The sequence below is a fragment of the Microcaecilia unicolor genome, chromosome 13 (assembly GCF_901765095.1).
Source record: "Microcaecilia unicolor chromosome 13, aMicUni1.1, whole genome shotgun sequence".
Classification (NCBI taxonomy): Eukaryota; Metazoa; Chordata; class Amphibia; order Gymnophiona; family Siphonopidae; genus Microcaecilia; species Microcaecilia unicolor.
In genome coordinates this window covers 83,907,077-84,039,526 of record NC_044043.1, presented here as the reverse complement: position 1 = coordinate 84,039,526, position 132,450 = coordinate 83,907,077, and the positions used below count along the sequence as shown (strand labels likewise).

Sequence of the window (132,450 nt, the reverse complement as noted above, 5' to 3'; positions counted from 1 at the left end):
ATGTACCTTTGCTGGCGGGTGTCCTCAACCCCGGTCAGCCTTAGTCTTTAGCGCCGGTCTCCGGCACTTTCGCTGATCTGTGCTGTGAGTCCTGACGTCCTGCACGTTCCACGTGCTGGACGTCAGGACTCACAGCACAGATCAGCAAACACGCCGGAGACCGGGGGTGGAGAAGACTAAGGCTGGTGGGGATTGGGAACCCTCCCCCCCCGCCAGCAAAGGTACCTTGCGGCGGTGGGTCGAAAGTGGCAGGGGAGGGTCATCGTCGTCGGGTCAAAAGTAGAGGGGGCCAGGACTAAATCTGTGGGGGCCCATGCCCCGATGGCCCCACCTAGCTACGCCCCTGCTAAGAACAGGTAAATTCTGCGGTGGATCAAGAATAGTCTTTGATGATGTCGGGATAAGATCCACGTAACTCTTATAGTGAGATGCAGTAACTATTTATTTTTATTTATAAAATCTTTCAAACTGTCGTTAGTGATCAAAATGCCATTCAAATTGGTTTATAGCACATAAAATGGAATAAAATGAAATATAATTATCATTAAGATAAAGGAAACTAAGGGCCCTGTTTACTAGCGTGCGTTAGCGTTTTTAATGCGCCTACAATTAACGTGTGCGCTAACCATGTAGGCATCTATAGGGATATTGTAGGCATGTGCATGGTTGGCATGCGTTAAAAACACTAACGCCCCTATAACGCGGCTTAGTAAACAGGGCCTTATTTTACTAAAATATTGGAGGAAAATGCTTAACACAGATCCTGAACCCTCCTGGGTTAGAAAATGTTCTGTAGCTGAATGCACGCACTGCTTTGTTAGTTTCCAGGTTTGCAGGTGTTAAATAAATGCAAATAAATAAGGGGACCTTTTACAAAGGTGCTGAAAAATGGCTTGCGATAGTGTATGCGCGGGTTTTGGGCACGCGCCGATCCATTTTTTAGCTCGCCTGTAAAAAAGGCCTCTTTTTTTGCCAAAAATGGACATGCGGCAAAATCAAAATTGCCGCACGTCCATTTTGGGTCTGAGACCTTACCGTCACCCATTGACCTAGCGGTAAGGAATCCGTGCGGTAATGACCTACGCGCGTCAAATGCCACTTGGGGGGCGTCCGTTATGTGCGCTCAAAAATGCAAAATATTTTTCAGACGCGCGTATCGGACGTGTGCCAAAAATGAAATTACCGCAAGAGCCACGCACATTGGGTGCACGTAGACGCTTATGAGGCTTAGTAAAAGGGCCCCTCAGGGCCTCTTAATGAATGAATAAGTTGAAACCTTCTTCATGAATCTCGCTTGCAACTACTAGAAATGTTTTATATCAGCACTAGTAAAAGTAGCCCGTTTCAGAGCAAATGAAACGGGCGCTAGCAAGGTTTTCGTCGCCAACACCCCCCCTCCCTCCCTCCCTGGCCAACCCCTTCATTGTTCTGCCATTGCTCCGCCCCCAACGTCATGACGTTTGACGCGAGGGCGGGGCCCGGAGCGATTTCCCACTCCCCCGCCTCCCTGCCTCCCTCCCTGCCAACCCCTTCGTTGTTCTGCCATTGCTCCGCCCTTGAGGGCGGGGCCCAGAGCAATTTCCCACTCCCCCGCCTCCCTGCCTCCCTCCCTGCCAACCCCTTCGTTGTTCTGCCATTGCTCCGCCCTCGAGGGCGGGGCCCGGAGCGATTTTGGTGGCTTCACCACCATGAACCTTCGAACCTTTTTGAAGAAAGTCAGAGCTTGGCTTCACTGACGTCAGTGTCCTCAGAACGTTGAGGGTGAGTTTTATTATAGTAGATATTTGAGATAGTCAATGGAGCATGGCTGCAATCATGGACCCTGAATTCAGTCACTAGGTGTCACTGTTGCACAATGACTGGAATGTTCTCCCTGTCCCAACACTGTGTGGCATCTCTGGCCTTAGCCATCATGGGGAATGGGAGAGCAGACCTGGGACCACTGGGTCCCACTGCATGAAGGTGTCCAGAACAGCTACTGAGCCAGAGAGCAGTTATTAAGGAAATACAGTTCAAAAGGAGGAAGCTTTTCAGCATGTTTTGGAGATTTTTTTTTCTATGATTTTAATTTTGTCGGAGACCTACTGACTTTACTGAGAGCTGAGATGAATTAGGTGGGTTCTTGGGTGCTTAAAATGTTAGAAGATCCAACCTAATGCAGAATGGAGAAAAAAAAAATGCTCTTGGGACTGTAGCAAAAACAAGACAAAGGCAAGAGAAAATACGACCAGATTCTGCGGCAAAAGAAGAAGGTTTTGGGCATGAATTCCAGGCAGGTTAGCAAACTGCAGAAAGAAAAATAGATCTAGGAAAACAGTATGAGCCAAAAATGAGAGACTTTTTATATACTGGAGGAGTGGCCTAGTGGTTAGGGTGGTGGACTTTGGTCCTGAGGAACTGAGTTCGATTCCCACTTCAGGCACAGGCAGCTCCTTGTCACTTAACCCTCCATTGCCCCATGTAAGCCGCATTGAGCCTGCCATGAGTGGGAAAGCGCAGGGTACAAATGTAACAAAAATAAAATAGATATTATTGGAGAGTCTACATGGAATGTTGCTATTCCACTAGCAACATTCCATGTAGAATCTCAAATAGTAGCAACAGTGGAGGAGTGGCCTAGTGGTTAGGGTGGTGGACTTTGGTCCTGGGGAACTGAGTTCAATTCCCACTTCAAGCACAGACAGCTCCTTGTGACTCTGGACAAGTCACTTAACCCTCCATTGCCACATTGAGCCTGCCATGAGTGGGAAAGTGCAGCGTACAAATAAAATAAAATAATTTTGTAAATGAATTAAAAAAAAAAATTTTCAATGGTAATTGCTGTCATTGCAGAAAGTACAGATTAGATCTTGAAGTTCACAGAAGCCTTAATGTAAGGAGGAGTCACTTGTGTTTACATTTTTCTTGTTCTGTTATTTATTTATTTATTTGGACTTATTTACCACCCTTTTGAAGAAATTCACCCAAGGCAGTGCACAGGAAGAACAATCAATACACATGATAGCATAGTACGCTACTTACAGTGTCAACACAACACACAATGAAACATCTTAACAGATAGTGTAGGGTGTAACTGGAGGTGTACATAGTAACAGAAGTAACAGGGAACTAATTTAAAGAAAGCTGCACATGAAGTCAGAACTGCACAAATTTATCTCAGCAGCAGTACAGTTGAAAGCTTACAGCGGCACCTAGTGGTGCATAACTGAATCACAGGTGTGCACGCAGACAAATAAAAAACAAGCATAGATGACTCCCAATGGCAGTAATGGGCATTTTCGGTCTAGAAAGTTGCATGAGAACAGAAATTTCACCCATCCCTGCCCGTCCCCACTGGAATCTCCTCCATCCCCACAAGTAATCCCCACCATCCCTGGCCAGCCTCAGTTCTAAAATAACCAGACTTGTGGTAAAATAATCAAACTAAATAGTAGCCCAGGAGTAGCCTAGTGGTTAGTACAGTGGACTTTGGTCCTGGGGAACTGGGTTCGATTCCCACTGCAGCTCCTTGAGACTCTGGGCAAGTCACTTAACCCTCCATTGCCCCTGGTACAAAGTAAGTACCTGCATATATGTAAACCACTTTGAATGTAGTTGCAAAAACCTCAGAAAGGCAGTATATCAAGTCGGATTTCCCTTTCCCTATTTGAGATTCTACATGGAATGTTACTGTTGCTACTATTTCAGATTCTGGAATGTTGCTACTATTAGAAGATTCTACATGGAATGTTGCTAGTGGAGAAGTAGCCTAGTGGTTAGTGCAGTGGACTTTGATCCTGGGGAACTGCGTTCGATTCCCACTGCAGCTCCTTGTGACTCTGGGCAAGTCACTTAACCCTCCATTGCCCCTGGTACAAAATAAGTACCTGAATATATGTAAACCGCTTTGAATGTAGTTGCAAAAACCTCAGAAAGGCAGTATATCAAGTCTCAGTACTTATGGGGATTTCAATGCTATCAACTATATCCATGAACTTTTTTAGTGCTAAGGAAAGAATAAGTAGGCTGGCCTGGCACTACACTTCCGTGGGAACCCCACAGAACCTGCATCCATCTCCATGGGAGTCCCGTGGACCTGGAGGGGATCTCCGTGGGAGTCCCTCAGGAACCGCTATTTCAATCCTTCTTCCCGCAAAAGGCTTCCTTCTGTTTCTGACGTCCTGCACGTGCAGAACGTCAGAAACAGAAGGAAGCCTTTTGCGGGAAGAAGAGGACCTCAGCTGGCAGGGGTTGGGGTCCCCCGCCGCAAAGGCAGGCAACGGCGACGGCGGGTTGGCGGCGGGAGGGGGGTCGAGAGGGTCGTCGGCAGGGGGTCCAGGGCCAAATCTATGGGGGCCCAGGCCCCCCAGAGCTACGCCACTGGTTTCCGCTCTGCCCTAACTCCACTCCCGAACCACCCACAAAGTAGCTGGTTTTGGCATAGGCAGTTAGTGGGGATATTCGGCAGTACTATCTGGTTATCTGAATACCCCTAGATAGTCACAAGCAATTTAAACAGCCAAAGCCTCTCCTGGCCATTTAAACCACTTTGAATATCTACCCCTATGTCTCTAAACTGGCTGGCGTAAACATTTATGCTCCATAAGATGCTCATACATGTTATTTCAGAACATACATGTGTATGTGCTGGCACATAAATGTTTATGTTGCTGTTCTAAGTTCATTAAATCAAAACATCAGGCACATAAGTTACTGTGTTTCGGCCGTACAGGCCTGCGTCAGGAGTCTTCTCACTGTATGCTGATTCCCTATATTATCCAAATTTATGGAGGAAATATGTGTGTCTCTCTCTTATATGATGGCGTTAAACAATACTTGAAATGAAGTCAAGCGGAAAAATCAGAGCAGCGTCTCATCTCTCTGAGGGATGAGACGCTGCTCTGATTTTTCCGCTTGACTTCATTTCAAGTATTGTTTAACGCCATCATATAATTTGGATAATATAGGGAATCAGCATACAGTGAGAAGACTCCTGACGCAGGCCTGTATGGCCGAAACACAGCTGTGTCGAGTCCCTTTCTCCCTGCTATCTATTGATAAATAAAGCCTACTTTTTAACTTCAATAACCAAAGTGTCGCCGCTCTTTTATTTTATTTTTCATTTTTTATTATTTTTTTTTTTTTAGTCACCTTCGCTGTTTTGTCCAGCAAAGCAATAGGCTGACACGAGATTAATCCTGCTTCTGCCATTCTGACCTTTTCACTTTATTTCTTTGTGTCTTCGAAACCCTCTTACCAAACAAGCTATTCTGGATTGACACACCACATTCGATTTACTGTTGGGTGCCAAGCACATACACAAAATACAGAACTGAAATCAGCACATTTTGGAAAACTATACAGGAACATCTTTCTCCAAAGAATGAGAACACCAAAAAAAGAAAGACAACAGAATGAAAAGGTAGAAAGAGTTAAAGAAGGGAATGACACACAAAGGTGACACACGGCACACTGGGGGCAAACAAGGGAAACATTAAAGGTTCATGCATTAAGTAAACATTATGCTGTTCAGTGTTTACACTGGAAAATTTTTTGCATGTTTTTTTAATAGTTATTTTTGGTGACACAAGGGAGCTCATTTTCAAAGACTTACAAACTTCCATGGGTTATTATGCAGATAGTGCTGCAGCTGAATATTGGTGAATAGGACAAATAACCCTACAATCCTCCAGGCAATAAAGATTGCTACAGTTTTGTTACTTTTTGAGGTCCGGTTGTGGATTCTTAGCAGTGCCCTTCCTGAGGCAGCCAATAACTGGGCGAAACGAGGCGCACTTGTTGAAGGGTGACACTGGATGGTGTCATGAATTTATGGTGAATTAGTGGATCATTTCCCGGATTACACCAGGAACAGCCCGATTTGTAAAAGACAGCTGAAGCAGAAGGGGTCATCTACGTCCGCTGACCAGTTGGATGAGAGTGAACAGCCTGACTGTTAAGACACATTATTGCCTGGAGCCTAGCATCAAGGATAAGTGAATGATTTTTATATAACGTAATAATCTTTCCTGTATGAAGAGCAGCACGGCTGCGGAGTGCAGGCCCTAGGCGGCAGGGGAAGGTTGAGGCCTTTTGGACTAGGGTGATTGCGGGGAGGTTCCTTAGTTTACATAGGTTGAATCGTGAGTAGTTTTTCTGGGAGTTTTCCCGGTAGTTTTTGATTATGTAGTTTTTTGTCTCACTTTATTAGTATAAAAAGTGAAGGAGAGAGTGAGTTTTTTAGATCACTCGTTTTTCTCACGTACTCATGAGTTTTTTGCGTTTGGTCTTTTTTTCTCCTTTTCTCCTTTCACTGGGACCCATGATAGTACTCTACTCCTGACTTTAATAGTGGTTTGAGAAATACTTCTTGTATTTTTCCTATTAGGAGCTCTGAGGTTCCTCATTATTAATCTAGAATTAAGGAATTTGTTGATTGAATTCTCTAATAACAAAGAGAGACATCTACATAACGTACTTTAAAAACTTTTTTTGATGTTGAATTATATTGTATGAGTTTGAAAATCCCTGGTTTAATATAGAGTAACTTAATTGATAAATTAGGCACTAATTGACTCAAATTGGCTATAATTGGAGTTAATTGGCAATAATTGGCACTTGCACTTAGTCGCAATTCTATAACCTTAGCATGGAAATTGTTTACGTATAACTGCTAGGGGGTTGTGGACAGGGGAAGGGCATAGGAAGCAGTAGCGTAGCCATACCGGTTATTTTGGGTGGGCCCATAGTTACTTTGGGTGGACCTTCGACCCCCCCCCCCCTTATCTCTCTCCCTCTCCTCTGACCTGGACCCGGTATTTGGCCCCTCCTGTGACGTAATCCCCCCACTCCCTAGTGTACCTTACCAAGTTAGCATATCTGCTGGCAACATTGGTCTCTGCATGCTTCCCTCTGCCGAGTCCTGTTACAGGAAACAGGAACCAATGTCAGCGAGGGCCTGATGAAGCAGAGGGAAGCCTGAAGAGTGAAGAGATCAGCAGATGTGCGTTGCTGCTGCCCTCACAAACGCGGTGAGGTGGGGAGGGAGAGAGTTGCCGGGCCGTGGACGAATCCAAGGAGGAAGAGAGGCAACAAGGGGGGGCCACCCCAGAAGTGTGTTGGGGGGGGGGGCAGACAGGGTGGGCCTCAGCTAAGAACGAGTGGGCCTGGGCCCACCCAGGCCCACCCATAGCTACGCCCCTGATAGGCAGGCTAGGGATGTGACCAGCACTTAGTAATTAAAGTTATAAAATATTGACAGTTTCACATACAACTGCAACATTTAGTCATAGACATTTACACCAACTGTTGACATGGTATAAGTGGCTGAACCTAAATACCAACTTACACTAGTATTCTATAATGGCAATTGCATGTGTAATTATTGATACAGAATTTACGCTGAGCAATGCAGCATCCCAATGCCTAATTTAGGCCATAGGAGCCAACTTTTCAAAATTATTGTGGGTGCTGAATTTTTTTTTAAGGTGGTGCATTCCTTCCTCCCCCTCCAGTGCCAGGCCCCCCTCCCTCCCTCCCCCCCTCTCCAGTTCCAGGCCCCCTCTCCCTCCTTCCGAGTTCCAGGCCCCCCTCCCTCTGAGTTCCAGGGCTCTCCCTCCTCCCTCCGAATTGTATGTTCAACGTTTTTATATTGATGACTAACCATTTAATTAACACAAATGCACAAATTCTCTCCTACATAACTGTGTCCATATCTTATTACATTTTCAAGACAGAATCGTAACAAATATAGATCCTCATGTACAGTCATCAAATTTTTAATGTTTTCCCCCCTCCCCCTTCCATATTAGTATTGTTCTTTTTTGGATTCACCCATTTAAATTTGTGAATGTTATAACCATATTATGAAAGATCCTTTGTGCATTTAACCTGGGATATGGTCTTAACAGGGTGGAATTCTTAGCCCTGAATTTTGGAGAAAACAATGCTACCTGAAAGGTGCATGTGGTTATTGAAGATGTTGTATTTGGTACTTTTGGCTTGCATAAGTAGTGGCATCCTTTCTGAATATCTGCTTGAGTTTAAGGGTCTCTCTCAAGATTGGCCAAATAAGACTTTGTATGTTCTAATTCCTATGAAGCTGTTACCACAAATTTTTTTCCTGCTTTTATTGACCTGGTTTTGAGCCTTTCAAAATTTTATTTTTTAAATTTTAGGGCTTAACTGCTATTTTCCAACTTCTGAAGTTTAACAGTTGGCAGTGGATATATACAAATTGAAGTAATAGAGGCAAAGCTAAGGGGTCCTTTTACTACAGTGCGCTGAAATCTGGGCTTAATGCATTCTAACATGGGACTTCACTGTACTGTTAATCCAAATTTAATGTGGTACCTTTTAAGAGCATATTTGGAAAAACAAAATATGAAAGTGCAAAACCCCTAAGAAAGAACCTACACTGGCTCCCTCTTAAAGAACGTATCACGTTCAAGATCTGCACGACTGTTCATTAAATCATTTACGGAGATGCCCCGACCTACATGCTAGACCTCGTGGACCTACCACCCAGAAATGCTAAAAGATCTTCCCGAACCTTTCTTAACCTACACTTCCCCAGCTGTAAAGGATTAAAATACAAACTAATGCACGCGACCAGCTTTTCCTATATGAGTACGCAGCTATGGAATGCACTTCCAACCCACTTGAAAACGATCAACGAACTAAGGGCTAGATGCATAAACCTTAACGACCCTCTAACAACCCTTTAACGAAGGAAATTCCTAACCGTTGCATGCATTAAAGGCCTTTTTCCTACGAAGCAAGCAGCTAACGAAAACGGAATGCAAAGGAGAAACTACCATTGAAATGTGGACAATTCGGAATGCACTAACCATACCGATGATTGCAACGAATCATTTACCGTCAGAAATTTTACGTGTGCTCAGACCTGTCGTTAAGGCCTGAGCTATCATCTCCCCGCTGCCCCCTGCACCATAAAAATCCAAGCCAGCATGTTTAAAAAGAAAAGTGAGATACAAACACGTGGCTCTCCGCTTTCACCTGCATCATTACAAAACAAAACATACTGCTTCTCCCTGCAGTTTAAAAATCTTGTCTCTCCCCTTCTCCAGCAGCTTTGAAAATTAACACTCTCTGCTATCCCCTAAAGCCAATTTTCCCAGTACTGTAAACAAACTGCAAAGAGGTCTTTTGTTACAAAAGGGGATTCTTTTTAGAGTTATCTTCAACTGCACTCTTCTGCTAGATCAGACAGCTAAAAGGCTTGCAGGTTGGGATCCCCCCCTCGCTTGATACATTGTACTTTTCAATACCGCACCAAACATTTCTGAGCTGTTTTTTTTGTGCATTCTTCGTTGTTTCAAATTCGTTAAGCACTTTTATGATTTAGATTTTTTAACGTTCGGTTGATGCATCTAGCCCTAAGTAACTTCCGCAAATCTCTGAAAACTTATCTCTTTAACAAGGCTTACCATGAAAACCCATAACTAACTAAACCACAACACCTAACCACCTTTATCAGACTGTATCTTTCTATGCTTGACCAATTCCTCTTGTTTTCCTTAACTTCTTTGTAACACCAACTGTATTCTTTACCATGGTATGGCGACGCCATATAAGGTCTTTGTAAGCCACATTGAGCCTGCAAATAGGTGGGAAAATGTGGGATACAAGTGCAATAAATAAATAAATAAATAAATACCAACTCTCCCTCCGTCTACAGATAGTGCCTCCCTCCGAATTTTAAAGTCATCCTACCTCATCGTCGGGGAGGGGGAGAGGGGAGGGTTACGGAGGCAGTCAGCAACAGTGATGAAAAGCGTGCACAGCACTGTCTGCTTGCAGGCTTCGGCTTCAGTGAGTCTTCTGTCTCTCTCACAGCTCTGGACTCCCACCCTTGCAGAAACAGGAAATGAGGGTGGGACCAGAGCTGTGAGAGAGAGAGAGAAGACTCAGTGAAGCCGAAGCTGGCACGCAGACAGTGCTGTGCACGCTTTTCATCACACGGTTGCTGATTGCCTCCTTAACCCTCCCTCCCCCCCCCCCCCCCCCCCCCCCCCCCCGATGACGAGGTACGATGACTTTAAAATTCGGAGGGAAGGAAGGAAGGAAGGAAGGAGGGAGGGAGGACCGGACGCCCATCTTGGAGGGAGGGATGGTCGGTCACCTTTGCCTTCCTCTGCCGAACTTCCGGTGGGTGAATTGTTGGGGGTACTCGAGCACCCACAGCACCCACGGAGTCGGCGTCAATGATTTAGGCGACCTGTACTGAATTACCACCATGGTGCTCTTAGTGGGGCAGCTTATATTCCTAAACCCTTAGCAGTTGCCCCTTAAAATAAAAAAACAGGACCCTCATGGTCACATAAAAGGGTTCCAAACAGTGGCGTAGCTATGTGGGGCCACGGGGGCCTTGGCACCCATAGATTTGGCCCTGGACCTCCCTGCCGACGACCCTCTCAACCCCCCTCCCACCACCAACCCTCCTCCGTCGTCGCCTACCTTTGCTGGCAGGGGACCCCAACCCCTTCCAGCCGAGGTCCTCTTCTTCCGGCACAAGGACGTTGTACGTGCAGGACGTCAGACTCACAGAAACAGAACGAAGCCTTGCGCTGGAAGAAGAGGACCTTGGCTGGCAGGGGTTGGGGTCCCCCGCCAACAAAGGTAGGCGACGGTGGCGGGGTGGCGATGGGAGGGGGGTTGAGAGGGTTGTCGGCAGGGGGAGGAAGGCTAAAATGTGCCCCCTCACCTTGGGCTCTGGACCCCCTCCCGCCGAAGTCTGGCTACACCCCTGGTTCCAAGGACTGTGGAAACCTGACCACTAACGTTGCTGTGGTCCTGCTCTTAGTCAGAATTCTTATTTCTGGTATAGTTTTGGATTGAGGTCTGGAAATACTCTGTGGTGTTCAGATCTCTTCTGAGAAGAATGACGTAGCACTTTGGTACAAAGTAGCTTACGAGGATCCCAAATAAACTGGCCAAGATGGCCAGGACATTGACTGCTGTGATGTATTTACCCTTGTAGACTATGTAGGTGGTGAAGAACGCGATCCAGGCGAAGAAATAGATCAGCAGACTGAAGGTGATGCATTTTGCCTCGTTGTAATTTTCCGGCAAATCCTTCCCCAAGTAGCAAAACACAAAGCAACAAATGCTGAGCAAACCGATGTAGAGAATCTCCAGCACTGCCGCTGCGGAAATGCTCTCCGAGCACTGCAAAATAATCTGATTCTCAAAATGATCAGAGTCCTCCATGGGCACAGACGGCTGGCTGCTGATCCAAATGATGGAAATGATCATCTGAATGGCTGAACTCACGCATATAAAAATGGTCGGTCCGTTCTTTTTCACCCAGAAATCATAGAACGTGGGGAATTTGGCTGCCAGCTTGAAAATGGAGACCACCTGGAATGACCTCACAACCAGGCAGGAGAGGCACACTGTGTAGCTAATGGCGAAAACAGGCTGTCTTAGCATGCACGTCATCTTAGTGGGCACCCCAAAATAGCAGAATAGGTTACAGCATGCACAAACCAGGGACCCCAACATAGTGAAACACATCTTTCCACCCGCAGACTTAACCACTGGTGTATTCACGTTCAACACAAACACTAAAACGATGGCCATGGCCAACAAGAAAAGGACAATGGTGGCAGACAGAAGTGCCAGGGCTATTGGCTCGGTCCAGTAAAGGTATTCAATGGTTTTGTTAAAGCAGGTTTCACTCTTTGGTGGGGACCACTCATGTGTCAAACAGGGCTGGCACTCATACAAGTCTGCAAAGGAAATAAATGGAAAAAATGTTTGCTTAAAATGTAGAACAGTTTGATGCTAGCCTCCCCTCCAACCACAACCCTCCCCCTCCCTAAATACTAACACCAGGCAGAGAATCATGGAGGACAATAAAAAAGTATGAGGAAGGTGCACTAAGGTCGTTGGTAATTCCCCTTCCCTACCGATTCCATAGCGAATCGGTAGGGAACGGGAATTCACTAAGGAAAGGGAATGCAAATGAGCTACTCATTGTAGCTCCGTTGCATTCACCATTACCTTGGTAGCAAGTCGGAGAATCGGGACGTCCTATTCGGTTATGCTCCTCTTCTTGGGTCTCTTCAGCCAATCAAAGCGCATCTAGCTTGCTGATGTCAGCTACACGCACTCTGATTGGCTGAAGAGACCTGGAAGAGGAGCATAATGGAAAGGGACGTCCCGAACTCCGGATCGACTCGCAGGTCCCCGATTCCCTTCTCCTCGCTGCTACAGAAGGTGAGCAGCGCCGGGGAGACAAAACTAAAAAAAAAAAACAAACGGTGAAAAGACGTCCCTCGCAAGCGCAGGCAGAGTACGTCCATAAAGGACGCCAATCATGTGCGCTCGCTGCTTTTTTTTCTTTTTTACCTTGTTTTGGGGCCCTTTTCCTTTCCGATTCCCTCACAGGAGCCCTAACGAGAGGTGCAGACCTCACGTTAGGGTTTCCACGGTAAGGGAATCGGAAAAACGGTAGTGCATCTCATTATAATAGCCTTTGGATAATTTGCATTCCGTTTTCGTTGCCTGCTACCGTGACAGGAAAAATGCCCTTGGTGCATGCCCCCCCCCCCCCCCCCCCGGTAAACTACTTGCGTTTTAAACTGCCTGGAACCAGTTTAAAATGCAAGTTATGGGCTTGTTAGGTTTTGTGCATCTGGCTCTATGTGTTTCAGGTCAGCAAGGGCAACAGACATGTCTCAAGTAGTCTGTCATTGTTGCATTTATCATTCAACTAGGAAATGTGTTTTGGTAATGAAGTGTTTTGTAATTTATTCTTAAGAAATAAAATTACAATGCACTGTTGCATAATTCAAGCTGCTGTGTCAGTCCTGTAGAAAAAAAACAGGCACTTGGCAGGATCTGAGACTTTTTATTATATCAACATAGAGATTATCTAATGATACTGTTTGAGACCTTAGATGTTGCAGAAAGGCTGAAGGAAGGAAGCACAGACCATGCATCCACTTTTTGATGCTATTCAAATCACCACTTAACCCCTCCTGAGAACCCCTGCAGTGTTACATTATTGTGTGGCATAAGAATGGACCAATGTGGTCTCTGAAGCCCTTTCAGAAAACTGCCTTTGGCTAATTTTTAGGTTGGTCCCATGAAAGGCATCAAACTCTGCATAGAATCAGGCTGCCCTTCAATGGTTCCCTGCAGAGGGTAAATGCTGAACATCACAAATATTCTATAGCCCTGTATAATCATGTAAGCAGTAAACCGTCAAAGACTGAAATCAGTTTCATGTGGGGCTGTAACTATTGCATATACTGAAAAATGTAGTTAATAAGATGCAGATAGGAGACAAAGTTTTGTGTCATGATATGGCCAAATCTTTTCTGTGCATGACCATGGCGGTGGGTGGAGGGGGGGGGGGGGGGGGCTCGATCCATTCAAGGTTTTCTCCTATTCTATTCTTTAGAGTTAGAAAATCTTAAATATCAGGCCCCCAACTCTGTGCTGCACATTACTGGACACCAATATGCAGATTTGCGGATTAATACCTTTCAAATATTTGTTGAAAGGCATTAATCCGCAAACAAATCTTTTCTGGAGATGGGAAGGCGGTAGAACTAGAGGACATGAAATGAGGTTGAAGGGGGGCAGACTCAAGAAAAATGTCAGGAAGTATTTTTTCACAGAGAGAGTTAAGAGTAGTGGATACTTGGAATGCCCTCCCGCGGGAGGTGGTGGAGATGAAAACGGTAACGGAATTCAAAAATGCGTGGGATAAACATGAAGGAATGGATCCTCAGAAGCTGATCGGAGATTGGGTGGCAGCACCGGTGGTTGGGAGGCGGGGCAAGTACTGGGCAGACTTCTACGGTCTATGCCCCGAAAATGGCAAGGATAAATCAAGGTCAGGTATACATATAAAGTAGCACATATGAGTTTATCTTGTTGGGCAGACTGGATGGACCGTACAGGTCTTTATTTATTGATTTATTGCATTTGTATCCCACATTTTCCCACCTATTTGCAGGCTCAATGTGGCTTACATAATGTTGTTAACAATGTCATTACAAGATATCATATACAGCTAGTATTGTGCAGAGATTGAGTAGGGGAGAGAGAAGGGAGCGAGTGATCGGGGGTTATGTAGGTGGATCTTCATAACTGAGTGGGTTGGTGAGGTGAATTAATGAGGTTGTCGGTTATCGGTTCTCATTGTAGGCTTTGTTGAAGAAGTATGTCTTCAGAGCTTTGCGAAAGATAGTTATATCGTTGATTGTTTTCAGGTCTGTAAGTAGTGCGTTCCATAACTGCGTGCTCATGTAAGAGAAGGAAGTGGCATGCATCAGCTTGTATTTTAGTCCTTTATCTGCCGTCATCTACTATGCTACTACGTTACAGTGGGCTACAAGACAACAGGTCTTTTTTTGGGGGGTGGGTGGGGGCTGTCCCTATAATGAATGAATGAATGCATGCTCAACCTTCTAATCTTGGAGCCTTCCCACCTGTGGCCACCGGTCTTGGTCTTCCATAATTTTATTCAACAAAAAAAATGCAAGTAAAATGTGATGTCATAGGGAGGCAACACTGTGGGAATATTCTGTGCTGGAACTAATGCTCATACTTACTACTTTTGTTTAGGAAAGTCATTTTTGGACACAGTTTACACACAAAACAGCATTGGTGGACACCAGTTTGCATCCTCATTTCTCCTGCCTCACACTCCTTTGAGCAAATTGATACAGGAACCTAAAAAAGAGATGACAACACTTGTCCCCTCAGTGAAAGAAAACTTTGTCATGGTAACCTGGTGGGAACAAACACAGGCAGAAAGGACCTGCTTGTGAACAATGCATGCAAGGTGTATGTTATTCTGCACGTGCTCAGAACTAAACATAAACGGAAGTGCCGACGTCTATGGCAGAAGCAGCCTTCCGGCTTCCTTACTGCTGACGCAACGTGAATGGGGGCTCGGCCAGCGAACATCTTTTAGCTGGCAGGGCTTGTGCACCCCACCAGCTATTCATCTGGTGCTTCAATTTTGGAGGGGGTCTGAGCCCCCAAGCTCCCCCTGACTTTGCCACTAGTGCCCAGTCTTTTAGTATACATGATTCCAGGGGCGTATCTGCGTGGGGCCACAGGGGCCTGGGCCCCCGCAGATTTCACCCTGGACCCCCCTACCACCGACCCTCTCCACCTAACCCTCCCTCCCGCCTGCCCGCCACCAACCCGTCGCCGATCTTTACTGGCGGGGGACCCCAAGCCCCCGCCAGCTGAAGTCCTCTCTTCCATGCAGGATGCAAGTTGCAACGCTTCCTGTTCTTCTGAGTCTGACGTCCTGCACGTACAATGTGCAGGACGTCAGACTCAGAATTTGGAACTCAGTCTGACGTCCTGCGCGTTGTACGTGCAGGACGTCAGACTCAGAAGAACAGGAAGCATTGCAACTTGCAGCCTGCATGGAAGAGAGGACCTCGGCTGGCGGGGGGTTGGGGTCCCCCACCAGCAAAGGTAAGTGACAGCAGCGGGGGAGGGTTGGCGGCGGCGTGAGGGGGTGGAGAGTGTCATTGGTGGCGAGGGGGGGGTCTGGCAGTGGCGGGGGGGGGGGATCGGTGGCACCGGGAGGGGGGGCTAAAATGTGCCTCCTCCCTCTGGCTCTGGCCCCCCCTACCGCCAGAGTGCAGATACGCCCCTGCATGATTCACCCTTTTCTGGCCTGTAGCCCCTTATTATGTGGCACAGAAGGGCCCAGTACAAAGACAGAGATCAACTCCTCTCTGCTGGTGCCTGGAACTATCTATAGGATTAAGATATGTTTACTTTACCTGGTTGTCCTTTGTGTGCCATTTCAGATTGCCTGTAATGATGTCCAATCCTCTTGGATTTCGGTGAAACGATCCAATCGCAACACTAGACCAGCTCTCCCTTGTCCTCTCCCACATAGCTATGTCATAGCCAATAACAGGATCCCCTTCTTTATCAAAATATATGGTCTGATTGTGAAGAGTAAAACTGATGCTCCTTATTCTTTCCAGAAGCTGGGAAAATGCAAGCAGAGAACTTGTTTTACTCGAGACTAAACTCGGTGTGCTGAGACACAATAGGTAGGGAAACGAGGAGAAAGTGCAGGACAAGAAATCCTTAGTTGCCCACTATGCTTGCTTTGATATGTCAAATAAATGCATGCGATACAAAATCGTACTTCCCCATCTCTGTCCTTTATATGCACTCTTGCATGTTTCTGGTTCTCACGGAACTGGTAGTGGTATACGTCATAGGAGCCAACTTTTCAAAATGATTGGGGGTGCTGAAATTTTTTTTTTTACAGGCAGTGCATTCCCCCCTCCCTCCCCCTGTCCCCTCCCCCTCTCCCATCCCCCTCCCTCCAAGTTCCAATCCATCCCTCCCTCTTCCAGGCCCCCCTCCCTCCCTCCCAGTTCCAGTCCCTACCAGTTCCAGGCCCCCATCCCTCCCTCCCTTCCTTCGAGCTCCAGGCCCCCCTCCCTCCCTCCGAGTTCCAGGGTCCTCCCTCTGAGTTCCAGGGTCCCCCTCTCTCCGAGTTCCAGGGTCCCTCCAAGTTCCAGGGCCCCTCCTCCCTCCCTCCGAGTTCCGAGCCCCTTCCCTCCAAATTTTAAAAGTCATCTTACCTCGTTGGGGTTACGTTGGCAGCAGCAGTGAAAAGCGTGCAGGCCAGAGCTGAAAGAGAGAGAAGGGAAGGGCTGAAGCGCCGAGCCTGCACGCTTTTCACTGCTGCTGCCGGCGTAACCCCGATGAGGTATGATGACTTTTAAAATTCGGAGGGAGGGGGCCCGGAACTCGAAGGGAGGGAGGGACTTTTAAAATTCTGGGCTGGCGAAGGGAACTTCCGGTGGTTGAAATATTGGGGGTGCTCCAGCACCCACAGCACCCATGGAGTCGGCGCCTATGGTATAAGTAGGGTAGGAGAAAGTGAATATGTCATAAAAGCATAAAAGTTGCCCTACTGGGTCAGACCAATGGTCCATCTAGCCCAATATCCTTGTTATGATCCAACTAGGACAGGCAGGGTAGCGACTGGGTCTCGCTCCTGTTTGGTCATGTCAGGGATTGGGCTGAGGTCTGAGGCAGCTGACATCAGACGCCAGACCCTATTTAAGCCTACCTCTGTGTTGCGTTCTCGAGGGCCTTGGCATTCTGTCAGGTCCTCGAGGCAGGACTGGAGTTCGTGAGCCCTTGGGCCACTGCCGAGGAGCGGCAGGCAAGACCACCTCGGGACTGGAAACACAGAAGAGCAGTACTGGAACTCTGGACTGGAGTAGTACAAGGCAGGCAACTAGAACAGATGAGACAGGAACAGCTTCACCTGCACCTAGCCACCGTTCCTCCGGAGTTGAGCTCCGAAGTGCAGGCGGCCGGCAGGACTTGCAGGATAAGGCAGGAACTGAAGATCCAGAGGACCCACCCTGGGTCTGGGATACACGAGGGTGACAGGGCACGGAACTAGACTCAGAAAGTGTGCTGCTGCACAGCCACTAGCAAGACCCAGAAGACAGACCAAGGAACACAAGGCGTACAGAAGCTAGCAGGAGCAAGGACTAGGGCAGCAACATACTAGGCAGAACGGGAATCCGGGAATACCCACAGGGTAAACCCTCTAGCTAGGTGGAGACAGGAAACAGGAATAATCACCCAGGAAAACACACTAGCCAGACAGATACAGGATTCAGGATATACCCTCAGGATATACAAGCAGGGTAGGCACACAGGCTAGGCAAGGCAGGGTTCAGGGTAAAGAGAGCAAACCAGGAATAACAGGCCAAGGGTCTGGGCAGGCAGCACAGCAAACAGAGTAACCAGGAAGAACAGGCCAAGGGTCTGAAGCCACAGCCGTTCCACACACTGACTGGGGAACCCACAAAGGCTGAGGCTTCGCATACAGACAGAGAACAAACCTGGACAAAGGCTTCACCCCAACCCAGGGTAAGCCAGGAACAGAGGCTTCACCCCAAACACAGGGTAAGCCAGGAACAGAGGCTTCACCCCAAACACAGGGTAAGCCAGGAAGGACCCGCAGTCCACAGACAGACAGTAGCAGGGAAGACCCCCCCCACGGAAGGACAACAGAGACACAGACACAGAAAGAAACTGGGCTGGAACCCAGAGAGAGGCTAAGCAGTAGTGCAGCAGACACTTACTAACCTGACCTGGCCTAAGAGCATAACACTTATGCAAAGGCCCTGACTGCAAGCACAGCACTTCCTTATGAAGGCTCTCACTGATGAGTCACCAGCAGTAGGGCAGAAGCAGAAAGTACACAGACCCCAAAGAGAGGCTTGACACACATAGGAAGTGAGCCCACAGGAAAGACAAGCAGGAGCCATCTTGGAAGCTGGCACAGAGCCGGTGGCAGCCATCTTAGATGCTGGCTCCCTAGAGAGGCATAGCACACACAGGTGAGGTCTAGTGAAGCAAATCAGCCCAGAGACTAGAGACAAGACAAACACAAACACAGACAGAAGCCAGCAGAGCTGCTGACCCCCAGAAAGAAGGTAAGGCTGAGGGTGGTCACGGCCATAGACGTGACACTCTGCCTGCATAGGATGCTCTAGCGTTCTTTCCTTCAGCTGTGAGCTTGCTTTGGTTCTGCATTGCTCTGTGGGAGTCGGCTCCCTCTGATTGCTTTGCTGTTGTTCAGCTGTGTGCTGCTTCCCTGTGTGCTCTGATTTCACCCTTTCCTGCCCTGTTTGCTGGGTGAGTCCATGGGAGCTTTCTTCCTTTGTTTGGGTTTACCTTTAACCCTTTACCTGCTATATCTGTTGCTTGGTTCTTGTGAGGACTGCTCCTCCTCTAAGCTGTGTAGCTTGAGCAGTTTCTCTGTGTAGTCCGCCTTAACCCTTTACCGGCTGTATCTGTTGTTTGGCTGTATGTGCCCTGTACTGTTTCTCTGTGGGTGTGCTTCCTGTTTGAACCTGTGTGAACTACTTATCTGACGTTTGAATCTAAGAGGCTGTGTGGCACAGCCTTGCTTCTTTGTGTGGCTCCCCTTTACCCTTTGCTTGCTGTATTGGATGTGTGAATCTGAGTGGATGTGGCCAGTGGCGTAGGAAGGGGAGGGGGCGGTGAGGCGCTCCGCCCCGGGTGCACGCCGCTGGGGGGTGTCGGCGCCTCGCTGGTTCCTTGCTCTCTCTGCCCCGGAACAGGTTACTTCCTGTTCCGGGGCAGAGAGAGCAAGGAACCAGCGCGGCGCCGACACCCCCCAGCGGCGTGCACTTGGTGGACGGATTGGCCCTCCCGCCCACCCCTCACCGCCTTCCAGGTATGTTCTCGCGGGGGGGGGGGGGTGTTGCGCTACGGAGGGGGGAGGGTGCGTCGCGCTGCACCCGGGGGGGGGGGGGTGCGCAGCGGCGACCCGCCCCGGGTGTCAGCTGCCCTCACGACGCCAGTGGATGAGGCACAACCTTGCTTCTTTGTGTGGCTCCCCTTTACCCTTTGCTTGCTGTATTGGATGTGTGAATCTGAGTGGATGTGGCCAGTGGCATAGGAAGGGGGGGGGGGCGGTGGGGCGGTCCGCCCCGGGTGCACGCCGGGTGCATGCAGGTTACTTCCTGTTCCGGGGCAGAGAGAGCAAGGAACCAGCGAGGCGCCGACACCCCCCAGCGGCGTGCACTTGGCAGACGGATTGGCCCTCCCGCCCACCCCTCACCGCCTTCCAGGTATGTTCTCGCGGGGAGGGGGGGATTGCGCTACGGAGGGGGGAGGGTGCGTCGCGCTGCACCCGGGGGGGGGGGGGGGTGCGCAGTGGCGACCCGCCCCGGGTGTCAGCTGCCCTCACGACGCCACTGGATGAGGCACAACCTTGCTTCTTTATGTGGTTTCTCTTTTACCCTATACTTGCTATAGCTCTTGTTTGGATCTTGTGAAGGCCGCTCATTCGTTTAAGCTGTGTGGCACCCTTTATTCTGGTTGTTGTTAGTATCTGTGTGTTTGGTCTTGTGACCTTTCGTTTGTGACTGTGTGTGGTGCAGTGTGCGCGGCCTGTGTGCCAGTCCTTTCCGGGACTTCTCTCTGTTCTTTTTTTCCCTTCCTTTTGTGTGTTTGAGTTCCCGTTCAGCCTTGTTGGCTCATGTGATAATACGATGGTACCATCAAAACCAAAGACAACACGGAGGGAAGGTGTAGAGCACCAGGGTTGGCAGGGGAAAGGGTGGAGAAAAAAGCAGAAGTGGGGAGCAATAACAATAATGTTGGTCTCATCCTCTTGCTGGTCCTCCAGCCAACACTGTTGTTTATTTAATAGCCAAATTCTAATCCAGTTAGCAGTGTGGGGTTGGCCATCCTGCTGTGTCAATACAAGATACAGGAGGACAGAACCCTGCACGCTTGGAACTGACAAACAAGGATGGACCAAAAGTCTTTCTGATGGACAGGATGGCCAACAGATTAGCCAGGCTGAAAATGCATCTCTGATTACGAGCTGTTGTAAATTTCACCTACCTGCCATGGGAAAAAGGTGCCCCGGCTGCATGCTCCTGACCCACAGCCAAGCAATTCATGCAGCGCATGTGCCACGGCATAGACCGCAGTGTACACATTGAACGAGGCCTGGAGGTCAAAGGCACTCAGCGTGGGCAAGCTCTGAGGGCTGAATGACTGGCACTTATGGCAGATCTGATTGCAGTTCTCCATTTGGCTGCCGCTGTTCTTTCCTGAATTCACACAGGCGCTCTCAAACTCCCTCAGACCTGGCAGTCCAACTTGCTTCACTGAAATGCCCATCACCGTGCCAATGGTTTCAATATTTGGTATGTCGGAAACCCATGGTGACATCGACCAGTCCTCTGTGCCAAGCCATACCATCTGAGTGACGTTTTTTTGCGTAACAGCTTCAAAAAACACTTTGGCCACACGCTTGGTGGAAAAAACCACAACAACTCGAACTCCAGTTTGCCTGAGGCTGTTGACGATCTGTTTCACTTCTTCTGCTCTTTGCCCATTGGTCACATAGGGAATGATGGCTTGATAAGCTACACAGATTTCGTTTTCTACCGTCAGGTCATAGAGGCTCTGCAACCCCTGCCTGCCGTAGTCATTGTCACTCCCCACGATCGCTATCCAAGTCCAATTAAAGTATTGGAGCACAAGAATCAGCACCTCCACCTGCAGCTTGTCATTTGGAATAGTTCGGAGGAAGGACGGATAAAGCCTTTTCACACTCAACACTTCGTTTGTGGCCTCATAGCTGATCTGTTAGGGTTAATAACATTGGATGGATTAAGCATTAGTGACCTGTAACAGTTCACAGAATAGTTTAGTTTAGTTTGTTGAGTGCTTGATATACTGCCCTTGGCAGGGCATCCGGAGCAGCGTACAATAAATCATCAAAGGGGAAAGGAACTCCATCAAAATTTTAGGAAAGGACGGTGGAGAATTTATAACCACAATGAAGTTGGTCCGGCGGCCAGGCGTCACCATGCAGTGACAAAAGAGGAAAAGGCTAAGGGAAAAAAGGTGGGGGTCTTCAAAAGTGCCCAGAAATGGGGGGTACGACTGTTCAGCACGAAGGGAGGGAGAGAGGGAGGGCATTCCATAGGGAAAGGGCCACACATAAGAAAGCTGCATGCTGGGTGGTCTGAAGCCGAAAAGAGCGAGTAGGAGGGAGGGAAAGGTGGAAGGTTAGAGCAGAATGTAAGGCTCGGGCCGGGGTATAGGACGAAATTAGGGCAGACAGATAGGATGGGCAGCCGGTATAGAGTATCTTATGAACAAGGGTAAGAAACATGAACTGAACACGAAACGGCAATGAGAAGAAAGAAGGCAGGAAAAGAACTTAGGTAGCAATTCAATAAATTGGCACCATGAATTAGGTGCCCCAATGCCATGCATTTAGTGCCAATTCTATAACGGCATCTTAGAGCCAAGATTCCATTATACGATACTAGTGTAAGCTGGTACTGATGCGCCTACAGTTAGGTGTCAACAGTTATGCCAAGTCAACGGCAGTTGTATAACCGTTGGCACATAATTGTGCCTTGAAGTATTGCATAACTTAGAGTATTTTGTAAGTTAGGTGCTTATCTCAGAGACAGGCCCATGACCAGACCATACTCTGCCTCCTTCCCTCACACGTAGAACCACAGAAAAAGGTAGGCAGATAAAGACCAGATGGCTCATCCATGCCATCTACTTTCCCTACCACTCCCTTAGAGATTCTATGTACTTATCCCCAAGCTTTTTCGTCTCCACCACTCCCACTGGGAGGCTGTTCCAAGAATACAACCCTTTCCATTAAGAAGTATTTCCTCAGGTTACTTGTGAGTCTACCCTCTTTCACCCTCAAACCTATGCCCTCTTCTGAGGTGAACAATAAGCAGCTGCTGCCCCCCCCCCCCGACGCAAGGAATGAGCTGCCACCACTGCCCCGCCACATCGTCCCCCCCCCCCTCCCCGAGGCAAGGAAAGAGTTGCCACTGCTGCCACAGTCTGCCATCTCCCCCTTCCTTCCCCAGCCCCCTTCCACCATTTTCTTTCTCGTTTTTCCAAAGGAAGCAGCAGCGATTCCCAGAGGCTGACCTACCACTGGTCCCGGCCCCTTCTTTCTACTGTGGCCCACCTCTCTGACGTAACTTCCTGTTTCCTTGGAGGCGGGCTACGGTAGACAGAAGGAGCCGGGACCGACAGCAGGGCAGCCTCTGGGAATCACTGCCGCTGCCTTTGGAAAAACAAGAAAGTAAAGGTAAATTGGTGGAAAGGGGTTGGAGAATTAAAGGCGAGAGGCGATGCTGCCTCAGAAGGGTGCCACCTGAGGCCCCCACCTCAGGTGGCCTCACAATAGGGCCGCCCCTGATTATGATGTATAATATCCAATCCTTTGTATTTACAGGATGGCCCGGGCAGGGATAATGTTAGGATGATCACGTTTGTTGAGTTTAATTACCAAACTTTGTGGTGATTTTTCCACCCTTTTACTTTTGCACGAGTGTTTTGAGCCCTGTGGACTTTAGGTCTCTTCAAGCTGCAGGAAATTAAATTCCTGTGGGGAAACTGGGGCTAAAGTGACCTTACTTTCTGACCTTCTCTTTTACTCTCTTACCTATCTGTATGTTCCGTCTTTGCGTATACCCTACACTGTCAATTAAAATGTTCTACTACTACTACTACTACTATTTAGCATTTCTATAGCGCTACAAGGCGTACACAGCGCTGCACAAACATAGAAGAAAGACAGTCCCTTCTCAAACAGCTTACATCTAATAGACAAAAAATAAAGTAAGCAAATCAAATCAATTAATGTGAACGGGAAGGAAGAGAGGAGGGTAGGTGGAGGCGAGTGGTTACAAGTGGTTACGAGTCAAAAGCAATGTTAAAGAGGTGGGCTTTCAGTCTAGATTTAAAGGTGGCCAAGGATGGGGCAAGACGTAGGGGCTCAGGAAGTTTATTCCAGGCGTAGGGTGCAGCGAGACAGAAGGCGCGAAGTCTGGAGTTGGCAGTAGTGGAGAAGGGAACAGATAAGAAGGATTTATCCATGGAGCAGAGTGCACGGGAAGGGGTGTAGGGAAGGACGAGTGTGGAGAGATACTGGGGAGCAGCAGAGTGAGTACATTTATAGGTTTCAGAACGCTGCCGCACGTCTTATATTCCGCCAGAACCGATATACTCACATCACTCCTCTCCTCAAGTCACTTCACTGGCTTCCGATCAGTTACCGCATACAATTCAAGCTTCTCCTCCTTACCTACAAATGCACCCGGTCTGCGGCTCCTCACTACCTCTCTACCCTCATCTCCCCCTATGTCCCCGCCCGTAACCTCCGCTCTCAGGACAAATCCCTCCTGTCAGTTCCCTTCTCCACCACTGCCAACTCCAGGCTCCGCTCATTCTGCCTTGCCTCACCCTTTGCCTGGAACAATCTTCCTCAACCCCTACGCCAAGCTCCCTCCCTACCCATTTTCAAATCTCTGCTTAAAACTCACCTCTTCAATGCCGCGTTCGGCACCTAACCTCTCATGAGATATAGTATTACCTACCAGACGGACTCTACACTTGTCTTTAGATTGTACACCTGTCTTTTTAGATTGTAAGCTCCTTGAGCAGGGACTGTCCTTCCATGTTAAATTGTACAGCGCTGCGTAACCCTAGTAGCGCTTTAGAAATGTTAAGTAGTAGTAGTAGTAGTAGTAGTATTACATATAGCAGTGATTTAACCAGAGCTGAGATTGTGATGTCATAATGCCTCATTCCACCAATGCCTAAGAGCCAACCTCATCAGTGATGTCACAATGGCTTGATTGTCCTATATTTGTCTCACTCTTATCTATTAGATTGTAAGCTCTTTGAGCAGGGACTGTCCTTCCATGTTAAATTGTACAGCGCTGCGTAACCCTAGTAGCGCTTTAGAAATGTTAAGTAGTAGTAGCAGTAGTAGTTAGTAGAAGAAGTTTGAACAGGATGCGAAAACGGAGAGGGAGCCAGTGAAGGGTCTTGAGGAGAGGGGTAGTATGAGTAAAGCGACCATTGCATACTGTGTTGACATTGTAAGTAGTATCCTATGCCGTACTTTGCATTATTTGAATATTTTTACTGCTGTAATTGTCTATTGCTCATGTTTGATTTATTCTTACTGTACACCGCCTTGAGTGAATCCCTTCAAGAAGGCGGTAAATAAATTCAAATACATAAATAAATAATAAAAATCCTGCTATTTAAAAACAAAATGAGCCTATGGCCTCGCAGATATATACTATATAAGTCTAAATCATGATTTTGTCTGCTGTTCCTTCCTTATGCATGGTCCATGCTAACAGGCCTCTGCCTTTTATGAACTTTACACAAAACTGAACATCTTACCTGTGGCATGAGAAAAACACCAAGTATGCTTGCCGTGGTGAAAGCAAGCTCACTGCTGTCAGGTCCTATCACAGCTATAACCTTAGGCTGATAGCTGGTGAAATTGTTTTGCATCTTCACGTAGCGGAAATCATGAAGGGAGACAAAATCCAGTGCTGCATACAAATTAGCAGATTCTGAACAGGTGTCATAGATCTCGTATCCCAAGGTCACATTTGGGAGCAGGTGGCTGGAGTTGTTTATTTCTTCAATGCTAAATCTCATAGCCTGGAATAAGTGATAGCCATGATCATTGAAGTCTGATCTAACAGAACAAAAGGAGAAAAGCTGATAAATGCAATTCATGGTAGAGCAAAACTGTCAAGTAGAATTGATACTCACAGCTGGGGGTCGTAACCCTGTGGAACAGAAACAGAGGAGGACTGGACAAAAATGATATCACAGCACTGTCATGCCCCCTACCTCAACGCAAGTGGCGTCCTCGGGCTGAACGAGGTCCCATCGACATGCACACTTGACTGGCACAGCCCTGAGTCATGTGTGTGTAGTTCTTCTCTGGCTGCAGGCTCCTTGATTGCTTTGCTTGCATGAACCTGGTTCTGCTCTCTCTCTGCCTGGCTTCCAGGCTCCTTGATTGCTTTGCTTCCACGCACCTGAGTCTGCTCTCTCTCTGCCTGGCTTCCCTTCCTTCTCTCCTATAGGTCTTCTGGTTCCTCCTTCCCCTGCTCTTGTCCTAGGGCTGTGCTCCTTCTCCCTGCTGGTCCCTGCTGATGTCAGACTCCAGCACTTTATCAGCTGAGCTTTTCCTGGACTCCATGCTTTGGCTTCCACTTTGGTAGGTGTTACCTGCTCAGTAGTGTGCTTCTTTTCTACTTTGTCCCTCGTTGCTGACTTTGCCTGTGCCTGGATTACTCTCTTGACCTGCTGCCTGCCTACTGACTTGGCCTGTACCTGGATTACTCTCTTGACCTGCTGCCTTTGCCTGTACCTGAATTACTCTCTTGACCTGCTGCCTGCCTGTTAACATTGCCTGTTCCTGGATTACTCCCTTGCCTGCTGCCTGCCTTCTGACTTTGCATGTACCTGGATCACTCTCTTGCTTGCTGCCTGTCTGGTCATTACGTTCACCACCCCGCTTCCTGCTCCATCTCGTAAGCCCTGCAGGCCGCCCGCACCTAGGGGGGTCAACCTCTGGGGAACAGCGGTCAGCACAGGTGAAATCCGGTGTTGTCCGGCTGCCAAGCAGAACCTGGGCCGAGTACCGGGCTCAGCAGCGCTCTACTTGGTACAAGAACTCACACGTCTGACACAGATGGCTACAGGCAGGGGCGTAGCCAGACCTCGAGCTGGGAGGAAGCCAGAGCCCAAGGTGGTGGTGGGGGGGGGCACATTTTGGTCGCCACCCCGTCGCTGGCCCCCTCCACTGCCTCGCCACCCCCCCCCCTCTGCCGCCCACCACTGCTGCAAATACCTTGGCTGGCAGGGGTCCCCAACCTCCGCCAGCTGAAGACTTCGTCCAGTGCTGGACTCCGGCGCCGCTGCATTGCTTGCCCTGCTCTCTCTTCCCCTCATGTCCAGCACACTCCTTTTAGTGAAACTGCTCAATTTCACTAAAAGAAGCTTACCCAACATGAGGGGAAGAGAGAGCAGGGCAGGCGATGTGGTGGCACCACCGCAGACCAGCGCTGGACAAAGTCTTCAGCTGGTGGGGGTTGGAGACCCCTGCCAGCGAACCTAGATTTAGGGGCTGATTATAGAATAAGCTTAGTTGATATTTCAGTGCCTAAATCTGTGCGTATCCATTTACACCAACTGAAACATGGTGTAAATCCTGGCCAGTGGCGTAGCTACGTGGGGCCTGGGCCCCCGTAGATTTGGTCCTGGACCCCCCTGCCGACGACCCTCTCGACCCCCCCTCCTACCGCCAACCCGCCGTCGCCTGCCTTTGCTGGCGGGGGACCCCAACCCCCGCCAGCCGAGGTCCTCTTCTTCCCGCGCAAGGCTTCCTTCTGTTTCTGACGTCCTGCACGTCTGGATTTCTGGACAAACGGGCAGGCTGGTGGGTGGGCCGTCCTAGGATCCGGACAAACGGGCAGATTGGCAAAACCCGCCCGGTTGCCCGGACATGACCTCAAAAAGAGGACATGTCCGGGTAAATCCGGATATATGGTAACCCTAGCCTCTAGTGCCAAGCATCGGTCCATTGGTGAGAAGCCCTTGGAAACCCCTGCATATACTCAGTTAGACAAAATATGCCTTCATTTCAGCTGTGATCTCTTTAATATACTCAAACGCGTGAAACCATTCTTCCCGAGAGCTATATTTCGCAACCTGATACAATCAATGGCCCTAAGCCACGCAGATTACTGCAAAGGAATTTACAAGGGATGCAAAGAACAAATTATGAAGAAACTTCAGACCGCCCAGAACACAGTAGCCAGGCTTATATTTGGAAAAGCACACTATGATAGCGCCAAACCACTCCGAGAAAAACTGCACTGGCTCCCAAAGAATGCATTGCCTTCAAGGTCTGCACCATGATTCATAAAATTATCTACGGAGAAGTCCCAAGATACATGATAGACCTCATAGACCTGCCAATCAGAAACACTACAAGATCAGCACAAACTTACCTAAATCTCCACTACCCAAGTACTAAAGGACTCAAATACAAATCAACGTATGCATCCAGCTTTTCTTACTTAAGTGCACAACTATGGAATGCACTGCCAAAAGTAGTAAAAACAACGTACGACCACCTAAGTTTCCGGAAAGAACTAAAAACAAACCTGTTCAAAAAGGCATACCCCACCGACCCAACATAAAAACCCAAGTCCCTGCGACACTGCAAAACCGAAGACTGTAATAGACACTCCTTAACCCCATCCCCTCTCCCTAACTTATAAACATTAAATGCAATACCAATTTGTATTTCCTCACGCCGTAATGGTGATCGCCATTACGGAATAATGTAAGCCACATTGAGCCTGCATTTACAGTTCAAGCTTCTCCTACTTACCTACAAATGCACTCGATCTGCAGCCCCTCATTACCTCTCTACCCTCAGCTCCCTTTACGTTCCTACCTGAAACCTCCGCTCACAGGTCAAATCCCTCCTCTTAGTACCCTTCTCCACCATCGCCAACTCCAGCCTCCGCCCTTTCTGCCTCGCCTCACCCTATGCTTGGAATAAACTCCCTGAGCCCATACGTCAAGCCTCCTCCCTGCCCATCTTCAAATCCTTACTCAAAGCCCACCTCTTCGATGTCGCCTTCGACACATAACCATTATACCTCCATTGAGGAAATCTAGACTACCCCAACTTGACATTTCGTCCTTTAGATTGTAAGCTCCTTTGAGCAGGGACTGTCCTTCTTTGTTAAACTGTACAGCGCTGTGTAACCCTAGTAACGCTCTAGAAATGTTAAGTAGTAGTAGGTGGGAAAATGTGGGATACAAATGCAACAAATAAATAAATAAACTTCCCCCTATGTATCTACCAAACACGATCCTTCTTACCATCAATAACACCTGTATTTGTTCACACCGCAACTGGCGAACGCCGTTACGGTCCCCTGTAAGCCACATTGAGCCTGCAAATAGGTGGGAAAATGTGGGATACAAATGAAACAAATAATAATTAATTTGGAAGCAGATTGAAGTTTCAAATACCAGGATTTTCCCCTTGGAAAAGCAGGCTGCAGTGGTCCGTCAAGCACAGAAACTTCACCCTAACCAAACCAAGTGGTGTTTCTGTTGATGAAAGTTGTCGCACTTCTTTTTAAAATCAGATGTTTCATGCTAGGTTATTTTTTTTTTTTTTGGTCAATAAAAATCTACTTCTCCTCATCTAACTCACTTCACATACAGTGTTTCTCACTTACCGCTCGCATACATCTACTTCAGGAGAGGATTTGGTGTTCATGGTTTCACTGTGAACTGGGAAGGCTCCAGCGATGATATAGTCTCCAGGAACACTAAATTCAGAAGGTTGATCACAGGTCTGACCAAGAGAAGCCAAATCCAGGACAACAAAAGTGTACAAAAAGAAAATCAGGTCTTTAGGAAACAGCATGTCTTCCTGAAAAATGAAATCAAATCTTTACTATAAATCTGGTGACAAAGCAATCCTGGTATTTTGTTAGTATGTATGGTTCCAGATTAGATTTTTTTTTTTTTTTTAGTAAATTTGCATGGACTAGAAATGCTCTGCTGATGTACAGAGGCTCCCACAAACAAGCAGTGATATATCTGTACATATGAAATGCTTTAAACCTTTGGGAAGCTTCATTTGCTTTCAAACCTCAACCTGCTGGAGCCAGATATTTAAAACAGGGAAAGCAGATCTCCAAAGAGCTTCCTACAAGCAAATATGTAAGAGGAAACCTGAAACGATTTTGTTTAATTTTTTTTTTGTCACGAATCCCTATTTTTTTTTAAGGTAATAGATTATGGGTTGTGCTGTGTAATCTCACAGCTTCTTCTTACCTAATTATCAATTTATATTCCAACTTTATTTAGCAAAACCAAGTTTGAAGTGGATAACATACAAATTAAAAAAACAACCATCATACAATATACATAAAATACAAAACTACACAAAGAAAAAAGTATCAACAATGCAAATTCAAATAACTGTGGGGTCCTGTTACTAAGCTGCGGTAGAAATGGGTTTAATGCATGGGAAGGACTGAGTAAGAGCACGTTAAGCCCATTTCGTAGCACAGCTTAGTACCAGGACCTCACAGTAAACACATAACCAAAACCTTGAGTTCAAGGAAATCAGCCCTGTAAATGCTGCACAACTAACGAACCTCTGATATTGAGCCATGGTGGTCGATGTTGTTTTCTACACTTTGGCCACCACAGTTTAAGAAAAAAACAGATAGTCAGCATCAGTAACCAGGTACCGGCTGGCACAGAATATCCAGAATCAGAGCTGACCGTTGGTGATATCCTTTTCTCTGGCTCAGACTCCACCCAAATCTGCCCGCAGACCATCCTGGCACTATCCAGATAGCGTTGAGGCGGTCACAGGAATAATGTGGTTTGCAAAAATGTTTTCCAAAAATGTTTGCAAAATGCACATTTAGGTGCAAAGGAATAGGCACCGATGTGTGCTCATACCTTCCTTTTCCTTTGGACGTGCACACAAAGAAGCCATGCTCACTGTGAAACCATTGTGTGCATGCAAATGACACACTGCCCCCCACAAGTTTCTGCTCCTAAAATTTGAGTACATTCAGGGACCCTTCTACAAAGGTGTACCAAAAAGTAAGCTGTACTAGTGTGGGTGTGTGTATTGGATGAGCGCTGGACCACTTCTCTAGCGTGTCTGGACAAAAGCGTTTTTTTGGGGGGGGGGGGGAGAGCTGGGAAATGGACGTGTGGCAAAATGAAAACCAGCACGCGTCTATTTACGGCTTGAGCCCTTAATACCACCCATTGACTTACTGGTAAGGGCTCACGCGTTACCCACGCAGTAACCATCCAGCGTGCGCCAACTGCCGATTACTGCTGGGAACGCCCCTGCGGCAGAAAATAGAAAATTATTTTCTACTGTTTTCAGCGTGCACCAAACTTGGAATTACTGCCAGGTGTGTGTGCTAGCCAGGCAGTAATACCAATTTGACATGCGCTGCACACGCGCAGGCCCTTGCGCACCTTTGTAAAAGGGCCCCTTAGCTTTCTGCATGACATGGTATTATGCTCATGGTAGAAACCACATGCTTAGACATCTGCACTGGACTCTACTGTAAGCCTTTCTGCAGTGCAACTTTTATTAACTGTTATCAGAGGCCCATGCTGTTAACGTTCAGTAATTCCCGCATTAACTACATAATGCAGATTAATAGGGCCCAAAACACTATTCTATTGGCATGGAAAAAACGTTTAAGCGCTATTCTATAAGCTGCGCCAGGGGCTGCATGTAAATTTAGGCACATTCATTTTGCACCAACGAAAACATGGTGCAAATGCCCCACCTAAGTTTACGCATGGAACCTCCTGTATTCTATAATTGTACTACTACTACTACTTAACATTTCTAAAGCGCTACTAGGGTTACGCAGTGCTGTACAATTTAACATAGAGGGACAGTCCCACTCCCTGCTCAATGAGCTTACAATCTAAAAGACAAGTGAACAGTCAGTCCGAAAGGGGCAGTCAAATTGGGGCAGTCTAACACCCATGACCCTCCCATTTCCTTGCCCCTTTTTCCAGGCCACATGCAAAATTTAGGTGCGGATCGTGTGTGTCCAAATTTACGCACGCGTACAACATGGATGCAGCAGCGAATAGGCTTGCATGCTTTGTTTCGCGTGTACGCCGATGACGACTGCGCGGGGAAGGGGAAACAGAGCTTAACTTAATTGTCCTCAACGTTTTGACGTCACTTCGGCTCCTGTTTTTACCCAACCTCTTTGGTTCTCAATCTAACTTCCTGGAACTGAGCATTGATAATTCTCGCGAGATTCTGCAGCGTGTACGTAACACAGAATATGGCTCTCGCGAGATTTCTAAGCTCCTCGCGTCGGGCCGTGGGAACGCTGCTCTCCGGAACGCTGGGCGTCCGCGCGATGAAGTCGCGCTCGTTTCGCTTGCGGCCGCGCTCCCGGCTTGGGATTAGCCTGCACCGGCCTGCGCGGCTCCGGGAGCTGACGGCTGAGGGGCTTCTGGGCAAGGTCCGCCGGCGGCGCGCTGCGCTGTGCCGGGCGTCAGAGGACGTGGATTGGGAGTCGTGGCGCGGCTACGCCGAGGCCCTGACGCCGAATGTCGTCCCGACTGCGGCTGAGAAGGCCGAGCCGGAGACCGGAGGAGAAGGCAGCGGCGGGTCCCAGCCCCTGACCGCCCTGCAGGTCCCCAAGGGAGGCGCGGTGGTGCTCCTGACGCCTACACAGGTCAGTGTTTCAGGGTTGCCAGATTTAAATAATTTTTCAGGGTTGCCAGGTGGAAAATTTTTTTCCCACCCAAACGAGCCCAAATCCAGCCCAAAACCCGGCCAAACTCAAACCCTGCCCCTGACACCCCCACCCCCGCGTCATCACCCCCGGCCCCGCAGTCATCGGCCCCCCGCCCAAAACGTCACTAACCCCGTCCCCCGCGGCCGGAAAAAAACGCTCAAAAAAACCGCCCAAAAGACACAAAACAAGCCCAAAAAACCGCAACCCGCCGCGCGCAACAGTTTCCCGCGGTGGGTCGCGGAAAACCGCCCACCTGGCAACACTGTTTGCCACCCTAACCAGTTCTAAACCCGCCCAAACTGCACACCCCGTCTCCACCGTCATCAGCTCCACCCCTGCCATCATCAGCTCCACCCCCGCTGTCATTAACCACGCTCCCCGCGGGGCGAAAAACCACAGCCGGCGAAGAAAAAAAACCCGCCCAACTGAAATCAAAGCCACCCAAAAAAACCGCAACCCGCAGCGGTCAAAAATTTCCCGCTGCGACCCAATTGGGCGGGAAAACCGCCCACCTGGCAACTTTGATTATTGTGTTTATGAATGAGGGCTGGGGGCGTAGCCAGATGGCTAATTTTGGGTGGGCCTGAGCCCAAGGTGGGCGGGCATGGAATTTACCTCCCCCCCCCCCCCCCGGCCCCTCTCCGGATGCTCCTCTCTCCACCCCTCCCTGTCCACAAACCCCAAATATTAAATACTTGAGTTGGCGGGGATCCCCAAACTCTGCCACCTAAAGATTTCCTCCTCGAGCAGCCAGCACTCTTCCAAACGGCAGTTGGCATCACTTGCCTCAAACTGATGCTAAGATCTGCTATTTACAAGGTATGCAGGAGGAGGAGGGATATTGGGAGTTGTCAGCTGGTGGGGCTTGGGAATCCCTGCCAGCCACATCATAGGTATGCTGCTACTGGTTGGGCTTGGGCCCACCCTTGGCTACGCCATGGGCAGAACAACTCAGAGCTGGGGTTGTCCCAGGGTATGCTGGGTTTTGTAGTTGCTGCCTTGCAGTTATTGATGGATCCAAGTTCCTATGTTTCAGAGCACAATAACGTGTACCATACTAGTTCAGGTTAATTAAAAAAATGTCCAAGTGTCGTGGAGAATAGCCTAACGGTTAGAGCAGTGGGCTGGGAACCAGAGGAACCCAATTCAAATACCACTGCAGCATCTTCGACCTTTAGTTTCTTAGGGGCCCTTTTATTAAGCTGCATTAGAGAAAGGGAAAGGGGATGGGATTTGGTATACCGCCTTTCTGTGGTTACGGTCAAAGCAGTTTACATATTACAATTACCGCATATGCATACCTAATGCAAGAAAATGGCCTAACTAGGGACATGCTAAAGTGCACTCTAAGTGCATGGTAATTATTCTTTTTTTTAAGGGGATGCATTGTGGTTAGAGAGTGAGCAGTCCTGTGCTAACCAGTTAGTTAGCACAGGACTGCTGCATTACTGCGTGCTAACTGGTCAGCACATAGTTAATGTGGGAGCTCTTTCCACCTCCAAAGTAGGTGGTAGTAAGTGTTCCTGTAATAATTTTTGTAAATGGCCACACGCTAGTGTTAAGTGCGTGGCCCCTTTTCACTGCTGTGGCAAAAATGGCCAAAGCACACCAGAGAGACCCATGTAAGGGCATGCAAAAGCTGTTTCTTATTGCAGCTTAGTAGAAGGATTTCTTAATTTTCCATTGCGTCAGGTACAAATCTAGAGTGTGTTACTTCCAGGGAGAGAAAAATACCCACTGCAGCTGAATGTACACTGCTTCAAAGGCTTTCAGTTAGTATAAAATGAAGTCTCAGATTGGCTGATGCAGTAGTCTTGCATTAGAATTGTTTTGTAAAGCTCCATATACAGCTTTCTGATGCAAGGGTAATGCATACATTTTGCTCCCCAATGCAGTAATGAAATAGCATAGACAGAGGCTGAGCATGAAAATATGCGCTAACGTGGGAGAGCACCCCAGCTATATGTGCTTGAGGTTTGACACCTTGACATCTCTCCCACTTCCCACAAATGCCCCTGGTCGCCTATAGCTCCTGTACCCCAGACTCCTCCCCCCTGTACTCCACGACTCCCCCCTCTGACCCTAAAGATTTCCTTGGTGGCCCAATTGCACCCCCTTCCCCTCTCAGAAAATACACTGGGGTGCCCAAATGGCCCATTGATACCCTCATCTCATGTTTCTCCAGTGTTGCAAGGCAGTAGCAATGTCCACTTCTGCCTTCATGTAGTAATTTATGTATTTATTTGTTACATTTGTACCCCACATTTCCCCACCTGTTTGCAGGCTCAGTGTGGCTTACATAGTACAGTGAGGTGATAGCCACCTCCGGTGGAAAACAAATAATGGCTTATGGACTCGTAAGAAGTTATCCAAACATTTTTAAACCCTGCTAAGCTAACCACTTTTACTACAATCTGTGACATCGAATTTTAGAGTTTAATTACACGTTGAATGAAGAAATATTTTCTCTGATTCATTTTAAATTTACTACTTTGTAGTTTCATTGCATACGCCCTAGTCCTAGTATTCTTGGAAAGAGAACACAAGCTTCTAGCAGCACTCTTGCAGCCAGAGCCCATCTGACCTGATAGGTGATCTTGGGCCCCAGCGTGGGGTGAAACTCACCGAAGAAAATACATTCAATGCGGCTGCTGTTACTACGGTTCGCCATAATAGTCTCAGTACTACAGTAAGGTCTAAAACCTGATTGACTAGAGTGAAGGGCAAAGACTACTGCAGCTTGGTATTGTATAAGATATGTGTGTAAATGTGAGTCCCACCCAGGTTCTTTCCAGTATATGCAAAATGTTGGTGCCTGTTTTATGGAATTTTCCTGTCTGTGTCACCAGGGGCTGTAAAAGCTGCCTTCCTAGTACTGTTGCTGAGCCAACAGGCCTGCCACGTAATTCATGTTTTTAAAATTACATTACTGGAGAGAGGTATGTTTATATTGTTGTATAGTTTATAGCAGTGGTGCTCAATCCAATCCTGGGGACACACTTAGCCAGTCAGGTTTTCGGGATTCTATGGTGAATATGCATGAGATAACTTTAGTTTTGCTTGCAGTGGAGGTAGTTCTTACAGTCTCATTCATATTCGTTGTGGGTTTCCTGACAACCTGACGAGGGTATGCTTGGGCTGGCTAATTTTATTAAGGAAGAATAATGCACTTTTTCTTTAAATTTTGTTCCAGAAATTGACCTTCACTGGGAAATGCCAGTTGACCTGTCTTTATGGGTGTGTGCAAGTGTCTGGCTTCATCGTAAGCCAGGGCCAAGGAGAATACAGTTTATTTTCTCCCCACACTCACTCTGCATTGACTATTGAAGCAACGAGTCATAAAAATCCTGAAAAAACGAAAAAGGACTCGCGGATGGAGGCCAGAGCTATACTGAAACAGTTTATTCCAGTGGGTAAGACTGCAGATGTTTCCTTTATCACATTTAACAGCCATTCTAGTTATCAGTCAAAAATTGCTCTTTCAACCATTTTTCATATTTCTTTTTACATTTTCCATCTCTTGGTCTAAATGCAATTCTGTGCATTATTTACTGGGATCAAGAGTAAGAGGGACTTTTGCATCTGTAGTGAGTCCTTTCATCGCAGTCAGCCGGCCTGGTGCCAAGCCACACAGTCTTCAGCTGTAAAATTGTTGTGTACTGAACAAGGAGGGAAACTTTTGTCACTCAGACACCTGTTAATATTTCATCCCTGATTATCACTAGTAAACTTAATTTAAAAAAAGAGAAAGCATTGAGGGCTGGGTATCTCTTCATCCCCTTTGATCAAATTTATTCATCAAATTCCACAAGAAGAGCATTCAGTGTGTGATATCCCCTTCTCACTCAGGGTGACCTGGTTCCTCAATATGCAAATCCATATGCAGATTAGGGTGCTACCCCTTCTCACTCAGGGTGACCTTGGTTTCCACTCAGCAAATTAGCAGGTCTCACCAACTGCATATTTCTCAGGCAACTCTTTATTCCAGCTCCTGGGCACACTTCTTCTAGTTTAACACTTTATACTTTCATAGATCTTCACACTGAGCCTCCCCACACCAGATACATGGGCTCAGTACTACACCAATACTTTGGGGACTCTCAACCCCAGGCTTTGCAGCCTGCTTCTCTCAGAACTTTGGACACACAGTCCCTCTTTGAACACACAGTTCTAGACACCTAGGGGTAGATGCATCAAGCAAACGTAAAAAAATCAGAAACGTAAAAACCTTTATCGAATCTCAAATAACGAAGCATGCTCCAAAAACACAGCCCCAAAAAGTTTGGTGCGGTATTGGAAAGAACGATGCACTAATCCCCGTCGGTAATCGGCTCGTAAAGCATGCGCAAAGCATGCTTTTTTCTTCCTGTGTCCGCCCTCCTCTGACGTCAGTTATCTACGTAGATAACTGACGTCAGAGGAGGGCGGACACAGGAAGAAAAAGGAAACATCGGAGGAGGACAGAAGAGCTGAAGAATAGCCTGATCCATCCTGTGCAGCGCCTTCAAACATAGGTGAGAGGCGCTGCACCGGCCATTATGGTGGAGGGGGGGTCCGGTGGGGGGGGGGGAGCGGCGGGGACGAATCGGGGGGCGGGGCACGGAGGTGGAGGAGGGCAGGAGGCGAGCATGCCGAATAAAGAAGAGAGACACAGGAAGGAGGGGGAGCCCAGCAACTGCAAAGGTTTCATTTTTAAAAGCTTTTATTTCACAAACGGAGCAAGCGGGGAGCAGTTTCCTTTTTATTTTAGGCACAGGGAAGCAGGGAGCCACTTTTCTTTTAAAACATGCCAGCAATTTGGTTTTTCATCATGCAGGGGGCAGTGGGGAGATGACAGCTCAGGCTTTAACGACAGGTCTGAGCTGACGTTAAATTTCTGGTGGTAAGTGAATCGTTGCTATCGTCGGTATGGTTAGTGCATTCTGAATTGTCTACATTTTCAATGGTAGTTTCTCATTTGCATTCCAGTTTCGTTAGCTGCTACTACCGTCGAAAAATAGGCTTTAGTGCATGGAAAGGATAGGAAATTCTTCCTTAAGGGCTCATTTAACGATGAAAAATGTTTAGTGCATCTGGGCCACAGTCTTTTCTTCTTGGACACACAGTCCCTCTTTGAACACACAGTTCTTCACACTTAGGTGGGGTATAAAGTGGTTAATTAGCTACCCAGGACCCAGCTCATAACCACCTGCACCTGTGGACCTCCCAGGGCTCTCCCCGGTCCTAGTGACCTCCATCTTCTTCTAGCGCCCTCTAGTGGCCTACACCGTATAGGACAGCCTCATACCTTCTCACAAGTGGCATAAATTTTATCAGTGCTGTCTTTGTAGTGTGTAATGTCTTTCGTTGCTGTTACTTCTATGGTATATTTTTGTTTTTATATGAAAAGAGACAAATTTACAAGAATAAAACCTCTTATGGGCTGATTTAATAAGCAGTGCTAAAAACTGCCAGCCGTATTGTTCAGATCCTGAATGTTTTGGAGGTTTGTTTTTTTTAATTACCAAATGAATCTGGTCTAATTCTGTACTGTTTGCATAGTTTCTGAAAAGTAATAGGTATTATGTTGCAGCCAGCAGACGTACCCTGATGAAGAATTTCTCACCTGCATGTTCCATCATCCTCTTGACCTGTCTGAATGATACAGTCAGCGATTTCATTCTTAGTCATCAAGACTACGCAAGTCTCTTCACTACCAAACAGGTACTCATCCATATTTTGGTTCCTAAAATATATTGCACTTTAAAATTTAATTTTCAAAGAACATTAGTAAAGTGTCTGGAATATATGCAAACAATATGCCACAAAATAAATAATTGCATAAATCCAGAACTACAGTCATTTTAAGAATCCTCTGAATTGATTATACTACTGCGTCCAATATCAAATGTCTCAATCATCAATACAAAAATCAAGGAACAGAGTGCTCAAAACTGAAGTCCATAAAATATTGAAACAGGTTAACAAAATGTCATTATTTCCTTTTATATTTCCTTCAAAGATATTTTCCTTTTCATAAAATCTCTACAAAAATATGACCAACAAAAGCTGTACTAACAGCAATGAAAGAAAAAAAAAACCTACTCAGAAAAAAGTTTCTGAAAGTTTTGCTGTGATGGTTTCGTATTGCTTACAGCACCACCTAGTTCATAACCTACTACTACTACTATTTGACATTTCTAAAGCGCTACTAGGGTTACGCAGCGCTGTACAATTCAACATAGAAGGACAGTCCCTGCTCAAAGAGCTTACAATCTAAAGGACAAATGTACAGTTAGTCAAGTAGGAGTCATCAAATTGGGGCAGTCTAGATTTCCTGAAAGGTATAGAGGTTAGGTGCCGACAGCAGCATTGAAGAGATGGGCTTTAAGCAAAGACTTGAAGATGGGCAGGGAGGGGGGGCTTGGCGTAGGGGCTCAAGAAGTTTATTCCAAGCATATAGGGTGAGGCGAGGCAGAATGGGCGGAGCCTGGAGTTGGCGGTGGTGGAGAAGGGTACTGAGAGGAGGGATTTGTTCTGTGAGCGGAGGTTTCGGGCGGGAACGTAAGGGGAGATGAGGGTAGAGAGGTAATGAGGGGCTGCATACTTCTATTCTGCTTTATGCTGGCTGGTGACTTAATCTCAAAAGAGTTTCTTTTGGGAAGCTTCACAAAGAAAGTATTAAAAAAAAAATACTAACAACCCCCCCCCCCCCCCAAAAAAAAACAAAAACAAACAAAATCACTACATACGCTGGGGATCAATAATGTATTGCATTCTTTCGTCAATATAGAATAAATTTAAACTTAATGGAGCTACAACACTTTGTCACAAAAACGCCAGCACGTGTTCAGTAAGCATTGCTTTTCTTTATTAAAACCAACAAAACAACCTTGCTATTCATTTTCCAAACTTAAACCTTGCGGAGATATTGTTTGCCAAAGCGCAGCAGAAATTTTGAAATATCAGAAAACAGTTAATTATAAAAAAAAAATCACAAATTAGAACACGAGGTTTTAGCTGCCAGTGGGATGTTAACGGAGCTGTACTTTCCTTGGTAATGCTGAGCAACACTTAATTTGAATTTAATTTATATAGGAAATACAAGTCATAAAAAGGACAGGGACATAAAATTTCCTAAATGACCCCTGCAGAATTAACCCTCTGTTTACTAAGCCCTGCTAGAGCTAGCTGGCAGTGCTCCAATGCCGACGCATCACATTCACTTTGGGCTGTGTCATCGTTGCCGTGTGGCTTAGTAAACAGGATTTAGTCTGTATATTTTTGAGACTTGTGAATACATGACAGAGTTGGAGGTTTGAAAACAGTCAATTATATAGCATAATCATACCCAAGTTTGTAATGTCCCTTTTTAAATGACTTGGTTTCATTAAAATGTCAGGCAAATTCTTTTGCAAGGCAAAATGTGGTTGATGTTGGAACACTTCATGTACTTCCAATTCATGCCAATATTTCTGAATAATTTTTTATGGTAAACACTTGATTTGAATACGGTAACACAAACTTATTTGGAAGAATCATGTATAGAAGTAGTTAAAAATAACTAATGATTTGCATATCTTGCAGATCTGTAAGCTTTTTTTTATTACTGAAGAAGGGTATCCCTTATTCCAGAAGCAGGCTCTCAACTCCAGTGTATCATGCAGTGATCTAAGATAAAAGCTATTATAATTCTACAAATTGTTTCTATCAGGCATTTTTCTTTAAAAAAAAATAGAGGTGGAAAACTTCCCCTTCCTTTTTAGGAATCTGCAGATCGAAAAATGATATATGCTGCTTCCAAGGTTTGCTATCCTTGGTTAATCCAGGTAGTTTTGTTTGATTTTGTAATTAGGTTGTTTTACAAATTAAAATGTTTTAGAAGGATGGTACTGAGATTTGAGAACAACTAGAATTATTTAGATTGGGAGGAATGGAAGGGGATCTGCGGAGGATAAGTGCTATTTGGGAGTAGACCATGAAACTGCAGTGGAATCCAAAACACCAATGAAACAGATACTCGTTAAGAGTGAATAAATGGGCCTCCTGGTTTTCCGAGGAGTTGAAGGAATTGATGAAGTCTTAGAAAGCTGGAGAATCAGTAAATAGGTGTGGAACACGAGCCTGGATATTTGGCTTTCCTGTTTTAATATGATTATAACTAAGTATGGAGGCTCTTTGTTTGCTGTGTACTGTGCAGTGCTACGAGCTGGGGATTTCCTATGGTTTTGAATGTGCAACCTTCTGGCTTCAAATGAGGGACTCTGCCATTGGGCTAAGGTGCAGCTGCCCTATTGAGCTAATAAAAGAACCTGGTCTCAGTTAGCAATAGGCTAAGTAATATAGAACTGCCCAGGCAGGGACGAGAAATAGTACCACAACGGTCATAAAAATAAGGTCAATACCCAATGTGGCCATGTTTCACCATCAGCTTGCATCAGAGTTAGTGTTTCATAAACTAAGAACAAACATTAAATAACGCTAATAATAAACGCACATAAAGGATAACATCAACTCTTCAAACCAGTACATCATTTGATGTAAAAATAAAACCCCTAAAAACATAAGGGGCCCTTTTACTAAACCATGGTAACATTGCAGTTACCCCAGGACTTTACCCTGCGGTAGCTTCAAATTTAACGTGAGACCTTTGTGGTAATATTTATGGTTACTGCCTGATCTAGTTTAGCCAGGTTTTTCCTAGCCTTCCTTTGCTTTCTCTTCCCTGGTTAAACCAGTTTGTGCAGAGGAAAACGTGTTAGATTTTAGCAATTTTCAAGTTGTTTCCTTTCAGTTAAGAGTATAAAATAGTACTTTTAAACAATGAATGCTAACATGGATGACTGCCACAGTGGTTAAGGACGAAGTGAAAAGTTTCCATATTTTCCAGTATAGCACACTAAGTAAAATGTGTCACTTTATAATGAATAAAAATGTTATTTGTTGTAGTTGATTCATTTCCACTACAAATATATTTCCTTTTATACAGAAAGAAAGGCGTTTTTGCATAAAACCAAGCGAGCCTGCTCTAACTGCTATTGGCATCGAGCTGCTTAACGGAGAACGCGGCCATGTCATGTCAGAAAGCAGCCAGTTAGCTACAGAAGAATTGGTTCGAGCCTGTGTTGGTGAGTTGCTTGGGTTAATCATGTAGCACAAAGCAGAATAATCAGCAAGTCGTCGGCTTCCTGGGTTGGCTGGGGACGCTGTGGATTCAGTGTTCACTTCCTCTCAGGGAGGTGAGGAATCATAATCGCACAGTGGTAACATTCAGTGACTGGATTTAGGGCCTGCGATTGTAGGGGTGTGGAAGGAATCCTGACACCTAAAAATCTAAGATAAGTTGGGAAGGGCTATGAAATAAGGGGAGAATCCCTGGACAGTTGTGGATTTTAGTCTCTGATTCTGGGTTTTTTGTTTTGTTACATTTGTACCCCGCGCTTTCCCACTCAGTGCAGCTTACATGGGGCAATGGAGGGTTAAGTGACTTGCCCAGAGTCACAAGGAGCTGCCTGTGCCTGAAGTGGGAATCAAACTCAGTTCACTCAGTTCCCCCAGGACAAAGTCCCACCACCCTAACCACTAGGCCACTCCTCCACTGTTGCTACTATTTGAGATTCTACATGGAATGTTGCTATTCCACTAGCTACATTCCATGTAGAAGTCGGCCCTTGCAGATCACCAATGTGGCCGCGCAGGCTTCTGCTTCTGTGAGTCTGATGTCCTGCACGTATGTGCAGGACGTCAGACTCACAGAAACAGAAGCCTGTGCAGCCTTCTACATGGAATGTTGCTAGTGGAATAGCAACATTCCATGTAGAATCTCCAATAGTAGCAACATTCCATGTAGAATCTCCAATAGTATCTATTTTATTTTTGTTACATTTGTACCCTGCGCTTTCCCACTCATGGCAGGCTCAATGCGGCTTACATGGGGCAATGGAGGGTTAAGTGACTTGCCCAGAATCACAAGGAGTTGCCTGTGCCTGAAGTGGGAATCGAACTCAGTTCCTCAGTTCCCCAGGACCAAAGTCCACCACCCTAACCATTAGGCGCAAGGTAGCAGGAGGAACTGCCAGCTGAAACAGATATTGAACTTGATAGTGTAATGTTCAGTGGCAGTACACAATGACAGCTTAGTTGTCATGCAGCAGAGCTAAAATGGTTTGTCTCAGGGAGTGTCTCCAGATGGGGTATTTTTGCTCGCACTATGATGGTAATGAACCTCATTTGTAAGCAAGGGTGTGTAGAGTAGGATCTCTGTGTGAGAGGTGGTGGTGTATTAGTGAAGCTAGAGTTTCTTGAGATGTATTTATTGAGCAGATTGAATTTTTTTTTTTTTTTTTAATATTCAGGTCCCTTTTTTTTTTTGAGAAATCCACAGCATGCTAACAAAACGGTCAACATAACAGTTGTTCCTTTTGTACATTGACTCCAGCCGTCAAAAATGATCGGCCACATTTTTCCCCCTCTTCAGAAATTCCCTGCATCCCCAGAAAAAAAAATGGCAAAAGAATTGCATGAAGTACTGTTATGTAAATACTAGTAGAAAAGGCCTGTTTCAGGCAGAAATGAAACTGGCGCTAGCAAGGTCCCCTCCTCCCCCAGTTCCAGACCCCTCCCTCCCGCTCCGAGTTCTAGACCCCACCTCCCTGTGTTCCTCCCTCCGATTTCCACCCCCACCCCCCCCTGGAGTTCCTGACCCCCCCCCCCCGCGTCATGACCCTCTGGAGACCCCCTTCCCGCCGCCAGCCCGTCTACGCAAATGCTTTTAAAAAGGAAGCGGGGCACCGCAGGCAGCCATCGGCTGTCAGCTGTGCATCCGCTCCTCTTCTCACCTTTGACGTCACTGCCCCTGGAGAAGAACCCCGGAGGAGCGTACTGCGCAGCGACGTCAGAGGTGAGAGGAGGAGCGGATGCACAGCTGACAGCCGATGGCTGCCTGCGGTGCTCCGCTTCCTTTTTAAAAGCATTTTTGCAGGGTTTGTTTTTTTTTTTGTATCGGACGGGGGGGGGGGGGGGTACCGGCGCTGAGCTGGTGTAGGACGGGGAGGGTTAGCGGTGGCAACCTGTTTGGGGGGGAGGGGGAGCAGTGGCTGGGACGACTGTGGGGGGAGGGGAGGGTGGAACAGTGGGTGTTGCGACCTCGGGGGGGGGGGGGGTGGAAGGTGGTAGTGGTGGTAACTTGGGGGGGGGGGTTGTAGGGGTGAGGGCATTGACTTTGGGGGGGTGTGAGCTGATATAGGACTGAGGGGGCTGGCTCTTAGTGGTGTAGCTCAATGTCTGCCATGCCCTCGCGTCAAACGTGATGACGTCGAGGGCGGAGTGATGCAATTTGTTGAGTGCCATTGCTCCGCCCTCGACGTCATCACGTTTGATGCTAGGGCGGGGCAAACACTCATGGGCAAATTTCGATCTACACCACCATAAATTTAGAACGTTGGGACTTGGGAGGCTTCATTAGAACGTTGGGGTTGTGAATTATGTCTGGATGGGACGTGGCTGAGGGCGGGTCTATGAGTGTGAGTGAGTGAGTGGTGCTGACAGCCTAGCCTACCGACAGTACAGGGCTTCAGTGTTTCCCTACCACACAGTGAGCTTCAGAACGTTGGAGGTGAGAATTATTTATATAGATACACTGAGTGTATTATGTTGATCTCTATTTATTTGGATATTTCTCACACCTTTTTCAGTAGTAGCTCTAGGTGAGTTATATTCAGGTAAACTGGGTATTTCTCTGTCCCTGGGGGGTCTGTTTGTACCTGAGGCAAAGGAGGGTTAAGTGACTTACCCAAGATCACAAGGAACAGCAGTGGGATTTGGGCACCTCAGGATGTCAAGACCAGTGCTTTAACCACTACACCACTCCCTGTTAAGAACCAGGCTACAGGTTCTGTGGGGTTCAGTTGTTTTTAAATTGCAATACATGACTATAAACTGCTGCATGAACAAAGCGGTACAGGCCTAAATTGTTGGTCTGTGTTTGTTTATGAAATTTTGATGTCTTCCATTTCTTCATGGTTTGCAATAAAAAGCATATTGCTGTTCTGATGGTTTACATACCCTAGAGGGGTTTTTCTTTGCATTTTGGTTCCCTTCCTTCCTCCCGCCCCCCACTGCTATTTTTTAACTCTAGAGCTCTGGTTAGTTCCTTGTCATAAATGTTGTTTCTTTCTATGGTTGGAGGTTGTTTATTAGTATAAAGGATTTGACATTAATCTGTTGCATTTCTTCTCTGGACACTAGATGGTGCTCTACAGGGAAACTTTCTCCTTTCCCCAGATCAGGCCAGGGAAAATTTCTGTCCCACTATCTCTGTTCCTTACTGATGAGGTGGTTGACATTTCCCCAGTGCTATCTTTAGGAATTCATGGTTGAAGCTTACTAATTATTTTTATTCTTATTGGTAAGGTAGTATTTAAAACACAGAAAAAAGCCACGGAAAAATATCACACTTTTTGAAGACCGCAGGAGGGAGTCTCTTGTACCGTGTCATGTGTTATTCAATAATCATTAAAAATATGGGTAGTACTAGAGCAAGAGAAGAACTTTCTTTGGAAGTCTGTTGCTTTTGGACTTTAGCAAGCATGATATTTGGAGATTTTTGTTCTGTAGTGAGCTGCTTGCATGTGTGCTTTCTGCCCCAGGGCCACCTTCCCAGTATAAATTGATGTCACAAACACTTTTTTTTTTTGGTTAGGTAAATTTCCTTTTTTTTTTTCCCCTAGGATTCTATCTCAGATCCTACTTCTGCTAGGAATATAGTCCCATGAGCCTTCATTCACAGCTAACTTTTTTTTTTTTTTTATTACATTTGTACCCCGCGCTTTCCCACTCATGGCAGGCTCAATGCGGCAGGCAATGGAGGGTTAAGTGACTTGCCCAGAGTCACAAGGAGCTACCTGTGCCTGAAATGGGAATCGAACTCAGTTCCTTAGGACCAAAGTCCACCACCCTAACCACTAGGCCACTCCTCCACTGTTGCTACTATTTGAGATTCTACATGGAATGTTGCTATCCACTAGCAACATTCCATGTAGAAGTCGGCCCTTGCAGATCACCAATGTGGCCGTGCAGGCTTCTGCTTCTGTGAGTATGAATAGCAGAATAATTTCTTATAAACAAAAGGGAGCCTTTGTACAAAGGACAGATGAATTGTCATGGACTTAAAAACATTGGTTTGAAAATTTGCAAGAACCACCCTCCCACTCTGTCAGACTGTCAAAGTAATGCTTGAATGTTTTCACTTATATACACTGTCAGCTAGCACATTTGCTTATTTCCGATCTGACGAAGAAGGGCAACCTTGGAAAGCTAATCAAGAAATGTATTAAGTTATGTCCAATAAAAAAGGTATCATCTTATTTTCTTTTCCATGTTTTATTTTGTTTGATTTCTATTGATAACCTTTAAGAGTGGACTAACACGGCTACCACACCTCTTTACAAAAACCACATTAAACTTTTTTGTTTCTTTTAGAGGAGAATGATGGTTGTCCTGTGATCTTAGTATGTGGACCAAAGAACGTTGGAAAGTCAACATTTAATAGACATCTTATTAATGTATTGCTAAATCAGTGAGTACAATTCTAAATTTATCATCCTTAGAAAAACTAATCAAAATCATATTCATTTTTTGCAATTGTTACTAAGGGCCTTGTTTACTTAGGCGTGTCAACATTTTTAACGTGCCTACAGTTAAACCGTATGTTAACCGCTTAGGCGCCTATAGGGATATTATAGGCACGTACACAATTAACATGTGTACATGGTTAATATGCGTTAAAGATGCTAACGAGCCTATAATGCGGCTTAGTAAACAGGGCCCTAAATGAGATGGTAGGTCTTGCTCTAAACTTTTGAATACATAGATTTTAGGGTGTCTTGGTGGATTTCTTTTTTTCAGCACAATTTTATGAAATGAAAGATGGTACAAAATATGTTCCAGTGAGTTTGTACATCCACAACAAAACATTCTACTGGTGGAACTTACAACCTATAAAGATTTTGATTTTCAATGATCTCTTTTCGTATTCACATCAGAGATAAAATATAATCAATGGTGGAATCGGGGGACCCTTGCACCTCCCCCCCCCCCCCCCCCTGGGTTAATCAAAACAAACACAACCACTCCCAATTACAACTATACCTCCCTCCCTCCCATTTTGTGGATTTTTAGTATTCCTTTAGTTATTCTTAAGCAATTACGTCTGGGGAAGACCATTTTCAAAGATTTTACCCGAGTGAAATTGGGGACTGAATTACCCTCACCCTGCATGGGTAAAAGGGGCATGACACCATGCAGGAGGCAGGAATTTTACTTTGCAGTCCTTTCATATGACTTGTGGCAGAGACTTCTCCTCTGCAGAGTTTTTGGTTACTGAAGTACTCGTGGTCCCGGCTGTCCTTGACTTTTCCGTAGGGCATCTGATGAAATACTTACAAGCTTTTCACAAGCTAAATTTTATTTATTTGTTGTATTTTCCCACCTTTTTGCAGGCTCAAATTAAGGAGGGGCGATCAGATCACCGTATCTTTTTTTTTTTTTTTTTTTTTAATTACCAGGTTTTATGGAGCTCGTTAGTGTACAGTTTAACACTGAGAGAGCTATGTTGTCTGTAATTAATATTGATGCAAGACATTTGATCCCCTTTATCATAAGCACACTGAAATAGCTTTTTCCCTTTTTTATTTTGCCTGTGTTTTTAGCCATTTGGCTGAAATGTACTGTAATTATTAAGTGGGTAAGCAGTGCCTTGAAAAGTAGAAAGTTTATCTTGAAACTGTGTTGATTTCACAACTCGTCATTACCTCTCCCGATCACCCCCTACTTTTAAACTTACTTCATTAACTTGGCATTCAGTCCAGCCTGATGTAAAGTGTTTTCTACTGCAGTCCTGATTTGGTGTATCATTTCCCCTCCTTTGGCTGTAGTCAAGTCCTGCCTAAAAATCTGTCTCTTTGAGGTCACTTTTAAATCCTAAAACTGGTTTTCCCTTATGCCTTTTTATTTTTTGGCTTATTCTTTCCAACTCAACAATAGTTTTATACAGAAGGGATTGAGAAATGTCTGTCTAGGGCAGGGTTGTCCACCCTCTGTCCTCGAGAACTGCAATCCAGTCAGGTTTTCAGGATTTCCTCAATGAATATGCATGAGATCTGTTTGCATGCACTGTCTCCATTGTATGCAAAGAGATCTTGTGCATACATCCTGAAAACCCAACCTGGCGAGGGCCGAGGTTGGTCATCCCTAGGTGCAAGGTAACTGTCTGAAAATTAAATGGAATGGGGTGAAACTTTGGCAATAGGGGAAAAAAAAAACAGATGAAAAGACGCATCAAGTTGAAAATGGGCCAGATGGACTGAAAGATCCAGAGAAATAAGTTCCCCCACCCTTCCAAAAATGGACCCGTTCATTTCTATAGGAGCAGTTACATTTCGTATATATTTCTGTTACAAAGCTGTAACATCAGCAGTGGGGTAATTCCTCCTTTCAAATTGACTCACCCTTGTTCCCCAGCCCTTACCCCCTGTAACTGTCTTGCTGCTCCCAGCTTCCCTTCTACTACTACTTATCATTTCTATAGCGCTACTAGACATACGCAGCGCTGTACACTTGAACATGAAGAGACAGTCCCTGCTCGACAGAGCTTACAATCTAATTAGGACAGACAAACAGGACAAATAAGGGATAAGGACAAAGAGTAGCAAGATTCCGTGCGGAATCCCAAAGAGCAGCAAGATTCCGGAATCCCAAAGACTACTACTACTACTTATTTCTATAGCGCTACTACACGTATGCAGCGCTGTACACTTGAACATGAAGAGACAGTCCCTGCTCGACAGAGCTTACAATCTAATTAGGACAGACAAACAGGACAAATAAGGGATAAGGACAAAGAGTAGCAAGATTCCGTGCGGAATCCCAAAGAGCAGCAAGATTCCGGAATCCCAAAGACTACTACTACTACTTATTTCTATAGCGCTACTACACGTACGCAGCGCTGTACACTTGAACATGAAGAGACCGTCCCTGCTCGACAGAGCTTACAATCTAATTAGGACAGACAAACAGGACAAACAAGAGATAAGGGAATATTAAAGTGAGGATGATAAAATAAGGGTTCTGAACAAGTGAATAAGGGTTAAGAGTTAAAAGGTGCATCAAAAAGGTGGGCTTTTAGCTTAGATTTGAAGACGGCCAGAGATGGAGCTTGACGTACCCCTCACACGTATAAATTCACAAATGCGCAAGCTACTCATGCATACAGGCACACATACGTGCACATACTCCCATGCTATTAACCTATAGGTATCACAAATGTACACAGACCCACATATAGTGGGGTTGGAAACAATTTTGTGAGCCACTCTGCATGAGTTTCCCACTTGTGTGTTTGTTTTTCTTTTCGATAAAGTTTCTAAATCTCTTTGTTTTGTCTGTGTCTGGACCAGATTGTAAGTTCCATGAAGTAGGGCTTGTTTGTTTTGTCTGTCTGTGCAGTGCTGTTGTATCTATCTTGTAGCATTATAGAAACTGATGGTATGTTCTTTTTTTAATTTTCATGTGGTTAGACTTGGATTTTCACATTTCTGTATATTCATGACATTTAAATTTAGGTTTAATTGCCACCTATCTAAGACTTTGTTTTGTGTTTTAGAATTCCATGCGTTGAGTATTTGGAATTTGATCTGGGACAGACTGAATTTACACCACCTGGTTGTATCTCATTCTTTAACATTACAGAGCCACTTCTTGGTATGTTTTATTTTTTTTTTAATCTGTTTTGGCTCCTGATCACCTGATTGGTCATTTTAGGTTGTAATTTGCTTATCTCAAAAATGTCAAACATTCGAATGTCTCATGAGACTAAAACTGACCATTTCATAAGAAAGTGGAAGGCTCATTGGGCCTATTCTGTCAAGCATGTTCCCCCATCCCATGCACGAGATTAAAACCCTTAACAAATGACACATTCGGTGTAAAAATAAGTTTACCTATATTCATGATTCTAATTGCGTTACATTTTACCATCACTTGTGGTTGTTAAGGAGGACAGGAAGACAGAGAGATGAACAGAAACACAAAGTAGTTTAATCATTTTGTGCAGTGATATAAACACAAGTACTGGTGAGTTTTTGACTACTTTCCAAAAGGCATTTTCCTCATAGGAAATTTGAAGAATCATGGCGTAGGAGGTAATACCCTTTTGTGCACTGCAAATTGGTTAAAAGACGTGAAACTCTCTAGTAGGACGGAATGGTAAGTTTCTATATGGAAAGAGGTTTCCCAGGGATTATATTTGCAGAGGTCATAAAATTATTCACAAAATACACTAAACAGGGTAATCAAAAAAGATCACCCACCAAAATGTCAAGTGATCAACACAAACGTGGATGTCAGAGAAGAATTCACATATTCTTTAATCAATCTTAAAAATAAGTACAAGAAAAGTATCAGAATATCAATCTAGACCAATAACAGATTATTGGACCTCTTATGAGCCATCTCATTTCAAGTCCCGACCTCAATCATAGACACCTCTATGTCCCCCCCCCCCCCCCCCCCCCACCCCCCCCCCCCACTACTTTACAAAAATATTTTTTACAAAAAGAGTTTTATTGTATATTGACTTTACATTTATTCAAACTTCAAATTTACTTCATATAGCATTCTACGCATAATCATACTCACTAAGAAAAAGTGATCTTAAAAAAAGCACTTGGCTTTTTTATTTCTTTATTTATACATTTCATATATACAGTACCAAGAACACCTCTTGCACAACTTAGGAGAACAGTAAGTACATCTTTACACAGGAAACCACTACCCCCAACTTACACTCCCGCCTCCCATATTAGTCCACAACAGAAGCTAATGACCAAGCCTCTATTCTGGGAAAAAAAAAACAATAAACTATAATACATTCTAGCACAAAAGAGACTCTGAAGGGAGATGTGGAAGACAATTATATCTGAGGTGTAGATGCAATCTCCGTTCCAGGTGGCAGAGAAGGAGCACCCCCCCCCCCCCCCCCCCCCCCCCCCCCTGGAGTCCAGGAACGCTTTCAGCTGCAAAGGTTAAAAAAACACATACTTTACAGAATTCAACTTCACCACACATTTACAGGGATAATTTGGCCAAAAAAAGGTCCCCCAAGTGAAACACAGTGGGGCGCAGCTTAAGAAAAGCTTGTCGCCTCCTCTGCGTTACCTTGGTCACATCAGGATACATCCGTACTTGAACATTCAAAAACTTTTCTTTCCGATACTTGAAAAATAACTTCAGTATCCAATCTCTATCTAACCGTGAAACAAATGTCACTATAAGAGTAGCTCGCTCCCGCCGCTCCTCTTCACCCTCCAACTCCCGGATAAAGTCCAAGGTGTCAAACCGCACAGCAGACTCCACAATAAAGCACTTGGCTTTAATGAACTCACAGCAGCTCCTCATTAAAATGGCAGAGGATTGTAAGGATTTTGTGAGACTAGGAGACTGATCTTGCAGATGAAATTTAATGTAGACGTGCGCAAGTGATGCGCATAGGGAGAAAAATTCTAACTGCAGGGTTCAAAATTCCCATTCCTTTAGCGTCTTGCTCCAGACCATTCCCTATGAGCGAGAATATGTCCTCCTACCAGTTATATAGGCAACAGTTAATATAAGAATAGCCATACTGGGTCCATCTAGCCCAGTATCCTGCTTCCAGCAGTGGTCAACCTAGGTCACAAGCACCTGGCAGAATCCCAAATAATAGTTTAACCTTACAACGCAAAAATAACAGAATACTCCTTGAAACTAGTGACCGGCAGATTGAAAATAGATAGTCAAAAGATTTTTTGTGTGCATTTTTTTTTTTTTTTGGCAGCACATAATTTAAGCAGTGGAATCAGTGGTGAACATAGGGCTCAAAAGAGGTTTGGACAAGTTCTTGGAGGAAAAGTGTTTAAAAATATATTAGTCTTGGAAGAGCCATTGCTTATCTCCGACAATGATCAAATTTTGGAATCTCCCGAATACTTGTGACCTGGGACTGATCACTGTTGGATGCAGGATGATATGCTTAGTGGACCTTGGTCTGACCCCCACTTGGCTTTTCTTACATTCTTAGAGCTTTTTTTTGTTACGTGTGTGTGTGTTGTGACTTGGAGATAGAATAGGATAGTAGATAAGAAGTCTACCCAAATTGCTCCCTGTTGTAGTGCCTTAGACCCTCATTGATTTTTGGTCTTTCGCTTCCTTGCAACTAGGGATCTTCCATGCTTGCCATACTTGAATTTTGTTACTGTGTTTTTGCTGGAAGTATGACTGGAGTTGTCATTTCTGTGGGTCTTGTTTCATTTTCAGGTCCACCTTTTATGCACCAAAGAGAGCCTCATAAAATGGTTTATTATGGGGAAGCCTCCTGCGAACATGACTTGGAGAGATACATTGAGACTGTGAAATACATCTTGTGTTTCTGTAAGAGAGAGGCACCTCTTGTGATTAATACCATGGGATGGGTGAAAGGTATGTGTAATGATTTTATTTTTCAGAGTATGTAGAAGTTAAGAAAGAGCATCATAAGTCTGACTTTGTGGTCATCAAGTATAGCAATAGAAATAGTTGGAAGCATAGATTTAATGAACAGATTACTACTATTTGGCTAGTTATTGCTTGATTTTTACTTAACTCTGGTTTAAACAGCTTGATCACTGTGGAAAACAATTACATCACTTCCTTCAATTTCATTGCAAGCAGTCATTGAGTTGGGGATAAGGTACCATACAAAGCTGCTAGGCAACATGATTTAAAATCCAAATATAGCTAGGAAGGACTGCAACACTGCGATGGAGAGGCTAACTCAGATAGCTAATAGCAGTGAGCAGTTAGGCTCACTCTGCTGTGACCTGAATGAACCTCATATCACTTTGTCCAACTAGCCATTCCATATCATCAAGCTGATCAATCCATAGACTGGTGGGTTGTGTCCATCTACCAGCAGGTGGAGATAGAGAGCAAACTTTTGCCTCCCTATATGTGGTCATGTGCTGCCGCAGTGTTGCCAGGTGGGCGGTTTTACCGCCCAATTGGGCGGTTTTCCGCGACCCGCCGCGGGAAATTTTTGCCCGCGGCGGGTTGCGGTTTTTTGGGCTGGTTTTTGTGCTTCGGGCGGTTTTTTCGGCCGCGGGGGGGCGGGGTTAATGACGTTTTTGGGTGGGGTTAATGACGTTTTGGGCGGGGTTAGTGATGTGGGAGGCGGGGCCGATGACGTGGGAGGCGGGGCCGATGACGGGGAGGCGGGGCCGATGACGTGAGAGGCGGGGCCGATGACGGGGAGGCGGGGCCGATGACGTGAGAGGCGGGGCCGATGACGGGGAGGCGGGGCCGATGACGTGGGAGGCGGGGCCGGTGACGGCGGGGGCGGGGTTGATTACGGCGGGGGCGGGGGTGATGACGCGGGGGTGGGGGTGTCAGGGGCGGGGTTTGTGTTTGGGCGGTTTTTGGGCTGTTTTTTGGGCTCCAGCGGGCTGGAAAAAAATTTTCCACCTGGCAACCCTGTGCTGCCGGAAACTCCTCAGTATGTTCTCTATCTCAGCAGGTGGTGGTCACACACAGCAGCAGCTCTGGCTAGGCCTCCAAGCCTAATCCTTAGGTTTTGTTGAGGCCTGGGGTTGAGGGCTCTTTTGAGCAAGTGCAAACCTGGTGGTGCCAGGTCCCTCCTTTTCTCCCCCCTCCCGCTGGCACCGTTAAAAAAAAAAAAAATTTCAAACGTCTTTAAAGGCGTTTATTTCGACGTTTATTTAAACGTTCATTGCAGCTACTCACTGGGACACCAGTTCGTTACAGCTCGGAGCGGCAAGCAGGTAATTTTACCTTTTTATAGCGGGCAGGGGGTTCCCCGATTCTTCTCCTCGTGGCATATGGCGTCGGAGGGCGAGGGCGCAAAGGGTCGCTCCCCGGATCGCTGGAGCGCTTCTAAAGGGGATGCGGGGGTTTTACAGCCTGATTCGCCCTTGATGGGTGACAGTTTAGTGACCGATGAATGTCCCGGTCCTTCCTCCGGCGTGGCGGTTTTTCCCGCCATAAGCGCCCTTCCCCCGCTCCTCGCCTCCGCCATCTTGGCCGGCCACGCGGCTCGGACGGCTTCTTCGTGGGCCGCCCTTGAGGTTGGAGACATTAATGCCATGAACGCCCTTAATTTGGGCGACGGCACAAAAGCGGCTAAAGTTAAGCGCCGTTCTTCCCGCGCGGCTCCTTTGCGGAGTGTCGCGCCAGACGCCATTTTGGATGCGCAGCATGTCTCTCCCCCGCTCTTGCGAGCGCCGGTTGAGGGTGCGTCTAGGGCTGTGGCCCAGGCTGCGGAAGTGCACAGTCTGGGGGTTTCTCCCCCGAGTTTGTTTTGCTGCTGCATCAGGCCTTCCTCATGCAAAACGCTGCCCCTGCTCCCTCGTCTGGTAAAGAGGTTGAGGTTCCCAGAGGTAAACGCCCTCGGGTTGATTCCCAGGCCTTGGAGGACTTTGTCTCCTCCGATGTAGATGAGGGCAGCGTGTCTGAGGTCTCCCAACGGTCCTTTGCGGATTCCTTGGAGGAGATAGATCCCCGCTCGGATGGAGCGGATGACCCCTCTGCAGCGCGGCTTTTTTAGCCCAGAGGATTTGCCCAACCTGTTGTTACAGGCCATGGACACTTTGAAGATTTCCTCTCCGGAGGACGTCTCTCCCTCAGCCCCTGTTGGCTCTGCCATTATGCTGGGGACGAAGCGCCCGCCTAAAACCTTCCACGTGCATGATGCCATGCACACCTTAATTTCGGCTCAATGGGATGTCCCGGAAGCGAGCCTCAAAGTGGCTAGGGCTATGTCCCGCCTCTATCCTTTGCCTGAAAGTGAACGTGAGGCCTATCTGTGGCCTACCGTGGATTCTTTAATCACTGCGGTGACTAAGAAAACGGCTTTGCCGGTGGAAGGTGGCACGGCCCTAAAGGACGCCCAAGACAGAAGATTGGAGGCGGCCTTAAGGTCGTCCTTTGAGGCGACTGCTTTAAGGTTGCAGGCCTCGGTTTGCGGTTCCTATGTGGCCAGGGCGTGCCTGACTATGGTGCAGCGGGCTTCCCCCTCGGATCATTCCTTGAGGGCTGATTGGCCGGCCCTGGAATCGGGCTTAGCCTATTTGGCAGACTTGCTGTATGATGTCTTGAGAGCCTCAGCTAAAGGCATGGCTCAGACAGTCTCTGCGCGGCGGTGGCTTTGGCTGAAACATTGGTCTGCTGACCACGCCTCTAAATCCCGCCTGGCTAGATTGCCTTTTAAAGGCAAGCTGCTCTTGGGGTCGAGCTGGACAAAATCGTGACCGATCTCGGCACGTCTAAGGGCAAGAAATTACCAGAGGTCAGGGCTCGGGCTAGTACTCGTCCCGGTACCTTCAGAGGACGGTTGCAGGAAGCCCGTCGGTACCGCCCGGGCAAGCGGGCTCCTCTGCCCCTTCTTCCTTCAAGAGGAATTTAAAACTCCCCCAAGCAGCATTCTTTTCGCAGAGACCGCCGTCCCGGAGGTGCTCCCTCCGGTCCTCCCCCAGGGTCTCGTACCCGATGACGGGGCCTTGGTCCACGCCCCAGTGCAGATTGGAGGACGGCTGTCCTCGTTTCTGGGCGAGTGGACCACAATAACTTCAGACGCGTGGGTGCTGGAAGTCATCAGAGACGGCTACAAGCTAGAGTTCTGCCGACCCTTAAAAGCGGGTTCGTACTCTCTCCCTGCAAGTCTCCGGTCAAAGCTGTGGCAGTGCAGCAGACCTTGGACAATCTGATCCGCCTGGGCGCGGTCGTTCCGGTGCCAGAAAGTCAGCTTGGCAAGGGACGTTACTCCATTTACTTTGTGGTACCAAAGAAAGGAGGTTCTGTCCGGCCTATCCTCGACCTCAAGGGGTCAATCGGGCCTTGAAAGTGCGGCACTCTCGCATGGAGACTCTCCGCTCTGTTATAGCGGCAGTGAAGGCAAGAGAGTTCCTGGCATCCTTGGGCATCAAGGAAGCGTACCTGCATATTCCCATCTGGCCTCCTCTTCAACGCTTTCTGCGTTTTGCAGTCCTGGGACGACACTTCCAGTTCAGAGCCCTCCCATTCGGGTTGGCTACTGCTCCGCGGACCTTTTCCAAAGTAATGGTGGTCATCGCGGCCTTCCTACGAAAGGAAGGGGTACAAGTCCATCCTTATCTGGACGACTGGTTGATCCGAGCCCCCTCTTATGCAGAGTGCGGCAAGCTGTGAACCGGGTAGTTGCTCTTTTGAGCTCCCTGGGATGGATCATCAACTGGGAGAAGAGCCAGCTGCGCCCGACTCAGTCCCTGGAATACCTGGGAGTTCGATTCGACACCCAAGTGGGCAGAGTGTTCCTGCCAGACAATCGAATTGTCAAACTTCAGGCTCAAGTGGACCAGTTCCTAGTAGCCTCTCATCCTCGGGATTGGGACTATGTGCAGCTGTTGGGCTCTATGACGGCCATGATGGAAGTAGTGCCCTGGGCCAGGGCTCATAGGAGACCACTTCAACAATCTTTGCTGCGGCGCTGGACTCCGATGTCGGAGGATTATGCTGTGCGCCTTCCCTTGGACCCAGCAGTGCGCAAGGCGCTGAGCTGGTGGATGCAGACAGACAAGTTGTCTGCGGGAATGCCTCTGGTGACCCCAGAGTGGATTGTCGTCATGACGGACGCCTCTTTGTCGGGCTGGAGAGCCCACTACTTGGGAAGGACAGCGCAGGGGCTCTGGTCTCCTGCAGAGGCAAAGTGGTCTATCAACCTCCTGGAACTCAGAGCCATTCGGTTGGCGCTTTTGGAGTTCATCCCGGTACTGGTGTTGAAGCCTGTACGGGTCCTGTCAGACAATGCCACGGCTGTGGTCTATGTCAACCGCCAGGGAGGTACCAAGAGCGCCCCTCTAGCCAAGGAGGCTATGAATCTTTGCCAGTGGGCGGAAGCGAACCTGGAGCAGCTTTCAGCGGCCCACATTGCCGGAGTCATGAATGTCAAGGCGGTCTTTCTCAGTCGCCATACCTTGGAGCCCGGAGACTGGCAACTATCTGCTCAGGCGTTCTTGGACATCACGAAGCGCTGGGGCCAGCCGAGCCTAGTTCTGATGGCGTCATCGGCCAATTGCCAAGTGCCGCGCTTTTTCAGCAGAGGACGGGACCCTCGATCCCTGGGAGTAGATGCTCTTCTCCAACAGTGGCCGACACAAGAGCTCCTCTATGTGTTCCCGCCCTGGCCCATGTTGGGCAGGGTGCTAGACCGGGTGGCAAAGCATCCCGGCAGGGTAATCCGGGTGGGTCCGGATTGGCCCAGACGTCCCTGGTATGCGGACTTGATCAGGCTCTCAGTCGACGATCCTCTGCGGCTGTCAGTGGAGCAGGGCCTGTTACATCAGGGTCCCGTGGTGATGGAGGATCCCTCCCCCTTTGGTCTTACGGCCTGGCTATTGAGCGGCAGCGTCTGAGGAAGAAGGGCTTCTCAGACAAGGTCATCGCCACTATGCTAAGAGCGAGGAAGCACTCTACTTCTACTGCTTACGCCAGGGTTTGGCGTATCTTTGCAGCGTGGTGTGAAGCAGGCTCACTTTCCTCCCTTCACTGCTCCAATTTCTTCAGTGTTGGCGTTCCTGCAAGAAGGTCTGGAGAAAGGCCTGTCGCTCAGTTCCCTTAAAGTCCAGGTAGCGGCTCTGGCTTGCTTCAGGGGCCGCCTGAAGGGTGCTTCCCTGGCTTCGCAGCCAGATGTGGTGCGCTTTCTCAAGGGAGTTAATCACCTGCGCCCTCCTCTGCACTCAGTGGTGCCTGCGTGGAATCTCAACCTGGTGCTAAGAGCGTTGCAGAAGCCGCCTTTTGAACCCTTGTCAAGGGCATCTCTGAAAGACCTGACGTGGAAAGCAGTCTTTTTGGTGGCTATCACTTCAACCAGAAGAGTTTCCGAGCTCCAGGCGCTCTCATGTCGAGAGCCTTTTCTGCAGTTCACTGAGGCAGGAGTGACTATTCGCACAGTGCCTTCCTTTCTGCCCAGATTGTTTCTCGCTTCCATGTGAATCAGCAGCTCTGTCTCCCTTCCTTTCGTAGGGAGGACTACCCAGAGGAGTACTCTGCTCTTAAATATCTGGATGTGAGGCGAGTCATCATCAGATACTTGGAAGTGACCAATGATTTCCGGAAATCGGATCATCTGTTTGTCCTGTTTGCAGGTCCTCGTAAGGGTCTGCAGGCTGCTAAGCCTACAGTGGCAAGATGGGTCAAGGAAGCCATTGCAGCGGCTTATGTGGCCGCAAGGAAGGTGCCGCCTATCCAGCTGAAGGCTCACTCCACGAGAGCTCAGGCGGCCTCGATGGCAGAGGCCGGTTCCGTCTCCTTGGCAGAGATATGCAAGGCGGCAACTTGGGCTTCGGCCCATACATTCTCCAAGCATTACCGCTTGACTGTGGCTGCTCGGGCGGAGGCCCGGTTTGGAGCTTCAGTGTTGCGGTCAGGGATTTCAATGTCCCGCCCTGGGTGAGTACTGCTTCGGTACATCCCACCAGTCTATGGATTGATCAGCTTGATGATATGGAAGGTAAAATTATGTATAATCATACCTGATAATTTTCTTTCCATTAATCATAGCTGATCAATCCATAGCCCCTCCCAGATATCTGTACTGTTTTTATTCTGGTTGCATTTCAGGTTCAAGTGTAGTCTTCAGTTACTTCAGAAAGACTTCGTGTTCAAGTTTTTTCACTTGGATTCTTCAAGAGTTGAGACGAGTTTGTGTTACAGTGAGCTGCTGCATTCCTCTCCCCCCCGTTTTACGGGGCTGGATTGAGACATAAATTCTGCCGGCACTCCCTCCCGCTTCGTGCGGCTGTAGGGCAGCTTTGTACCCCTCCCGCTTTGGCGGTGTTAGGGTCAGTCAGCTCCTCCCGCGGTTTGCGGTTGCAGGATAAGCCAGATCCCCCCGCATCGGCGGGTGTGGTGTCCCTCCCCTGCTCCGCGGGGATGAGCTGGACGGATTCCCCTCCCCCACTTGTGTGGGGATGAGCTGGGTTAATTCCCCTCCCCCGTTTCGGCGGTGGTGAGCTGGGCAGAGTGTCCCTTCGTGGGTGTAATTCTCTAAGTGCTGAGTCCTGCGGATGGAGCTTTGATATCGACATACTGAGGAGTTTCCGGCAGCACATGACCACATATAGGGAGGCAAAAGTTTGCTCTCTATCTCCACCTGCTGGTAGATGGACACAACCCACCAGTCTATGGATTGATCAGCTATGATTAATGGAAAGAAAATTATCAGGTATGATTATACATAATTTTACCTTAGCCCCCGGATTCTATAAACATGCATGCCAAATTTATACCTAGAGTGTAAAGAGATATTCCCATCCCCACCAGTACTGGCCTTCCGACAGCCACCCAACTTAAAACACAAGCTAATCAGAAGTAAACTTCCATCACAGACTGAAAAGGAGCAGAAGGGCACACTTCCCTGTAATTTATCCAGTTGCAAACTATGCCAAAATATTTCACAGGACCCCACAGTCATCCACAAAGGAAAGATATTCAACATAAAGGGATCTTTCAGTTGCTCATCTTCCAATGTGGTATATATCATTCAGTGTAAAAAATGTAACGAAGGATGCTATATTGGAGAAACAGGCCAGATGCTTAAGACAAGATTCAATTTACATAGACATCACATGAACAATACTGGTGCCAGTAGGGTTCCCACGCCTGTTGGTCAACATTTTACAGGACCAGAACACTGTACCAGTGACTTCACAGTGAGAATCCTGAAAGGTAACTTTAAAACCTTACAAGAACGTAAGACCTTTGAAGTCAGAATGATTGAATATTTTAACACCCAACAGAAAGGACTTAACAAGGATCTGGGGTTCCTAGCCCATTATAAACCATAAAGCTGTATTTCTCTGTTGATCACCCCACCCCTCAATTATCCACACCCATCCTGTTAGAATATCAATGATATGCTTTGATGTCCCCATGCATACCTCCTACCCACCCCCATCCTCCCACCCTGTCAGTCTGTCATAGTAATGCTTGAATGTTTTCACTTATATACACTGTCAGCTAGCACATTTGCTTATTTCCGATCTGAAGAAGAAGGGCAACCTTCAAAAGCTAATCAAGAAATGTATTAAGTTATGTCCAATAAAAAAGGTATCATCTTATTTTCTTTTCCATGTTTCATTTTGTTTGATTTCTGTAGATTCTACATGGAATGTTGCTATTCCACTAGCAACATTCCATGTACAAGTCGGCCCTTGCGGATCACCAATGTGGCCGCGCAGGCTTCTGCTTCTGTGAGTCTGACGTCCTGCACGTACTGTACGTGCAGGACGTCAGACTCACAGAAACAGAAGCCTGCGCAGCCTTCTACATGGAATGTTGCTAGTGGAATAGCAACATTCCATGTAGAATCTCCAATAGTAGCAACATTCCATGTAGAATCTCCAATGGTATCTATTTTACTGTCATAGTAATGCTTGAATGTTTTCACTTATATACACTGTCAGCTAGCACATTTGCTTATTTCCGATCTGAGGAAGAAGGGCAACCTTCGAAAGCTAATCAAGAAATGTATTAAGTTATGTCCAATAAAAAAGGTATCATCTTATTTTCTTTTCCATGTTTTATTTTGTTTGATTTCTATAGATTCTACATGGAATGTTGCTATTCCACTAGCAACATTCCATGTAGAAGTCGGCCCTTGCGGATCACTAATGTGGCCGCGCAGGCTTCTGCTTCTGTGAGTCTGACGTCCTGCACGTACGTGCAGGACGTCAGACTCACAGAAACAGAAGCCAGCACAGCCTTCTACATGGAATGTTGCTAGTGGAATAGCAACATTCCATGTAGAATCTCCAATAGTAGCAACATTCCATGTAGAATCTCCAATGGTATCTATTTTACTGTCATAGTAATGCTTGAATGTTTTCACTTATATACACTGTCAGCTAGCACATTTGCTTATTTCCAATCTGAGGAAGAAGGGCAACCTTCGAAAGCTAATCAAGAAATGTATTAAGTTATGTCCAATAAAAAAGGTATCATCTTATTTTCTTTTCCATGTTTTATTTTGTTTGATTTCTATTGATAACCTTAAGAGTGGACTAACACGGCTACCACACTCCTATACCTAGAGTGCAAATTTGCATGTTCAAATTATTGAATAAGGCAGGTGTTGCCAATTTTTTTCGGTTCACGGCACCTTTCCCTGCAGCCCTCCCTTCCCAGAAAGTCCAGCACACCATTTCCTGCAGCCCCTCTCCTCCCATAAATCTAGCACACCTCTGCCTTACCCAAATCCAGCATCGCTAGCTACTTTCCTTCCTGCAGGTCTAGGATCCCTGCCGCTTCCTTCTCCTTCCCCCGCCGCTGCTGCAGTGCTTGCGGCTTACATTTTCGGGTCGTCCATGATTCACGTGCACAGCGGGGACTTCCCAGACTGCTGCGCCTGGCCTTCACAACAGGAAATTGCATCGGAGAGGGCCGGACGCGGCAGACTATGAAGTCCCCACTGTGCCTGTGTGGATTGCTGCAAGCACTGCAGCGGCGGCAGGGGAAGAAGCAAGGAAGTGGCATATTCCGGACTTGCGGGAGGGGAAAGTAGGGCGCGATGCTGGATTGTGGGTGACGGGATGGAGGCCAAGATGTCCTTCGGCACCCCTGAGAGTTCTGGCACACCGGGGTGCTGTGGTGCACAGTTTGGGAAACGCTGGAATAAGGACAAGCTGTATGCGTAACTTAATTTAATAATTGGCTGCTAATCAGATTTAGTTGCCAATTATTGCCTTGAATTGGTGGTAATTGGCACTAGTCAGCACGCACAACTGACCTTTGCTATTCTAGAAGTTGGGCTTGCCGAGTGGCTTTTTGCAGCTTTTAATTTTTACTTTTTTTTTTTTTTTACTTTTTTTAATTAATTTTTCAAATTTATACATCAAACAAACTTGACAAGCTTGTAAAGAAAGTTCAGTTAGTTACAATAAAGCTTGTTAGAACATAATTCTAATAGAGATAAAAGAAGGAAAAAAAGCAAAAAAAACTTAACCTCACAAAAGTCCACATGTGGAGTCCATTATATTGGAGAAATTAGGCAAATAATTCAACATTATAAATCGGTTGCATCAGATTCACTATCAATTTTCAATAGTTGTTATTATTCTGTCTTATTAGTTTTAGATGTTATAAAAGAATAGGATGATAATATACATATTTCAGTGACTGATAAGTGACCAGACATTTACATGGATATTTAAGAAAAAATGTAGCTCCAATTTTTTGTGTCTGTTTCATCTGAAGAAATTTCTGACGTTTTTGCGTTTCCCTCGAGAAATCTGGGAAAACTCGAATTTTTAGTCCTTTGAAGATTTTATCCTTATTTTTGAAAAACAACTTCAATATCCAAGTCTTGTCTGGAATTAGAGCTACTGTCACCACTAATGTAGTTGGTTTTATTTTTGCTTTTTAAGGTTTTGGACTGATGCTCTTGATTGATATAATCCGGCTGCTGACACCCAGTCATATTGTTCAGCTTTCTGTTAAAGACACAGAAGACCTGGCACCGCTCACCCCAGAATATGTTCAGACTGCCACTGGGTTGCATACCAAAGGCAAATTGCAAGTGAAACACAAGAACCTGGGGATGTTCGGAGCAGAGGATCCAGAGCAACAGGAGGAAGAAAAAGATGATCTTTATTTTCAGATGTTTACAGGACATAAGCTGCTTTGTGTTCAGTGTGACTTTCATGGTGTAGGAGATCCTAGTAGTATGTAAGTGTTTTTTTGTTGTTTTTAAAGGTTCCATTAGTTCTGTCTGTGGTTTTCTTTTATATGAATTTAGTTCCAACAGATGCTCTTCTATTTGATTTTATTTTATCATTTTACTTAATTACGTTCACATGTATCACATAAATGTAAGGAAATACAGAAATTAATATAAAAAGGAAAACATTTTCTCTCAACAATATATCCTATATAATAAAACGCACCTCCAACGTTCTGAAGCTGACTGCATGGCTGAGGCATTCCTGCTGTCTGTATCCATCTCCTGAATTGACATCACGTACTTCCGGGTTCATCACAAGCTGAAGTGACCAACCACACGAGGTTTCTCAGCTTCAGAATGTTGGAGGTGCATTCTATTAAATAGGATTGGTCAGTTCCTTGAAGCACAGCTAGAGCTCAGCGACCTGCACAGTAACGCTCAGCTGCCTCTCGTGGGGTCTCCTTTTTCGCTGCCCACCTGCAACTTGCTCTCCACAGCACTGATCAGCTGATCGACGTGGCACTGAGGCAGACTCTTCATGCCACCAGCGCCACTCTCCAAGGGTCCAGCGCTCATTCTCTCGCCACGCCCATGCGAGACACCACAACAATGCACGTGCGCGGAGTCAAGTACACCCTCACAACTCGCTCTCCACGGCACTGATCAGCTGATCAACGCGGCACTGAGGTAGACTCTTCCCGCCATCAGCACCACTCTCCACGGGTCCAGCACTCATTCTCTCGCCACGCGAGACACCACAACAACGCATGCGATTGGAACCAAGTACACCGTCACACCCATACTCACTCTCTTTCTCTCTCACACACACACTCGCACATTCACTCTCTCTCTCTCACACAGTCACTCTCACATGCACTCTCTGAAACATACACACTCCGAGGAAAACCTTGCTAGCGTCCATTTCATTTGTGTCAGAAATGGGCCTTTTTTACTAGTATTTACATAATTGTCCACAATTGGAAGATCCAAGATCAGGAAAACAATCTTAAAGAAAATAAGAAAAACTCAAAATGGTTAATCTAATAATTCACATTTTCTGAGGGAGGAAGGTTAATCGGTTATTGCGGCCGGTACAGTGGAAACTGAAGGAAGTTGCTGCAGAGGATTCTTCATCTGTTTCCACAAACTCTTATAATTTCTTAGGTTCAAACAAATAAGTAATAAGAAAATAAAACACTTACAAGGGAATTGCGCTAGGAAGGCCCCACCTAGGGCAACAGATGCTCTTCTAATTACATATTTTGTCTGCATTGACTAGCTGGATTAAAGATTACAAAAATCTGCTGAAAATACAATAATCTACTATAATAAAATGCACCCTCAACGTTCTGAAGACACTGACGTCACTGCAGGCACTCAGACACCGGTTCATAAGTTCATGGTGGTGAAGCCACAACACTCACCATGTCTTCATGCCCCACCCTCGCGTCAAACGTGATGACGTCAAGGGCAGAACACATACACAACAAGGCAAATGAACGCACGGGGAGCAGTTGTTTCCCTACTCCTCCCCTTCCAACAAATCGCAGCCGCCAAGGACGTGCCCATCACCCCGCCCCTTTTGCCCCGACGCCACGCCCCTTTAAAGGTACCGCCCCGCCCCCGGTCGCCCCCTCTTTCCCTCATCACCTTGTCTCCCCCCTGTCACCTCCCCTCCCCTTACGCCACTATCCCTGGTGGTCTAGCGGTACCTGTTCGCTGGGGCAAGAACAAAACAGCCCCCGCTTTCCTGCCTGGAGCACTGCTGCTAGCTGCCCGGCTGCATCGTTTGCGAGTCCGGCTGTCGGCGTTTCAAAATGGCCGCCGAGAGTTGAAGCTGCCTCGCGAGATTTCAACTCTCGGCGGCCATTTTGAAACGCCGAGAGCCGGACTCACACGATGCAGCAGGGCAGCTACGGGCAGGAAAGAGGGCGCTCTTTCTTTTCTGCCCCGACCAAACAGGTACCTCTAGACCACCAGGGAGACTAGCGTAAGGGGAGGGGAAGGGAGTCCTGTGCCCGCTAGCGCCCGTTTCATCACAGGCAGAAACGGGCCTTTATTACTAGTAGATTATATAATAGCAGAAAAAGACCATCCAGCTCTTTTGTCTATCCAGTTACATATGGGCAAAAATATCTGTGCTGCCAACCAGAGATTGACTGTCTCCAGGATCTGTTCTCTTATCCAGGACAATTTGTCATTGCCTTAATTTGTACTGTACCCTCTTGGGCAGATGGACATACAAGATTCTCCTCCCCTTAGCGTAATCTGTGCTGAGCTCCTCTCCCTTCCCGTATATAGTTACATGAATTTCTAATAATTTGAATAGCTGTCAGTGCTAGTGTGGCTGTTGCAGGAACATTCATCCTTCGAAGTCCCCTGTGTAGCTTGCTAGTCACATCCAGTAACGTGAGGGCTTGTTTCTACTAGGAATTCTAGTTATTAAAGTACTTACAGCTTGGAAGACAGGCCCAGCTGCTTAATTGCTTACATTTCCGCTAGCACTTCTACCTTATATCTTACCCACTTTGCTGTTCATTCTGGGAGCCCTCATACTTGTCATTGAATCATTACCATAGGGCATTTTAAACACTTCAACATGTGCAGTTAGGATTTACTTCTGCCATCTTTGTCGAACAGCATTGGAGTGTGAGGTTGAGAGTTTGTGCCTGAGGTCCTGTAATTGGAGCTAAGAGGGTCTTGTGTACAAGATGAGGCACTGAAGGACTGAGGCCTTCATTGTGAGCAATAATATAAATAGTTGCACTTAAGTCCTTTATCAGTCTTAAGTGAAAATTATATACGAATCTCTTTCAAAATATTTTTCTCAATTATTGCTGATTCATCCATCATGCTGACTGAACTGGGCAGCACGAGAGAATTTTTGTCCTTTGATTCTTGTCTGTAGTGCACCTGGATTTCATTTACATTTTGTTTTCTTTAAATCATCATTTCAACATTGCTTCCTCCTGTTCCCTCTGTTAAAGTGGAAAAATGATCCAATTTATGGCATGCAGAGAGGAATAAATGTCTTTATTTTAACTTTTGTTTTCCAAACGCTTTTTAAAAAAATGTTCTGTCAATAAATCTCAGTTGATTCTGTATTAGCTGTTCTGTGCTAGCATGACCTTTTTGTAAGTGCCAAGGCAACCAACCACCTTTGCCACTAGCAAGGGAGGTTTTTTGGAGGCAAGAAACCATTATGGTTACTAGTGTGATAGTGTAAGAAACAGAAGACCTTTTACTAAAGTCAAAAGCTGTGCAGTAACTATTGGGGAGTGTCCAGCATTCCATCTGCAGATACTGCACAGACAAGTTCCCTACCACACACTGGGTTGCCAAGTTAAATTTAGCATGGGTGCACTTAATTTCATTTGCTTTTCATATCTGTTAGACTAGTCCAAACCAGTGGCTATGTCCCTGACCAGCAGATGGAGGTAGAGAAGGAGGCACTTTCAGTGACATCACAGGTATTAAGTTGTGGCCAAGTGTGTAATCTGTCAGTATTTCTCCATCTCCAGCAGATGGTGCCGGATGGTTTGGTGCAGCTGGATTTTGTTTCTTGTAGGCATTACTCCCACGGTTGAAGTAGAGTTTGCAACTCAGTGGTAGAATCCCAGGAATAGGTCCCTGGACCCTTTCCTTTATGAGAGGGATGTGCTCTTTCTGCCTTCCGCCACTCTGAACCTTGCCCACAGACTTTTGCTCTGAGGAATGGGCTGGCATAGGCTGCTAGAGAGCCTCAGGGGTCAAAATAGAGAAAAATACAATTTTCCTGCTGGGGCAGCCCTTAGTAGCACTGTCCCGCTGAATAAAGGGACAGTGCTACCCTCCTCCTCTCCCCCCCCCCCCCCCCCCCCGAAAAATAAAAATATTAAAAAAGAGAGAGAGAAGCAGAGGTTCTGCGACTTCATGGAAGTGAGATGGGACAGTTGTTAAGAAGGTGGTCCTGCAAGGCTTTTGGTTGCTTTCAATGAGGACTCGGGTGTCCACCTGGGCAGAGGCTTGGGCAGTCTCTCCAGAGGCTATTTGCAGTGTGCCAAATTTGCTTTCCCTGCCTGCATTCTTTCTTGAAGCACTGCAGGATTGATATTTGGGCAAGGGGTAATAGCCTTGGGGGGGGGGGGGGGTGCTGTTTGGGCTAAAGGGAGCCTTGTCTTCTGACCGGAGGCATAGAGTTTTAATACATCCAGGTAGTTTGAATTGGTCTGGCAGAGGTAAAATTATTCTTGCCTGTTAATGTCCTTTCCTTGGGTTCTGCTAGACTAGCTTTAGCATCCCACCCTGAAGAGAGTGGGTTTGGGGATTGTTGTCTGTGTCCTGTTCTGAGGATTGGGGTTTCTGTTTTACCTCCATGTCTCCTCTTGTTTCCCTTTTTCAAATTTGAGTTGAGGCTCTTGGTTGAGTATTTTATTTGGGATTTTATTCTGCTTTGACAAGTGCATAGTGACAAGTTCCAGGCTGCACCTCTACTTATACTGGTGATGTCACTGGACAGTGTTTGCTTCTTTACCGCCATCTGCTGGTTTGGACTGGTCTAGCAGAACTTAAAGAGAAGAAATTAACAGGTAAGATTAAATTTCACCATTTGACAGCATATAAGTAGCACACACTAACTGTAATGTGCAGTCCTTGTCTAATTTCTGCCCATGCCCTGCCTCATCCAGAATTAAGCAGTTGTCGTGGGATTTCTAGCACACTGACTGTTTTAATGCAGAATGCCCTTAGTATTGGCCTGTGCTTTTAGCGCGGGTTTTGAAGTTTAGTAAAAGAGCCCATGAGTCTCCTTAATCTATCAGTCATTTCAACCTACCTGTTTTTTTTTGCTTTGTGCTTTTATTTTTTTAGCTGTAGGTCATAAGTGACTCAAAAGTAAAGTATTGTATCCCATTATTTTTATTCCTGTTTTTGTCATGGCCACACCCCTTTTAAGACTGCATCTCCATTTTAACTATTCAGTGTGGCCTTTGTACTTCAAAAATGTGTGTGTTGGAAAAGGGAGTCCCTGAATTCACTGTTTCAGACGGTGGAAATGGCTAAATTAGAGATACTTTCAGAAGTCTGCACATATTTCTTTTCAGATAATGAATAAAATTCATAAGCAAAATGGAACATCAGTTCTTAACTGTCAGCTGACTTTTCTAACCTAATATAACTGCTTTAAAGCCGGTCAGATTTAATGACTTTAGCATGGGCTTACCACCTCCCTGCATTTCCTGCTGATGAATTGTGTATAGCATTGGAAGCAACATTTCATTCGCTTACTTGGGCACCAAACTACTTGTATATTAGGGCATTTTTAGAATTTTGTTAAAAACACTAAATTCATTAGTTTGAACGAGTGGGCGCTGTGTCTGGTGTGTGTGGGTGGGGGGGGGGGGGGAATATAGAAGAGATGTGATTCTATTTGCTGGCATCCCAAATGTAAATTTGAATTGAAAGTGTTACTCTGCTATGTAAGGTACTTTGCTGTGAATATTCAGGAACCACAGCTTGTACAAGTCTTCTGTAAACAGTTTTTTTTTTTTTGTTGTTTGTTTTTATCTGGAGCTGCTTTAATCTTTTTTTTTTTTGCTTGTTACTGTTTTCTTTTTTCAGGCGCTGCCATAGCAACATTCTGAGAGATTTGGCAATTTTGGGTTATCTTAGTAAAATGCAACCTGTGGAACTGGACCAGTTAGTGCCTTTAAACAGTTTGATACCCTATCAGGTGAGGGAGAGGGGAAATAGCCTGTTTGTTAGAACTGGATATAGATGGCGCTTGCTATTTCAGATGGTTAAGAAGGCAAAAGAACTTTTTGCCATTGCGTGCACAAGACATTTACAGTTTTATTACTCTTAGGCAGATGCTGATTTTCTTGTGTTAAGGACAGTGTTTGGTCATGCTTTTGAACGCCTGCCAGGTAACAATATAATTAGGAGCCTTTTCACTCTAGTATCCACCTTAATCTTCTGTTCTTTAGTGATGGATTTATGTTCCATGTTTTCTTCTGTGTCTTCCCAGACCCCGTTACACTTGCTGATTTATAGAATTATGAAAAACCCTTATGCTATTTAGTTGATTCCCCAGATTTATTGTTAAAAGTACCTTATTCTTCTACATATTTCCTTGATCATCTTTAACTCTGGATACCTAACTGTAAAAATCTCCTATTTAAAACAAAACTTTTTTGTTTGATAAGTGACTAGTAGTTTCTGCTTTTAAAGAAAACACTGAAAACAGTGAGACTGACGGTTTGTGATCTGTTTTTCTTAGGTACCTTTTCATGCAGTTGCACTATGGACCATTCACTCGGATGTCGTTCCCACTCACATCATGTACACAGTAAATGCCAACTGGGTGGGTCTGTGCAGGGTTCTAGAGGACTTCAGACATCATTCGGAGGGACCGATTTTACTTAAGCAGACACCAGTCTGTGATTGTTTGGGGTTTGGTGAGTCTGAGACACTTCTACTAGTTATCATTTCTATAGCGCTACAAGGCATACGCAGCACTGTACACCATACATGAAGAGACAGTCCCTGCTCAAAGAGCTTACAATCTAAATAGGACAGACAAACAGACAGAACAAGCAAGAGGCAAGGAAATTAAAGAGGGGATAAAAGGTACAGGGCAAGTGAGTAGTGGTTAGGAGACAAAAGCAGCGTCAAAGAGGTGGGCTTTTAGCCTGGATTTGAAAACGGCCAAAGATGGGGCTAGATGTACAGGCCCGAGAAGTCTATTCCAGTAATCAGGGCCCTAAGTTAACAAAGCAGTTTACAACATCTAATATAATAAAACGCACCGTGAACGTTCTGAAGACAACGTTCTGAAGCCACTCAAACACTCCCTGGCTGTAGGGTTTGTGGATTCATGGTGTGAAGCCACCCAGCCGTCTCTGCCCCGCCCTCGCGTCAAGCGTCATGACGTCGAGGGCGGAAAAAAACCCAAACAATTCCGGCAGCGCAGTGTCAGGGAAGGAGGCGGTGCTCCCGACGTCTCTAGCCTTCCCTTCGCTGTGTTCCGCCTTCTTCTGACGTCAAGGATGACGTCAGAAGAAGGCGGAACACAGCGAAGGGAAGGCTAGATGTCGGGAGCGCCGCCTCCTTCCCTGACACTGCGCTGCCGGAACCACCACGGAGGTAAATTTAAAAAGAAGAAAAAAAAAAAAAGGGATGTTGGGGGGAGAGAAGAGGGTGGGCAGTAAAGTTGAACAATGGGATCGGGAGGGCAGGGGAGAAACGACAGCATGGATGCGAAGGGGGGGGGGAGAAGAGGGCGGGCCAGGCTGGGACATGGGAGAGAGAGGAGCATGGATGCGAGGGGGGGTCATGGAAGGGAGAGAGGGGACTTGCTGGAAAAGGATGAATGGAGGGGGCAGGGGACAGAGGAGCATGGATGGGCATGGATTGGGAGGACAGGGCTCGGAGAGAGGGGAATTGCTGGAAAGGGATGAATGGAGGGGGCAGGGGACAGATGGGCATGGATTGGGAGGGCAAGGCTCACACTCTCTCTGTCATATACAATGTCTTTCTGACTCTCACTCTCACACACTCTGTCTCACACTGTATCACATTCACTCTATGTGCCACACAGTCACTCACACACTCGCTTGGTCTCATAAACTCACTGTCACAGAGAATCTGTGTCTCACACACACTCTCTCTCTCGCCCACACACACACACACTCTCTCACACTGTGTCTCACATACACACTTGCACACACTCTCATTCTCTCACACACACTCTCTCACAAACACACTCACACCCAGACTCACTCTCTCTCTCACACACACACACTCACACTTTCACTCTGACTCTCAAACAGTCACTCTCACATACACTCTCCCAAACATACACACTCCGAGGAAACCCTTGCTAGCGCCCGTTTCATTTGTGTCAGAAACGGGCCTTTTTTACTAGTATTTAATATAGTAACACAAAATACAGCGATAGAAGAAAGATTGTAGCTAGCAGACATAAATAGTAGCAACAAACACCACCCACCGGCAGGACATCTGCTTCAATGCTACCTTAACCTCTAGCTACTATAGAGGGTTTTTTTTTGCTCACTCAAATGGAAAGGCTTCCCTAAGGGTGTCTTTCTTTTCCCCTGATAATTGTATTCTTAAAGCTTTAGACTTATGCACGTTAACTTCCTTATCTAGACCAGTTAACATCCCACCTGACCAGATCAGATGCTTGGTAAGTAGTATTTTACATAGGGATGAGTTGCTTGCTGTCATTGTCCAGGTGCTCTTGCTGTTCAAAGATTTCTGATGTTGAGCCGGTGAAGAATATAAAGTCGGAGGACCCTCTACTAGGCCTGCACAGGCCTTTCCAGTGCCTAGAGCAATTAGAGATAATGGCATAATTGGCCCCCCCTGAATGCAGGTTGAAGGTAGCAAGATTTATTTCTAGGCTGTATTCTATACAGGGGTGGAGTGGGCATTCCTGCACTAAGCAGTTAGTGCGTATATATTACTGCATACTAACTGGTTAATGCATGGATAACGTAGGAGCGTTTACCACCTACAAAGCAAGTGATGCACTTACTCTAGATTTTATGTATTGGTATATTTTAGTGTCCACACTCTCTACCTGTAAAGCCATAAATGTATTTTTTTTAGTAACCAGTCTGTGTGTACAACTGGACCATAACCCACATACAAAGAGAGATTTTTAAATTTTGTGCACCAGGGTTCTCTTTCCAAGTGTAAGAAAAAGCAAAGAAGGCCCGAGAAGTACTTTAAAGGCTTGAATGAATAAAAAAAACCCAACCAAACAAAAAACGTTATTTTGAGGGAGTGATTTTTGATGGATGTTTTTACCCCTGGAAAAAGACACAAACAATTTGCTCTGGCCACCCTGAAAAAACACTGATGGGAATTTCATTTTGAAATTCCTCTACTTGTTTTTTTTTTAGTATTTTGATCTGTATGCTTTTGCACCTTGAAAGTACGCAGGTTTAATATTCCCAGAGCTTGAGCTTGCTTTTGCATTTTCCAAGGAGAAACTGAGAACATGACATCTGATAAAGACCATATGACCCACTGGTACTTCTGCATGGAATTTCGTTTTGATAATAGGTTTGTAGGCAACTGCTGACAGTTGTCCTTAAGCGTTGTTTAGCTCGCTGTGGTCTCTTGTTAGGATGTTTCCTAAACTTTGATTGTTTTTCAGGAATTGTTAGAGGGATTGATATGGAAAAAAAGATCTACCACATATTGACCCCAGTACCACCGGAAAAGTTAAGACTGGTTAATTGCTTGCTGGTTGGGAGCATTAGTATTCCGCACAGCATCTTCAAAAACCAGGTAAGAAAAACAATGTTTCCCCCTCTTTCTCAGTACTGGAACCAAGTAGAGATATTCACTACCCTTCCCTCCCCATCTTTCCTCTTGAAGCTTTTTTTTACTTTAACAGAATCTGTTGTGTATTTTTTTTTTTTTGCATGTTTTGTTTGGGATTTTTTTGGACTACTCATGCTAAAATAGTTGAGACCAATCTTTGCTAAAGGGAAGGGGTGATTAATTTCCTTTTTAAAAAATTTTCCCTCTTCTTTGATGTATTCAAGTCTGGGATTAAAGGAGAGATACCGTACGTCACCTCTGCCTACAACTTTGAAATTTCGGGAGCTGGAAAGATTAAGTTGAACAAGCAGCTGAAGAGGAGAGAGCACCACAGGCCGCACTGATGCCTCGTTTCAGCGTTTCTTTCTGGGGAACTGGGAAAACTTCTGTGCCATTTTTCCAGAAAGTGTTCTGTTTTCTCTTCTCTTTTTCTAGAAGAATTGAGTATTGAAAAGAGCAAATGTTTTTGTCACATCTTTATTGACTTTAACATACAAATATATAACAACACACAACATCACACTTGTAAAGTTATGCACCATAGTACACAGACTGATCCAAAGGACTTCATCTCAGTGGTCATTTAAAAACTGTTTGACCAGTGTCCATATTTGCAGGACTTTGTTTCTCTGTTGCATTTTTTTCTGCTGCCGCTGCTTGAAATTTGTACATGGTGTAGACACTGTTCTACCATAAAACAAAATGTGACACAGTATTGTCCTTCCAGCGTTGGAAAATAAATTGTTTTTTGATTTCTTAAAAAAACAAAAACAAAAAAACAACCCGCAAACGTTGAATTAGCGTAAATGTAAATTGTTATGTCTATTGGTGCTGCTGAGAAGTTTTCATTTTTCATATTACTTTAACCTTTTTCTATGTTAACATTTGTGTAAAATGTGTGAGTATATTTCTGTGTCCAGAACACTGAAATCTTTCTGAATATCAGAATGTTGTTTTTACTTTTTACTTTTTTTTTTTTTTTTAATATTGTGATGAATAAAATTTTGTGTTTAATCCAAGACTATTCTTGTGTGTGTGTTCAGCATCTTCACAAGAGGCTATTGTGATGCATGGCAAGTGTGCATATTAGCTTTATCCTCAGAGGCATGTGCTCATGCTGACTTGGTTTTCTTTGTGTAAATGGGCTATCATTAGCCTTCAGACCGAGAGAAATATACCATGTGACAGAGGCTAATGACAGACCTCTTTCTCTGTTGCAGTACCACAGACCCTACTTAGGGGCCTATTTACCCAGTTTTGCACTTACTGTGCTCTTACATAGTAACATAGTAGATGACGACAGAAAAAGACCTGCACGGTCCATCCAGTCTGCCCAACAAGATAACTCATATTTGCTGCCGTTTGTGTATACCCTACTTTGATTTGTACCTGTCCTTTTTAGGGCACAGACCGTATAAGTCTGCCCAGCACTATCCCCACCTCCCAACCACCAGTCCCACCTCCCACCACTGGCTCTGGCACAGACCGTATAAGTCTGCCCCGCCTCCCGATCTTGACTAAGCTCCTGAGGATCCAAATATTAACATGTAGTAAGTGCAGAGGCAGGAAGTAACACGGGGGAATCCCTTTATTGAAATTCGGGGATTAATTCCAAGTTTATGCCACATTAACTGCTAATATAGAGTTGCCTTAAGAGCTTTGCAGTATTTTAAGTTAGCGGTAAACCGGACATTAATGGGATGTTTTATAAAGCCAAGCTAGCACTTTTAACTCGCGGTAGAAAGCCAAGACACTCATATTCCTATGGATGTTTCAGCTTTATAGCCAGCTGATTTTTACCACAATCTAAAAATGCTAGCGGTGTTTTGTAAAAGTGCCCACCTAAGAGTGTTTGTGTCGGGGGTGTGGCATTGGCAGAGATTGGGTGTGGAAGGCATTTGGCAATTAACACATTGCACTAACTGCCCAGTGACTGGCCAACGCAGAGTTGGGGGCCCTTTTACTAAGCCACGGTAGGGCTAATGTTGGGTTATTTTGTGCCAAATCAACACTGTTGTCGGGGTAGCGTAGGCGTCTGGCAGTATTTCCAAAGTTGGCATGCGCCTGTGGTAGAAAATAATTTTGTTATTTTCTACCGCGGTGGGGGGGGGGGTGTCCCCGGGGGTAATTAGCAGTGCAGACACATTGGCCCCACATGAGCACTTAGGTCTGCACAGCAAAACCAGTTAGTCACACCGAGTCATCGAGAATTAATTTATAAACACACCAGACACGTTTTTATAGTACAGGGGCCTTATCTGTGCAATTTACTTCCTGTATCCCATCGTTTCCAGACATCACTTGAACAATTTAAAGCTGACCTTAATACATACCTTTTTAAGGATGCATATAAATACGTTTCTATTCTCCCTAGCAGGTTTTTTCGGGAGATGCCTTGGAAGATACTTGGAACACTTTTTCCTTTTTACCTTCCCTCCTTTGTTCTATTAATTATGGTAGTTCTCCCCTTCCCAAATAGTCATGTCTGTTTTTTGACCATATTGTGATTTTGCATAGTTTATACGGTAAATAGAGTGTTCCAAATTAATGCTTTTGAAACCAAAGTTTTGCAGGAATGTAAGTCTATAAATTTGGGATGATAAACTCCTTTGGAATTAGCCTGTCTATGGAGATATGACAGCTGTCACTCCAAATGTGAAAGCTGTGTGCTGTGGTTTTATTGCTCCACTCAGGCGTTGTGAAATGTTGGGATCCCCTGACTCAGGCATTCGTGCTGAAACCCAGCTGAGTTGGATTGTAAACCGCTCTTGAAGGAATCTCCATAGGACGGGTTAGAAAGACTACTTGGGATAGGCAAGAGCCACTGGGGTTCCCTCCTGCCCTGAATATTCTACTACACCACCAGAGGACAGTAAGGTAGTCGAGGGGGGGGGGGGGGGGTGCTACTCTGCATTCTTGTTTTTTGTGTAATGCAATTGCAAGTAACGCAGTTGTGATTTTGCATAGTAGTTTATACGGTAAATAGAGTGTTCCAAATTAATGCTTTTGATACCAAAGCTTTGCAGTAATGGAAGTCTATAAATTTGGGATGATAAACTCCTTGGGAATTAGCCTGTCTATGGAGATATGACAGCTGTCTCTCCAAATGTGTGAAAAGTCAGCCATTGTAAAAGCACTGTGTGTTTTAGTTTGTTTTCATTAGCTGAGGTTCATGTGTGCGGAGGCTGTTTTGCTTGGAGGTAAAATATGACCATATTTAAATTATTATATATATTCTGGCTTGGATACTATTTGAGTGAATCTAAAGAATTTCCAGGCTCTGTTCGGTATGATGAAGATGCAGGCATTTTTATCAAACTTGTAGTGTGCAGATTCTATGAGAAAGAAACCTGCAGTGATTGTTTTCAAGCACAGGTACTGGTGAGCTTGTAATGTTAATTGGGAAATATTACAGGGGGGTCTTTTACTAAAGCTTAGCTCGAGTTATCTGCAGCAGGGCACCTGTGCACAGTTTGGGTAAGCATAAACAGCGGTAATCATGATTTTATTTTTTTTAATGTTCTCAAAAAGTTCCTGTCTCGGAGGATATTATATCTGCATTGAGTTGTGAACCTAAACATGCCAGACTTGTTGAGGAGTCCTTGTTAAAATGACTCTTCCCAGTTGTCAGCCTGTGCTTGCATTCCTGGAACTGGAGGGTAATGATCTCCTTTGGGTTAAGTAGAGGCAAGCTCTGACAATCCCTAGTGGGCCTTGTTGGTTCACATTTACACAACCAGTCTTTAGCTTTCGGTTTCGGCGGAAAGTGGTTAGACTTTAGGCCAAAACTGAGAAAAAGCAGTTTTGGTTGGCCTCTAATAGCTATCATGCCACATATGAGTGCAAAAGAATTGTGATCAGACATTACTATTTTGCACCTTTAGGAGTTTATTGGGAAAAAAAAAAAAACCTTGACACGAGCCGGGTTTCACGTGATTGGGTGGAGCAGTGAGACAAGCTACCGTACACAATGCACCTTCCATCTGTATGTCAAACACCCTATGACTACATTTCATCACTCCTTATTCCATCCAACAGGTATCAATCACAGTTGCCACTGATCTCATTGAATTATCCTTATGTTCTGCACCATTCTCTTTCTAGCAGACTTGTCTGCCTTAAATTCAACTAACTAATGTTTGTAATCATCTCTAGTGATTTCTGTATTTAATGGTTATTTGTGTGAAAAAAAGGCCTTTTGTAATTTTTGTGTTTAAACGATTTTTATTGATACTTCAGCACAATAAACATTTTCAGTACATCATACTGTATATATTTCACTAACAAACCATGTTGCATATTAACGGCATATTACTAATCAGTATCCAAACTATTTATGTTAACTCCCCCCCCCCCCCCCCTTAACGACCCATCATCCCCCTTTTTTCCCCTCTTCCCCATCCCACTCTGTATTGTCAACCCTCTTAATATAAACTTGTAAAGACAATACAGTCCACGCAAATACATTCCGAACTCCCAGAAAAGAGATGATCTAAGCACTTCGTAATGGTGAATCTATACCATCCACGTGTTCTCTCCCCTTTCTCTTGCGCAAGCTCTACTCATCAATGCCCCTTGAGGTCTGGGCTCTGATGACCTCCTGGGGCGAAGAAAGAATTATCTCAACCCTATGTATCTCCCCCCCCCCTTTCCCCCTCCATCCTTTGTCCAATAATTATTCATAAAAAAAACACACGGGGGGGGGGGGGGGGAACCCCCCTGTTGGGGTCCAGCGTGTGTAGTAGGTAGGAAACCCCCTAATCAGACACCAAACCTACTAATACCCAACCATCACCAATGGAAGTAGGAACTATATATTGTTTAGAATCAGACTCCTCGCTCTATGTGGAAGGGATTGAAGATATGAATCCCAAACAAGCAAGAAATTCTTCTTTCGTTTTTGTAATTTTTGTGTTATGTTGGAAGTGTGTGTGTGTGTGTGTTTTTTTTGTTTGTTTTTATCATGTTTGCGATTGAATGCCACTATTTCATAACTCGTGGGGTGGGTAGGGGGGATGATTTGGGTTACTCTATAAAATACAGCAGTTCTGTACTTTCAGCATAGGAGCGCTTAGTCCAACCATGCGCTCGTGGCCGAGTCTAATGTCTGTATATTGCTTAATTCTGGCAAGATGATGCATCTAAGAATATGAAAAAACTTGTGGGAGCTTCCTGCGGGAAGGTTCAGAGACAGTTTACATGTGTTTGTATCATCTGCTGGATAAGCAAGTTCGCTAACTTACTCAATATTTCCCTATTCAACTGTTACTACCGTGTTTCCCCAAAAATAGGACATCCTCCGAAAGTAAGACCTAGTAGAGGTCTTGCTGCAATTTGAAAATATAAGGCCTCCCCCGAAAATAAGACCTAGCAGGGGAGGCCTTATTTTTCGGGGAAACATCGGGGTCACCCCCCCACCCGAGATCGCCGGCTCCCCCCCTCGATCAGCGGCTCCCCCCGCCCTCAGTCGCTCCCGGAACTAACCTCTTAACCGCTTCCTTTCACCTTTGCACTCGCCGCAAGCAGCAGGGCTGGCCACTCCTTCCTTCCGTGTCCCGCCCTCACCTGACGTTACGTCAGGCGAGGGCGGGACATGGAAGGAAGGAGTGGCCTGCCCTGCTGCTTGCGGCGAGTGCGAAGATGAATGGTGAAAGGAAGCATTTAAGAGGTTAGTTCCGGGAGCGACTGAGGGCAGGGGGAGCCGGCGATCGAGGGGGGGAGCCGGCGATCTCGGGTGGGGGGGGTGACCCCGATGTTTCCCCGAAAAATAAGGCCTCCCCTGAAAATAAGACCTAGCAGGTCTTGGGGAGCAAAATTTAATATAAGACACTGTCTTATTTTTGGGGAAACACGGTATTTTCACAAGCTTTCACTATTGAAATTGGCAGCATAATATTTCTTCTGTTCTGGTTCCAGGACCACGGGAATTACATGGGGACGTGTATCTTGAGATATGAATGGGATAACTGTATTCCTAAATATTGCTCAGATGTTATGACGATGTACCTGCTGTAGTGGGTGAGGCCGTTTGAGTCTTGCAATCGCTTGTGAGCAGTATTAAGCACCAGATGGTGCATAACTGTCTTAAAAATTGAGGGTTCCATTATTTAAATTACATATATTTAATGTTTAGTTTTTAAAGTTAGACTCCATTTTTAGTGTTCAGCAAAGAATATTTATTTGGGATAACTGTATGGCATCTTTTTTTTTTTTTTTTTTGCTCTTGCCATCTCTCACCACTGTAATACCTATGCTTTCTGAAGCTGATTTGTTCCGACTGAGAGAGAGAAGATTCTCCCCCTTAAGTTTCTTACGTTTTTTGGAGATAAAATGAGAGCTTGACTAGAAAAACTGAAGACTAAGTGGGATGATAAACTTTGACCTATTCAGGACTCTAATCCACTCCCTGGTCTTGAGCCATTTCGACTACTGCAATGGAATTTACACCGGCTGCAAAGAACACACCCTTAAACTCCAGACAGCGCAGAACACCGCGGCAAGGCTACTATTTGGCAAATCTCAGTTTGAGGCGGCAAAACCCCTATGTGAGAAGCTCCACTGGCTCCCGATTGGGGGGGAAGAGGGGTTGGTGGTTGAGAGGCTAGGATGGGGGAGGGCAGACTTATACGGGGTCTGTTTCGGAGCCGGTGATGGGAGGCGGGACTGGTGGTTGGGAGGCGGGAAATACTGAGGAAGGGGCAGGACCCCGATGCTCTCGGCTCCCCGCTGGCCATAGGTGGGGCTACCGCAAAAGGGGTTAAAAGCCCCGGAAGAGGACAGGGACGGCCTCTTCAGTGCCAGGGCAGCGGACGAACCCCTCTTCCACTGGCGGGGGGAAGAGGGGTTGGTGGTTGAGAGGCTAGGATGGGGGAGGGCAGACTTATACGGGGTCTGTGCCGGAGCCGGTGATGGGAGGCGGGACTGGTGGTTGGGAGGCGGGAAATACTGCTGGGCAGACTTATATGGTCTGTGCCCTGAAAAGGACAGGTACAAATTCAATTCAAGGTAAGGTATACACATATGAGTTTATCGTGGGCAGACTAGATGGACCGTGCAGGTCTTTTTCTGCCGTCATCTACTATGTATGATTAAAGAACGTATTGAATTCAAGATCTGTGCTGTTACCCACAAGATTGTATACAGGGGACGCTCCTGCTTATACGTACAGCCTGATCGACCTCCCTCCCAGAAATTCCGAGAAGTCGTCCCGCACCTATCTCAATCTCCGCTTTCCTAACTACAGAAACTTAAGATACAAACTACTCTTTGCCTCCTCGTTTTGCTTTGTGTCCCTGCTACTGGAATGCTCTACCATCACCGTTAAGAGAGACAGTCTATCATAGTCCGTTCAAGAAGTCCCTTAAGACCTACCTATGTGATTGATCTTACCTCTGCTGCTTGATTACCTGCAATCCCGCATTCCTCTGCCTGCTGGTTCCCTCCCTTCCCCTCCTCTACCTTATTCTCTGATTTGTACTACAATAATTATGGGATTATGTGGGATATAAATGTTCACAATAAATAAATAACAGTTTATTTGACCTCAAGGTACAGCTCTGTGTACAAGAATGATGTTGTTTGAAATGTTAGATGTAGCTATGAGCCTTAAAACTTTGAACAAGTACTGTATTCACTCTGCATTTTTTGCCTAGTCCTATTTGGTATGTATCATTGCTGAAATTTGTGTGCGAGATTCTTTAAGCTATTATAATTCCCTGATCGCCCTGGGAGCAGCTCTGTTAGAACAATGTCAGTTGGTGCTGGAGACCTGTTCCTCCAAATTGAATATGGTGTTATGTAGCACAAATGGGAAGAAACCTCTGTAACTGGTGTACCACAAGCAAAACAGGAAAAAGTGCTTGTGTTTCTAGGATTAGAGGGTGGAAAGCAAGCTGTGTGCTGTGGTTTTACTGCTCCACTCAGGCGTTGTGAAGCGTTGGGATCCCCTGACTCAGGCATTTGTGCTGAAACCCAGCTGAGTTGGGTTATTTCTAGTTAAGCTTTCCTTGGCAACAATGTGGTTGTTTTTCCTACACCCTTCCTTGACCACCTCTGCTGGTTATAGAGGACAGTACCTGAAACAAAGATTCTATAAATGGTGCTCAAATTGGGGGCGATCCTGAGGTCTGCATGCAAATAAATTAGATGAGCTGTTAACCAGCAATTATTAATGTTTTAATTGGCACTAATTTAAGATTTGCTTGTGGATCTGGCTGCATTCAATTCTATAATGATCTGTGCCCAAATCTCTCACATGCAACCCAAAAGGGGTTTGGGCCACGGGCAGTTCAGGGGTGTTCTCAAAGGATGAACACAGTTGAACAGAATTCTGTGGATCTGTGCCCTGGAAGTTACACCAGGATTCAGTTGGTGTAAGTCCTTGCGCCCAAAGTTGGGAGCACAAATCCCCGCTAGGTTCTGTTCTATGAAGGGCGCTCATCCTGGAGTGCGCTTTGTAAAAGACCCCCTACATTTCTTGCAATTGTAATCCATCCATGTTCAACTCTTGTTTTGGGGCCTGTGCTGAGAATGACAGAGCACAACCTAGTGCCTGTCGCTGGTGTGTTTAAAGTGATACAGGTAACCTGTTCTTTAGATCGGTGGCTCCCAACCCTGGTCCTGGAGGCACCCCAGCCAATCAGGTTTTCAGGATATCCACAATGAATATTCAAGAGAGGGATTTGCATGCACCGCCTCCACTGCATGCAAATCTCTGTCCTGAAAATTCATTGTATATATCTTGAAAACCTGACTGGCTGGGGTGCCTCCAGGATCAGTTTTGGGAACACTGCTTTCGATCAACACTTGGGCTCTGGACCCCCCCTCCCGCCGAGATCTGGCTACACCCCTGGTGCATATTCATTGTTGAACTCTTGAAAACCTGACTGGGTTGTTGCCCTTCAGGATGTGGTTGCTGACTCCTGCACTGAGACTTTATACAGGGTTGTTTGACTTGGGCTCAGTGTATGCTGTAGAAGTTTGGAAAGTCCTAGTACCCCATTCCCCCCAAACAATCCTGTGGCTAAAGAAGTTTTAAAAAAAAAATTTATTTGGAAAGTTTGATTATAGCTAAAATACAGGGTTTGCTGCTTATAAAAATATTACTTCATCTGCCTCAGACTGATTTCATTGGAAACTCTGATCAAGGCATTACTTAGTAAGCATTACAATGCGGTCTTTTCATGAGAGTTCCCCTAGTGACATGTACACTTTCACTGAAGTGTCTGAAAAATAGACAAACTGTGTTAGTACCGGCTGAGTGTGGACAGGGTTACAGTCTGTGTATGACTGCGTTTCTGTTTTCCAGAACAATTACCCTACCTAGGTAAAAATAATAAACATACTCAGCCAAAATCTCTGTAAGTCTCCAATACATTTCCAGGAGTGGTTAGGGTGGTGGACTTTGGTCCTGGGGAACTGAGGAACTGAGTTCGATTCCCACTTCAGGCACAGGCAGCTCCTTGTGACTCTGGGCAAGTCACTTAACCCTCCATTGCCCCATGTAAGCCGCATTGAGCCTGCCATGAGTGGGAAAGCGCAGGGTAGAAATGTAACAAAAATAAAATAGATATGATTGGAGATTCTACATGGAATGTTGCCACTATTGGAGATTCTACATGGAATGTTGCTATTCCACTAGCAACATTCCATGTAGAAGGCTGCGCAGGCTTCTGTTTCTGTGAGTCTGACGTCCTGCATGTACGTGTAGGACGTCAGACTCACAGAAGCAGAAGCCTGCGCGGCCACATTGGTGATCTGCAAGGGCCGACTTCTACGTGGAATGTTGCTAGTGGAATAGCAACTTCAGGCACAGGCAGCTCCTTGTGACTCTGGGCAAGTCACTTAACCCTCCATTGCCCCAGGTACAAAATAAGTACCTGTATACAATATGTAAGCCGCATTGAGCCTGCCATGAGTGGGAAAGCGCGGGGTACATATGTAACAAAAATTTTAAAAAATATATTAAGGAATTTTTTTCAGTAATGGAAGTGCTGCTTTATCATATATTCTTCGTGTGTTCCTTTAGTGATGTCATGGGTTAGTGAAAGCGACAACTATGGCATAATGGTGACGCCATCCCTGGGCTGTGACATAAAGTGAGATACTCAGGATTCAAGATTAGAACCCGTATTCCAGGAGTGTGCTTTCTTGGTGTTCCAAGGCCTACAGACTATTTTGATTTTAAAAGGTAGTAAAAAAAATGTGCAAATTGCTTAGTTTCTTAGACTAAATGCATGCAGATATCTGTCTTAAGAGGCCCTTTTACTAAAGTTTAGCGCATGCCAAATGCTATGTGTCCTATTTTATATCTATGGACCACATGGCACTTAGTACAGGCTAAACTTCAAGAAAAAGACTCCGAAATTTGCATATTAACCCCCAGAGTCTATATATGGTGCTCAACATTGCATATGGAAATTTGGGTGTGTGTGCAATTTCATTGAATAACAAACAAATTGGAACTGATAATTGGGTGCTAATTAATTATTGGTGCTAATTGGCAACAATTAGAATTTACACACACATCTTGCTAGGCATCCTATATAATAATTTGCACCTCCAATGTTCTATGTCTGGATGCCTGGGTTCGTAACATCCATTCCCACTCATTGCCCCGCCCTTGCGTCAAAACGTAATGATGTCAGAGAGTGGAACAATGAGAGGGAAGGGCACACTGGAGGCGAGCTGATTTCAGGAGGGATGTTACGAATGGAACAGAAGCCAGTGCCTGCCAGCCAGCCAGAGAACATTCAGGTACAAATCGAGGGGAGGGAGGGAGGGAGGAAGGAAGGAAGGAAGGGGAGGGCACGGCAGGGCAGAGGAAAATTGATGGACATGGATGGGATGGGAGGACAGTAGAGGAGAGAATCGCGGGACATGGATGGGAGGGCAGGGAATAGGAGAATCGCTGGACATGGAGGGGAGGGAAGAATCACTGGACATGGAGAGGAGGGCAGGGGAGACAGAAAAAAAAAAAAAAAAACTTACAGGACAGCCTACCTAGGGCCCGTTTCATTGTTGAGGAAACAGGCATGGTTCCACTAGTATTCTATAAAGATGCGTGTGTAAATTCTGGTGTGCAGGTCTGGAAAGGGACATGGGTGTCCCAAGAATTTGTGTACACTATTACAGAATTCACTCGATCTGTTCCTAATTTAGGTGTGGGGATTTACACTAGGTTTCTGTTGGTGTAAATCTTTGTGCCTAAAAGGTAGGTAAAGGTGTGAATCCTGGTGCTATTCTATAAATGGCACCCACCTCAAAGTGCAGTTTATGGAGTAACGCTTAGAGCGCAGTTTGGTGCTAATTTTTCGGTTCCATATGTAGAATTTGGCCCAATATGCTTATGTGCTAGATACTGCTATCTTATTGGTGATCAGCAGGGTGTACACTGGGAGGTTCTGGCAGTTGTGTGGGCTGGCAAGATAGGAGCATAAGCATTACCATAGTGGGACAGACCGAAGGTCCATCAAGCCCAGTATCTTGTTTCCAACAGTGGCCATTGCAGGTCACAAGTACCTGGCAAAGATCCCAGAACGGTAAAACAGATTTTATGCTGCTTATCCTAGAAATAAGCAGTGGATTTTCCCAAGTCCATCTTAATAATGTCTTATGGACTTTTAGGAAATTGTCAAAACCTTTTTTAAACCCTGTTAAGCTGACTGCTTTTACCACATTGTCTGGCAGTGAATGCCAGAGTTTAACTACACATTGAGTGAAGAAATATTTTTGCCAGTTTAAATTTACTACTTAGTAGCTTTATTGTGTGCCCCCTAGTTCTAGTGTTCTTGGAAAGAGTAAACAACTAATTCATGTCTACTTGTTCCACTCCACTCAATATTTTATAGACTTCTATCATATCTCCCCTCAGCTGTCTCTTCCTTCTCCAAGCTGAAGAGCCCTAGCCGCTTTAACCTTTCCTTAGAGGGAGGTCATCCCATCCACTTTATCATTTTCATCGCCCTAATCTGTACCTTTTCTAATTCAGTTATCTTTTGAGAAGCAGTGACCAGAACTGCACCCAGTATTTGAGGTGCAGTTGCACCATGGAATGATACAAAGGCATTATAGCATTCCCAGTTTTGTCTTCCATTCCTTTCCTAATAATTCCTAACGTTCTATTTGTTCTCTTAGATGCTGCTGCCCATTGAGTAGAGGGTTTCAATGTGTCATCAACGATGACACCTAGATCCTTTTCCTGGGTGGTGATTCTTAACGTGCAACCTTGCGTCACATAGCTATAGTTTGGGTTCCTCTTTTCCACCTGCATCACTTCGCACTTGCTCACATTAAACATCGTCTGCCATTTGGATCCCAGTCTCGTCAAGTCCTCTTGCAATTTTTCACCATCCTCTTGCGATTTAACAACTTTGCATCATCAGCAAATTTAATGACCTCACTAGTTATTCCCATCTCTAGATCATTTATAAATGTGTTAAAAAGCACCGGCTTTAAGCATATGTGCCAAACTGACTGACGGGTGGCGTAGGTAGCAGAGAGCTGTCGTTTAGAACAGATGGTCCAGACTGAGGGGGATTCCTGGCAACCACATTATTATTATTATTTATTTAAGCAGTTGTATTCTGCCCATGTCCTAGGCAAATTCCAACCTAACGTACATAAACATCAAGATAAACAGCAGCCAAAATAAAATACAATAAAAATCATCAAACTTAAAATCCAGTTCAAACAAAAAAACAAGGGGCAGAAGAAGTTATGCTGGTGGATCTGCATGGTGTTCCAGAGGATCATGCTCAATTCTCATGTTCCTTTTAACACCCAGTACCCATATCTCTAATCCACCCTCACTAGGAGTGGCCTAGTGGTTAGGGTGGTGGACTTTGGTCCTGGGGAACTGAGGAACTGAGTTCGATTCCCACTTCAGGCACAGGCAGCTCCTTGTGACTCTGGGCAAGTCACTTAACCCTCCATTGCCCCATGTAAGCCGCATTGAGCCTGCCATGAGTGGGAAAGCGCGGGGTACAAATGTAACAAAAATAAAATAGATACTATTGGAGAGTCTACATGGAATGTTGCTACTATTGAAGATTCTACATGGAATGTTGCTATTCCACTAGCAACATTCCATGTAGAAGGCTGCGCAGGCTTCTGTTTCTGTGAGTCTGACGTCCTGCACGTATGTGCAGGACGTCAGACTCACAGAAGCAGAAGCCTGCGCGGCCACATTGGTGATCTGCAAGGGCCGACTTCTACATGGAATGTTTGCTAGTGGAATAGCAACATTCCATGTGGAATCTCAAATAGTAGCAACAGTGGAGGAGTGGCCTAGTGGTTAGGGTGGTGGACTTTGGTCCTGAGGAACTGAGTTCGATTCCCACTTCAGGCACAGGCAGCTCCTTGTGACTCTGGGCAAGTCCCTCCATTGCCCCATGTAAGCCGCATTGAGCCTGACATGAGTAGGAAAGCGCGGGGTACAAATGTAATAAAAAAAAAAAAATGATTCCCCTTCCCCCACTTCTGTCCCTGTTGCTTTCTATAGCCCTCTGGTTTAGTAAAGGGACCCTTAAGTTTTTATATCTGGGGCAGTACAGAGTTAGGTGGCTTGCCCAGGGGGGTCACAAGGAGCCACAGTGGGAATTGAACCCATTTATTAGGGAAAGTGAAATGGGACTTGAGACGATATACCACCTTTCTGAGGTTTTTGCAACTACATTCAAAGCAGTTTACATGTATTCAGGTAACTTATTTTGTACCAGGGGCAATGGAGGGTTAAGTGACTTGCCCAGAGTCACAAGGAGCTGCAGTGGGAATCAAACCCAGTTCCCCAGGATCAAAGTCTGCTGCACTAACCACTAGGCTACTCCTCCACTCATTCCACCAATAAGAACCAACCTCATCAGTGATGTCACAATGGCTTCACTGCCCAATACTTGGCTCACTTCTGATATTGTGATGTCATAAGGGAAAGGGGGAAAGGGAAATGGGACTTGATATACTGCCTTTCTGAGGTTTTTGCAACTACATTCAAAGCAGTTTACATGTATTCAGGTAACTTATTTTGTACCAGGGGCAATGGAGGGTTAAGTGACTTGCCCAGAGTCACAAGGAGCTGCAGTGGGAATTGAATTCAGTTCCCCCAGGATCAAAGTCCACTGCACTAACCACTAGGTTACTCCTCCACTCGGATAAGTCTTTTTCTGCCCTAAAGAGAGACTCGCCTGATGTCACAAGGAAGGTCAGTGAGAGAACTGATATTTGAAGCCTGGCTCTCAGCCCATTGTGCTAGTTATAAGGGTACATCTTGTACTGGTTAAAAGCACCCTTGGACTGGTTTGCTGAGGGAGCCGAGTTCTGTATGTCTCAGTCACAGAAACAAAGTAGGGAAACCCTCTGGTAATTGTGAATGAAGACCTATTGGCGGTTCAGGTTCATAGTCTTGTGATACTCCTGTTCTTAAGGGTTAAGTTTTAAGTTAATTCAGTCTTAATTCTCCCCATATGGTTAAGTTTGGCAGGAGAGAAAAGCTTTGGCTGACAATCAAGCCTGAACAGTGGCTAAAATAAATATGGGAGCCATCTGTGCAGACTGGGGTAAAAAAAAAAAAAAAAAATCAGATGTGAAACACAAGGCCCTCCTCACACAGATCACGCTAAGGTAAACATATTTTCAGAGTTGGCCAGAAAGTTTTAAAAAAAAAAAGATACAGAGAAGGCATTGTGTATAGATATAAAAAGTTGAACCCAAAGTGTAACAGGGATTCACTTAGGACAAAGGTAAGCAATTCTGAGTGTTAGCAGACTGTGACCAAGCTGGAATATGAAAATGTCCCCACCACAAAAACCTGGAGCAGAAGTGATGCTTCAAAGCATATGGTTGCTATGGAAACCCCCTTCCTCCTCCTCCTCCTCTTTCTGCCACAGTGGTGCTCTGAGGACTGCGCTTTGAGTTTTCAGAAAAGAGCCGAGGATTGAGGCATAACGTTAAGATGACAGGGAACAGAGAACTATTTTAAGGGCTTAATTTTGCCCTCTCCTTGTCATCCATCTTTTTCCCACTGGGGCGGGTGAAAAGGATCTTTTGTATGGAAGAACAAAAAAAAAAAATTCTGGAAAGTGAAAAAAAAACCTGGGAATGATTTTTTTTTTAACTGGAAATTTATTTTTGGAAGGAACAAAGTGAATGAGTAAAAGTCATCCAGAGTCTAATAAATTAAACGGCATCTGTTGGAGGAGAAAAGCATGAGACTGCAAGACTCATATGGGATCTCTCGGTGAACTGAATATTAAAGGCAATAAACAGTTATTACCTCTGTGGCAACACCTAAAAAGCACAAGGAAATAAAAAAAAAAAATAGACCTGGTTTCTTGAGGATGAGTGAGGCGAGTATTGGCCACGAATAATCTGAGCAAAAGCCCAAAGAAGACTGTCTGAATAAGGCCATCGAGTAGTGGACATGAGACCAGTGCCTGGAGTTTAGTGCTGACCCAGACTTCTTGGGTAGCTCCCACAGAGCCTTGGTCATTCTGCTGATATTAGGGAAGAGGAGGAGGTATGATGAATTCAGTGCTGGCCAAATACGGGTCACCTTCTCACAACTGGCTTAATCTGCGCATGAAAACGAGTAAGTACTCTCATCAATTTCTTTTGTTTTTTTAAATAAATCAATCAGCAATCAGAATCATTGAAAGCATTTAGCTTTGCAGAAGTCAGACTTGTATACTGCGATCATACACAGTACATTATTATCTAAAACAAGAGGACAAAACATGCATGTACTTGGATATGGAATACTTTTCAAAGTGACCTGACGAGAGAGACCTTAGCCTCATTAGGGGCCTGGGAGCCCTTTTACCAAGCTGCTGTAGGACTACCATGGCCTTGGCACATGTAAATTAATCCAAACCGCTGGTAGTGCTAACTCCCACTGTGAAATTTCCAGTGCCAAAACATTTTTTTTTAACCATGGGAGCCCTTACCATCTCCTAAGTAGAAGGTGGCAGTAAGGGATCCCCCCCAGAAATGGCAGTGTGGCAAGTGTTACACTTACCACACCACCATTTCCATGGGGGTTTATTTTAAGTAAGGAGGCCTTGGTGCACGGCAAACCTGCATGCCAACGCCACCACAGGGATCCTTTTACCACCGCTTGGTAAAAACCCCCCTAGGTTATGATTCTTTCAGTCAGGTTCTTGCCACACTGTGGTCAACACAGTAGATGATGGCAGATGAAGAGCGGTTATGACCTAGGAAGAAGTGACCTACTAGATAGGGCATTTATTTACTTTTGATAATAACATTTATACCCCACAGTATTCCAGCTTACATTGGTTCATCATGGCTTACATTAGTAATAGGGATGTTGACAGATAGTACAGAGTATAAGCAGTGAGGGGTACTAAAAGGTAGTAGTATAGCTTCCTAAGGATGGGGCGTAACGGGTCAAATGTCAATGTATATGACCGGTATTGAGAGAACGACGATTGATCTGAGTTAACATGAGATTATTTGTGGTCCTCATAATATAGTTTGAAGAAAAATGCTTTGAGGTATTGACCTAAGCATCATAAGTTTTTCGACACTGGACTTAAAACCAGGGAAGCCAGGGTGCAAATTTTGCTTCTGCCACTGACACCTCTTGTGACCTTCGGCAGGTTCCTTTCTCCCAGATTCTATATAGCGCGACTTACATTGTGCGAGCTAATCCAGTCATATTCTGGTTTTGCCCGTGCAACTTAATCAGTTAACAAGCCAATGAGCACCAATAATTGCCACTTATCAATCAATTTTTGACACTAATTGGCATTAATTAGAATTTATATACACAGCAGTCTAAGCGTATTCTATAACTTGAAGTGCGTAAATTCTAAGTCACATAGTTGAAAAGGGGGCATGACAGATGACAAAGGGATGGATTCATGGAGGAGAAGTTTTTTGGCGATTAGACTGGTCCATTGACATCAGCACTGGAATCATCAGTCTCCATGAGCCCAGGAGCTACACTGGACCCTGGGGAGGCATTGACATTGAGAGTACCTTGATCACTTAACATTGAGTATCAGTGGAAGCCACCAGGAAGGGTCATCCAATTCCCATCTGGAGAAGAGGAAGGATTAGACCCCTTCTTTGTGCCTATGGAGCACAGTTCAGGATATTAGGCAGAGGCTAAGATATCTCAGCATTGCCTCTCGTTGAAGCATGGCACTGAGGCCACCAATGTCCTTGAAGTACCCTCAACATAACTACAGCTCATTCTCTCTGAGGGTACAACAGCCTCCGTGGATCTGAGACCCCCATTTCCAATACACTCCAAGTGACTCAAGTGGCCACTCATACTGTGATGCCGACATCTTTGTCAGTGGCAGCCTTTGAGGAGCAGTTCATGCACAAGTTCAAGAAGCAGATGGAGTGCTTCTTCCGTCTCTGCAATGGCCGCAGCTTTGACGTCATCAATGTCAACAGCTGCTACTGTTTGATGATGTATTATTAAAAAGAGAAAAGAAAAATAAAAAAGCACTACTTACTCATTTTCATGCACAGATTAAGCCAGTTATGGGAATCCAGCTGATACTTGAGATTAATAACGTCCTGCCTGAAAGAAATGCCACGACACTGAGGCCCAGTGGATTTCAGAGTCAAGGTCTGCTGCATCAGTATTCCTTTCCAGAGCTTTGGGGGAGGAAGTTCACCAAAGCACTGGGAACCATTGGTGTCTCAATGCCATAGGAGGCCTGACAATAGTCAATAGTGTGAGACAAGTAGAAACTTGGATTTCACTGACTGCTTTCTTCTATGAGTCTGAGCCAGAGTGCACCTGGGATTCTGAGGAGGAGTCAAGAAATGTGTCTTCCTTGAGATCTGTCCCCACCACATGAGAGATGTAGATCCTCACCAAAGGAACTCTTTCATTGATTTTAAATGGAAAATCCCATGTCAATTAGAGAGAGGGAGAGAGAGAGGAGGAACCCAGGATAAAAGCATTGGATAGCCTCCAATTCCTCAAAACCCCACCAGGGATTTATAATTAAAATGACCAAAGTTATATATAGAACTGCTGCACATTAAAAAAAAAAAAAAGCGCATTCTTTTGAATCTCAAAGCGGTCTAGGAATGGTACTATTACTACTACTACTACTATTAAACATTTCTATAGCGCTACTAGACTTACGCAGCGCTGTACAAATTAACATGAAAAGACAGTCCCTGCTCAACAGAGCTTACAATCTAAATTGGACAGACGGACAGACAGCTAGGGGTGGGGAAATTGCAGTGGTAGGGGTGATAAGTGAGGGTGTTGAGTAAGAGAGTCATGGTTAGGAGTCGAAAGCAGTAGCAAAGAGGCGGGCTTTAAGCCTAGACTTGAAGACAGCCAGAGACTGAGCCTGACGTACCGGCTCAGGGAGTCTATTCCAGGCATAGGGAGCAGCGAGATAGAAGGAACGGAGCCGGGAGTTAGCAGTGGGGGAGAAGGGGGACGACAGGAGACATTTACCCAGCGAACGGAGTTCACGGGGAGGAGTGTAGGGAGAGATGAGAGCGGAAAGGTACTGAGGAGCAGTGGAGTGGATGCACTTGTAGGTCAAAAGGAGAAGTTTGAACCGTATGTGGAAGCGGATAGGGAGCCAGTGAAGCAACTTGAGGAGAGGGCTAACGTGAATATAGCGACTCTGGCGGAATATAAGACGTGCAGCAGAGTTTTGGACAGATTGAAGAGGAGATAGATGGCTGAGCGGGAGACCAGCGAGAAGCAAATTGCAGTAGTCTAGGTGAGAGGTGATAAGGGTGTGGGTAAGGCTTTTGGTAGAGTCCTCGGTACAGACTGAAACGTAGTGAAACCGAGATTCCAGTGCCCAAGAACTTCCACTGTGAAATTAGTATTAATGATAAATGTTCGTAGACTGATGGGTGATTATGAAATTTTTAAAAATCACCATGGTATCAGTAAAGTAACCTAGGGAATTGCCAAGATCCTTGAAAATACTGGGCCTAATTTTTATCCAGCTGCGACATTTAACTTACAGCATGCACTTGACAGCACTATCCATAGAGATGGCAGCTCTGAATATGGATAAATGATCAAGCACTACCACTTTAAACCTATGTCGAATAGGATCTCTCTATAGTCGATGATCTAATGTATGTTACAATTCAATGTATTACTCAGGAACCTTCATGCAATACCATAATGTATGCATGCACATGGTATATATATATATATATATATATATATATATATATATATATATATATATATATATATACACACCATGATCTGTTCCATTTATATATTGTTCCATGTATGTTACCATGAATGGATGCACCTTAACGCAATACCATTTGTAATTCTGTTACCCGGAAATGGCAACCGCCATTACGACAAATGTAAGCCACATTGAGCCTGCAAATGGTGGGAAAATGTGGGATACAAATGCTACAAAATAAATAAATAAATTAAAGTGCAGTCACTGCACTGGCATCCCAGACAGGAGCTGAATATTGTTATTGTCTGGTGAAAGTTTTTGCCTTCCCTTGCTCTGCCCCTTTCTTACACAGGTAATATCAACCTTTTAGTGATTTAAGCAGCCAATACTATTTATAAGTTTCAAAGATTCTGGTGAACGTGTAACTTGTTTTGAACATCAGGCTGAATATTTATAGAGACCAGAAGCAAATTTAGAATTCATCAAGTGATTACTAGCTCCTCTGTATATCATCATCTGATCTTTCTCGCTGTCAAAATAGCAAGTTTGAAGCATGTAAAGCTTCAAGACCTATTTAAAAGAAGCCCACTCCAACACCTTCCCCTCCTTGATCATACAGTAATCATGAATGAAAGCAATGGGAGAAGCTCCGAAAGAGCAGGGCAAGGCAGTACTGTAAGTTGTGTCCAAGCAGCTTTTGTACTGGGGGGAGGGGGAGGGGAGAAAGGGACAATGCTGGAAAAGGGGTGGCATTAGTACGTGAGGAAGATCCTGGACATAGGGGAAGGAAAGGGACACTGAGAGGGCATATGCTGAACATGGGCCAGGAGGATGGACCCGGGGAAGTGAGGGAGAGGCGGTGGGAGAGACACTGAATGGATCTGGGGAAAGGAGGGAGAGAGAGATGCTGATAGTTCTGGGCATGGCATCAGGGACAAAAGAAAAACAACTTTTCTATAGCGGGTTTTGAGGGTCTGCTAACCAGGGGCGTAGCCAGACACACAATTTTGGGTGGGCCTGAGCCCAAGATGGGTGGGCAGAAGAACCTCGCCCCGTCCCAAAGGTGATTTGGTCTCTCCTCTCGCCTGCATGCCATATGGTCTCTCAAACATCCCCCCTCTCCCGTATACCTTTTAAATAGCAGATTTTCACCAGCAGTGAGCAGCAACTAATACACACTGCTCATGTTGGCCCCACACCCTTCCCTCTGATGCAACTTCCTGTTTCCACCTAGGCAGAAATACATCAGAGGGAAGGCTGTGGGGCCAGTGCGAGCAGTATGTATGTCACTGCTCACTGCAGGCGAAGATCTGCTACTTACAAGGTATGCAGGAGGGACACTTGTTGGGAGTTTTCGGCTGGTGGGGCTTGGGGATCCCTGCCAGCCACATCATAGATGTGCTGCTACTTGGTGGGCCTGAACCCAAAGTGGGTGGGCCTGGGCCCACCCAAGCCCACCCTTGGCTACGCCACTGCTGCTAACAGCTGGCCTGGCTGTTGAAATACCGACCAGGCCTTCTGAAAACCAGCCAGTTGGCAACCCTAGGCTTCCTCCCACATGGTTCAAATACCAGCTGTCTGGGCTGTGTGGTGCTCTGTATGTTTGAAGTTCTAGGCATTTGAAACAGTGGCCCATATATGAGCAATTTGGTTGTTGGAGGAAGAGAACAGACTGGAGCCAAGGCAGGAAGAACACCCCAGTTACAAGTTCTGGGCCAGGGCATGGATGGAGGAAATGAGGTGAAAGAAGAGGCAGGCCAGGGCCAGGAAAGGAGCAAAAGCAGGATTACAACTGGGGAAAATCAGGGACTCCTTTACTGGAGGAGTGGCCTAGTGGTTAGGGTGGTGGACTTTGGTCCTGGGGAACTGAGTTCGATTCCCACTTCAGGCACAGGCAGCTCCTTGTGACTCTGGGCAAGTCACTTAACCCTCCATTGCCCCATGTAAGCCGCAACGAGCCTGCCATGAGTGGGAAAGCGCAGGGTACAAATGTAACAAAAATAAAATAGATACTATTGGAGATTCTACATGGAATGTTGCTACTATTGGAGATTCTACATGGAATGTTGTTATTCCACTAGCAACATTCCATGTAGAAGGCTGCGCAGGCTTCTGTTTCTGTGAGTCTGACTCTGGGCAAGTCACTTAACCCTCCATTGCCCGCCGCATTGAGCCTGCCATGAGTGGGAAAGCGCGGGGTACAAATGTAACAAAAAAAAAATTCTGGGATGGGAAGAGTGGAGAATTATAGAAAGAGCGTGTGGGGGGCGGAAAAAATGGCTGACAGGCTAGGGAGAGAGGAAGACAAACAAGGCACTTCTAGGATGAAGGGGGATAGAAAGAGGAGAGAATAGGGTCACAGATCATAAACTACTAGATTGGATGGGGGAGGAAGATGTTCATGGATGGGTAGGGGAGATGGCATTAAAAGATTAGTTGCAAGCAGACCGTTCAATTTTTTTTTTTTTTTTTATTGTGGTGCTTATGTTGTTTTGTATCATGTTAGTTGCATGTCTTGCATTTTTATTTTATTTGATTGTTTCCTGCCTGCCCAGCTTTTAACCAAAGAACATGGTCAGGTATGAGCCCGTTGTCTGCTCTTTAAAACAAACTCAGTCGTGTCCCAGACTCTCCATCAAATATCTTCTGTCTCTAAAATAAGAACCTTTAAAAAATGAGAAAAACTTGCCTCTCCTCAGAGCAACTTCCCTTGCTAAAATTGAACGTCAGGAGCTGACTTTTCCCCATTCTGTGCTTGTAGGAAAACATTGTTTTGTGAAGTTGAATCTTTACTCTTTAGTGTTGACTTTCTGCTGAGAATATTAACATTTCTTTCATGTAAATTCTAGGAGGGATTTTTTTCTTGGTGGGTTTCAGTGCTGTAGACATGACGTTTTGGAGGATTCTAATGCAATTCAGATTGTGGTAGAGTTTTCCTGTCCTGATGAATGGAATTTTTTACATTTTATGCCTGTGGAAAACAAAATCTTTATTGAATAAAGCCCAGAGTTTCTTAACATTATTGTTTGCCAGTGGAGTAAACAAAGGCATTTTTGGTGATATTGGAGACAATTCTTTTTCTCAGAAAACTCACTTTGTTTATGATATAGTATTTCAGGGTTATGTTTTGATACTGTAACATTTAATTTCTTTTCATTCCAGTTTTGGAGACTTTTGTTCATTTGGTTAATGAGAAAAAGGTTGAAGCAGACCAGAAAAATACCCTTTAAATTCCCTTTTCTCATGCGAGGTAGTTGGCACAGCCCTGTCGGGGAAAATGGATTTCTCCTGCCAACTTTGAACTGTAGCCCTTATGATAGTCTCCCCCATCCTCCCTTCCCTGTCTCACAGCTGTTTTCTCTTAGTAGCTCCAGCTGTTTTGAAACAGCTGACACCATCTGGTTTGAACTAGATGGATGTGAATAAAATGTGCCAGGTATCTACCCTGAAAAGATTCACCTGCCACAAACTTTTGGAGATTTGGTCCCCAGACAGTTTCATGCAGGACCTTGTGAAAATCAGAGGTCCCATTAGAAAAAATAAAATAAAATAGAAACGGAAGATCCATGAGCTTCAGCAGCCGTTTTCTTCCTGTTTTCATGAAGTCAAGCAAAGAAACCTCAAAGGAGCTTTGCATGCCTTTTGTGTTTTAGCAAAATTAATAATGAAGAGTAGCTGAGCTCTCTCTCTCCTCTCAAATTCTTCTTTTCCAGTGTCAGTGTACTGGACCTAGACCCCCTTTTATTAAGGCGCACTCACGTTTTTAGCACGCGCTAAAAACGTGATCGATCGTGCCTTAGTAAAAGGACCCTCTAGTATTTTTGTAGTGCAAAACTCAAGTAGCCATTACTAGTGTTTGAGGGGTCATTTTACAAAGGTGCGCTGAAAAATGGCTTGCGGTAGCGTAGGCACGGGTTTTGGGCATGCGCCGATCCATTTTTTTTAGTGCGCCTGTAAAAAAGGCTCATTTTTTTTCTGACAAAAATGGACGTGCGGCAAAATCAAAATTGCCACGCGTCCGTTTTGGGTCTGAGATCTTACCGCCAGCCATAGACCTAGTGGTAAAGAACCTGGGCGGTAATGACCGACACGCGTCAAATGCCACGTGTTGCGTGTCCATTACTCACGCCAGAAAATAAAAAATATTTTTCAGATGCGCATAGCAGACACACACCAAAATTGAAATTACTGCAAGGGCCACGCAGTAACTGGGCGGTAACTCCAATTTGGCACGTGTTCAGCACGCTTAGGCAAGAAATGAAGAAGAAAGGAGGAAAGTAAAAAAATAAATGGAAAGGAAGCCCTGGAAATAGAGTTAAGAGAACAGATAGAGAGCAGCAGAATCAGAGATCGGGACCAATATGGATAGAAAAACAAAGTCACCAGACAACAAAGGCAGAAAAAATTATTTTATTTTCATTTTAATGTTTGGAATATGTCCAATTTGAGAATTTACATCTGCTGTCTTATTTTGCACTGGGTATATTGGAGCTGTAACAGCTTACAGAAATTATTTATAATGAAAAAAATCACGTTATTTTTTCTCCTATACTAGTATAATATTTTCAATGATATCTGTTTATATACGCCATGGCTGGTATAAGGGGTGTGGCTATCATAGGGGTGGAGCCATATGTGGTGACCCCACCCATAATGAGTACCGGCACCTTTTTTTCTACAAAAAAAGCACTGAACATAAGAATTAAAGATACCATTCTACACAGCAGTGGCGTAGCCACAGGTGGGCCTGGGTGGGCCAGGGCCCACCCACTTAGGGCTCAGGCCCACCCAACAGTAGCACACATTTAGTGGTAGCTGGTGGGGATCCAAAGCTCCATCAGCTGAAGACTTCCGCCTAATGGTAATAAAAACGCTACTCTCAACGATACCGGAACCTGCGCATGCTCAATTTTCAGCGCATGCCTTCTGCAGACTGCCAAGGTGGAAAGAAGCGTTTTCCTGCCAGCTTAGATATTTTTTTGGTGGTGGTAGTGTGGAGAACACTTGGTGCCCACCCACTTCTTGCCTAGGCCCACCCAAAATCTGTTGTCTGGCTACGCCCCTGCTACACAGCGGATTTCTTCCACCCCAAGCAAACAAATTTTTGTTCATAGCTGGCACCTTAAAGCTTTAACTATGAGGTTTTAAGGGGCAGTCACTCTAGTAATGTAGATTTTAACCATTATTCCATATGTTATGTACAAGTCTGAGTCTCATGCAGACCTCTCCTTTTGGTTTAGAAAAAGAAAAATTCCACTGGAGGATCCAGTCTGGTTTGCAACAAATTTGCCACAGTCTGAGAAAATCTGGTCAAGACTCAACTTTGAAGTTGAAAAGCACGCTTTGCTTAGAGATGACCTGATGCTTTCGGTTGAATTCCCTGGCTCATGAGCCAGCTACAGCATTAATATTTGAGATGTCTAGCCTATACTCATGTATCTGGCAGGGTGAAGTTTCTAGAAGCGACAGAGTTTTGAAGCTTGAGTTGTTCTAAAATGATGCAGCAGAGATTGGAATTTTCTGTAACACGCGTAAAGTTTATATGTGTGATCGTTGAACCCTCAGGAAATTGGTTAATGCTGTGCCTTCCATGTTTCTTTCTGAAAGGCAAAGAAAAACACACAGAAATTAGCCTGACATTAGATGATTAAACCATGACATTCTAGGCTTAAATCTCTTGCCAGTTCCTTTCCTGTTTGAAACTCTTAGATTAAGGGTTGCAAGAACAGATGGTGCCCTGTCTCTTTTAAAAGAATCCCAGATTAGGTGCATCTCCATGTACAGAGAAGGATTTCTTATTTAGTCTGGATGATACTGTGCTAGTGTTTGCGATTGAAACCTTCTTGTTTTATCATTTAAAGCTGTTCTGTCCCTAGTATGGGGTAAAGGGAATGAAATAACATCAGAATATCACCCCTTTTGGAGGGGGGGGTGAGGCCCAGAGGTGAACTGAGGGGGTAATGTATTCCTTTCCCCTCCCGTCAGCTAAAGTTGCTGCCGAGCCGCTTCCCTCCTCCTCGCGGTAAACTGGAAGTCGGCGGGTGCATCCAGCCACCAACTCCAGGACTCCCTGAGCATGCTCAGCTCTTGTGTGACCTTAGCACATATGAGGAGTCCCGCCGATTCCAGGTTACTGCAGCAGCGTGACCAGGAGGTGAGGGGAAAGAAAGGGGAGAGATGCTGGACTCTGGGGGTGGGTGGGCGAGCGGGTGGAGGGAAGAAAGTGAGAGACTGATCAGAAAGGTTGAGAAATGTTAGACCCACAATGTTGGAAGGGGGAAGTGGAGGGAAAAGAGAGAACAGACCAGGGGTTGTGGGAATGGCGGTATGCTGGACCAATGGAGGAAGGGAGAGAGAAAAAAATGCTGGACTGCAAGGGAGGGGGAGCAGGGGAGAGAAAGGGAGAGATGCTGACCTAGGGTGGGGCATGTGTGCGTGGGGAGGAAAACAGGAATATGTTGAATAAGGGATGGGACAGGGACACAGAGAAAAGATTCTGTGCATGGAGAGAGCATAGGTACAGGGACACAGAAGGGCAAAGCTTGACATGGGGGGGGGTAGGGACACTGAGAAGGCAGACGAGGAACATGTGAGGAGGAGAAATGCTGAATAGGACAAATAAGGACACAGAGGGAAGATGGGTGGTGGACATTGAGAGAGAAGACAAGACAATAGGAACTAGGTAACTTGGCAGCTCTCCAGCTCACACTATTAAGCCACTCTGTTTGAAGCATGACCTTGCCTAGTCCCCATGTCTGCTCACACTGCTGCTTCACCCACAGCTTGGCTTTGCACATTTTCCTGCTACTTCTGGAGGGTTGAAATGTTGGGGGGAGGCCATGAAAGATCTAGGAGTAAGGGATAAGAAAATAAGTGATTGGAGGTTCATAGGGAGGGTCTACAATTGCATATTTGCATAAGGAGTGGCCTAGTGGTTACAGCACCAGTCTTGACATCCAGAGATGGCCAGTTCAGATCCCACTGCTGCTCCTTGGGTAAGCCACTTAACCCTTCATTGCCTCAGGTACAAACTTAGATTGTGAGCCCTCCTGGGACACAGAACCACCTAGCGTACCTGAATGTAACTTACCCTGAGCTACTACTGAAAAAGGTGTGAGCAAAATCTACATAAATAAAAATGTGGCCCTGTCAACCAGGTACAGATGGTCCAGACACAGCAACTAAAATGATCAACAATCTAAAGGAGGTTAGGGAGACTATTTAAATATCTCCAAGGCATAGATGCACAGGAGATGAGTACGTTTTTAACAGAAAGGAGCTGGAGTAACAGGCGCTATGATTAGGGTTAAAAGGGGTAGACAAGAATAATGCAAGGGAAAATGTCTTTACAGAAAGGATGACGGATGAGTGGAATAGCTTCCCAGAAGAGGTGGTGGAGATAAGGACTGTAGCTGAATTCAAGAAAGCATGGGGCAAGCACAGAGGATCTCTGGACAGCTGAGCAGTGAGTGGGAATGGGAAGACTAGATAGGCCATATGGGGATTTATTTTCAAAACAGAAAAAATGTCCAAAAAGTGGCACAAAGTTGCCAAAGCATCCAAATTGCTATTTTTCTATGCAGTTCATATGCAATGTGTCCAAATCACAAGGGGGCATGTTCGGGGCAAGATTTGGGCATTCCCAAAACATGGATGTTCTTCTGCCATCAGGGAACAAAGCAAAAACGTCCAGAGCTAAAAGTTAGATGTTTTGGTCTAGACTTGTTTCAATCACAACCAGGGGCGTAGCCAGACCTTGCCAGGAGGGGGGCCAGAGCCCGAGATGGGGGGGCACTGTTAAGCCGCCTCCCCCCCCTCCGGCAACCCCCTTCCCCCGCTCGATCGCGCCGACACTCTTAAACTCCCCCCCCTCCCGCCACCAACCCTCCCCCACCATCGCCGCCAGCCCCGCTACCGCATGATTTACCTTGATTGCTGGCGGGGATGCCCAAACCCCGCCAGCCAAGAGTGTTCTTCAGCGCTGGAGTTAGTAAACTCCGGCGCCTTCATTCAAGAAAGTTCGTCTGAAGGATCCTGGATCAGCTGGTTTTGACGCCTTACGTCCTGCACCGTGCATGTAGCCCCGTGCAGGACGTAAATGCGTCAAAACCAGCTGATCCTTCAGACGAACTTCCTTGAATGAAGGCGCCGGAGTTTACTAACTCCAGTGCTGAAGAACACTCTTGGCTGGCGGGGTTTGGGCATCCCCGCCAGCAATCAAGGTAAATCATGCGGTAGCGGGGCTGGCGGCGATGGTGGGGGAGGGTTGGTGGCGGGAGGGGGGTCGTCGGCAGGGGGCCAGGGGCGAATCTGCGGGGGCCCGGGCCCCCTCAGGCCCCACGTAGCTACGCCACTGATCAAAACTAAGTTAAAAAAAAAAAAGATGGTGCCCTAAATGACCAGTGGAGGTATTAAGGCATGGCCTCCTCTTACTCCCCCAGTGGTCACTAACCACCTCCCACCCCCCAAAGATATGGAAGAAACAGTATATATCAGCCTCTATGACAGCTTCAGATGTTATGGTCAGTCCTATTAGAGCAGTAAGCAGGTCCCTGGAGTAGCCTAGTGGTCGGTGTAGTGCACTGCAGAGAAGAGAATTCAGGCCCATATCCCACTCTACCTGGTACACTTGTGGTGGAAAGTTTGAGCCCTCCAAACCCCACCTAAAATTTACTGTACTCACATATAGGTGACCCCTTCACCCATAAGGGCTATTGTAGTGGTGTACAGTTGGGTACAGTAGGTTTATGGTGGGTTTTGGAGGGCTCACCATACAATATAAGGGGGTAACGGTGAGATGTGTACCTGGGACCTTATATGTGAAGTCCGCTGCAGCGCCCCCTAGGGTGCCCCAGTGCTTAGCTGGGATGTTTTTGTGGCTAGTCTATTGAGAATACTGGTCCTCCATACATCCCAATGGCTTGTTTTTGTGCATTTTCCCCTTGGACATTTTTCTTTTTTTCGAAAATGGTCCTACAAGATAGATGCACTACACACAACAACGTCTTGCAAATGGCCATTTTTGAAGCAAAAAAGGTAGATATAGAAACATAGAAAAAGGTAGGCAGATAAAGACCATATGGCCTATCCAGTCTGCCCATCCATGCCATCTACTCTCCCTATCACTCCCTTAGAGATCCTATGTACTTGTCCCAAGCTCTCTTGAATTCAGACAGTATTCTCATCTCCACCACTTCCACTGGGAGGCTGTTCCACAAATTCACCACCTTTTCGTTGAAGAAGTATTTCCTCAAGTTACTTCTGAGTCTATCCCCTTTCACCTTCACCCTATGCCCCCTCGTTCCAGAGCTTCCTTTCAATTGAAAGAGACCGGTCTCTTGTGCATTTATGCCACATAAGTATTTAAATGTCTGTATCATACCTCCCCTCCCCCGCCTTTCTTCCAAAGTATACATATTGAGATCTTTAAGTGTGACCCCCTATTCTTTATGACGAAGACTACTGACCATTTTATACTGTTTTTCGTTTATGTGTATTGTTGTAATTTTGATTAAGCTATATATATAAAGTTTTATAATTGAGCTGTTGTAAACCGCATTGAACCCTGAAAAGGGGAGACAGTGGTCAATAAGAATTATTTTGATTTGATTTTAGTAGCTGCTTTCTGGACCGACTCCATTCTGTTTATATTTTTGAAGGTGTGTTCTCCAGAATTGTAAACAATATTGTAAATGAGGTCTCACCAGAGTCTTATACAGGGGCATCATCACCTCCGTTTTCCTACTGGCCATTCCTCTCCCTAGGTACCCAAGCTTTCTTCTAGCTTTCGCCATTGCTGTTTCTTCCAGTTTGGCCACCTTAAGATCATCACATGCAATGATTCTCTAGTTCCAAAATTGCTTTGTTCACCACTCGATCTTTGGACGTTTTCAGCAAAACATCCAAAATCAGATTTAGATGTCGTATTGAAAATGCCCCCCATGGTCTTTCTGCTATTGTGTTTTTTTGTTTCTATGTACGAAAGACCTGCTGAAGTGCCGCATTTTAACTGGTTTAGAAAGCCTCCAAAATATTTTGAGAAACTAAAGGCAGAATTGAAAGCATTTTATATCTATGTCCGTATCATTGCCAGATTCATTCATCCCTAGAATTTTATTCGTTGACATGCAATGGCTACAGAGTCTGTCCTTTACTAGCCAAAATGCTATACCGAATGCCATGTGATTAAAATAATCAGAAAAAAATGTCCTTTCTCCTCAGCTGATCATTTTTTTTTATTGTCTATGAAAAGTGAAATTATTGAAAGCGTCTGTGGGAAGTTGAAGAAAGGTTCTTTGTTTGAGCCAATTTTTAGGCTATTGGTCAGTATACAGTGGTACCCTTTGCTGTCCCAGCATTCTCCTTTTCCTTGAGATGAATGAAGCACTTGTCCGGCAACCAGCATCCACAACTTGAGGCCAAATGCTGCCTTCATGCTAGTCCTACACACAGGATTGCTAAAAAGCATGCAACACGCCGAGCTGTATAGGAATGAAAAGAAAAGCAACCTACCTGATTTTCTAGCAAGAAAGAAGTGAAGGATAGCGGAAGAGTCAGTTTTCTTTAATAACTGAACTAGAACGGTTGTATTTTTAAAACAAACCTGCAATATGTTTCTCTACTGGAAAAAACGTGGAGCTTATGAACTTGAAACTCTCCCCACGTCTTTGACCGAGCTGGGATACAGCAATATGGAACGCTTCTCATGGACTTCCACTCTTGATATCATTGAGGATCTTGGGGGTAGGTCAAAAGCAACGTGGTTGTGGGAGTCTTTGGGGATGATAGGGAGAGTGAGATGAATCAGTGTGTCAAAAGTACATTCAATGCAAGCATGTCCATGAAGATAGTTGTCCTGCGAATCCTCCGTCTCTGGGATGTTGAGAACCAGAGCATATTTTTTTCTTCGTGTTGTGTACCTGAACAATGTAGGTCATGCAGTGTTATTTATTATGCAATAATTAAATTCCTTTTTGTACAGTGTAGTTGGTCTGTAAATTGAGTAACGAAGCAATGAATCTGTTAGCTCAGCATTGTCTATCAGTCAGTGGCGTAGCCGGGGGAGGGGGGCGCCAGGGGAGCGGCTGCTCCCACAAACGGAGTTCTGCTGGCGCCTATTTTTTTTCAATGTGTTGCATTGAAAATGTGCTCTGGCACAAGCGGAAGTCCGCTTTCTCGCTGCTCTCGCTCCCCCTGCGCCGTCAACCTGGTTCCGCTTCTGCTATCAGTGCTGTTTTCATAATTTACATTTTTTTAACTGGATAGAATTAAAAGCCTGAAAACAAACGTCTCATTCTGGACTGTTTTTTGTTGTTGTTCGTGTTCATATGTGTTATGTGGTCGTGTTTGAAGGATGTTCAGGGTAAAAAGCTGAAATGATCAATCCTATTGAATGATTTGTATTTTCGCAATGATGCTTTGATGCATAGAAGCAGGACAATGAATTAAGAGATCTTTCAAAAGATGGTTTTAGTATGCGTTGTTCCTGTTTTTCCCATGTGAATTCCTGTGAAAACCTGATTTAGACTATGCGGCCAATATTCTGTGTTGTTGGCTGTTGTATTTTTTTATACAAGTTGATGCTGTTTAGAGAATTAGCATTTAGCACCAGGATCTGCTCCTAAATTAGACACGGTTCCCCCAAATTCTACAGCAATGCTCGCAAATCCTAGAACCGCCTCTGACCTGCCCATACCCCTCCCATGGCCACACCCCCTTTCAGATCTCTGCAGAAAAATGTATACACCCATCTTTATAGAGTAGCAACTATATATACGTGTGAGTAATTCCAGTTATTGTCAATTAGTACCAACTGTTGTTAGCACTCAATTATTGGCGCTAATTGGCTCATTAAGCCATTAAATTGTGTGTACAATTTGGGTGCATGCCCTAATTTGAGCACTATATATAGAATTAGAGGGTAAATACCCAGGTTTTATAGCCAACAGCCATGAATTTTGGCAAAATCTTAGCAGAGGTTTATTTTTATTTATTTATTTTATTGCATTTGTATCCCACATTATCCCACCTCTTTGCAGGCTCAATGTGGCTTACAATTCGTCATGGATACTGGAAATAGAAGAGAATATACATTTGGTTTTACAGAGGGTTTTGGGTTACATGGTGGTGAAATACATGATAGTGTTAAAGCAAAAGATAGTATAGAACATTTCTGGATAAATTAAAGATTGTACAGTTACAAGTGTTGATCTTTGTGATATATCTTGTCGAAGAGATAGGTTTTCAATAGTTTGCGGAAATTGGTCAGTTCATAGACAGTTTTCAGGTTACGTGGCAACGCGTTCCAGAGCTGCGTGCTCATATAGGAAAAGGTAGATGCTAGGTTAGTTAATAGACCGCCTAGTCTTTGCAGGCAGTTGGTTTAATTCAAAATAAATTGTATTGTGGAAAATAATAAAGTTTATTTGATGTTACCATTTGGTTAGTTTGCAAAAGAATAGAAAGGCCTGTTTTAAGCATTGATCTGTAAAACATTGCAACAGAAAGTTTGGCAAACCTACAAAGGGGCCCTTTTACTAAGGCACGTGGAGAGGCATAATCAAACAGGGGTGCCCATCTCTAAGGACGGCCCTTAGAGATGGGCACCCCTTCTTCGTCAGATCAGAAATAAGCAAATTTTGATAAGTAACAGCATATGTATTTCAGTGACAGTCTGAAAGGATGAGGGAGGTGTGGGTTAGGTGAGAAACAGGGAGGGCTGAGAGGATGAGGGACAGGGAGATATGCACGGTGATCAGAGGGTGACAGAGCAGTGGAATTTCATGGTTTATAATGGGCTAGAAAACCCAGATATTTGTTAAGTCCTGACTGAAGTCAAAATGATTAAATATTTTCACACCCACCTTAGTAATTTCCTTATCTTTTATTTGTCCTCTTTGTCTGTCCTAATTAGATTGTAAGCTATGTCGAGCAGGGACTGTCTCTTCATGTTCAAGTGTACAGCGCTGTGTACGTCTATCAGCGTTATAGAAATGATAAGTAGTAGTAGTCTTTGGGATTCTGGAATCTTGCTACTTTTTGGGATTCTGCATGGAATCTCGTTACTCTTAGGGATTCTGGAATCTTCCTACTCTTTGGTATTCTATGTGGAATCTTGCTACTCTTAGGGATTCTGCGTGGAATTTTGCTACTCTTTGTCCTTATCCCTTACTTGTCCTGTTCGTCGGTCCTGATTAGATTGTAAACTCTGTCAAGCAGGGACTGTCTCTTCATGTTCACGTGTACAGTGCTGCGTACATCTAGTAGAGCTATAGAAATGATAAGTAGTAGTATACTAGAAAAAAAATTGCCTATTTGTGGTACTGTTGGTCAATATTCATAAGTGGCTTAGCTGTCAGTGGGCACAGGTCCACCCAATGGTGACACCACACTCCCCTCTCCTTCTCCAGTGGCCTGGTATCTTCTCCAATCCCTGATTCATTTTCGCTGCCTGAGCTGACCCAGCAGGCTTTCCTCTCTCTATGCCAACCCAGTCATGTCCCTCCCTCGCTGACATCACTTCCTGTTTCCTTATTGGCAGGATGCAGCAGAGGGAAGCTTACTGGGCCAGCACAGGCAGCAAAAATGAATCGCTGAGGTTGCTTCTGAAGTACACTGGGGAAGGGGTTCAGAGACAAAGGGAGTTGCTGGTCCACGTGTGAAGGATTGGGGAGAGAGGGAGAGATTTTGGATGCAGAGAAATTGGGGGGAGGGAAAGCTGAGAGGAAGGTAAAAAAAACTATTTTATATATCCACGGGGATGGGGGTAGGGGGACATGGAAGGGCCCATCCAAGTTAACTCTGGGCCCACCTGAAATACTATATCTAGCCAAGCCACTGGTTTATAACCACTTAAGTATTCAACATTGGGTTAGCATCTGGTATCTGGTGCTGACCACAAAAGCGTTTTTTAAAAAATAGCCAATATGGAGAATGGAATAGATTCCCAGAGGAGCCTGGATGGACCTACCTCCTTTAAATAAACACCAGTGTTACTGCATATATATTCATTTATACAGTGTATTTTTTCCAGCGACAAAGGTGTCGGTTCTCAAATGCCAGGCCAGCCTTCAGGGGTGGGGTGATCACTGAGGGACCCACCCCACAATAGCCAGGCCCCCGGCAACTAGTCACACAGAATCTATGACAAGGCACAATTGGTGTGTAGAGCCTGAGCTCTTTCATTAAAACTTGGAGTCCATGGGTCAATTTTAGCAATGGAAAAGGCGCCAGTACTCAGTACCCCCAAGTACCCCCTCAAAAAAAGCCCTGCATTTATAACTTAGGTGCACATGGCTATGCCAGCTCTGTGGCACGCGCAAGTGCTGGGGATATGCACATAACGTACTGTAATCTGTAAGTTACACACATGTGAGCTCCACCCAGACTTTACTTACATGTATGCCTACCTGGAAAATACATACTGTCAGACGGTAGAAAAATAGAGGAGTCAGAGTTGAAGGTGGTGTATTTTCAAAGCTACTATTTTCAAAGGCTACTATAGAACTTTGTAAGTCTAAGTGCTTTGAAAATGAGCCCCCAAAATTTGGTGTACCAGCCATAAAACAAATAGACTTGCAACCATAAAACAACCCCGAAGTAGTATCTTTTTCATATTTCAACAAAGCTTAACTCAGTTTTGATTCAATATCTCCTTTAGCCTTGAGGATGAGGGGCAGGGAAAGTGTGCAGGATTTATCAGAAAGAGTTCCAGCATTATCATAGACGGTAGACCAGTATTTTCAATGGGGATAAAACCGTTGCAAAACTGAAGGAAAACTAATCCATCTCTTCCTTTACTTGTGGAAACAGACCAGTATATGCAGCCATTTCCTTACTACCACAAATTATTTAACTGTCCTCAAGAGTTTCATTGCATTCGACAAACTTTCTTTCAAGTCACAAGAAAGAATTTCTTGTTTGTTTCCAGTATTAGTTAGAATAGGTCAACTGAAATGATAATTTGGGATGGTCAGCCAATCGAAAATCTGTTGCTAAGATTCAAGACCCTTTTGTGGTTTAACACTGTACAGTAAGTTATTGTACTCTCTGGCTACTGGCTTCAAAATGTAGGCAGAACTGCTTATTAATTTGCATATTTCTGAGCAAGAGAACAATGGTAGTGGATTGTGTTCGCATGAAATTACTTTGCTATGGCCTTCTGATACCTTATGTCTATGGGCTTTTCCCTGTTCAGGAAATGTGTTTTAGGGATGCAAAACGGTCTTGTTGGCCTTCTGTTCCTGTCTGTATTACATGTATTTATTTATTGCATTTGTATCCCACATTTTCCCGCCGTATGGCAGGTTCAATGTGGCTTACATATTGCTGAAAAGGCGGTTACAAAATCTAGATTTGTAGAAGTCTAGTACATAATACAGAAGTACAATAAACTCTTAGGTTGATATATTAGCATATTATGAGAGAGGTTAATATTATTGTTTTCCATTTCTGAACTTTTCGTGATGTATGGTGGTGTGGGATTAGGCAGATCCAGTGGGGGGGAAAAGACTTCTTGAAAAGATGTGTTTTCAGGTTACGTGCATGTTAAGAGTAGGTGGTAGTGGAAGAGGGCCGAGCAACCAGGTTACTCTAGACTTCGCGCCTTCTGTCTCGCTGCACCCTACGCCTGGAATAAACTTCCTGAGCCCCTACGTCTTGCCCCATCCTTGGCCACCTTTAAATCTAGACTGAAAGCCCACCTCTTTAACATTGCTTTTGACTCGTAACCACTTGTAACCACTCGCCTCCACCTACCCTCCTCTCCTCCTTCCTGTACACATTAATTGATTTGATTTGCTTACTTTATTTCTTGTCTATTAGATTGTAAGCTCTTTGAGCAGGGACTGTCTTTCTTCTATGTTTGTGCAGCACTGCGTATGCCTTGTAGCGCTATAGAAATGCTAAATAGTAGTAGTAGTAGTTAAAGTGGATAGGATTCTTCTTCTAGCTCAGCTATAGGGATTTGCACCTTTAGCTTTCTTACAAAAGTCCTTCCTTTTAGAGGTGCTAATTCTACTACCAGGGCCACCGCTGGGAAGTAAACTGTTGACAGTACCAAGTTCTTCAGGAGTGTGGATCCTTTACGTCCGTATGTAAATGAGACAGCTACTAAAATTCAATGATATTCACCAAGCAGACCAAGATGGAGCTATAATCATCTACTATAATAAAACTCACCCTCAACATTCTGAGGACACTGACATCAGTGAAGCCAAGCCCTGACTTCCTTCAAAAAGGTTCGAAGGTTCGTGGTGGTGAAGCCACCAAAATCGCTCCGGGCCCCGCCCTCGAAGGCGGAGCAATGGCAGAACAACGAAGGGGTTGGCAGGGAGGGAGGCAGGGAGGCGGGGGGGTGGGAAATCGCTCCGGGCCCCGCCCTCGCGTCAAACGTCATGACGTTGGGGGCGGAGCAATGGCAGAACAACGAAGGGGTTGGCCACGGAGGAGGGGGTGATGGCGACAAAAACCTTGCTAGCGCCCGTTTCATTTGCTCTGAAACAGGCCTCTTTTACTAGTTTATTATTAATTCTCGTTATACCACCTAATCTATATGAGGTTTAATGAGCTTAAAGAGTTTAGTTGATGCTCTTTGTAAAACTGAAAAGCCCTTCCTCTCTACTCTAAAACATGTTCATACATGACAGAATAGCACAAAACAATTATTGTCCTTCCAAGATCATCCTAGACTAGATGAAGCTAATTTTCATCTAGGCATAAAATTATTTTCTTAGTTGACCAAGACCTTAGTTAAACTTAGTTTAGAACATTGATGTGCTGGACGAAGATCCTGGGTCATGTTGAGCCCCTGCTTAAATTATTTTGTGGAAATAAAAATATCTAACCCGGCAGAGTTGGCGAGAGTGCCTCGATAAGAAATCCAAAGAACCTAACTGCTTTGGAAAATCTTCATTTCTAAAGAACAAAAAAATAAAATAAAACAAAATAAAATAAAAATTAGTGTCAGCAATTGACTCTTTTGTTTAAAAAGTCAGAATGCTGTTACAGCTTTAACTTTCAAAGGCCATGAGGATGTTTTTCAGATGTGAAGTAGACATATACATGGTCTCAAATGTTTCTGTACATCATCATACCAGGATAGTTCTTACTGGGCCAGAAGGTACTGAAAAATGATTTAGTTAGGAATCAGATTAGAAGCCAGTGCCCTATCTGGTCTGGGTGGGGGGAGACCTGAGAGAGAAGGAGAGATACTGGATTACAGGTGGGGGTGGGGGCAGAGTGGAGGCACAGATAGCAGATTGCAGAGGGGGGAGGGCAATGAAAAAGTTGGCTCAAGGCTCCACAGTCCCTTGAGCCAGCCTTGGAATTGACACAAAGGGATGGTGTTATAGACTAAGGGAAAAGACTTTTCAGTTTTGGGCATCTGCCCTGCAGAATATTGACTGATTGTACACATGACCTCTCTCACTACAGCTGTTGTGTTCCCTTTTAGCCTACTTTCCGAAGGGAGGGAGGGAGGGTTATGCCATCAGTTTTGGTGTGTGTGTGTGGGGGTATGGGTGAGTAGCTGTCTCCCCAACTGTCACTTTCTCACTGATTTTATTTATTTATTTATTGTGAACGTTTATATCCCACAAATTCCCACTATGGCAGGCTCTATGTGGCTTACAACATTTTAGGAAAAGAACATCATAGTAATTCTAGTTTAAATCAGAGAATAAGGTACATGAAGGGGAGGGAGGGGAAACAACAGGAGAAACGAATGAGGGACTGCAAGAAGTCAAGCAGCAGAGGAGTAAGATCTATCACATAGATAAGTCTTTAGGGATTTCCTGAAGAGATTGTGATCGGCAGTCTCTTTTAATGTTGATGGCACAGCATTCCAGTAACGGGGACACACAAAGCAAAAGAGGAGGCGAAGAATAGTTTGTATCTTAGGTTCCTGCAGTTAGGAAAGTGGAGATTGAGATAGGTGCGGGACGGCTTCTTGGAATTTCTGAGAGGGAGGCTGAACATACAAGCTGGAGCGTCCCCGTATACGATCTTGTGGGTAAGAGCACTGAATTCGATCCGTTCTTTAATTTTACATGTGAGAAGTCCAAAAAGGCATCTATTTAATTAAGATCACATAAGCGCCCATATAAAATAGGTTCCCCAATCCAGCTCCAATTGAAAGCAAATACCAATGAAGGTGTAAATGTGTGTGTAACATATTTTATAAAATACACATGTGCATTGCAGCTCTGTTCCTGTTCCCCCAACTGTGTTCCTAGGAAATGCCTATACAAGGTGTCCCCTGGATTCTATATATGACATCTGGATTTGGGCACCCAAATTTGGGTGCGCTTCTAAGATGCAAGTGCAATTTAATTGGCAAATGAGTTAACTATTAATAATTGGATGCTGACAACCAATTATTGACGTTAATTGGCACCAATTAGGATTTTTGCACACATCTGACTGTTCCCTATTCTATAATACTGGGCACCTAAATCCCACAGAACGCAACCCACAAGGGGGCGTGGCCATGGGAGGAGTATGGGTGGGCCAGAGGCGTTCCAAAAAGTTGCACGCAGTGTTACAGAATAATTGGTCTCTGCATCCAACTTGGGCACTGAGATTTACAGCAGGTTTGAGAAGGCTAAGTGTGGTGCCCAGAGTTGGGTGCGGGAATCGGCACCCTTTATAGAATAGCGCTTAGGGGGAGATTCTTTATATGGTGCCTAAAAGGTCTGTGCGGAAAACATTTCTGCCTAAGCATAAAACCACCTACGCCTCCACCTTTTCCTATATTAGAGCACAAATGTGGAACGGTGTACCTAAATTTGTAAAAATTACCCCTGATCATCCGACCTTCAAAAAATATCTTAAGACCTTCTTATTTGGAAAAGCTTACGCTCCAGACCCGCCCCGCATCTCTACCCATTGAATTAACTTACTCTTTCCACATTTCCCCACCTTTGCTATTACTCCCATGTCTCTTTCACTTCCATGTTGTTGATTGTTTCTTGTAGAACTGTTGTATGATTTCTGTAGATTACTGTTAGCCACATTGGGCCTGCCCATGGGTGGGAAAATGTGGGATATAAATGCTTTAAATAAATAAATAAATTTTCTATAAGTGGTACCTATATAGAGAGAATATGCTTAGTTGATGTCCAATGCCTAAAACTATGTGCATCCATTTACACCAGTGAAAACATGGCATAAATCCCAGTATGTAGATTTGGGCGCACTGGGCTATATTCTAATACTATGTCCATAAATTTTTGAACACCCACAAAATGCCCATTTTTCCACCTATAACCACACCCCTTTTTGCATGCACGCATTAAAATTTAGGTGGTCTGCATCACAGAATACAGTTAGCGATTTGTGCAGATAAATTCTAATTATTAGTAATTAGTGCTCATTATTGTTTGCTAAGTGCTGTTAACAATGCTGGCTGACTTGTTAAGCCAATTAAGTTACGCGCGCTTTTATAGAATCCACTTGGATTTTGGGTCGGAACGCTAGCCGCGCTATATAGAATCCGAGGGTTAATGCTGATCTTTCCCAGAGCCATTTATAGACTCCCCCCATTGTGTGTAAGATGGACCATCTTGGCATGTAAAAGTATACATGCTTACACCACTGCGCCATTTTATAAAACTCCTTTTCTGCATGTACAAAAGGCTTTACACACAGAAAAGCCTTCATAAAATGACCCCCTAGATGTTGTATTGACACAAAATCTCTAGAGCACATCAGTAGGGCCAAGAAGAGTCAAACAGATATTTGTTTCCCTGCGCATGCTGTGATGGCTTTAACCCTGTGGCTGCCACTAGATCTTTGGAAAGCAGGCTGCTCTCCTCTGGCTGGGGTGTGTCCTCCTCTGAACTCATGACCATCCTGAGTGGGGGGGGGGGGGGGGGGGGTCCTACTCCAGAATTTAGAGTTATGGCATCCCAGACAGAATCCCTGTCCCCTTTTGATGTTCTGTTACTGAGCCAGCCAACCTGAAATAAGGCCACAGCTTTGCAGGACAGGGCCTGTTGCAAGGGTGGACTTTTGGTCAAGGTGTGGTGACATCTAGGCAATGTCACCAGCGGCACGCCGGACATCAGGGCAGAGCCTCTGGGCCCTCGAGCACTGGCCGGTTGCCTGGTCAGTCTACACCTGCATTCCTGGAGGAATCACATTTACAAAGAAGAGGGGAGTTACAGTGGGATTTGAACCTGTGTCCCTTGGTTTGCAGTCCACTGCACTAACTACTAGGCTATTCCACTATTCCGTAAACTCATTTTGCATACCATGTAAAATGAGTTTATCTTGTTGGGCAGACTGGATGGACCATACAGGTCTTTATCTGCCGTCATTTACTATGTAAGGACTATGTCTGTTCTGTCTGTTGGGAAGTCCTTCCCTGAATGCACGTATGGAGCCATTTTACATCATATCCACACTGAAATTTTTATGACATATTGAGTGTCCTTAAGGATTATGAAAGGTAATTTTAGGGGATCAACATATTCCACAAATTTATGCCACTTAATAACTTTTTGCAGTTAAGGCAATGATGGCAGATAAAACCCATATGGCCTATCCAGTCTGCCATCCACACCAACTACTAAGCTCTACAATTCCACCCTCTCCCTTAGAGATCCTCTTTTCTTGTCCCATGCTGCCTTGAATTTAGACCTAGGCTTTTCCATTCATCCATTATCTTTTCTGTAAAGAAATATTTCCTTAGATTGATCCTGAGTCTAAAATGAAAATGGCTGCTGTGACCTTTAGTGGTAGTCTCATGGTACTGCCACTAGGGTTCATGAGACTACAGCCATTTTCAACAGAGGCAGTGAGGGGCAGGACTGAGTGGGGTTTGCTTCTGCCCCACTAATTACTAGACCATCAGGCATTTTCAGGTAGCTTTGGGAGGAATTGGGCTATGCTAGAAAGAGGGAGGGCCAGGAGAGGGGACCAGACTTTGCTTGAAAGGATGGGAGGGAGGGGGAATCAGATTTTGCTTAGGAAGAAGGCCAGGGAGAGCAGGTTTAGGCTGGGACTGGAAGATATACTGGAGCTGGGCGAAATCAGTGCTGGCACCAACATAGCTAACCGAGAAAATTGAGGACTGATTTTTATGCAGTTCTACATACCCAGTTACCTATGCGAACACCAGCACTAAATATTGCCCGGCTCCGACCCTGTACCACACCTCACCTGCCCACTTCCATCATGACCAGTGAGTGGCAGTATTCGGTGGCACTGTCTGATTCTGCCCCTGAATATTGGCAGCTAAGCAGGTACAACCAACTTAAACTGTCAGGAGGCTCTCCTGCTCATTTAAATCACTTTGAATATCGACCCCTCAATCTTCGGGATCTCTCAAGGGCTCCAAGAGGATCTGATATTTTCTTATAGATGCATATGCATACACCCTGGAAAGCAGGCTCCATTAGGTCCATGTGAAACTTCTACCAAACTAGATCTTCCCAGGAATGCTTATTTTATTTGGTTAACCAAGTTCTTTGTCAAAATATCCAAATTAGGAGAGCCATCGGTTAGCTCTGTACTGCTGATTAATCAACACACTGACTCATTTTAAGCTTGTAAACTGCAAGTAGTGCTTATTAATAGTCATATCACCCAAGTGTGACATTAGCATTACAAAAAGCCAGAAACAACATTTCTTTATATTCAACATTAAGACACTAAAGAGATTTTTAAACAAGAGAAATATATGAGATAAACTCTACTTGTATAAGTAGTAAATCTCTTATGTCAGGGTTAAGAGAAAAGCAAAACTGTTACTGTCTAGGGTAGGAATGGCTTTTGATCAAGTGTAGCAAACAAGTTTGACTTCAGGGCGTCCAAACCACACAGTGGCGTTCCTGGGGGGGCTGACACCTGGGGCGGATCGTTGATGCGCCCCACCCCCTGGGTGCAGCGCCCCCCCTGGAACAGGGTGACGTCCCCCCCCCGTGTGCAGCGTGACCCCCCGGTAAAAGAACCCCCCCCCCGGGTGCACGCCGCTGGGGGGGGGGGGTGCCGCGCGCCTGCCGGCTCTTCGTTTTCATGCTCCCTTTGCCCCGGAACAGGAAGTAACCTGTTCCGGGGCAGAGGGAGCATGAAAACGAAGAGCCGTCAGGCGCGCGGCACCCCCCCACCAGCGTGCACCCGGGGCACACCGCCCCCACTGCCCCCCCTTGGTACACCACTGAAACCACATTAACAGAGAGCTAGCTATTAACGTGGTTTGGTAAAGACAATCCAGGTAATATTCAAAGCAAGTTAACTGGTCAGGAACAACAGGTCCTGCTCCTTGGACGACTCCTCACTTGGCCCTCCATTCATTCTTGCCCTCTGTCTGTTTTGCCCTTATTATTTATTGCATTTGTATCCCACATTTTCCCACCTATTTGCAGGCTCAATGTGGCTTACATAGTTTTGTTATGACATTGTCATTCCAGGATATCATAAGTACATAAGTACATAAGTAATGCCACACTGGGAAAAGACCAAAGGTCCATCGAGCCCAGCATCCTATCCACGACAGCGGCCAATCCAGGCCAAGGGCACCTGGCGAGCTTCCTAAATGTACAAACATTCTATACTTGTTATTCCTGGAATTGTGGATTTTTCCCAAGTCCATTTACTAGTGGTTTATGGACTTGTCCTTTAGGAAACCGTCTAGCCCCTTTTTAAACTCTGCTAAGCTAACCGCCTTCACCACGTTCTCCGGCAACAAATTCCAGATTTTAATTATAGGTTGGGTGAAGAAACATTTTCTCCGATTTGTTTTAAATTTACTACACTGTAGTTTCATCGCATGCCCCCTAGTCCTAGTATTTTTGGAAAGCGTGAACAGATGCTTCACATCCACCTGTTTCACTCCACTCAATATTTTATATACCTCTATCATGTCTCCCCTAAGCCGTCTCTTCTCCAAGCTGAAAAGCCCTAGCCTCCTTAGTCTTTCTTCATAGGGAAGTCATCCCATCCCCGCTATCATTTTCGTCGCCCTTCGCTGCACTTCTTCCAATTCTACTATATCTTTCTTGAGATGCGGCGACAAGAATTGAACACAGTACTCAAGGTACGGTCGCACCATAGGAGCCAACTCGGTGGCTGCTGTGGGTGCTTCAGCACCCCCAATATTGAATAAATTCCTTGTATGTGTCCAGGGAGGGGTGATCCCCACTGGAGTTAGCACCCCCAATAATTTAAAAAAGGTGGCTCCTATGATATCAGGTACAATTAGAGATGTGCAGAGGTTAAGTAAAGGAAGAAAGAAGGAAGTGATTAGGGTTAAGTATAGAAGGTACGTGTGTCTATGACTACCATTCATCTGAGGCCATCGCCCTTCCCCCCATCTCCCTTTGCCCTGGCGTCCTCACCCTTTGTCTCCTCTCAAACCTCCTCCCCCTCCTTCAGGGTACTCTTTTCCCTCCCTCTCTCCTGCTTGCTCCTGCCACTTTGTTCTCATTTTCATTCCTCCTTCTTAACTGTTGTTCCCTTCAATCCAAGACTCCTTATATACTTGACACCATTGAGACTCACCCCCAATCGCTATTTTTTCTTACCAAAATATAGTTATGCTGTGGCAAATAGGCAATCAGCGCAATACCACCTATTGAATTATTCAGCGTATTCTGCCCTGAGCTCATCGAACAAGAGAGGCGGTGGCATGGAGTAGCCGCTCCCTCGGCTTTCTCCCTCTCCACCATTACTATTCAGTTATTCCCTTTTCCCAATTCCCTTCTTCTCCACCTTGACTCCTCCCCCTCTCCACTTCCTCCTCCTCTATGTTCCCCCTTCTCCCTGACCCTTCCCTTCAATTTGAGAACCTTCTCCTCCTTGGAGATTTTAACATTCACCCTGACTCACCACTATGACCTTTCGATAGACTTTTGCTCTCCTTCTTCTCTGAACTAAGTTTTTCCCAGCACATTTCTTTCCTAATGCACTCCGCTGGTCATACACTCAATCTTGTCCTGTCCAGATCCACTGAACCTACTGCCCTTCCTGGTTTTTCAGCAAAACCTGGCCCATGGTCTGATAATCTTCTCCTTTCATTGACCCTGGGTTCTCATGAACCCTTACAGCATGATCGCTCTCTCCCAAGCTTCAACATGGAATTCATCACTTTCCCATGCCTTATCTAAGCGCCAGACCTCACACTCCACCTCACGTCCCTCCCACATCCCTTGGTATCATGACAACTGTCTTCTCAAGCGACAGCTTCGCCGTGCCGAATGCATTTGGCATAAGTCCTGCTCGTCTGATTCCCTTCTTGCCTTTAAGATACTATCTCATCAGTATCACTCTCTTTTCAAACAGAAATGACATTATTATCACTTAAATCTGATCAAATCTTTAAGAGATTATTTGCTCTTGTCTCAGACCTGTCCTTTATCTGGAACCTGTCCTCGCTTTCTGCTAGTGTCTCTGCTTCTGAGTTCGCCTCCTTTTTTTGCTACCAAACTACAAACTCTCCATGCCTCAATTTTCTCCCTTGCCCTACCATCCATCATTGTTTCCCTTTCCAGATCCCCATTCTGACAGTCCCTCTTTACCCCCTCCCTCCCAACCCCCTAACACCCCACTCCTTGATATCCCACCATCCCGCTGTTCCTATTCCTGGAACTAGTTTAATCTTCTCTCTCTGACTGTGTTGACTAATATTTTTACCTTCATGCACAAAACTACCTATCTGCAAGATCCTGTTCCATTCCCCTGGCTACCTATCTCACATCACATTCGTCTTCCTTTCTCCCTTGCCATGATTCATATCAGCCTATCTTCTGGTGAGGTTCTTCCCGTCTGGAAATCTGCAGTTATCAGACCTCTCCTGAAGAAATCCTCTTTCGATCCTTGTTGCTTGTCAAACTATCCTCCTGTTTCAAACCTCCCTTTTACCTCCAACTTGAGTAAGAAAGTGGTTTTTGCACAGTTAACCCAGGTGCTTGTGGGGCTCCAGGTAATTTCATCCTTTGCACCGATAATGGATTTTATCTTCCAGATTGGGTATAAAGCTGGCAGTTCTGTTATACTCGGGGCTTTTTTTGAGGGGGTACTTGGGGGGTACCGAGTACCGGCACCTTTTCCACTCTCTGCTAAAATTGACCCATGGGCCCCAAGTTTAAATGAAAGAGCTCAGGCTCTAAACACCAATTCTGCCTTGTCATAGATTCTGTGACTGGTTGCAGGGGGCCTGGCTATTGTGGGATGGGTCCTTCAGTGATCACCTCACCCCTGAAGTGTGGCCTAGCATTTGAGTACCGGTACCTTTTCTGCTAATAAAAACACACTGGTTATACTTCAGAGAGAAGGTTTTTAAAGATAGTTTGTTTATCGTTAGCTGAAAGAAAGGCGGTATATTAAGCATTAATATCACAAAATGTACTGAAAGATTCCAGACAGTCAAGGGGGGACACATCACACACATAGAAACAAAGAAATATTTAGGCAGGTAAAGACCATATGCCTATCCAGTCTGCCCATCCATGCCATCTATTCTCCCTATCACCCCCTTTAGAGATCCCATGTATTTGTCCTGTTTTCATCTCCTTTTTACACCTATAGCAGAGATTTTGTTGCAAATGAGGGAAAAGTCTCAACTGCTACGGCTATTTTTACACATTGGTGTTCATTGTATAGCACGTAGAAAAAGTCATCACTGACTCAAAAACCCTCAATTGTTTGTATTTTCTTTTTTTGTTTCAATTTTTAATTACAATGTCCTTAATATTAGATCATATAAGCAGTGGCGTAGGAAGGGGGGGGGCGGTGGGGTGGTCCGCCCCGGGTGCACGCCGCTGGGGGGTGTCGGCGCCTCGCTGGTTCCTTGCTCTCTCTGCCCCAGAACAGGTTACTTCCGGAGCAGAGAGAGCAAGGAACCAGCGGGGCACCGACACCCCCCCCAGCGGCGTGCTCTCGGCAGATTGGCCCGCCCACCCGCCCCTCACCGCCTTCCAGGTATGTTCTCGTGGGCGGGGCGGGGGGGGGTGCGTCGCGCTGCACCTGGGGGGGGTGCGCAGCGGTGACCCGCCCCGGGTGTCAGCTGCCCTCGCGACGCCACTGCATATAAGTGTCTTTTTAAGACTTAAAAAACTGTTAAACATATCAAAAAAGCATAGAACTGATTCACTTATCTTGCCAAATATTGCCAAATGTTTTTTTCTCAATGCTGTGCCAATTTTGGATTCAGACTGTTTTCATCTCCACCATTTCCACAGGAGGCCGTTCTATGAATTCACCACCCTTTCCGTGAAGACGTATTTCCTCAGGTTACTTCTGAGTCTATCCCCTTTCACCTTTCACCTATGCCCCCTTGCTCCTCGTTCATATTCCTCTAAAATTGTTTTAGTTTGCTTCAGAAATTTTACAGACTGAAATAATTTGAAAAAAACCCCATCATTTTCAGCTTCTGTTATTAACTGGATGACTTGTGCCAGATGCTAATTCCTGCTGTTTAAAATGCGTGCGAGACTTACAGAAATGCTATGCAATGAGAAAAGACAAATGGACCCTCATGTGTTTATTTATAGAACTCCAAGAATAATTACTTGAAAAACTGTATTTCTTACAAATGGTTTATAAATGCAGCCCACGATTACAAATGATCACAGCCTGTCTCTTCAATCAACACTTAACAATGGCGATGCTACTACTAGCTTAAAATAAGTGCAAAAAAAAGTCGGTCAGCATCAGATGGATTTATTATAATGCACCACCCTTGTGGAGGAGTGGCCTAGTGGTTAGGGTGGTGGACTTTGGTCCTGAGGAACTGAGTTCGAGCCAGGCAGCTCCTCGTGACTCTGGGCAAGTCACTTAACTCTCCATTGCCCCATGTAAGCCGCATTGAGCCTGCCATGAGTGGGAAAGCGCGGGGTACAAATGTAACAAAAATAAAATAGATACTATTGGAGATTCTACATGGAATGTTGCTATTCCACTAGCAACATTCCATGTAGAAGGTTGCGCAGGCTTCTGTTTCTGTGAGTCTGACGTCCTGCACGTCAGACTCACAGAAGCAGAAGCCTGCGCAGCCACATTGGTGATCTGCAAGGGCCGACTTCTACATGGAATGTTGCTAGTGGAATAGCAACATTCCATGTAGAATTTCAAATAGTAGCAACAGTGGAGGAGTGGCCTGGGGAACTAAGGAACTGAGTTTGATTCCCACTTCAGGCACAGGCAGCTCCTTTGGACTCTGGGCAAGTCATTTAACCCCTCCATTGTCCCTTGTAAGCTGCATTGAGCCTGCCATGAGTGGGAAAGCGCGGGGTACAAATGTAACAAACAAACACATGCTAACCATTAGGTAACATGCAGTTAATTATTATTATTATTATTAGCATTTGTATAGCGCTACCAGATGCACGCAGCGCTGAACACCTGATACAAAGAGACAGTCCCTGCTCAAAAGAGCTTACAATCTAAATAATACAGACAGACAAGACAGTTACGGGTGAGGGAAGTAATGGGTGAGAAGGAAGGAAGGGACAAGGGGAGGGCAATTGAGTAGTGGCTAGGAGCTAAAAAGCAGCAGTGAAATGGTGGGTTTTCAGCATAGATTTGAAAACAGGTAGAGATGGAGCTAGACGTATAGGTCCAGGAAGTCTATTCCAGGCATAAGGTGCCGCGAGAGAAAAGGAGCGAAGTCTGGAGTTAGCAGTGGAGGAGAAGGGGGACGACAAGAGAGATTTCTCCAGTGAGTGGAGTACACGGGGAGGAATGTAGGGAGAGATGAGAGTGGAGAGGTAATGGGGGGCTGCAGAGTGGATGCATTTAAAGGTCAGTACGAGAAGTTTAAACTGAATGCGGAAGCGGACAGGGAGCCAGTGAAGTGACTTGAGGAGTGGGCTAGTGTGGGTATAACGATTCTGGCGGAAAATAAGTCGTGCCGCAGAATTTTGGACAGATTGGAGAGGAGAGAGATGGCTGAGCGGAAGACCAGTGAGAAGTAAATTGCAATAGTCCAAGCAAGAGGTGACAAGGGTGTGGATAAGGGTTCTGGCAGCGTATTTAGAAAGGAACGGGTGAATTTTGCTAATATTGTATATAAAGAAATGACAGGTTTTGGCAACCTGTTGAATATGCGCAGAGAAGGAGAGAGAGGAATCCAAGATGACTCTAAGGTTACAGGGAGGATGTGAGAGCCATTAACAGAGATAGAGAAAGGGGGAAGAGGGGAGGTGGGTTTAGGGGGAAAAATGAGAAGTTCAGTTTTGGTCATGTTGAGCTTTAGATGGCATTGAGACATCCAAGCAGCAATGTCGGACAAGCAGGCTGAGATTTTGTCTCAGCCTGCAGTTAACCCATGTTATTGATAAATATGCAATGTGGAAGATAAGCATCTTTGCGTATCCTCTCCTGACGAAGCAACGAAACAGTGAGAATTCTGTGACTGTCGAGAGAGATTGAATATAACTATATCTCGTGGGACGTTTGAAGGTTTTTTGATGCTACATTAAGATTGGAGTTGCCTCACGGATGTGAACTATTTTCCCTGTGGTCGAAGCTAAGTACTTCATCATTCTTTGTAGTTCTGACGATTCCGAATGGTGTTCCCTCGATATAGTTACTTTTTGTTATGATTCTTCTTCTTCCAACAATACACATAAGAGGTTGATTTAGTTCAACTGTTATTACTTATGCATATTGATAAGTGATTTGTTTCTTTCACAACCCTTTGTTTTGTTACTACAGATTAGTGCAACTATATTACTCTGCAGGTTTTTTCAGAGGTGGTGGTTGGCCTGTGATGAAAGCCATTAACAGGTGTGTCCACTGAGTTGGTACCCTGGGCTTATGAGGCCTTTATTTATAACTAGTAAAAAAGGCCCGTTTCGTAAAGAAATGAAACGTGCACTAGCAAGGCTATAGAGAGAGTGAGAGTGTGTAAATGTATGTGTGTCTGTGTGTGTGTGACACAGAGAAAGTGTGTGTGTGTGTCTCTGTGTGAAACAGAGTGTGCACAGGTAGGGTGAAAATTAAGAGACAGCAGTGAAATTTTACATAGGACAGCTGAACCATTTGAGCCGTGTTTGTGTGTCTGTGTGAGAGAGTGTGCATATGTGTGTGGGTGTGTGTGTGTGTGAGATAGAGACAGTATAAGTGTGAGTGTGTGTGTGCGTCTGTGTGAAAGAGAGTGTGAAAGGGTAGGATCAAAATGAAGAGACAGCATTATAATTGTACATAGCACAGCACAAACATTTGAGGCAGTTCTTCCCTTATCTCCCCTGCCGCCCCCTCCATACCCAACGATTCGTTCCTTGTCTTCCATCCCCTCTGTGTCCCAGTTAAGAGTGAGAGTGTGTGTGTATGTGCTGGTTTTTTTCCTTCCCTCCTATGCCCTCCATGTCCATTGTTTGTGTGGAGAGCAGAGATCTATGATCTATACGGTCCTTTTAGCGTTGCTGTTGACATCGCGTAGCAACTGTGTACTGCTGGTTTTCATTGTTCAGCGATGTGTCTTATGTCACGTTCCGTTGCTTAGTAACGGGTTCGCGATGCAATTGGTTGAGTGTCATTGGTCTGCCCTCAACGTCATGACGTTTGACTCCAGGGGGCGGGGCCAGCACTCATGGGTGAATTCCGGGTTTCACCACCATGCATTTAGAACGTTGGGACTTGTGGAGGCTTCAGAACATTGGCGGTGCATTTTATATAGAGAGATTACCTAAGAAGTAACTTCTGACATAGGTACGAGTAATACTTAGAGTTATTTAGAGCAAATCCTTATAAGTTTCTTAATTCATTGCTCCAAGCAGCTTTGTTAATTTTTTGACAATTGATAAATATGACCCATTGCTTAAAATGGGATGCATTAAATAACGCACATTAGCTTGCGGTAATGCAATCGTGTCTTTTAAATAAAATCTCAACAAAAATTAGACCGTGAACTGACTGTGTTCTTTTATGGAGAGATGGGGGGAGAGTCTCATTAATCACCAGGTCACACTTTATCCCCGTCATAATGGGATTTGTTGAAAACCCTTTCAGTGACTGATGTAATCATCGACAAAACCCCCCCCATAGTGGTAGTCTCATGCAAGGAGTGCCATTTTGGGACTGTTGTTGAACTGAGCAGGCGTGACTGGGCTGGTGACAACGCAAGGCGGGTGTGAAGCTACTGCATTCAGGCTCGTTTCCCTTGATAAAGCAATGGCGAAACGGATGTCTGTCGGGACCCAGGGAGTCAAAGATAAGTGCAGTCCTGCTGAATATTTTTTTTTGGTTTATTGTTTGTCACCCAGCAAATCATTCTATTGAGAGGGTGTGGTTAGTGATAATCCTTGGCGGTGTGTGGAGAATCATTCTATTCTTTAGATACTCAGGGCCATTCCCTCCCAGGGCCTTTGCATTTATATCCCACATTTTCCAACAGATATTGTTTCAGTGTGGCTTACATTTAATATAATAATTTGCTCCAGCAAACTTCCAATGTGTCTACCTGCGTTCGTAACTATCTCCTGATGTCACTGTCCCGCAGTAGAAGCCTGCTTGCCTGACGTCAGGAGATGGTTACGAACACAGTGAGAGACATTGGAACGTTGCAGGAGCAGCTTCAGCTCTTCCTCCACATGCACCACCATCTCCACCCAGGGCTGCCGAGAGACTGGGCCGGGCCTGGGGCCCCCCCCAAGGTCGCCGCCTCTACCGCTCACCCCTCCCCCCCTGAGGTCGCCACCGCTCCCCCTCCACCTCCCCGAGGTCACCGCAGCCACTGCTCCCCCCTCCACCCCCCCAAGGTCACCCCCGCTCCCCCCCTCCGTCCACCACCGGGCCGGGCCCCCTCAGGGACGTAGCCACGGGCGGGCCTGGACAGGCCCAGGCCCAGCCACTTTTCCTCCAGGCCCGCCCACCCAACACAGACGTGCCAAGTCTCCCGCGAAACACGCGGTGCCAGCTCCCATTTCCGGCCACTGCTGCTTCTCCTGTTGAGCAGCAGCGGCCGTTACAAAAACAAAAAGAGCTAATTAAACCAGCAAAAATGTTTTTAAAAAGCAAACGTGGCACCGCAGGCAGCCATCAGGCATTGGCTGTCGGCTCTGCAGCCGCTCCTCTCTCCTCTCACTTCACTGCCTCTGGAGCAGAACCCTGGAGGATTGCAGCAATGTGAGAGGAGCGGCTGCAGAGCCGACAGCCAGTGCCTGATGGCTGCCTGCGGTGCCGCGCTTGCTTTTTAAAAGCATTTTTGGTGCTTTAAATAGCTCGTTTTGTTTTTGTAGCGGCCGCTGCTGCTCAACAGAAGAAGCAGCAGTGGCCGGAAATGGGAGCTGGCGCCGCGTGTTTCATGGGAGACTTGGCAGATCTGTTTTGAGTGGGGGGGCCTGGATGGAAAGAAGGGGATAGAGAGAGAGAGAGACACTGGATGGAAGAATCAGGAGAGGGGGGTAGACGGATGGAAGGATGGGGAGAGAAAGAGGGAAAACAGATGAAAGGATGGGGAGAGAAAGACATGATGGAAGGATGGGGAGAGAAAGGGGGAGATGGATGAATGGATGCAGAGAGAAAGGGGAGAGACTGGAAGGATGTGGAGAGAGAAGGGACACTGAAAAGAAAAGGGTAGAGAGATAGAGAGACACTGGATAGAAGGAGGGGGAGAGAGACATTAGATGGAAGGATCAGGAGAGAGGGTAGATGGGTGGAAGGATGAGGAGAGAAAGAGGGAAGACGCTAGATGGAAGGGTAGGGAGAAAGAGGAGACACTGGATAGAAGGATGAGAAAGAAAGAGGGGAGACATTGGAAGGATGGGGAGAGAAAGAGGGGAGACACTGGAAGGATGAAAAGAGAAAGAGGAGAGCTGCTAGATGGAAAAGGGGAGTAGAGAAAGACTGGAGAATAAGAGGAAGGGGCATGAGAGGGGGTGGAGGGGGTCCTGAGACCAGAGAGGGGGGTGAAGGGGGTCCTGAGACCAGAGGGGAGAGGGGGGGTCCTGAGACCAGAGGGGAGGAGGTCCTGAGACCAGAGAGGGAAGGGGGAGGGTGTCCTGAGACCAGAGAGGGAGGGGGGGAGGTATCTCTGTCACACACACTCTCTCTCTCTCTCACAGTCAGTGTCTTTCTCACTCTCACTCTCACACACTGTCTCTCACACACTCTATGTCTCACACTGTATCACATTCACTCTCTATGTGTCACACAGTCACTCTCAAACACTCTCTCGATCTCATACACTCTCTCGGTCTCACAGAGAGTCTGTGTATCACACACATACTCTCTCACACTCTATCTGTCTCACACACACTCTCTCTCTCACACACACTGTATCTGTGTGAAACGCACTCTCACACTCACTGTGGCTCACATACGCACTTGCACACACTCTCATTCTCTCTCTCACAGACACACTCACATCCACATTCACTCTCTCTCTCTCACACAGTCACTCTCACACACACTCTCTCAAACATACACACTCCTAGGAAAACCTTGCTAGCACCCGTTTCATTTGTGTCAGAAACGGACCTTTTTTACTAGTAAATAATAGAGTAGTTACAAAAGGGTTGAGTGTGTTATTTGCATATGCATGAGAACAAAGGTTGGGAATTTCGGTGGGATTTACAGTGAGGTAGAGTAGTTCAGTAGGGGATTGTTCCTCTATCTGTGGAAAGAGGGGTAGAATGCAGATTAGTTATGAAGAGTAAGCTAGCAAGGAGCTTTCTGGTTCAGTTGACTGAGCTGAAGTTCCCCCCCCCCCCCTTCCCCGGGGTCTTCATAGAAGAACTTTTTGAAGAAAAAAAGTTTTGAGTTGTTTGCAAAAATTCAGGTAGTTTGTGCTTCTTAAGGCTTTTGGGAGTGCATTCCAGTTCTGTGTGCATAGGTATGTGAAGCATGATGAATAAACTGATATGTATCGCAGTCCCTGGCAGTTGGGGAAGTGGAGTGTGAGATAGTTTCTTGAGTCCATGCTGATGTTGCGTATCGGTAGGATTCGTGGTCTGTCATGTAACTGGGAGCAAGACCGAAAATGATTCTTTAGGCTAGTGTGCAGAGTTTGAAGATTATTCTTGCCTTAACAGGGAGCCAGTGGGGTAGCACTGTCGAAGCGGGGTTTTTCATGAATTAATCACACGGTGGTATTTTGCGCTGTTTGTAATTTTCTCAGGACCTGATCTTTGCATCCAGCATAGACTTCATTGCAGTAGTCCAGGTGTGCTAAGGTCAGTGTTTACCCTAGGACGCACCTTAGTTTCCACATGGTGCAGATCATCTCGGTACCAGACTCCTGTCCAGGTTCCCATTGAGCTGAATAAAGAAAGAAGGTTCAGGAAACTACTAGATCAAAACAAAGCAAAAACAAAAGACAAAAAAAACAAGGTTCAGCCTTGTTCACTGGCTTTCTTCCAGCCCTAAAGGAGACAGTATAGAAGTCAATTATAGAAAAAAAAAATCAAGAATTAGACAAACTTATTTCAAGATATCCTAAGGTAACTTATTGTGCTCAATGGGTTTTCATAGGTCACCCACAAAAACATCCCATGATTAATGCCAGACTTGTAAATACGTTGAAAAGTCACTACACAGATTAAAGCAATTCACAGGCTGCATCCAGGAGGCATTCCTAAGACATTGTGAAGGCTTTTTAAAACTCCAGACAGGAAACCTTGCCAAACTCTAGGTTTTTTTTTTCCCTAATGAAAAAGGTAATCCAAGATACTGTCCTGTTAAATGCAACCCACAGAGTTCTTGTTCGAGTCTAAATATAAAAATCCAGGCAACATTTTCAAGAAAGAATGAAGACAATGTGATCACCTGCTCTAACAGGATGCACCTACTTAATCCATCCTTTGACTGTGATAAACTGAAAAATCTCTTTTACTGATACGAGCCAAGTTTATTCTTTAGATTTTAGAGGAATCGGTCAGGGTGCTGTGCTCAGCTGGCGGATGACTGGCAGAAGCAGTAGCCGTCCATCCCGAAAGAGCCAACTTGAGAAGCTTCGATGTTGAAATGCTCTCGTCCTTTGCCAGGGAGATATGGAAAAGAAGCTTAAGCTCTTGGGAGGCCGGTGTTTTTGTAAGCTAAGCGCCTCAGTTCTGAGCGGAATGGATTGTTTTAATCTAAAGTTTAAGAAAAAAAAAAAGGTGAAAGCATTTGGCTTTGTCTAGAGGCCTGCTTCAGACGTCCCCTAGACGGCAGCTCAGGAGACAAGTCCCTCAGACACATCGTAACTTTTGTGAGCTGTCCATTACTCGTGCCTATCAAGTGGAAGATTTGTTTTCAGCCCAAAACAAACGTTAGTAAAACACACGATTATGATTTTCTTCATGCCCACAGGGTATACCACAACTTTATTCATTTTTGAGGTCTTATAAAAAAAACTACACTGGCTCCCAATCAAAGAACGCATTGCTTTCAAAATCTGCACTCTGGTTCACAAAATTATCTATGGTGAAGCTCCGGGATACATGACAGACTTGATCGACCTACCAACTCGAAACACATCCGAATCCACACGAACGTACTTAAATCTGCACTACCCAAGCTGCAAAGGAACTCAAATACAAATCAACTTCCGCGTCCAGTTTTTTCCTACATAAGCACACAACTGTGGAACGCATGACCAAAAGCCTTGAAAACTACGAACGACCACCTAAACTTCCGGAAAACACTAAAAACTAACCTATTTAATAAGGCATACCCTAACGATTCAACTTAAATGCCTGATCTCTGCAACACGACAAAACTAAAGAACGTAATGGACATAACACAACTCTTCCGTTGTACGATTCCTTAGTGTGGCTGTGCTATATGAACTTTATCTTACCACAACACCACTTTGTATTTGTTTACACCGGAGTCCGTAACGGCTCTCCGGTACTATGTAAGCCACATTGAGCCTACAAATAGGTGGGAAAATGTGGGAGATCAATGTAACAAATAAATAAATAAATAAATATTCAACTGGTGGGGTTCAGCGTTTTTTGGCCATTGCCAGCCTTATCCCCAGATATTCAAAGCTGGACCATGTCCAGATACCAGCCTTGAATATCTCGTTATGTGTAGCATGGTTAGAAAAGCATGAAGAAAACCAATTGAAAACTGAACAATGAACTATCCAAACCAACAGATTGAAGGTGAGCAAGAAGTGAATGGCTTACAAGGTTGAGGGCAGCTGAAAGATCCAAAGAAACCAAAAGAACAATAGTGCTGACAACAAGTGGAGGAGTGGCCTAGTGGTTAGGGTGGTGGACTTTGGTCCTGAGGAACTGAGTTGGATTCCCACTTCAGGCACAGGCAGCTCCTTGTGACTCTGGGCAAGTCATTTAACCCTCCATTGCCCCATGTAAGCCGCATTGAGCTTGCCATGAGTGGGAAAGCGCAGGGTACAAATGTAACAAAAATAAAATAGATACTATTGGAGATTCTACATGGAATGTTGCTACTATTGGAGATTCTACATGGAATGTTGCTATTCCACTAGCAGCATTCCATGTAGAAGGCTGCGCAGGCTTCTGTGAGTCTTCAGGACGTCAGACTCACAGAAGCAGAAGCCTGCGCGGCCACATTGGTGATCTGCAAGGGCCGACTTCTACATGGAATGTTGCTAGTGGAATAGCAACATTCCATGTAGAATCTCAAATAGTAGCAACAGTGGAGGAGTGGCCTAGTGGTTAGGGTGGTGGACTTTGGTCCTGGGGAACTGAGTTCGATTTCCACTTCAGGCACAGGCAGCTCCTTGTGACTCTGGGCAAGTCGCTTAACCCTCCATTGCCCCATGTAAGCCTCATTGAGCCTGCCATGAGTGGGAAAGCACAGGGTACAAATGTAACAAAAATAAAATAGATACTATTGGAGATTCTACATGGAATGTTGCTATTCCATGCAGAAGGCTGCACAGGCTTCTGTTTCTGTGAATCTTGACCACGTTCTCCGGCAACAAATTCCAGAGTTTAATTACGCGTTGGGTGAAGAAAACTTTTCTCCTATTTGTTTTAAATTTACTACACTGTAGTTTCATCGCATGCCCCCTAGTCCTAGTATTTTTGGAAAGCGTGAACAGACGCTTCAAATCTACCTGTTCCATTCCACTCATTATTTTATATACCTCTATCATGTCTCCCCTCAGCCGTCTCTTCTCCAAGCTAAAAAGCCCTAGCCTCCTTAGTCTTTCTTCATAGGGAAGTCGTCCCATCCCCGCTATCATTTTAGTCGCCCTTCCCTGCACCTTTACCAATTCCACTATATCTTTCTTGAGAAGCGGCGACCAGAATGCATCTCATTACAATAGGGTTTCCACACAATTTGCTCATCTGCATTCTGTTTTCATTAGTTGCTACAGTCGTGGTCTTTAGTGCATGCCAGGGTTTACTACTTGCTCGTTAATGGCTCGTTTAGTGCATCTGGCCCTTAATGTTTTGGTTTAGAAGACCTCAGTCCACTGGAATTGTGGGGCACTTAGCCACCACTCTCTCGGATAGAACAGAGATACAGAGGGGTAGAAAAGTTATCTAATACCTTGAGACATTTGTATCTATGTTGTCATATTTTTCATTGAGAAAACTTTCTTAATAACATTTTGCTTTTCCAGCTTTCTTTTTCTTTTCCTTTCTTTTTGGCATTTTCCCTTCTCCTGGCAGACACCTACCAGGAGTCATTCGGAGAAAAATTCCTTTCCCTCATCTCAGTCTTTCTACAGTACATTCCTTTACATATTAGGACACAGACCTTTTAGTAGCTGTTTTTCTTATTAAATAGGCACTATTATGTTTTTAAGGTACTGCTTTTTTTTTTTATTTAACACCACTGATACAGTATTTCTCTCTCTGTAAGAGATAAATGGAAATTAAGGGCCCTGTATACTAAGGTGGAGGAGTGGCCTAGTGGTTAGGGTGGTGGACTTTGGTCCTGGGGAACTGAGGTACTGAGTTCGATTCCAACTTCAGGCACAGGCAGCTCCTTGTGACTCTGGGCAAGTCACTTAACCCTCCATTGCCCCATGTAAGCCGCATTGAGCTTGCCATGAGTGGGAAAGCGCAGGGTACAAATGTAACAAAAATAAAATAGATACTATTGGAGATTCTACATGGAATGTTGCTACTATTGGAGATTCTACATGGAATGTTGCTATTCCACTAGCAACATTCCATGTAGAAGGCTGCGCAGGCTTCTGTTTCTGTGAGTCTGACATCCTGCACGTACGTGCAGGATGTCAGACTCACAGAAACAGAAGCCTGCGCGGCCACAATGGCGATCTGCAAGGGCCGACTTCTACATGGAATGTTACTAGTGGAATAGCAACATTCCAAGTAGAATCTCAAATAGTAGTAACAGTGGAGGAGTGGCCTAGTGGTTAGGGTGGTGGACTTTGGTCCTGGGGAACTGAGTTCGATTCCCACTTCAGGCACAGGCAGCTCCTTGTGACTCTGGGCAAGTCACTTAACCCTCCATCGCCCCATGTAAGCCGCATTGAGCCTGCCATGAGTGGGAAAGCGCAGGGTACAAATGTAACAAACAAAAAAAAAGGTGTGCTAGCGTTTTTAGCACAAGCTAAATGCTAGAGACACCCATTTAGCTTGTGCACACAGCTATGGAACGCATTGCCGCGCAGCTTAAAAACTACTTATGAACTAACTAACTTCCGCAAATCCCTGAAGACCCACCTATTCAACAAGGCATACCAATAAGAGCAGCAACTATAAATGTAATACATCGCAACCTTACCTATTACCAACAATGTTCTTGCTTATATCTACTTGTTTGAATTTCGATCACGCTATTTTCTATGACATCTCCACCTTACCTGCTATCAGTAACGTCTCCTAATTATATTTACCTGTCTAAATTTCGATCATGGTACTTTCTATGTAATACTAACTGTTATCTCCTAATCTACTATCTACTAATAACGACACATTGTAAGCCACATTGAGCCTGCAAAGAGGTGGGAAAATGTGGGATACAAATGCAATAAATAATAATAATATATATTCCTATGAGTGACTCTAGCATTAGCGTGGACTAAAAACGCTAGCGCACCTATAGCGTGGCTTAATAAACAGAGACCTAAGGATGGCAATGTTGGGAAGGTGGAGAACGAAAAAGTGCACTTAGAGGCAAAGTGAAGTGGGGTATTTGGCTATAGCTCCCTTCTAGAAACATTGGCACTGACAATAGACGTGGAGGGACATTTTCGATATGACGTCTAAGTTCAGCTTTAGGCATTTTGCAAAAAAAAAAAAAAAACCGTCCAAAATCTGAATAGGAACGAAGTTCATTTTCAAAAAAAGAAACACGTCTATCTTTTGTTTTCGAAAATAGTTTCTAACAAGGTTTTGTGCTTTGGACGTTTTGTTTTTTTGTCCATTTTTGAAAAAAAAAAAAAAAAAAAAAAGTCCAGTTGCAAAATGTACAAAATCAAGCCATTGGGATGTAGGAAGAGCCAGCATTTTTAGTAGACTGGTCCCCCTGACATCCCAGGAAAGTGATAGGACACCTTAGTGGGCACTGCAGTGGACTTCTTAAAATGCTCCCAGGTACACATCTCACCATTGCTCCCTTACCTTGCCTGCTGAGCCCCCCCAAAACCCACTACCCCCAACTGTACACTACTACCATAGTCGTTATGGGTGAAGGGGGCACCTATATGTGGGTACAGTGGGTTTCTGGTGAGTTTTGGAGGGCTCACAGTTTCCTCCACAAGTGTAACAGGTAGGGGGAGGTAGGAGCCTGGGTCCACCTGTCTGCAGTGCACTGCACCCACCACTAGTCTACTCCAGCGACCTGCATGCTGTTCTAATGGACCTGAGTGTAACATCTGAGGATGGCAAGTAATGTTTTTCATCACATTTTTTGGGGGGGGTGGGTGGGGGTTAGTGACCACTGGGGGAATAAGGGGAGATCATCCCTGACCTTTTTGTGTCTTATTCGTTATAAAAACAGGTCTAGCTCAAAACGTCTTCGTTTTAGTCCTGGACGGTTTTGTTTTGTTCCATTATGGCTGAAAAACGTCTAAGTCTTAGGAACGCCCAAGTCTTGACATGAACATGCCCCTGACACGTCCCCTTGAGATTTGGATGCACTTCTGACAGACCTCATGGAAAAACGTCTAAAAATAGGTTTTGAAAATACTGATTTGGAAGTTTTTGTGAGAAAAATGTCCAAATGCTGCTTTATGCCACTTTTTACACGTTTTTCTGTTTTGAAAATGAGCCCAAAAGACACCTAGGTCCATCCAATTCTTTGCTGCAATTTTGTCATGCTTTTTTGATCTCTGACATCCTTCTCACTTTTCTACTCCTAAAGATACTCTGGTCCTAAACTAGGTCTTTTTTTGAATTCCTATAGACCCTATTTTCTCCAGAACGTTTTTCATATATCCACCCCCTTGCATATGAAGAAATACTTGTCTTTTGCCTTTTGCTTGTTGGGCTGGTGGTCTTTTGACAGCCTGAACAAACTCTTGAAGAAGTTCTTAACCTGCTGCTCATAATCTTCTCTCTTTTTTCCCCCCAAAAAATCTATTTCACAATCAACTCTCATAACATCTCAGTAAAATTATGTATACATGCAGAACCACAGATTAATCTGGCATAAAAATTGGCTTGTCTTTCCCTTGTGTTTTATGTAAAAGAGGAGTACAGTGATACCTCGGTTTTCGTTGATAATCCGTCCGAAAACAATCGGCGAAATCCGAAACCGAGGCAATTATTTCCATTTGAATAAAAACACTGGAAAGCAATGGAATTGTTTGGCTAGATGTGCAGGGTGATGCTCACACAATGAGAAACAACGCCACACTGAGCAGGAGAACGCATTTTTGCAAAATTAGCAGCTAGGGCACGTGGGCACGCTGACAAAATCAGAGGCAACCAACGAAATCCAAGACAAATGTTTCGCGAAAAAAATCGATGAAAACTGAAACCATCGATAACCAAAGTCATGGAAAACCGAGGTATTACTGTATATATTCTATAATATAAGAATTCAACTAACATTGTTCAAGGCAAATGGTGACTGGGATGACACATCATTAAAGAAAAAAAAAAAAGAAAAACCCGCAAATGTATAAACAACAAAGACAACAAAAAAGAATGGGGGAAGACCAATCTGATTCCAACATAAGAGAAAACATTTATTTGAGCTATACAATGACTCGAAGCAGTCCTGCATTTTTGCGTCTGCCAAAGGAGTCAAAACGGTTCTGCAAACAATATAAAAAAACATATAAAAATGTATTTAAAAAATAATAAACATAACATCTAAAAACAACTCAAAATGTACATCTTGAATCCATAAGGACATCAGAGATGCAAACCAATGCAAAAAGAGTGACTTTATAAACGTTATCGATAATGCAAATGATATAAATAATATAAAATATCAATAATGCAAATGATATAAATACTGTAAAAATGCAAGGTATAAAACAAACCCCACAAGTTAAAACCATATGTGTGAAAAAACATATTCACTAAAGTAATGAGCAATGAAAATGAAAAGAAGTACATACATACGGGACCTACCAATTCAATGAATGGTTCAAGACAATTGTTCAATAGCTGAAAAAGATGTCAATTTAACAGCATCTAATAAAATAGAAGCAGCAACAAACACACACCATAATTCAATAAAAGCCAATACAGCCTTAATGTAAAATAATGAACAAAAATAAAATTATATAACATATGAAACACCTATCTTGTAAAGAACAGGACAAAAACACACAACCTATCCAAAAATGGCAGTGTCAAAACTACAAAAAAAAAACAAAAAAAACCAAAACAACATAGTTAGAAAACTGCAAGAAAAAATGTGTAAAAAGTGCAGCCCCATGATAGGAAACACCTTATGAAGACCAGCATTTGAAAAAGATTATGGAGTCAATATTCAAAGCGATTTAAGCTTCCAGCCACCCAAGTGGGGATATTCAGCAGCACCTAACTGGAGATTGCTGCTGAATATTCCCACAGACTGCCCAAACAAAAAGTGGGCAGGTCAGAGGTGGCGCTGCGGATGGCACTGGGGAGGAGCCCCAGGTTATGCGAGTGCCGGCAATATTCAGTGCCAGCATCTGCATAGCTAAGCGGCTTAATCTAGGACGACTCAATAGTTGTCCTCAATAAGGCTGCTTAGCTATGTGGGTGCAGGCTCTTAATATCGGGCCAGTGAATGTATAACTTTTTTTTTCTTTAAAAAAAAAGTTCCTGAGCTCCCTCCCATCCCCTGAAATGTCCCCTCTTTTCCTCCCCCTCCCCCAGCCTGCATCAAGCCCCCCCAGGCCTACCTGTATCCCTGGTGGTCCAGCGGGGTTGTTGGGGGCAGGAGCGCAACCCCCTTGCGATGCTTCTCTAAAATGTCTGCCGCACCCTTTCGCAGCAGCTCAAGGTATTACACATGCTAAGCACTAATATCAGTGCATAGGGACCGATTCTATATATGATGCCTAAAATTACACCTAAGCGTATTCGTGCAGGACGTCAGGACTCGCAGCACAGATCTGCGAACGCACCGGAGACTGGCACTGAAGAAGACTAAGGCTGGCGGGGGTGGGGGACTCCTGCCAGCAAAGGTACCTTGTGGCAGCGGCGCGTGGGGGGGGGGGGGTCGGCGGCTGGGGGAGGTGGGCTAAAATGTGCCCTCCCACCTTGGGCTCTGGACCTCCCTCCCGCCGATTTCTGGCTATGCCCTTGGCCTACATAGGATGTGGCAGCTCTAGCTGGGAGCATGGGATAAGTTCGCCTTCCCCTGTATCTGGCCTGTGATTCCTGTAACCAGCCATCTGCTGCTCCATCATCTTGGAGCATTAGCAAGGAACACATTGAGAAGGAGAGAAAGCACGTACAAATTCCTTTTGGCGGAATTTCTCCTACATGCAGGATGATTCACTTGCGGTGGAGGGAAAGATGGAAGCCTGCAGTGCAAATTATAGCAATGACCGGAAGATGGGTGACTTTCCTTACTGCCATTTGTCAGCAACCATCCAGAAGTTGCTGCCTTAAACAAATGTACCTCCTGCAGCTGCCTTGCATTATATTTAACTCAGCTGCAGGTAGTACAGGTCTGCTGAAATCCAAATCATACTCTTTTGAGCCAGTGTGATTGTCCACTGGAAGATGCAAGTGGAGGCATGGCCTAGTGGCTAGGGTGGTGGACTTTGGTCCTGGGGAACTGAGGTACTGAGTTCAATTCCCACTTCAGGCACAGGCAGCTCCTTGTGACTCTGGGCAAGTCACTTAACCCTCCATTGCCCCATGTAAGCCGCATTGAGCCTGCCATGAGTGGGAAAACGCAGGGTACAAATGTAACAAAAATAAAATAGATACTATTGGAGATTCTACATGGAATGTTGCTATTCCACTAGCAACATTCCATACGTGCAGGACATCAGACTCAGAAGCAGAAGCCTGCGCGGCCACATTGGTGATCTGCAAGGGCTGACTTCTACATGGAATGTTGCTAGTGGAATAGCAACATTAACATTCCATGTAGAATCTCAAATAGTAGCAACAGTGGAGGAGTGGCCTAGTGGTTAGGGTGGTGGACTTTGGTCCTGAGGAACTGAGTTCGATTCCCACTT

The 132,450-nt window shown here is 45.4% G+C and overlaps 3 protein-coding genes across 3 annotated transcripts in view; 2 read left to right on the top strand and 1 right to left on the bottom strand.

Annotated features, from left to right (window-relative positions):
- Positions 1–10,800: 10,800 nt before the first annotated feature.
- TAS1R1 (taste 1 receptor member 1) lies at positions 10,801–28,840 on the bottom strand. Its single transcript, XM_030222159.1, has 6 exons — positions 28,650–28,840; positions 24,766–25,069; positions 20,416–21,165; positions 15,768–15,980; positions 14,571–14,691; positions 10,801–11,732 (listed from the first exon to the last, which is right to left on the bottom strand). Exons 1-6 carry the CDS (start codon positions 28,838–28,840, stop codon positions 10,801–10,803), a joined length of 2,511 nt encoding a protein of 836 aa, XP_030078019.1.
- A 2,425-nt stretch (positions 28,841–31,265) lies between these two features.
- Positions 31,266–71,786, top strand: NOL9 (nucleolar protein 9). Its single transcript, XM_030185739.1, has 12 exons — positions 31,266–31,664; positions 34,921–35,140; positions 37,300–37,430; positions 40,696–40,834; positions 45,186–45,282; positions 48,367–48,464; positions 51,054–51,215; positions 61,187–61,487; positions 67,081–67,192; positions 67,739–67,916; positions 70,646–70,779; positions 71,040–71,786. The coding sequence occupies exons 1-12, from the start codon at positions 31,266–31,268 to the stop codon at positions 71,157–71,159; spliced, it is 2,091 nt and encodes a 696-aa protein (XP_030041599.1). The 3' UTR covers positions 71,160–71,786.
- Positions 71,787–86,324: 14,538 nt separating this feature from the next.
- Positions 86,325–132,450, top strand: part of LOC115482412 (pleckstrin homology domain-containing family G member 5-like) — a 335,969-nt gene continuing 289,843 nt past the window's right edge. The window contains exon 1 of the mRNA XM_030222158.1: positions 86,325–86,398. Within this exon, the coding sequence (XP_030078018.1) occupies positions 86,329–86,398 (70 nt within the window). The 5' untranslated portion in view covers positions 86,325–86,328. The remainder of the gene's footprint in view (positions 86,399–132,450) is intronic.

Bases quoted from the DNA above. Each gene is read 5' to 3' on its own strand.
- TAS1R1 (XM_030222159.1), bottom strand. From the start codon at position 28,840: ATGCTGTTTCCTAAAGACCTGATTTTCTTTTTGTACACTTTTGTTGTC. The intron at 21,166-24,765 runs GTAAGATGTTCA...TAACCCTAACAG, and splicing joins GTGTTTTTCTCATGCCACAG to ATCAGCTATGAGGCCACAAA. The intron at 14,692-15,767 runs GTAAAGTAAACA...TCTCTTTTTTAG, and splicing joins GGCACACAAAGGACAACCAG to GTTCCTGTATCAATTTGCTC.
- NOL9 (XM_030185739.1), top strand. From the start codon at position 31,266: ATGGCTCTCGCGAGATTTCTAAGCTCCTCGCGTCGGGCCGTGGGAACG. The intron at 31,665-34,920 runs GTCAGTGTTTCA...ATTTTGTTCCAG, and splicing joins TGCTCCTGACGCCTACACAG to AAATTGACCTTCACTGGGAA. The intron at 48,465-51,053 runs GTATGTTTTATT...TTTCATTTTCAG, and splicing joins CATTACAGAGCCACTTCTTG to GTCCACCTTTTATGCACCAA.